The sequence below is a fragment of the Jaculus jaculus genome, chromosome 10 (genome assembly GCF_020740685.1).
Source record: "Jaculus jaculus isolate mJacJac1 chromosome 10, mJacJac1.mat.Y.cur, whole genome shotgun sequence".
Classification (NCBI taxonomy): domain Eukaryota; kingdom Metazoa; phylum Chordata; class Mammalia; order Rodentia; family Dipodidae; genus Jaculus; species Jaculus jaculus.
In genome coordinates, this window is record NC_059111.1 from 115,229,498 (window position 1) to 115,359,759 (window position 130,262).

Here is a 130,262-nt window from a genome sequence, read left to right on the forward strand (position 1 = left end):
AACGATCCTTCCTGAGGACAAACTGAAGCCAGGAAACATTCACTGAGCATCTACCCGGTTCCAAGTATTGCAAAGACCTGGGGGGCAAAGAACTGCAACCCACAGGCCCTATTTACAAGGACGTCAGTCTGGTGAAGGTCACAGTGCATCACTGCCACGTAGACAAAAGAGAGGGAGACTCCCAGGGGAAAATCAAAGAAGGCCTCACGGACGGGCCATGCTGGAGATGAGGGTGAGCTTCATCCACCTAAGTGTCATGTGCTTGGAACAACGTGGTGGTACAAATGTGAACTGTCCCCCATGGACAGGCCCACATGTTTGAACACTTGGTCCCCAGCTGGAGACTCTGTCTTGGAAGGCTGGACAATATTTAGGAGGTGGAGGAAGTGAGTCACTGGAGCTGAGCCTTGAGGTCTTGAGCCCAGGCCCGGTTCCTGTACACCCTCGGCTTTCCAACTAAGGAAGAAAGCGTGACCCACTCACTGTCTTACTCTCTGCCCTTGACTGTAAGTCAAAGTACAACGTTCATCGCGTAAGCGGCTCCTTGTCAGACAGCTGGCCACAGTAACAAGAAAATTTGCAGGGCCAAAAATAAGGAGACCTTCACATGACCATGGAACAGGGACCCCAGCATGGAACTGGGAGGGACAGTGGCTGAACGGGCAATGTGGACGCTCGGGGAGGTGGGTTTTTATTGTACAGATAATAAGAATGATCCAGTTATGTCAAGAGTGGTAAGGAAAGGCCTAATGGTTTTAGATTCCATACATTAATCTTTTTCTTACACTTTCTCAGATTCATCAAGGCAATATACTGGATGAATCTAAACTTCTCTGAGACCATCTTACCACAGTCAGAGTGGCTACCATCAAGAAAACGGACAGCAAATTCTGACAAGGAACCCTCCTCTACTTTCAATAAAAGTACAAACTAGTACATCCATTATGGAAATCAGTATGGAAGCATCTCAAAAAGTTAGAAATGGGCTGGAGGGATGGCTTGGCTGGAGGGATGGCTTAACAGTTAAGGCGTTTGCCTGCAAAGCCAAAGGACTCAGGTTCAATTCCCCAGGATCCACGTTAGCCAGATGCACAAGGGTACACATGTGCACATGTGTCTAGAGTTCGTCTGCAGTGGCTGGAGGCCCTGGCACACCCATTCCCTCACTCCTTCCCCCTCTTTCCCTGGCAAATAAATAAGTAAATAAAAAGTTAGAAACAAGCTGGGCGTGGTGGTACACGCCTTTAATCCCAGCACTCAGGAGGCAGAGGTGGGAGGATCGCCGATGTGAGTTCGGGTACCAGATTTCTCTGTGCCGTAGTTTCCTGTCTGGAAAGGGGAACGCAATAGCAACCTCACAGGTTATCAAGATTAAAACCATCACACTAAGTTGCGCTGAGCAAAGCTCCCAGCACACAGTCAACACCCAACTTCCCCATGTGGATTAACAATTGGCCTAGCCTTGCTCTTGCCCCTACTCCTCGACCATATACCCACCCAGATGCCAGCACCGAGCTAAATACCTTCTCTTAAGTTCTGCAAATTATTTGGTTTCCAATGACTTCATCCTGGCATGAAACCCACTCCAATATCCCTCTAAAACTGTCAACATGAACTTCCCCCTCTGAATACAACCTCCCAGTCTTGACACTCAGGACCTGTGATGGTTACTTTCACCACCCTGATGGGATCTAGAATCGCCATGGAAACAAACATCTGGACATGTCTGTAGGAGAGGGTTCAAGATATAGGTTGAGGTAGGAAGCCACCCCCTCCAAATGCATATGGCACCGTTGATAGGATGGGAGTCTTAGAATATATATGAAAAGGAGGTGAACCAACTATGAGCACTCACTGCTCTCCTGCTGCCACGCCTTCCCCACCATAACGGACTGTAAAAATAAACCCTTCCTCCATTAAAGTTGCTCTTACCAGATGAGAAAAGTAACTGATACAGAAAAATGGCACCAAGAAGTGGGGCCACTGCTGAGGCAAACCTGTATGTGGCTTGTGGCCTTCGGAACTGGTTTGCTGGAGGAACGTAGAAAAGTTTGGAATCTGGGGCTAGAACACTGTAACAGTGAGTTGTGGAGTGTTGGAGCGGGGTTTGGAAGACTACAATGCTAAGAGCAACGCAGACGCAGACGCAGACGTGCGCTCACGAGCTTCAGGGGAGCGAGGACCTGCACGGGGACCTGGGCCACAGGCCCTTCTTCCCACATTCTGGCCAAGAATCTGACTGCATCTGGCCGGGCTCTGGGAACTTGAGTGAGGCTCAATTCAAAAGTAACAGCCTCGTGTGTTTGGTGGAGGGCATTCCAAGACAGGGCAGCATTCAGACTGAACCATAGCTGCAGCTCGCTGCTCTTCACCCTGAGTGGGAGGGCAGCAAATAGAGCAGAAAGATGTGAAAATGTGAACTTTATCAACGAAAGGAATGGGAGCAGGGTTGAAGTTTCCCCCAAGGGGGACACTGACAAAGCAGCTGCAAATAATTGTTAAAGAGGAACCTCGTGTTCTGCGTGTGTTCTGCGCTGTGACAACAGAAAAGACGCCCTGAGGAGAAATGCCCCACCCACTGAAGACACGAATGTTTATTTTGAAAGTAGAGAGCCTGAATGGAAAATGCAATTGAAGGGGTTCCTGGTATAAACCCAACTTCCTAGGAAAGTGTTCTCACAGATTCAGCAGCAAGCGCACAGACATCATTTCAGCTTTGGCCCAAGGGCTCCAGGCTCCACCCTCAGATAGTAGCACAAATTGGCAGTACCATCCACAAGGTGCCTAGGCTTCATATGCATGAAAGATGCAAGACAGAGGAGGTCATGGCATCTTGCTCCCAGTTTCAGAGAGTCACTGAGACTGGACAATGTGAGCCAAGTAGAGTCTCTGCAAAGAGGCCCTGAAAGGCTATTGCCTGAAGCACTTTGCATTATGAGATGACCATGAGCCTCAGGGAATCAAGGGGTGAAAGGTTATGACTTAAGTGACATGTTTGGGAGTGAGGCTGGGGTTGCCATGACAAAGGGTGGGGCTGTAATATTGTCAACTTGACAGGACTTAGAATCACACTGGGAAAAACGTATCTGGTCATGTCTGTGAGGGGGTTTCTATATTAGGAAACTAAAATGGAAAAACCCATCTGAACTGTGTGTGGCACCAATGTCGTGTGGCTAACAACCTCCCCCTCCCGCCACCATGCTTCCCTCCCATGATGGGCTGTGTCACCTCAAACTGTGAGCCGAAATAAAGCCTTCCTCCCTTAAGCTGCTGGTTGAACAACCAAATGGTCCCAAACCCCTGAGCAGTGAGACTGGCACCATTGGCAACACAGGAGGCAGCAGCAGGCAGTGCCACCCAATGCCTAGTGAACTCATTCTTACCATACTGTAGTCTCCTTTATCCCCAGAACGCAGAGTCCAAAGCCCCGGATGATGTCTGAAGTCACAGAGTAGCACCCCTACACACTCTATTCCTATCCAAATATATCTACCACTGTGGCTTGGCTGTGCTTTGCACCCCAACATTTCTTGCACTGGAGGCTTGGTTCGCAGGGAACCAGTATTGAGAGGTGGCACAGGATCATTAAGAGGTGGGACCCTCAGCTCACTGGGAGCCCTGTCCTTAGAAGAGATTAAGGTAGTTCTCAAAAGGGTCTTCACAAGTTCTCGAGAGAGTTCCACCCCCCACACACAGCTCTGGCTTCCTGTACTCAATAGGCTTTTGCTTCCATATATTTCCCACCACAGCTGTCCACCATGATGGGGCAGCTGATGGGTCCTCGCCAGAGAACTGACCTTGAACCTCCAAGATTGTGAGCCAGATGAACCACTTCCTTGCATTAAAAGCCTGTCTTGGCTGTTTCATTGAGTAACAAAAAGCAAATATACCCAAGATGAGCTTTTTTTATATACAGACAGCTCCTTAAATCATTCTTAAAATTTTACACACCACCAACTTTGTTCTTTCCTCAGACTAGCAGTCTGGCCTATGATACTGCTGTTTTTCACATGGTTTCTTGAAGGTAGGATCTCACTCTAGCAGAGGCTGACCTGGAACTCATTCTGCAGCGCCGGGTGATCTTGACCTCATGGCAATCCTCCTACCTCAGCCTCCCAAGGGCTGGGATTACAAGTGTGCATCACATCCGTTTGTACTACTGTTGTGATGTGGGCAGCAGTAAGTGGTGGTCCAGTCACGAGGGTGAGCTCGGCCACGCTGCACAGGCTGTGCAGGCGGGGCTGTGGGAATGCTGCTGGGCTGGGAATCTGCTGCGTCTGCACAGTGTCAACAGCTTACTTTAAAACTGGCTTTGTGTTAGATTTTCCCTCACGTGGGTTCACATCACCATTATGAACATTCTTAGCTGTGATATGCAGCATATGTAGTCATGTCCTTTTGATGTAGTTTTTAATTTTCAACGAATATGTTGGGGCATAACCATAGCACAAGTCACAGGGCATCTGTGCGCGCATGTGTGTGTGTGTGTGTGTGTGTGTGTGTGTGCGCACGTTCACGTGCATCTGTGTGCATGTAGACACACAAATATTTTGACAAGCAAAGAAGATAAAATGTATATCCATTTAATAAATCCTAATTATTTAAAAATAATAAAGTTTAATTTGTAAATCATACGTAGTAAGAGATCAGCAGCAGCTGATAGTAAAATATAACAATTATAACAATATACAAAAACAAGTTATGGGAACATGCTTATCTCTGGAATGGTCCAGACTTTGGTTTACCATGGATACCTGAAATATAAAAAGCAGAAGTAAAGGGAAGGCTACATTTATTACTCCTGAACTGTTTCTAAATTTAAATACTAAAGCCAAGCACTTATCAAGACACATTTTTATTTTGATGTGTGTGTGCATGTTGGTATAGGCATGCACGTGCCATGACCTGTGCAGAGGTCAGAGAGCCCTTACCTTGCCTTGGAGTGTGGGTCCTTGCCTTCCACCCACACCAAGACAGGCCTCCCTTGTTTGTAGGTGGCACATGTGCTTTGGGATTCTCCTGATGCCACCTCACGCTGCTGTGGGCATGTTGGAATGACAGACGCATGTGCTACCACACCTGGATTTATGGAGTGCTGGGATCTGAACCCCAATCATCAGGACTGTACAGTAAACTAAAGGTCAATTTTTTGAGAATATAAGTAACAGAAGTAACATAAGGATTACATTAAATATACTGAAAAAAAAACATGAAATATACTGAATGTATGAATTTGACAAAGTTCCCTTAGCCAATAATCTACTTGGCCAATGTCAGCGTTGCCAATGACAGCTTGAAGTCATGAGTCCTACATGCCTAGGAAGGGACACTAAAACTCCTTAGGACATCCCCAACCACTCCCACCAAAGCACACTGAGCTTGGTCATCTGCTCCCCATGATGGCGTGTCGCTGAGGAACAGGCATTCTGCGTCATTTGAAGACACTTCCTTCCATAGACGTGGTACCAGTCATCAAACCAGATGGGCGTGAAACAACGCTCTCTGAAAGGATGGACGACAAAAAGACCGCCACACGAGTGTGTATAAAGATTCCAACAGCTTTTATTATAATGGTGCAAGGTGGTACTTTCATCCAACACCTCAGCAACATCAAACCATTACCTTGCACAAAACAGTTCCAGGAAGCTCCAGCAAACACACTGCCAGGAGTACCTCTAACAGAAAATGTGGCAAGGAAGTCTGCTGTTTTGTGGGGGGAGGGGGGCTGTAAACATACCAGAACATGCCTCACAATTAAAAACTTTATTACAGACTTCCATAATATCAACATCTATCGTGCTTAGTGTCAGCCAGTTGTACCAAATACCATAAAATACAAAATGATAGGAAATATAAACATTGATTTGTATTTCAAGTTCACAACATTTACAAAAATAGGCTGGGAGGGTCAAGGCTTTCACCCCATGTTCTTTCCTGGGGGACTATTTTGAGACTTTTTTCCTCTAAGAGTTTTTAAGGTTGCGCTGACTCCCTTTGGCTGATTTGTCCACTAGAAGCACATATGGAGAGAGGAGGGAAAGTGGGTCACCAGGAGGAGAAACAGTCGGCACACAGGTAAATGGCTTTACTGGAAAGACTGCACGGGGCCACGCAGGCTGCTCGGACACCAACGCCACACGCCACTGTTTACAGCAACTGTGGTGCTCGGGCTCTGAAGGGCACTTGCTCCCTAACACAGCACTGTCCCGTGATAGTTCTCATGCCAGTGCTAAGACATGACTCCGAAGACAGGGCTGTGGCGGCAGATGCTGGGCCCATACTCCTCATAGTCCTTCTTGGTGTGACAGACCTGAAAGAACTCCGGCTGTGAGAAGCCACAGTCGGAGTGAGGTGTGAGCAAAGGCAGGACTCCCCATCTCAGACCCCTCCCCCTGCCACCATCTCACCAGGTCTCACCCTGGGGGTTACTGGGCCCATCCTCAGTCCCCTCCCCTGTCACCATCTCACCAGGTCTCACCCTGGGGGTTACTGGGCCCATCCTCAGTCCCCTCCCCTGTCACCATCTCAGGAGGTCTCACCCTGGGGGTTTATTGGGCCCATCCTCAGTCCCCTCCCCTGCCACCATCTCAGGAGGTCTCACCCTGGGGGATTACGGGACTGCTAAGCAGGAGTCTTTCACCCGTCAGCCCCAACCCACTTGCTCTGCTTCCACTCGATGACCACTAAGATATTTTTATATCTAACAGAAGTTATTCTGTATGCTGAAAGCACACAGAACACATGAACACGGTGTACCCAAACTGTGCAGAGAAAGCTCTAGAAAGACTCACAGTCGAGGCCAGCATTGAGCCTCCAAACCATACGGCATAGCGCTGCATATGGTGCGTGATCACTTGAACCTCCACCGGCTTAGGCTGGAAAAGAAGGTAATGTTCTTTTAGTCCACGCAAACGCATCCTTACTCCAAGAGTCTGCCAGCCAACAAGACAAAGGGTTTCTCCTGGGTCCTCGTCCTCCTTCAGGCAGGTCCCCTGGGCACCACAAATCACTCTAGGGTTTCAGCCCCTGGTGGCTCATAAAAGAAAGCCTACATGTGCCGGGCGTGGTGGCGCATGCCTTTAATCCCAGCACTCGGGAGGCAGAGGTAGGAGGATCACCATGAGTTCAAGGCCACCCTGAGATGACAGAGTGAATTCCAGGTCAGCCTGGACCAGAGTGAGACCCTACCTCGAAAAACCAAAAAAAAAAAAAAGAAAGCCTACATGACCAGCACAGCCCCTGACATCCCTGAAAGCACTCAGAAATGGAAAAAGAAGACCCAGACAACTAAGCTGACGGCTTGAGAAACAAATTAGAGGCTCAGCCCTGGAGTAAACCGCCGACACTGATGCTACACTTTTCCATCTGCAGTGGACTTTCTTTCTTCTTTGTGCATCTGAGTTAGAAGCCCAAGAAAGCCACCAGCCAGCGAGCATCGCCACACTGGAGGGCCCGTTGTAAGTCGCCACACACCAGTTTTATGAGCTGGGGTCAGATCCTGGTCCCCGCCCCACACCTCATCGCACGAAACACGAAAGTGGGGGGCACTGGTCTTAGCAACATGCCTTGAGTGAGGGAGTTCAGCAACAAGCCTCAGCTGTCTGCTCACAGTAGGACCAAAAAAGTGACCCACGGCTCTCTGCCCTTCCCACAGCCACACTGGGGCTGGAGCCGGCCAGGGCCGAGGTGCGGTCTCCTACCTTTATCCTGCCACCGCTGAGCTCCTCGCTCAGCCTCAACCGGGCATCCACCACTCTCTTCAAATCTCTCTGCAGACGACGTCCAAAATCCCTGAACATTGTCGAGCCTCCCGAAAGAACGACATTCTGAAAAACAGAAGCCAAAGGGCGCGTTGGGTGAGCCCCCAGCCGCGAGGTCCCGCGACCGCTCCAGCATGGCATGGCTTGTGTGACAAGCTGCCCACTGAAGCAGGGAGCATCTAAAAACACAGATGGTTGTTCCTATGACGGTGTGAGTCACCCCTCAGAACTGTTCTTCAGCCAGAACCAAAAACACATCCTGCTCCAGCCACTGCCTCTGGCCGGGCAGAGCCCTCGCTGGACCACGAGGACCGACAAACCCTGCAACCGGTTCCAGCGGAGCGAGAAGACCACTCACATGGGTCCTGCCTGTCAGCGGGCTCTTCCCATCTGAACGGGAGCCTCATCGGGGGCGACACTGGATTCAAGCATAGCCAAGCGTTTGCAAAGCCAGGCCCCTGCCCATACCTCCTCCAACACCCTAGCCTCTGCCACAGGGCCACACAGACACTTGATGAAGGGACAGCCATGAAACCGCCTGTCCGATTATAATGAAGAACAGCTGTGCTCTCAGACTACAGATATTATTCAGGACAATGAAAGTGAAATTATCCTCATTTAACTTCCTGACAGAAAATAGCATTTGAGAAAACTATGAAGAAAATACAATCATCCTTTAAAGAGCCAAGAGCCCTACTTCAAGACCTTGGAGCTTGGCCCCACCTCACCTTCTGAGACTCTTAAAGAGCTGCAGGACTTCTCTGGCCAGGCGTTCGTTTCCCCCATCTAGCCATCACCCCACAAATTTACAGGAAAGAGATATCATAAGTTGGACTCAGGAGCCAGAAAGTGAGTGTTACTGTCCCGTAGCATGCACTTTGGTCCTACTCCCTGCTGCCGGCAGCATTCCTCAGCATCCACTCAAGAGACACTAGTGAGTGGTGGCTCTGTGACGGGCACCCTCCTCCACCAAGAGACATGAGAATGAGCCATGGCTGTGACGGGCACCCTCCTCCACCAAGAGACATGAGAATCAGCCATGGCTGTGACGGGCACCCTCCTCCATCAAGAGACATGAGAATCAGCCATGGCTGTGACGGGCACCCTCCTCCATCAAGAGACATGAGAATCAGCCATGGCTGTGACGGGCACCCTCCTCCACCAAGAGACATGAGAATGAGCCATGGCTGTGACGGGCACCCTCCTCCACCAAGAGACATGAGAATCAGCCATGGCTGTGACGGGCACCCTCCTCCATCAAGAGACATGAGAATCAGCCATGGCTGTGACGGGCACCCTCCTCCATCAAGAGACATGAGAATCAGCCATGGCTGTGACGGGCACCCTCCTCCATCAAGAGACATGAGAATTAGCCATGGCTGTGACGGGCACCCTCCTCCATCAAGAGACATGAGAATGAGCCATGGCTGTGACGGGCACCCTCCTCCATCAAGAGACATGAGAATGAGCCATGGCTGTGACGGGCACCCTCCTCCATCAAGAGACATGAGAATCAGCCATGGCTGTGTCGGGCACCCTCCTCCATCAAGAGACATGAGAATCAGCCATGGCTGTGACGGGCACCCTCCTCCATCAAGAGACATGAGAATTAGCCATGGCTGTGACGGGCACCCTCCTCCATCAAGAGACATGAGAATGAGCCATGGCTGTGACGGGCACCCTCCTCCATCAAGAGACATGAGAATGAGCCATGGCTGTGACGGGCACCCTCCTCCATCAAGAGACATGAGAATCAGCCATGGCTGTGACGGGCACCCTCCTCTATCAAGAGACATGAGAATCAGCCATGGCTGTGACGGGCACCCTCCTCCATCAAGAGACATGAGAATGAGCCATGGCTGTGACGGGCACCCTCCTCCATCAAGAGACATGAGAATCAGCCATGGCTGTGACGGGCACCCTCCTCCATCAAGAGACATGAGAATCAGCCATGGCTGTGACGGGCACCCTCCTCCATCAAGAGACATGAGAATGAGCCATGGCTGTGACGGGCACCCTCCTCCATCAAGAGACATGAGAATCAGCCATGGCTGTGACGGGCACCCTCCTCTATCAAGAGACATGAGAATCAGCCATGGCTGTGACGGGCACCCTCCTCCATCAAGAGACATGAGAATGAGCCATGGCTGTGACGGGCACCCTCCTCCATCAAGAGACATGAGAATCAGCCATGGCTGTGACGGGCACCCTCCTCTATCAAGAGACATGAGAATGAGCCATGGCTGTGACGGGCACCCTCCTCCATCAAGAGACATGAGAATGAGCCATGGCTGTGACGGGCACCCTCCTCCATCAAGAGACATGAGAATGAGCCATGGCTGTGACGGGCACCCTCCTCCATCAAGAGACATGAGAATGAGCCATGGCTGTGACGGGCACCCTCCTCCATCAAGAGACATGAGAATGAGCCATGGCTGTGACGGGCACCCTCCTCCATCAAGAGACATGAGAATGAGCCATGGCTGTGACGGGCACCCTCCTCCATCAAGAGACATGAGAATCAGCCATGGCTGTGACGGGCACCCTCCTCCATCAAGAGACATGAGAATCAGCCATGGCTGTGACGGGCACCCTCCTCCATCAAGAGACATGAGAATGAGCCATGGCTGTGACGGGCACCCTCCTCCATCAAGAGACATGAGAATCAGCCATGGCTGTGACGGGCACCCTCCTCCATCAAGAGACATGAGAATGAGCCATGGCTGTGACGGGCACCCTCCTCCACCAAGAGACATGAGAATGAGCCATGGCTGTGACGGGCACCCTCCTCCATCAAGAGACATGAGAATCAGCCATGGCTGTGATGGGCACCCTCCTCCATCAAGAGACATGAGAATCAGCCATGGCTGTGACGGGCACCCTCCTCCATCAAGAGACATGAGAATCAGCCATGGCTGTGATGGGCACCCTCCTCCATCAAGAGACATGAGAATGAGCCATGGCTGTGACGGGCACCCTCCTCCATCAAGAGACATGAGAATGAGCCATGGCTGTGACGGGCACCCTCCTCCATCAAGAGACATGAGAATCAGCCATGGCTGTGACGGGCACCCTCCTCCATCAAGAGACATGAGAATCAGCCATGGCTGTGACGGGCACCCTCCTCCACCAAGAGACATGAGAATGAGCCATGGCTGTGACGGGCACCCTCCTCCATCAAGAGACATGAGAATGAGCCATGGCTGTGACGGGCACCCTCCTCCATCAAGAGACATGAGAATGAGCCATGGCTGTGACGGGCACCCTCCTCCATCAAGAGACATGAGAATCAGCCATGGCTGTGACGGGCACCCTCCTCCATCAAGAGACATGAGAATCAGCCATGGCTGTGATGGGCACCCTCCTCCATCAAGAGACATGAGAATGAGCCATGGCTGTGACGGGCACCCTCCTCCATCAAGAGACATGAGAATCAGCCATGGCTGTGACGGGCACCCTCCTCCATCAAGAGACATGAGAATGAGCCATGGCTGTGACGGGCACCCTCCTCCATCAAGAGACATGAGAATCAGCCATGGCTGTGACGGGCACCCTCCTCTATCAAGAGACATGAGAATCAGCCATGGCTGTGACGGGCACCCTCCTCCATCAAGAGACATGAGAATGAGCCATGGCTGTGACGGGCACCCTCCTCCATCAAGAGACATGAGAATGAGCCATGGCTGTGACGGGCACCCTCCTCCATCAAGAGACATGAGAATGAGCCATGGCTGTGACGGGCACCCTCCTCCATCAAGAGACATGAGAATGAGCCATGGCTGTGACGGGCACCCTCCTCTATCAAGAGACATGAGAATGAGCCATGGCTGTGACGGGCACCCTCCTCCATCAAGAGACATGAGAATGAGCCATGGCTGTGACGGGCACCCTCCTCCACCAAGAGACATGAGAATGAGCCATGGCTGTGAGGGGCACCCTCCTCCATCAAGGAAAACCACAGGGTGCTGACAACCCGATAGGCAGGCACCTTTCTCACAGAGCCCATGTAGTAACAGGTGTGCTGAACATACTAGCTGACAGCTGACAGCCACCAGCAACAGCATCTTGCCTGGGCTTGGAAGGCACAATGCCTGTCCTCTGAACTCTGGGAAAGGTGAGTGAGTGAAACCAGGCAACAGCCAACCCTGTCCTGAAGAGGGGTTCTCCTCCATACTCCACCACAGCCCCTATACAATTAAGAATCAACTGAGCCAGGCATGGTGGTGCACACTTTTAATCCCAGCACTCAGGAGGCAGAGGTAGGAGGATCACTGTGAATTCAAGGCCACTGTAAGACTACATAGTGAATTTCAGGTCAGCCTGGGCTAGAGTGAGATCCTACCTCAAGAAAAAACAAAAAAGCAAAACTCAACTGAGGAAGCTGGAGAAATAGCTTAGTGGTTAAGGCACTTGCCAGCAAAGCTTTAGGACCTCGGTTCAATTCCCCAATACCCCATAAAGCCAGATGAACAAGGAGGCACATGTATCTAGAGTTTGTTTGCAGTGGCTAGCAGCCCTGATGTACCCATTCTCTCTTTCTTTCTCTCTCTCCCTCTTTCTCTCTCCAATAAAAAAATTGAATTGAATTGAAAAAAAAATTAAAGGCTAGCATAAATACTGGCAAAATTCAGAAGCCCTCTTTATCAATAACAGGCTATACTAGTTAGGAAATTCAGATAATAGTACTCAGAAAATATGAAGAATGTGAATAAGAGAGGAGTAAAAGACCGGAAAAGGACCCATGGGGTTATATGTGTACATAACCCTCATGGCAGCAGCTGGAGGTGAAGAGAAAGAGGGAAGGGGAAGGGAGTGGCAAAGATAGGAGAGGAGAGGAGAGGAGAGGAGAGGAGAGGAGAGGAGAGGAGAGGAGAGGAGAGGAGAGGAGAGGAGAGGAGAGGAGAGGAGAGGAGAGGAGAGGAGAGGAGATACGGGAAGAGGAGAGGAGCAGAGAGGATGGGATGGGGAAGAGAGGAAGGGACAGAAGAAGAGAGGAGGGGAGGGGAAGAGAGGAGAGAAGAGAGGAAGGGATCAGAGGGGAGGGGAAAAGAAGAGAGAGGGTCCTGAGACACTGAGAGCATTAAGCAGTGATGACACAGCAATGGATTCTGCTTGACCATGAAGTGGACAAAATCATCTTGCTGACTATGGCAAGGGGACAAGATGTCTCCCATGGACCACTGAGAGCAAATTAAGATGGCCTCACTGACTGGGCCAGCTAAAACCCAATTTCACTCAAGTCCTCTCAGATTTCTACCCTATGGGCAGACCATCAATATCTGGCAGCATTACTGGCTTTTTGTTGACTTAGCTGTGGCAGAAAACAGATCAAACATAAAATGGGACTTAAAACACAGTTCGCTTTACCTAACACCTTGGAGCAACAACTGAACTTTACAGTGATTCCAATGTATTCATGAAGGGTATTTAGGGGTTCTGGTGTGCACAGCTCATAATAATCTAAACAGTTCATCTCAAAGTTTTTATCCAAAAAAGACAGTGAAGGAGATGAAAATTTGTCATCAGAAAATTGCTAATAAGACAATCTGCTCAACAGAACAGATAGCTGGATATCAGAGACAAAGTAATCTGTAATATGACACTTCATCAATATAAGAACTCACATTCAGAATGGCCAAGTTTCTGTTCACGGACAGGGGTGCCGCTCAGTGGTGAGCCTGACTAGCACCTGCGTAAGATCAGTGCCCATCGCCAGTACCCAAATCAGCTCATGGCTACTTTAACACAACAGAGTCCTGCTTTTATAGAAAAGGCAACTATTAAACAACAACTTGCTACAACTGTTTTTTTTCACCTCAAGACAATCACCTTGCTTGTCTGGACTTTAGACTCACAATCTTCCTGCCTCGGCCTCCTGAGTGGTAGGATTATAGGTGAGTTACCACACTGAACTGAGAGAATGAACCCGTTAGGCCATTTTGTTTGGAAGCACTTTCTTATTTGGAAGTAACCTACTAGACACAGTAAGCACTTTGGCAGCATGGTATTTTCTCTGTCACTTGTGTTCCCTCCCCGTGATCACCAGCTTTGTTTCCAATCTGGAAGAAATGGCCCCTTCCTCCTGAACTCAGCGTGTGTGTCTAAGGAGAACAGCATTCCGTGATGTGCCTCAGCACACCTGTCATTTCACAGCGGCATGAATGTAAGCCGTAATCTGCTGTTCCTATTCTCATCTCGTCACCTGGTCTATTAATATTCGTTATAGCATTTTCCCTCCAGTCCAAGATGCAGTCGGGCTTCATGATTACCTGCCATGCCCCTACAATGGATTTCTTAATTAAAAAATAATTCAGTAGGGCATGAAAATAAATGTTTACTGAAAAACTCCAAAAGTACCAGAGCTGTTTACAAAGGCATCAAGCACGTAAATTCACTTCCAGCTGATTCATATCACCACAAAAGCAACAATGTGGTCGGATGATTTCAGACAAAGTTACAATGTACTTCGACAGGGAAAGAACAGTCTTTCTCAGCAAATGATGGTGGAGTGACTGACAGTCACAGGGGAAATGAGCACTGACTTCCCACCTTCAAAAACACACCCCCCCCCCCGCCATCCACATATACATTTAAACCTCACACTGTCCCTACACTTCCCCAGGAGGCCTCTAGCTGCTTGCAAGAAAATAAGGGTGATTCGCGAGCCAGCCTTCTCTGGGCGCTCCCCCTGCCGGGACAGAGCACATTCCCTGAAAGGGCTTTTCAGCTCCCCAGCTCTGGCACACAGGCACCGGCTGCTTTGGATTATTACCACTGCTGACACTTGTTTTGCCACCCCAGCAGGGGCAAAAGGAAAAGAAGAAAAAAAGATGGGCTGGAGACACGGCTTAGCAGTGAAGGTACTTGCTTGCAAAGCATGACGACTCATGTTTGACTCTCCAGGTCCCACATAAGCCGGAAGCACAAAGTGATGCAAGCACGCCAGATCACACATGTGCACAAGAAGGTCCATGCGTCTGGAGTTCCACTGCGGTAGCTGGAGGCCCTGGCGCGCTCACTCATTTAAAAAAAAAAAGGCCAGTCTGCTGGGCTTGCCTCAAAAAAAAAAAAAAAAAAAGACAAGGGAAATCACCCAACAAATACACTCTTCCATCCTACCACAAGGCAATAGTGTTTACTTAAGTGAGTGTGCCTCAGAAACATGAACTTATCCTAATAGTATTGTTAGTCATCTTCCACATGCAAGAATATTTTTAAGCAATCTATTAAAAACATATCACAAATAATAAAATTTTAATGTTCCAAGAATTAAACCTTTTTGCTCACAGAAAAACAGTGAACTCATGAAAGAGAAGATCCCACATAGGATCTGCGAAGAAAGCTTCCAGCAGAACCCAGCCCGACAAAGCACTCTGATAAACGCCCCTGACCTAGCCCATTCCTGCAGGGATGGGAAATGACACTGTGACTCTGTTCAGTGTGTGCTAAGCAGAGAGGGCTGCGCAATGCCTGCGGGAGATTTGAACTCTGTGTGGACTTACTTTAATGGTTTAACAAGCATTTTCAAAGCTGACTTGAGCAACTCTCATGGGACCGCTCTGACTCGGTCTCCCACCTACCCCGGCACGCAAAGCCCTCCCGCTCCGCGCGGCCTTCCTCTCCGCGCTTCCTGGGACACGCTTCCTGGGACACGGAGACCCTGGCCCGGCACAGCGCCCCTCCCCCTCCCTGCCCCATTCCCCTTGTTGGCACTCGCTAATTTACCTGCTGCCTCACACAGCATCATCTCCATGGGCTCAGACCTGTTCCAGTTAGTCACAGCTTACCCTAGTGTCCGAGCCATGGCCAGCAGATGGCGAGTTACTGGGCATGAGCAAAGGAATCCTGTGAGCTGCTCAGACAGCCTGCTCCCTGTGGACAGGGCCTCCTCCTGGCCATGGCCTTGACTTCCACTTCCTCAAGAAACCATCCTCTCCTTCGTTCTTATAATGCCTCATCTTCAATGGAATACTGTGATCAGAAGTGAGTGGTCCAGTCAAACCCGACTTACCATGAGGCCAGAGAACAGAACGTCTCCTCCCCACAGTCACCGAGACTCACCCACTATTTATTCTTGCTGGAATAAACACAACCACATTCCTCTGAACTGACTTGAAACTAATGTCATTTCATTTCAAGTACTTGTCTGCCCCGTTATGTCACACTTTGCCCTTTGGCCTTGCATTACTCACTAAGTATTTTATCTCCAGATGCCATTTTTTAAGTTAATAAGGGTTCATTCACTACTCACCAGTATAAATTTTTTTTTTTAATTTTTGGATTTTTCAAAGTAGGGTCTCACTGTAGCCCAGGCTGACCTGGAACTCAGTCTGTAGTGCCAGGCTGGCCTTGAACTCACAGCGATCCCCTACCTCTGCCTCCTGAGTGCTGGGATTATCAGTGTTTGTGGCTCACTTGCCAGTGTTAAGAGCACTAACGACCTGCTGTGTGGTGGTTGGGTGTGAGCTCTCCCCACAGGCTCACAGGCTCATGTTTGAACACTTGGTCCCTAGCTGGGGGCACTGTTTGGGGAGGCTATGGGACTTTTGGAAGCTGTCGCCTGGCTACAGGAAGTGGGTCTCTGCGGTCGACAGCGGCCCTCTTCTCGTCCCGTCTCGCTCCCACCTGGGCTCCCCTGCCATTCCTTCCCCACCATGATGGACCGCCCTCCCCAAGCAAGGAGAGAAACAGACCTTCTCCACCAAGCTGGGACAAGCACGAAGTCACACTCAGCAGCCGCCCCACCTACAATGAGCAGCCCCTGAAGTGAAAGAGCAGGCCCGAATCCGGGCTGGGAGGCCGCAGCAGACCTGCGCAGCCGCAGGCAAGGACTCAGGATGGCGTGAGTAATGGTGCTACCTAGTAACTTCATTACTTACGTCCGTGCACAGGCCTGCACTTCATGCCTTCACAAGGGTCTCCCAGCTACACCCACCAACAACCGTACCAGACAACAGCGTTCCCTGTGCAGGGAAAGAGGCTCAGAGAGGCTTGGGCACCGCGTGCCCTGATGCTAATAAGCAGCGTGGCCACAGTCTGGCTGTGGACCACCCACTCCTCCCCATGAGGGCTGGAAATGGCATTGCTCAAGGAGATTTCAACAACGGCCACACCCTGACGAAGCACGTCCTCAGGGCAGCTTAACTGAGAAAGCAGTGGTCCTCCTCAGTCAGTCAGCAAATGCCATGGGTCACCACTGTGGCTGCCAGCAGTTTTCTGGAAAGACGTTTTCCCAATACCCAGCTATGCTCTGCCTCAAGCCCACTTAACATTTTGATTGAAAATCCAAATGTATTCAGAGACCTGGTGAGCCAGAAAAGCATTTTAGCCAGACAGTATTGGCTCTGCTGAAGTCAGCAAATTCTCAACGCAGAACCATTCAACTCAGAAAGTATCTGAAATACAGATTTCCATACATGCCAGAGAATGTCCCAAAACATGTCCCAATAAAGAAAACACTGTGCCCACTGAATGTCAAAAAACACCGAAACCTAAATGTAAGAAAAGGGCGGGCACTGAAACAGAATGGCCCAGAGCATTCAAAGTCATTAAAAGATAATGCTTTTGCTGGGTGTGGTGGCACATGCCTTTAATCCCAGCACTTGGGAGGCAGAGGTAGGAGGATTGCCATGAGTTCAAGGCCACCCTGAGACCACCCACAGTGAATAACAGATCAGTCTGGGCTAAAGCAAAACCTTACCTCAAAAACAAAAAGGAATTAGCCTAAACTAGAGTGAGACAACTGCCTCAAAGAAAAAAAAAAAAAGCCAGGAATGAAAAGAGTGAAACTGGGCTGGAGAGATGGCTTAGCAGTTAAGGCACTTGCATATAAAGCCAAGAACCAGGTTCAATTCCCCAGGACCCACGTAAGCCCAATACACAAAGGGGCACATGGGTCTGCAGTTTATTTGCAGCAGATGAAGGCCCTGGCATGCCTGTTCTCTCTTTCCCTCCTCTTCTCTCAAATAAATAAATAAAAATAATATTTTTTTAAAAAGAATAAAACTAATGCTTTTGAGAGTTTTACTTTCCTTTGTTAAAAAAAAATTAGAGCTAGAGATGGCTTAGTGGTTAAGGCACTTACCTGAAAAGCCAAAGGACCCAGGTTTGATTCCCCAGGTCCCATGGAAAGCCAGATGCACAGGGTGGCACATGCATCTGGAGTTCATTTGCAGTGGCTGGAGGCCCTGGCACATCCATTCTCTCATGTGCACGCACAATATCTCCTCCTCACTCTCTCAAATAAATAAATTAATTAAATATTTAAGGAAAAAAATAGTTTACTTACTTATTTTGTGTGTACATACATGGGTACTCCAGGATCTTGTGCCCCTGCAAACAAATACCAGACACTTGTGTCATTTGTGCTTACGTGGGCACTGGGGAATTGAACCCAGACCAACAGGCGTGGCAAGCAAGTGCCTTTAACTACTGAGCCACCTCTCCCGGCCGTGCTCCCAACACAGTGCTCAGTGAACACACGGGATACAAAACACATGACACGACACACCCATCTACCTCTACACCTCAGGACGGTGACTGAGAAAAAGCCGGAGGAACAGCTGATGGTCAGTGACCCTGCTTTCCTCAGTCAGATACGCAAATCGCCCAGGGCCTGTGCTCGCCTGTCACAGAGGCCCTCAGCCCTCAGCCCTCAGCCCTGGGGCTCCCTCTGCAGGGCCCCTTTGCTGTGAGGGGTCGCGTGGTTGCTGTTTGAATATAATCGTTTTTTACTTTTCATTTTTTTTTCTTTTTGGTTTTTGAGGTAGGGTCTCACTCTGGGCCAGGCTGACCTGGAATTCGCTATGTCATCTCAGGGTGGCCTCGAACTTACCACAATCCTCCTACCTCTGCCTCCCGAATGCTGGGATTAAAGGCGTGCGCCACCACAACCAGCTGGTTTTTCACTTGTCATGTATCACGTATTCTGCCATTTGATTTGGTTGACACTCCTCCCTTCTTCCCCCCTTACATACACATACTTACAGATACTACATGCTAGGATCTGCATATCTGAGAGAACAAGTGGCTTTGGTCTGGGACCTGGAAAGAATTCTATTGAGTACATGCTTACACAGCCCACTGTCTTGACTGGGTTTTTCAAGAGCCTCCACAGCAAGAGCAGCGCCTTACCCTGCCGGACAAACGTGCACTGTGATGGCAAACTCAAGTCTCCGTGTTAACTCACCCCTACCTATGGTATTGCCTCATTGCTGTGCTGGTGAAGAATGCCACACACATGCAATATAAACAAGAAATTTAAGTCAGAAAGATTTCAAATAAAACCAGCACTAGTAGCAAGATTATTCATGAGTATCTAAGAGCTGAGATGAAGTTCAGTGGTGGAGTGCTTTCCCATCATGTGCAATGTCCTAAACCCAACTTCTAGCACCCCTCAAAAAAAAAAAAAAAAAACTTTAAATGTAACATAGCATTAAAAAATAACTAAACTAGGGCTGGAGCGATGGCTTTGCAGTTAAGGCACATGCCTGAGAAGCCTGAGGACCCAGGTTCAATTCTCCAGGTCCCACGTAAGCCAGATACACGTAGTGGCAACATGTGTCTGGAGTTCATTTGCAGTGGCTGGAAACCCCAGCATGCCCATTCTCACTCACTCTCTCTCTCTGACTATAATAAATAAATAAAAAATAAAATCTTTAAAAACAAAAAAGAATTAGCTTTAAAAAAATAATTCAAACCGGGTGTGGTGGCACACGCTTTTAATCCCAGCACTCGGGAGGCAGAGGTAGGAGGATTGCCATGAGTTCGAGTTCACCCTGAGACTACATAGTGAATTCCAGGTCAGCCTGAGCTAGAGTGAGACCCTACGTCGAAAAACCAAAAGATAATAATAGCAATAATAATAATAATTCAGAAATCCATTTGTCATATTTATTTTTTAAGGCCTTCTAATTCCATGGGTAAATGGTACTTAAGAAAAAAACCTAAAATACTTGCTGGTTTTGTCAAAAATTCCATGTGTTGATAGCTGTGAGCCATCCATGTTAAGGGTTCATAAGAAAGTAGTTAAAATTGTATGCATGTTATTTTACTATGGTGTTTGTGTTTACATTTCTAAATATTCAGTATTGAAGTGTCACTACAGAAAACTTAAAAAAAAAAAAAAAAGCTAGGAGGGCAGGGTGGTGCATGCCTTGAATCCAGCTGAGGGAGAAGGTCAATGGAGTTCAAGGCCAGGCTAAGCTACAGTGAGACCCTGGCCCCCAAAAAACAAAAGAAACAAAGACTTACCACTTTTGTAACGCTAAGTATATTTTCAGCTAGAGGCACTCTTAACTCAATTTGACAGACACACAGCGCCACCTGTTAGCCATGATGTGTAACTGTAAGCACAATGCTAATACTCATAAGGCCAGGTCTAGTTAGGGCTGCAAGCCTGTACCCCAGGCCCATGGAAAGCTGAGTCAGGGAGGATCAAAAGTTCAAGGCCAGCCTTGACAACGTAGTAAGTCCCGGTCTCAAAAACTGTTTAAATCTGGGCTAAGGAGGTGGCTCAGTGCATAAAGTGGTTGCTACACAAGTGTAGCAACCTAAGTTTGGATCCCCCGAAACTATCCAAGGCCAAACACTGTAGAAGTTGTCTTCAATACAAGCATACCTCCAGCAAGATGGGAGGCGGGGACAGAAGAATCACCTAGATCTTAGGCCAGGTAGCCTGGTGACTGCAGCAGTGAAAACTAGAGAACCTGCCTCAAATAAAGTGGAAGGCAAGGCCCAGTGCCAGAGGTGGTCCTGTGACGCCACATCGCCATGCACACACTTGCACGGTAGAAAGAGGAAGGGGAGGGAGGCAGCTCAGTGGTAGAGTGCTTGCCAGCATGTGAGGCCCTGAGTTCAGTCCTCATCACTGAGGGAAAAAAAGACTCTCAAGCAGGGCTGTGCTGGGGTACAGTGGAGCAGGCGGGGACCGTGACTCTGGAGGGCTCTGCCCCTGCACTGCAGAGCAGACAGGAGACCCCAGAGCCTCAGGAAAAGAGCACACAGTAGGCTTCCTCACCTCTCCACTCTTGCAGCATGGTGAGCTGACGACAGCCCGTCACTCCCAAGAACACAGTTCTTAAAAGGTCCTTTCTACGAACTAAGGCTCATTCTCAACAGTCTGAGCTCAGCAAGGTTTGAACAAGTAACACTCATGATGTATGTTACCTAACCATGCCGAGACAGGAGCCAAGCACCTCTCCAGGGCTGGCTTACAGTACAACAGCGGAGGAAAGCTCCACGAGAGCCACCTACCCCTCTCTCTCTCCTCCTCCCTCTCTCCTTCTCTTTCTCCTTCTCTCTCTCTCTCTCTTCCTGTGACTCTCTATTCAGCTGCCAAACAACTCCCCACTCAAGGCCAGCCCTGGCGGGGACCCCGTGGCCACTCCTCAACACCCTCATCTTGTGGGGCCTCTCTCTGAGTGACAGGGCAGGAAGACCACGGACAGATGTCTTCCAGTTCTTGCCTGAGACTCCGCTCAGCTCTGGGATGACTAATGCCTCCAGACCATCAAACCTGAGCCTGGAGATTTCACCAAACATGCACCTAAGTGTTGCAGTGAGGGTACTGTTATATGTGGTCAACCTCAACACATGTGTCATGGAATGATCCAATCACCTGAAGGCCTTTTGAATGGAAGCTAGAGGCTTCCCAGAGGAGGAATTCTCTCTCAAGATGCAGGTCAGCTCCTGAATTTCCAGCTCTACAAATTCGAGAGTCAGCAGCTCCCACATTCACCTGAGCCAATTCTTCTAAATAAACCTAACAGTTATATAAATATGTAGAGAGAGGAAAGATGGAGGGAGGAGGGAGAGAGGACTACAGTACAGTGTGCTGGTGGAAAAGACAATCTGCAAGTGGCTATCACCAAGGGACAGCACCTAGGCGAGACGGCCTTGGCCAAGAAATGAGAACAGAGAAGTGATATTGGCCATTGCTCTCCAGAGCAATGAGCTCCTCCTCGTTTCTCCCCCTCCCCCCCCATCTCTTTCCCAGGCAGCACGGGTGGCTCGCGCGCTCTCCTCTAGGACCCGCACACACCACGGGCTCCTTGCTCGTCCTGCATGTCCAGTCTTGGCCCCTGCTCCCCCAGCCTGCAAACCATCCCCTTCCCCATGCTGTGCGCTGTGCCCTGTCCTAGCGGCTGCAGGAGACTCCTCGACTCAGGTCTGAGCTGCCCCACAGGGTAGCCCTTGGCCAGAGTTGGCTATTTATATTTCTATCAATTAAATTAAATGAAATCTAAAGTACAGCACCTAGGTTACAGCACTCACATTTCCAGAATACAACAGCTGCAGGTGGCTGGCGACTCCACACCGAATATGATGGCTGCAGGGCTCTTCCACAGAAGCAGAGCACCACGCGGGGCGCACCAGCTCCACAAGGGGCCCCCGTGCCACAGCTACCTGGGCTCCCACAGCTCACCACACTCAGCCCACCATGTGTCCTCAGTGCCCACAGTGATCCTCTGGCCACAAGACACCTCCTCCACGATGTAGAGGCAACAGGCCGCTATCATGGACACCTGCATCTCACGGCAGTGAAAACTTTCAACTCACCATGGACCAGTTGCTACTATCAGGCATCCCTCCCAACAAGAAAAGTAAATAATCTTGTCACTTTGAGATGCATTTGTAGCAAGCATCAGTTAAGTCATGGAGGAAGATATGTAAGTATGAGGGCAGAACACTGGAGAGGGGGAATGTCCTAAAGGGAGGGCATGAAGGAGAGGAGGGCTAATAAAAATTTATGATTTATGATTTATGAATAAGCCATATGGAAACCTACTTCTTCACTAGCTAACAATATGTATGTTAACTTGGGCAGAAATATCTTGTGAGAGTAGATAATACTGTGCCCAGAAGCCACAGATTGTTATTAGAAAAATTTCAGTGCCAGGGATGGGATACTTCCGGTGAGCTGTTGGCCAGGGAGGTCCCTGATGACCCCAAACCATTACAGGCCACTGCCAAAAACTCTTAGTTTCCCACCAGAACTAGATGGTAAGACCCTATTGCTGAAGACTCCACATGCTTGGGCTACAGGTCACTGAGAAGTCAAGCTGGAGCTGAGCTGGAAGCCTCCTCCCTGATGACTAGATGTCAGGATGTTGGAAAGAGCTCTGCAACCTTTGGAGAAGAAAATTCACCAATGGTGTGAATCAGCTGTGGGTCCTGCAAGTTTCATAGCTGGCCAGCCAGTTCAAATGCACCACCTAGTGCAATGGTGACAGCTCTGTTATGGGGGACACCAAGTGCTCTCTGATTAGACGTGAGGCCGTTTCCACAGGACGGAATTCCTGCCTGGTACTGAAAACCTAATCAAAGCCTATAGCTGGGCTGGAGAGATGGCTTAATGGTTAAAGCATTTACCTGAAAAACCTAGGGTCCCACGTTCAATTCTCCATTACCCATGTAAGGGGGAAACTGCGTCTGGAGTCTGTTTGCAGTGGCTAAAGGCCCTGGAGTGCTCATTCTCCCCTCTCTCCCTCTCTCTCTCTCTTAAAAAATAAATAAGTAAAATAAAAAACTATGGCTTGGGAGGTCATAGGACCTAGGGGGGAAAATAATACTTTGTCTGGCTAAATGCATATATTATGCCTACCAAACTGCCCTCTAAATACTTATGTTTATAGCTATATAGTACTACTTTCACTTTTGGTTAAAGAAGCTTCTCTTTTCAAGTGGTGGTGACCACTGGGATGACTCAAAACTCACCAAAATGCTGAGAAGAAGGACAATGGCATGGTCAGCACTGAGACATCTCTATCATATCCTCCAAGGCTCAGGGACCAGTGCAGGAGAGGTGGCAGAAAAAATGTAAAAGCCAAAGAAAGGGGAAGAGTGTTTAAAATCCTGTCTTCCAGATACAAAATGGCCTTGATGATATTTATGACCTCACAGTGGCTGATGCTGCCTCAACAAGATCTCCATAATAGGAGGGAAAAAATGGTGACATTAAAATAGAAGAGAGGAGGCTAGGGAGATGGTTTAGTGTTAAGGTGCTTGCCTGCAAAGTTTAAGGACCCAGGCTTGATTCCCCAGTACCTATGTTAAATCAGATGCACATACATGCATTTGGAGTTCAGCTGCAATAGCTGGAGACCCTTGCATGCCCATTCTTTCTCTCCTTTCTCTTTCCTTCTCTCTAACAAATTAAAATAAAATAAAAGAGAGACTACTTGGAAAGAAAAGAGATTCAGTAGAGGAGGATTTGGGAAGGGGGAAGAGATGACAGCAGGAAGGGATTATGATCATGGAATATTTATGGAAGTTGTCAATAAAAACATTTTTAAAAGTCATGAGGGAGGCAGGTGTGGTAGTACACACCTTTAATCCCAGTACTCAGGAGGCAGAGGTAGGAGGATTGCTGTGAATGTGAGGCCAGCCTAGTGCTACAGAGTAAGTTCCAGGTCAGCTTGAGCTAGACTAAGACACTACCTTGGGGGGGGGGGAGGGAAGAGCCATGAGGGAATATGAATGGAGAAACACGGCTGAAAGAGAAGGGTCCTAAAACCTTCTCTGCCCACTACCCAAATACTATCTGCTGACACATTACATTTCAACCATAATTTCAACTGGAAAGAAATGTTTATTTAAAAAGGAGAAAGAGGCCAGGTACGGTGGCACACACCTTTAATCTCAACACTTGTGAGGCTGAGGTAGGAAGATCACCATGAGTTTGAGGCCACCCTGAGATGACAGAGTGCATTGCAGGTCAGCCTGGGCTAGATTACGAGCCTATCTCAAAAAAAGAAAAGAAGGAAAAGAAAAAGGATGAAGGTCAGTTATGGTGGCACACACCTTTAATCCCAGCCGTGAGTTCCAGGCCAGTCTGAGACTACAAAGGGAATTCCAAATCAGCCTGGGCTACAGCGAGACCCTCCCTCGGGGCGGGGGGAGGATGAAGGACTGGGATACAGCTTGTGACACAGCACGTGTCTAGGGTGCACAAAGCCCTTGGGTTTAAGCTTCAGTACTTGGATAGGGGATGGGGACAAGGGACAGGATGAAAATGCCAGTGATATATTTTTTCTAACTTTCTATTCCAAATATTAAAGACATTTGAACTATTAAGCATTAATAAATAATATATGACTCATTTACTTTCAACATGCTTTTCTTATTTAAAAGGCACAGAGGGCTGGAGAGATGGCTCAGCGGTTGAATCGTTTGCCTGCAAAGCCTAAGGACCCAGGTTCAATTCCCCAGTACCCATGTAAGCCAGATGCACAAGGTGGCACATGCATCTGGAGGCCCTGGTACACCCATATTCATATATATTCTCTCTCTCTCCCTCTCTCTCCCCCCTCCCTCTTTCTCTCTCAAATAAATAAATATTTTTTTAAAGGCACAGAGGTAATTTTATATAACTGATACATCTATCAAATCTAAGCCATTTGTTACAGAAACATCAATAGTGAACTGTATCACAGCCACACAGGCTACAGAAATGGCTTAGTGGTTAAGGTGCTTGCCTGTGAAGCCCAAGGACCCACATTCTAGATGCCAGGTCCCACATAAGCCAAACGCACAAGGCAACACAAGGCTGCCCACGAACACAAGATGAAGCACACATCTGGAATTCAACTGCAGTGGCTGGAGGCGCTGGTGCACATGCACTCACGTGCTCTCTCTCCCTCTCTCATAAAAAAGACAAAAAATAAGCTGGGCATGGTGGCGCACACCTTTAATCCCAGCACTGGGGACGCAGAAGAAAGAGGATCTCCATAAGTTCGAGGCCACCCTGAGACTACATAGTGAGTTACAGGTCAGCCTGGGCTAGAGTGAGACCCTACTGTAAATCAAAATAAGATTAATCACTTACATAGACCTATAACAAACATGGAGATCCGAACAGTTATCAATAATCTCCCAACTAAAAAAAGCCCAGGCCCAGATGGATTCACTGCTGAATTTTACCAGACCTTTAAGGAAGAGCTAATACCATTGCTTCTTAAGCTTTTCCAGGAAATAGAAAAAGAAGCAATTCTACCAAACTCCTTCTATGAGGCCAGCATCACCCTGATACCAAAACCAGGCAAAGATAGAACAAAAAAAGAAAATTACAGACCAATCTCCCTCATGAACATAGATGCAAAAATTCTCAACAAAATATTGGCAAACAGAATACAAGAGTATATCAAAAAGATCACTCACCCTGACCAAGTAGACTTTATCCCAGAGATGCAGGGATGGTTCAATATATGCAACTCTATAAATGTAATACATTATATAAATGGCTTAAAGGACAAAAATCACATGATCATCTCATTAGACGCAGAGAAAGCATTCGACAAAATCCAACATCCCTTCATGATAAAAGTCCTACAGAGACTGGGAATAGAAGGAACATATCTCAATATAATAAAAGCCACTTATTACAAGCCTACAGCCAACATATTACTAAATGGGGAAAAACTGGAAACTTTTCCACTAAAATCAGGAACAAGACAAGGGTGTCCACTGTCCCCCCTTTTATTTAACATAGTTTTGGAAGTCTTAGCCATAACAATAAGGCAAGAGACACACATAAAAGGGATACAAATGGGAAAGGAAGAAATCAAGTTATCATTATTTGCAGATGACATGATTCTATACATAAAGGACCCTAAAGACTCTACTAGCAAACTGTTAGAGCTGATCAAAACCTACAGCCATGTAGCAGGATACAAAATAAATACACAGAAATTAGTAGCCTTCATATATGCTAACAACAAACACACAGAGGATGAAATCAGAGAATCACTCCCATTCACAATTGCATCAAAAAATAAAGTACCTTGGAATAAACCTAACAAAGGAAGTAAAGAATCTCTACAATAAGAACTTTAAAAACACTCAAGCGAGAAACTGCAGAAGACACTAGAAAGTGGAGAAATATCCCTTGTTCCTGGATTGGAAGAATCAATATTGTGAAAATGGCAATCTTACCAAAAGCAATGTACACATTTAATGCAATCCCTATCAAAATTCCAAAGGCATTCTTCATGGAAATAGAAAAAACAATCCAAAAATTCATTTGGAATCACAAAAAAACCTCGAATATCTAAAATAATACTGAGCAACAAAAATAAGGCTGGTGGTATCACCACACCTGATTTTAACCTATACTACAGAGCCATAGTAACAAAAACAGTGTGGTACTGGCACAAAAGCAGACATGTAGATCAGTGGAACAGAATAGAGGACCCAGATGTAAGTCCAGGTAGCTATAGCCACCTGATATTCAATAAAAATGCCAAAAATACTCATTGGAGAAAAGATACCCTCTTCAGCAAATGGTGTTGGGAAAACTGGATATATATCTGGAGAAGGATGCAAATAGATTATTCTCTCTTGCCATGCACAAGAATTAAGTCCAAATGGATTAAAGACCTTAACATCAGACCTGAAACTCTGAAACTGCTAGAGGAAAAAGTAGGGGAAACCCTTCAACATATTGGTCTTGGCAAAGACTTTCTGAATACAACCCCAATTGCTCAGGCAATAAAACCACAGATTAATCACTGGAACCTCATGAAATTATAAAGATTTTGCACTGCAAAGGACACAGTGAAAAAAGCAAAGAGGCAACCTACAGAATGGGAAAAAAATCTTTGCCAGGCATATATCTGATAGAGGATTGATATCTAGGATATATAAAGAACTCAAAAAGTTAAATAATAAGGAATCAAGCAAGCCAATCAAAATATGGGCTATGGAGCTAAATAGAGCATTCTCAAAGGAAGAAATACGAATGGCATATAAGCATCTAAAAAAAAAGTTCTACGTCACTAGTCATCAGGGAAATGCAGATTAAAACTACATTGAGATTCCAACTTACTCCTGTCAGATTGGCCACCATCATGAAAACAAAAGATCATAAATGTTGGTGGGAATGTGGAAAAAGAGGAATCCTTCCACACTGCTGGTGGGAATGCAATCTGGTCCAGCCATTGTGGAAAACAGTGTGGAGGTTCCTAAAACAGCTAAAGATTGATCTACCATATGACCCAGCTATAGCACTCCTAGGCATATATCCAAAGGACTCATCTCATTTCCTTAGAAGTACATGCTCAACCATGTTTATTGCTGCTCAATATAATAGCTGGGAAATGGAACCAGCCTAGATGTCCCTCAACAGATGAGTGGATAATGAAGATGTGGTACATTTATACAATGGAGTTCTACTCAGTGGTAAAGAAAAATGAAGTTATGAAATTTGCAGAAAAATGGATAGACCTGGAACGGATTATATTAAGTAAGGTAACCCAGGCCCAGAAAGCCAAGCGCCACATGTTCTCTCTCATATGTGGATCCTAGCTACAGATGATTGGGCTTCTGCATGAGAATGAAAATACTTAGTAGCAGAGGCCAGTAAGGTAAAAAGGAGACATAAAGGGTAGAGAAAGGAAGGGAGGAGGATACTTAATAGGTTGATATCATATATATGTAATTACAATGATTGTAATAGGGAGGTAATATGATGGAGAATGGAATTTCAAGTGGGAAAGTGTGGGGGTGGGGAGGGAGGGAATTACCATGGGATATATTTTATAATCATGGAAAATGTTAATAAAAATAAATAAAAAAAGAAAGAGAAAAAAAATAAACATTGAGAAGAAAAATGAAGTTATGAAATTTGCAGACAAATGGATGGACCTGGAAAGGATTATACTAAGTGAGGTAACCCAGGCTCAGAAATCCAAGCGCCACATGTTCTCTCATACGTGGATCCTAGCTACAGATGATTGGGCTTCTGCGTGAGAAGGAAATTACTTAGTAGCAGAGGCCAGTAAGTTAAAAAGGAGATATAAAGGGAAGAGAAAGGAAGGGAGGAGGGTACTTAATAGGTTGATATTGTATATATGTAAGTACAATGATTGAGATGGGGAGGTAATATGATGGAGAATGGAATTTCAAAGGGGAAAGTGTCGGGGTGGGGGAGGGAATTACCATGGGATATTTTTTTGTAGTCATGGAAAATGTTAATAAAAATTTTTAAAAATAAATAAATAAATAAATAAAACCAAAAAATCAAAATAATGAATAATAAAATAATAAATAAATAAAATATTTTCTTTAAAAAAAGATACATCCATACTTTCTTGACAAACATAACAAGCAGGATTTTACCAACCTGTGCCCCACTGCTAAGCAGTCTTAGAGGCATTTCTTGTTGACCCATATTCCCTTCTAGACTCATTTCTCCCCTCCTCCCATCCCATGCTAGCAACAGGGGTGCAGGTGGGAAACAAACTCCTTGCATACCCCCAGGTCCCAGTTCCTGTGCACATGATCCTCCTGTATCGGGCTGCCTCCCCCACCCCAGGCCTGCTGGTCAGGCGTGGCTCCTCTGAGGCCACCTTCTCAAAGCCTGTCTTGATCCCCTCAATTAAAAGCAAACTGCCCCTTCTCTCAATTACCATAATTTGGATGATTCACTTAATGACACTGAGCTTGTAGTAGCTCCCATTAGAATTATTTCAGTATTTTCAGCATTGTTAAAGCTCTTGAACAGAAGAACCATATCTCATACATACTTAAATTTAACAATGCTGTCTGGTACCAACAGACACTCGCAACAACTCATGAACATGAGAAGCAGACATCCAGTTAAGCTTCTGCTTCGCCCGTGAGCACAGCAAGTTACTAAACACTGTGTCTGTATGAGGAAGGATGTAAGCTAAGCAAGGTATTAACCAAGACCCAGAATCACCAGGAAAATTCTGAACTCCAGCCCAGGCCCAACTACATCAGGATCTGTCGAATAGTGAGGTACTGTGTAATGGAAATTTGCTAAGAGAATAAAGCTCTTAAGTATTTTACACAGAGAGAGAGAGAGAGAAAGAGAGAGGAAACTATGGTGCAGGGTGTTGTGAAGTGGCTTGGCTATGGGAAGACTCCACACTGCACAGCTCAAGTCACCACACTGTGCATATACACAAATATTCTCCTGTTCAGAGCCGCTCGCACCCTTACCTCCTGCTGTCGTCATCTTCCCTTATCCAGTACACTGAGTTAGGTGCTGACCCACGCTAAGAAAATTTCAGATCACCAGTGGAGTCTAACGTGACCACCTCTTCCTCACTGAATCACAATGAACCCTCTGCAGGTCACTGTGACTGTAAATTGAGAACATATCAAAGTCCTGGCTCTCAGGTTTAGGATCATGCCTTGAGGAGGCAGCAGCCTCTGCAGAGAGATGTCATGCCCTGGTGTGAATACAGCACCAAGGAGCTTGCTTGGGATCTCTGTTTTCCATTCTTGTTAACATGGCCACCACAGCTACCCAAAGAAGGCAGTGAGACTGAAGGGAAGGCCTTACACAGGTGGCTGAGTTCCAAGAGCCAGCCACCTCATTCCAGGAGAGTACATCTTGTCTAACCAGGTAACCCAGCAAGAACCAACAGACATGTTACCCCTTCTTTAGTCTGTATCTGGACCATGTTTTATACACCATTCCTCACCATTAAATACCATCTCAAAAAGACAGTTCCTAAGCCACTGGCAAGAGTGGCCTAACAAGTAGAAAACAGTACCAGCAACTGAAAAGGCAAGGGCCAGGGAATAGTAACGCTGGAGAAGACAAACCCATCACGCACACACCAGACACGTGGCTCCATGGAGAAGGACTATGATGAAGGACGTCCACGTGTGCGGCAGACATGTTTGATGAAGGACGTCCACGTATGCTGCACACATGTGATTCTGTGGGGAAGGACGTCCACGTGTGCTGCACACATGTGGTTCTGTGATGAAGGACGTCCACGAGTGCCGCACACATGTGATTCTGTGGGGAAAGACGTCCATGTGTGCTGCACACATGTGGCTCTGTGGGGAAGGACATCCACGTGTGCTGCACACATGTGGCTCTGTGGGGAAGGACGTCCACGTGTGCTGCACACATGTGGCTCTGTGGGGAAGGACATCCATGTGTCCTGCACACATGTGGCTCTGTGGGGAAGGACGTCCATGTGTGCTGCACACATGTGGCTCTGTGGGGAAGGACGTCCACGTGTGCTGCACACATGTGGCTCTGTGGGGAAGGACATCCACGTGTGCTGCACACATGTGGCTCTGTGGGGAAGGACGTCCACGTGTGCTGCACACATGTGGCTCTGTGGGGAAGGACATCCACGTGTGCTGCACACATGTGGCTCTGTGGGGAAGGACGTCCACGTGTGCTGCACACATGTGGCTCTGTGGGGAAGGACATCCACGTGTCCTGCACACATGTGGCTCTGTGGGGAAGGACGTCCACGTGTGCTGCACACATGTGGCTCTGTGGGGAAGGACGTCCATGTATGCTGCACACATGTGGCTCTGTGGGGAAGGACGTCCACGTGTGCTGCACACATGTGACTCTGTGGGGAAGGACGTCCACGTGTGCTGCACACATGTGACTCTGTGGGGAAGGACGTCCACGTGTGCTGCACACATGTGGTACTGTGATGAAGGACAAACACGTGTGCTGCACACATGTGACTCTGTGTGGAAGGACGTCCACGTGTGCTGCACACATGTGGCTCTGTGGGGAAGGACGTCCACGTGTGCTGCACACATGTGGCACTGTGATGAAGGATGTCCACGTATGCTGCACACATGTGGCTCTGTGGGGAAGGACGTCCACGTGTGCTGCACACATGTGGCTCTGTGGGGAAGGACGTCCACGTGTGCTGCACACATGTGACTCTGTGGGGAAGGACGTCCACGTGTGCTGCACACATGTGGCACTGTGATGAAGGACGTCCATGTGTGCTGCACACATGTGGCTCTGTGGGGAAGGACGTCCACGTGTGCTGCACACATGTGGCTCTGTGGGGAAGGACGTCCACGTGTGCTGCACACATGTGGCTCTGTGGGGAAGGACGTCCACGTGTGCTGCACACATGTGACTCTGTGGGGAAGGACGTCCACGTGTGCTGCACACATGTGACTCTGTGGGGAAGGACGTCCACGTGTGCTGCACACATGTGGCTCTGTGGGGAAGGACGTCCACGTGTGCTGCACACATGTGGCTCTGTGGGGAAGGACGTCCACGTATGCTGCACACATGTGACTCTGTGGGGAAGGACATCCACGTGTGCTGCACACATGTGGCTCTGTGGGGAAGGACGTCCACGTGTGCTGCACACATGTGGCTCTGTGGGGAAGGACGTCCACGTGTGCTGCACACATGTGGCTCTGTGGGGAAGGACGTCCACGTGTGCTGCACACATGTGGCTCTGTGGGGAAGGACGTCCACGTGTGCTGCACACGTGGCTCTGTGGGGAAGGACGTCCATGTGTGCTGCACACATGTGGCTCTGTGATGAAGGACAAACACGTGTGCTGCACACATGTGACTCTGTGGGGAAGGATGTCCACGTGTGCTGCACACATGTGGCTCTGTGATGAAGGACAAACACGTGTGCTGCACACATGTGACTCTGTGGGGAAGGACGTCCACGTGTGCTGCACACATGTGGCTCTGTGGGGAAGGACGTCCACGTGTGCTGCACACATGTGGCTCTGTGGGGAAGGACGTCCACGTGTGCTGCACACATGTGGCTCTGTGGGGGAAGGACGTCCACGTGTGCTGCACACATGTGACTCTGTGACGAAGGATAAACACGTGTGCTGCACACATGTGACTGTGGGGAAGGACGTACACGTGTGCTGCACACACGTGACTCTGTGATGAAGGACGTCCACGTGTGCTGCACACATGTGGTTCTGTGATTAAGGACGTCCACATGTGCTGCACACACGTGACTCTGTGATGAAGGATGTCCACGTGTGCTGCACACATGTGGCTCTGTGATTAAGGACGTCCACGTGTGCTGCACACATGTGATTGTGTGGGGAAGGACGTCCACGTGTGCTGCACACATGTGGCTCTGTTAGGAAAGATGTCCACGTATGCTGCACACATGTGGCTCTGTGAGGAAAGATATCCACGTGTGCTGCACACATGTGGCTCTGTGAGGAAGTACAAACACGTGTGCTGCACACATGTGACTCTGTGGGGAAGGACGTCGTCCACGTGTGCTGCACACATGTGGCTCTGTGAGGAAGGATGTCCACATGTGCTGCAGACAGTGTCCTTCACATTAGAGTGTTTAACTTATTTTTACAGAATTATTTGTGATTAATGTTGTTATTATTTGTTTATTTATTTGCAGGCAGAGACAAAGAAAAGAGAGAGAAAAAGAATGGGCATGCCAGTGTCTCTAGGTCCTGGCAAATGAACTCCAGATGCATGCACCACTTTGTGCATCTGGCTTCACATGGATGCTGGAGAATCAAACCCAGGTCATTAGGCTGTGTACGTATGCATCTTAACCACTGGGTCATTTCTCCAGCCTTCTATTTACTTTTTTAAAAATATTTTTATGGGCTGGAGGGATTGCTTGGTGGTTAAGGTGTTTGCCTGCAAAGCCAAAGGACCCAGGTTCAATTCCCCAGGACCCACTTTAGCCAGATGCCCAAGGGGACACATGCATCTGGAATTGGTTAGCAGTGGCTGGAGGCCCTGGCACGACCATATTCATTCCCCCTCTCTCTCTCTCTTTTTCTCTATCAAATAAATAAATAAATAAAAATAAATATTTTAAAAATTATTTTTATTATTTACTTTCAAGCAGAAAGAGAGAAAATAAGCATGCCAGGGCCTTTTGCCACTGCTACCAAACTACCCATGCATCTGCTACATATTGCATCTGGCTTTACATGGGTACCTGGGAATTGAATCTGGGCTGGTAGGCTTTACTAGCAAGTGCCTTTAACCACTAAGCCTTCTCTCCAGCCCTCAACTCAATTTTTTCAAAACAGTTCATTATTTGGGAGCAATGGAGAGAAAGAGAGAGACAGAGGGAGGGAGAGAGGGAGGGAGTGGTGTGGGTGCACATGTATGTGTGTATATACGCACCAGGACATTTAGCTGCAAACGAACTCCAAGTGCATGCACCAATTTATGCATCTAGTTTTACTTGGGTATTGGGGAATTGAACCCACACCAGCAGGCTTTGCAAGCAAGCACCTTTAGCTGCTGAGTCATCTCTCCAGCGCAACTTACGTCCACACACCTAGGTATCTTACACTCACCAACATTGAAGCTGAGGTAGAAGAATGTTTTTCAGCGCAAGTTCATGTGTACACTTAGGGTAGAGGACTTTAAATGGGGCCTTAGCAGAGCAGGGTGCAGGGAGAGCCCTGCACAGGAGAGGATCACAACACTCAAGTGTTACTGCCCAAGATGCTCTAATGGGGTCCTTCTTCTATCCCATACAGCAGGAGTCCATCTAAGAAACAAGCCGGAAGCAGCCCGGGCCAGGCAATCGCGGTTCTGTCCTGGGTTGTGCTGGCCAAAGCCATGAGCCCCTGGTGTGACACAGGTCCAGTAACCACTCCCAGAAAGTCTTATCTCAATGCAGAACTGCGAAGGACACACCCACACACACAGCAGGCCTGGTGAGAGCAGCAAATGCTCACAGACCTGGAAAGAACACAAGACTCATAACTGAAATATCCAGAGCAAGCTGCCTGCCTGTTTTTGTAAATCAAGTTTTACAGGAATCCAACGTTTTCCAGTGGTTCACATGTCTACAGCAGCTTTGGCAGAATGGAGTAAACGCAACAGATGGCCTCTCCAAAGCCACAAAGATTTGCCATATGGCTCTTCACAGAAAAAGTTGGCTTGAGATGGCATGAGAAAAAAAAAATCTTCTAACAGCTCTACCTGGTGGGTTCACACATATAAAGTGGGCAACTGTAAACCCCAATGTAAAACTTTAATGTGCCCATCAAGCCCCTAGGTTTGGAAAACAAGTCTTTCTTAGTGGCTGTGCTACAGACTCGCTGCCCACCAAGCACACCACCAGGGCAAAGAACTGAAGGGATCAACCACACATTACCTCCCTGCAGCCGCAACTGAGAGCTGACAAGACAGCGCAGGGCCCACTGCCAATCCACATGGGGCACCACCATGAGAAAAAACAGAAAGCTCCATGACTAAACCCTGAATTCATTTCCCACAGAGTCCAGCCTACACTAACTCACCTCCTGGGAGGCAAAGGGGAAGTCCACTTTCCCTCCAGAGTACCCAACCAAGCATGAGACAGAACCAAGACGTGGTCAGCTCGCCATCCTCCACCCTCCCGCCTCTTAGCTTACCTGAACTCTAAGCCATTCTCAAGGCTTCAGGAACACTAGGAGGCTCGACACCTACCTGCATACAGACACACACATAAACCTACCTAAAATAGGTATCACAAGGGGGGAAGGGCTCTAAAGGGGTATTTACCTAACTCACACCATCTCCTGACACCACGCGTCACCACGAGCATCAGTGTGATCTACTATTTACAGCCATCTCTGATGTGCCCCAGCACTCTTAGAGGGACTGTTAAAGTGCTCGAATTAAGGACAGAATTCTAATTGTAAGCAAGCAGCTTTTGAGGTGGCTAAGGATGTTACCCAGTAGTGTCTACACAGCCGATGGAAGCTGGGTGTGGAATGCACACTCATAATCCAAGCACTAGGAATGCTAAGGCAGGAGGTTCACCACAAGTTTGAGCACAGCCTGGGCTTCATGGCGAGTACCAGGCCAGCTTGGCTACAGTGTGAGACCCTGTTTCCAAACCCCTCCCTAATCAATCCATCAACCAATCAATGAAAGTAAATACAAATTTTCAGTGGAATCTGCGGAGAGTGGCGAGGGAGGAGGTAGACTTAGGCTAAGGGAGTCTTACAGAGAGCACTCCCGTCTCTCTCCTGAAGCCCCCCACACCCCACACACACACACTAAAGCCTTCCTTGTCACCAGGGAGCTTTCCCCGTTTAGCCACCAGGCCCACTACACTCTCACCCGGGAACATGAGCCTGCCTCCGACACAAAGAACTGGGTGGGATGGCGGGCTCCCCCCGAAGGCATGCAGTCTTCTCACATGCTCAACCTTGTCTTGCTAGTTTGCAAAGCCTTCTTGAGTTCAAGGTCAGTACACTCCACCATGTGCTTAGTAATTTACTCATCCCGAGACTGAAAACGGCATCACACTGAGCTTGTTAGACAAAAAGGAGTTTCTCTGCAGAGACTAGAAAAGGTCACACTTCCTTCCTCCCGAGCAACACAGTCTCTCAAACTCACCTTTTTAAATTGATGAGGATGAAGTCTTTTCCTCTACAAAAGACCACACAGGATCCAGACAAAAGCCTAAGCCCAAGACCCTGAGTTCCCCTGGAGCCTCCAGTTCCTTTGGCCTTTCTCATGCACTCAGCATTAAACAAGGGCTCAGCCAGTACCCAAGAACCCCAAGGCCACCTATCCTTCAAGTTCTACAACATCTACTGTAGAAGTGAAAATTTTTCACTCACCACAAGAGCTACACTCCCTTTATGCTCTGTGCAGGGTGCCCAGCCTTCATGGACAAGACAATGCCCTGTGCAGTGTGTCCAGCCTTCATTGACAAGACAAGGCCCTGTTTAAAGTATTCAGCCTGGGCTAGAGGGATGGCTTAGCAGTTAAAGTGTTCATCTGCAAAGCCAAAGGACCCAGGTTCAATTCCCCAGGGCCCATGTAAGCTAGGTGCACAAGGGGCGCACACATCTGGAGTTCATTTGCAGTGGCTGGAGCCCTAGTGTACCCATTCTCTCTCTCTCTCCTCCCCTCTCTTTTTCCCTCCTTCTCTCTGTCAAATAAATAAATAAAAATATTTATAGTGTTCAGCCTTTTCACTGGCAAGATTGTGTGACCAATGCCAATTAAGACTAAAAGAGGTAAAACACAAAAACCATCCTACCTCACTTAAACAGCTAGTCTCTCTTTCCGGGTACTTTTTATTAGAGAAGAGAGTTTAATTAAGGAAATGAAATGAATAAAATATAATCATAATTTGTTTTTATCCTTAAAAGTTCTATAAAGGAAAATTTTTCCCAATTATAAAAATAATGCTAATGATAAAATTTTTAGACCAAACTATTTTAAGACACACAGAGACAAAAACAGAACTTACCCACATCCTACCCACAAAGGTATTTTAAGTTCCTAGTATAAATCATTCAAACTGCAAACAATACTTTATATACATAACATATATAACATTTTATATAAACTATATGTAAAGTCTGCAAGTTGCATTTTCACTGAGCAATGTACATTCCAGACCTCTCTTCACTGAACGTACACTGACTGGCTTCACTCATGAAAGTCTGCAGAGATCCCACCACAGGGACAAGCACCGCCTCGCACCACTGCTAGGCCTTCTCCCCTCCTTAAAACTCGGCCAGCCAAAGCTTGCCCAGCGTAAGCTGAGACCAGAAGGCCCAGCCACAGGCCATCAGCTGAAGACGGAGGAAGGGCACCTGGACACCAGTATTTCCTTTTATGCAGTAATTTCGTCAACTAGATTTCCTCGTTTCAAGTTTCAAATGTCAGATAATCAAAAAATCTTGAAGAAGACATCGTAAAAGTGATTCTTTGAGTGCCCTACTTCAAGCCCCACCGTCCCACATGGGCCACATCGGCACTGACCCTAAGTCAGTGAACAGACAACCTGAAGGCTGTCAGGTGTCACCTCCACCTTTCAATCAATACGTAATGGCTATGATGGTCTGATTTCAGACACCGCCTGCTAGACGAGATAGTTCCAGCCAGGCAAGACAGCAGAGGCCTGCAACCCTAGATACCAGCCCGACCAGTAATCCTAGTACCCAATAGGTAGAGGCAGAAGGGTCGCAAGTTCCAAGCCAGTCAGGCCAGCCTGGGCTATGAGATGAGGCCCTGCTCAAGCACAGGAGAAGGGAGGAGACAGTACCATTCCCAACTCCATCCCTCCAGCTAACTAAACTACATTTCCAAACTTTTAAGTCCTCCTCTCTGAGTAAAATATGCCTGGAGAAAACCCCATGGTACAGGAAAAACAGGACGTTCTCACCCTTCAGCAATGACCTCAGGACTACAGGCCTTCAGTTGGGGATAACACCAGGCATCTTACCCAAGCATCTTATACCTTATATAGGACCACAGGCCTTCAGTTGGGGGCAAAACCAGGCACCTTACCCAAGTTTTTATACCTTATACAGGACCACAGGCCTTCAGCTGGGGTAAAACCAGACACCTTACCCAAGTTCTTATACCTTATACAGCGGGCGACGAACATCTATGGGACAGTTCTGTATGGCTTCATCAGCAACATCCGAGATAGATGCCATGAAGTCTGGGCTGGCAAACTAAATTGCATATAAATATAAAAGAAACATTATACATTATTCTCAAATAGCACAAGCTATCATTTTGTTTGTGCGTGCACGCACACACACATGCACATGCTTGTGCCAGGGTCCCTTGCTATGGCAAACAAACACCACACATGCATCTAGTTTTACATGGGTGCTGGGGAACTGAATCTGTGCTGGCCAGCTTTGTGAGAAAGCACACTTAACCACTGAGCCATCTCCCAACCCCCAAAATTAATTTTTGTTTGTTTTGTGTTTTTTTTTTTTTCTTTGAGGTAAGGCTTCACTCTAGCTCAGGGTGACCTGGAATTGTAATCTCAGGCTGGCTTTGAACCCACAGTGATCCTCCTCCCTCTGCCTCCCCAAGTGCTGGAATTCAAGGCATTGCCAACCATGCCTGCACAAAATCTAATTTTTAAAAGCAACAAATACCCTATTTACCACAGCTGGAAACATATCACACAGTGTTTTGCAAGAGTTCCATGTAACCACCAATGTATGTGGAGGTGAAGTGTGTGGGTTTAGGGAAGGGAATACCCAGCAGGGGCAAGGCCAGGCCAGCCTCACACTAGGAGAGCACAGTAGCTGGTTCAGTAAGAGAAAGAGAAAAGCATGCACGAGGCTATGAGGCATGCAGCAAGAAATGCACAAGTATGTGACCTATGAATATCAGTGCACCACATACGAGAGAAAGAAAGTTTCAATAAGAAACATGGCCGTGCTTATGCGCGCATACGAGAGAAAGAAGGTTTCAGTGAGAAACACGGCCGTACTTATGTGTACATATGAGAGAAAGAAGGTTTCAGCGAGAAACACGGCCGTACTTAAGGACATACGAGAGAAAGAAGGTTTCAATAAGAAACACGGCCGTACTTATGTGCACATATGAGAGAAAGAAGGTTTCAGCAAGAAACACGGCCATACTTAAGGACATACGAGAGAAAGGTTTCAGTGAGAAACAGGGCCGTACTTACGGACACACGAGAGAAAGAAGGTTTTAGTGAGAAATACGGCCATACTTATGCGCACATAACAGAGAAAGGTTTCAGTGAGAAACACGGCTGTAGTTACGGACATATGAGAGAAAAAAGTTTTCACTGAGAAACACGGCCATACTTACGTGCACATACAAGAGAAAGAAAGTTTCAGTGAGAAATACGGCTGTACTTATGTGCACATACAAGCTCATCCTGGGCTAGAGAGAGACCCTACCTCAAAAATAAATAAATAAACAGAAATCAAAAGCTGGCTGGAGAGATGGCTCAGTGGGTAAGGCACACTTGCCTACAAAGCCTGACAACCCAGGTTCAATTCCACAATACCCACGTAAAGCCAGATGCACAAACTGATATATGTATCTGAACTTCATCTGCAGCAGCTAGAGGCCTTGGCCTTCTCATTCTCTGTCTCTGTTTCTCTCTCCCCACCCCCACCCCATGTCTGTGTGTATGTCTCCCTGCTTGCAAATAAATAAGTAAAAACATTTTTTAAAAATCTGTACCAAAAGCATGCTTGTTCACTACATTAATGATCAAGATATTCAGCAGATGATGAATCAGGTGCATGTGTTGTGCCCCACATGCACCTAAAAACAGGCAGCAGTCTGTAGTCTACAAAGTCAATGCCAATTACTCAGGAAAATATACAACCAACATAAAACAAAATGCACTGGATGAAACTGCCGCTTAACCAGTGCCTTCAGTACACACACTGACAACTCCCTGATGATGTGTCACGTGAACATGCGACAACGGAAAGGAAGCCTTCGGGCGGGAACTCAGCAAGACCAGCCACCTGCCCTGATGATGTGTCACGTGAACATGCGACAACGGAAAGGAAGCCTTCAGACGGGAACTCAGCAAGACCAGCCGCCTGCCCTGATGATGTGTCACGTGAACATGCGACAATGGAAAGGAAGCCTTCAGACGGGAACTCAGCAAGACCAGCCGCCTGCCCTGATGATGTGTCACGTGAACATGCAACAACGGAAAGGAAGCCTTCAGACGGGAACTCAGCAAGACCAGCCGCCTGCCCTGATGATGTGTCACGTGAACATGCGACAATGGAAAGGAAGCCTTCAGACGGGAACTCAGCAAGATCAGCCACCTGCCCTGATGATGTGTCACGTGAACATGCGACAATGGAAAGGAAGCCTTCAACCGGGAACTCAGCAAGACCAGCCGCCGGCCCTGATGATGTGTCACGTGAACATGCGACAACGGAAAGGAAGCCTTCAGACGGGAACTCAGCAAGACCAGCGGCCTGCCCTGATGATGTGTCACGTGAACATGCGACAACGGAAAGGAAACCTTCAACCGGGAACTCAGCAAGACCAGCGGCCTGCCCTGATGATGTGTCACGTGAACATGCGACAACGGAAAGGAAGCCTTCAGACGGGAACTCAGCAAGACCAGCGGCCTGCCCTGATGATGTGTCACGTGAACATGCACAACGGAAAGGAAGCCTTCAGACGGGAACTCAGCAAGACCAGCGGCCTGCCTTGATGATGTGTCACGTGAACATGCGACAACGGAAAGGAAGCCTTCAACCGGGAACTCAGCAAGACCAGCCGCCTGCCCTGATGATGTGTCACGTGAACATGCGACAACGGAAAGGAAGCCTTCAGACGGGAACTCAGCAAGACCAGCCGCCTGCCTTGATGATGTGTCACGTGAACATGCGACAACGGAAAGGAAACCTTCAGACGGGAACTCAGCAAGACCAGCCGCCTGCCCTGATGATGTGTCACGTGAACATGCGACAACGGAAAGGAAGCCTTCAGACAGGAACTCAGCAAGACCAGCGGCCTGCCCTGATGATGTGTCACGTGAACATGCGACAACGGAAAGGAAGCCTTCAGACGGGAACTCAGCAAGACCAGCGGCCTGCCCTGATGATGTGTCACGTGAACATGCAACAACGGAAAGGAAACCTTCAGACAGGAACTCAGCAAGACCAGCGGCCTCCCTGATGATGTGTCACGTGAACATGCGACAATGGAAAGGAAGCCTTCAGACGGGAACTCAGCAAGACCAGCCACCTGCCCTGATGATGTGTCACGTGAACATGCACAACGGAAAGGAAGCCTTTGGGCGGGAACTCAGCAAGACCAGCCGCCTGCCCTGAGCCTGGTGTGATGAAGAGCCGCGCTCTGCCCCGCGTTTAGGCGTCGGCACCCTGCACGCAGTCCTTGCGATTTCTCCTCTGTAGCACACCACCTGTGACATCAATCTCAGCTCCCTTATCTTGTAATCTTGGCTCTGTGGCACATGCCACCCTTGACATCAGTTTCAACTCCCATTATTTTCTATGGTTTTTGCTTCTCCCTCACCTCAGGGATAATCGATCCTAAACTTAATCACAAGTCTCTGTCCAACAAACCAGCTGAGCAGCCACACAGCAGGGCCCCGTCATGCGCACATCCGGCTGGCTCTCAGCCCTGCACTGAGAACTGCGTGCCATGTTCACTGGAGGGCAGCACCGCTCCATGCAGGCTGCACTCCCACACACCCAAAGAGATGCTTACCTCAGGGTGAAAGAATATCTCAGGTCCCAGGAACCGTTCGTAACCAACATCAATAATGAACTTCTTCTGGTTGATTGCATTGATTCCAGTGTATTGTTTAATCCACTTCCGGGGGTCCATGTCATACTTGGCAAATTCCCTGACTATATCAGGGCAAATGTAACAGTATTTCTCCTATGTACACACAGAAAGACATCAGCCGGCATTAAGAGCTGCTGGGTATGTCTGTGCTCTGACAGAAACACAGGAGCCCACATGTGGGGGAAACCCCTGGACTAAATCCGGCCAAGTCACCACTCCCAAGGCCGCGCTGGAAGTCTCATGATCCTACAGTCCTCCAACACAGGCATGACTGACTGTTGAACACACCTGACTCTGAATGTGCACGTCTGCTTTCTCTGCAACTCGCTATTAAGCACAGCTTTGTCTCTCAAATTCTGTGGCCATCTTATCTGAAATAATTATGAAGGAGTCTAGGAAGCAGCAGCCTCTCATCTCCAAATAAGTCTTTCTCACTCCCCCATCCTCCCTCCAAGGTGCCTCACTCCTACCCACCTCTGGCCAGCAAACCAAACTTAGCCTCATCTACTGAGAGCACTGAGCACCCACATGTAGGGCCAGCAGCGTGTTGCGGTGAGGAAATTATCGCCATCACCTGATAGGTACCCCCTGCTCAAGCTCACTGTGTGCCTAGAGACTATCTACCTTGCTGCTAGGATATTCTAAGTCGCTAGATACACACACGTGAATAAAAAACATAGATCCCTTCCAGACACACAGCTGAGAACCAGGCACCGGCAGTGGCAGTGAGCAAGTGGCAGACTGTGTTCTAAGGTGACAGGCACCATGCACCAAAAGCAGAGCTGGGGTTGTCAGCATGTGGGTGCTTCAGGAGACCCTGTGAGTGGTTTCCCACCCGCAGCAACCCCAAGCCTAAGCCATGCAAAGTCAGCTGACAGCAGGTGATTCTCGTGCTCCTGAGGTCTCTCTGCTGACCATTTGGGCAGTCAACCTCAGCAAAGAGCAGGCGACACCAAGGTCCTAGTCTCCTGTGGTGGACAGGCTGGTGGGCCTCTGTGCGTGCCAAGCACTGGACACATGGCTGTGCACTTCTGTGGGTGTTTTCATAGTCAAGTTTCTTAGGACTTGAAACCTATCTGAGTGCTGTCTTCTGAGTACCTTTGATACACTCTATCAGAGCTGCAGGTCTGTGGGGCAGAAACTGTTCACAAACTTGACTTCTCTACAGTGCCACAAGAGTGAACAGTGAGAACCACTCTCAGCTAGTTGGGACCAGAAACAAGGATAGTTAGCTGTCCCTGAGAAACCTGGCCAACCTCCTTCAGCATCTCAACTCTCTAGGCTATTGGCACAAAATGCTCCCAATCCAGGGGTTTGGGCAGCAGCATCAATGTGGCTCTGTGGGGCAGAGCCAAGGCCAGCGTGTTCTGCTGACACACTCCCTCAGGCCTGTTCACGACAGAGGCACCTGCCAGTATCTCTTCCTTCAACGGCAGAAGTGAGGGCAGAGTGGCCAACAAGGCATCTGCACAGGGTCTTTCCTCCCGAGCTTCACTGTTGTGATAGTCAGCTCAGGCAGGGTCAGCACTGAGCCCGCAACAACAGACCATGTCAGCATGAGGCTCCCGAAAGCACCCTGGCAGTGCCATGAGGGAATTCTGACTCAGAAGGGAGTGCACACTCCTGGGGTGAGCCAAAGCAACAGGAGGTTCGATTTTGACCCTCACTTACAACAGATTTGGTTGGGGCAACAAGGAAGCTTGGACCAAATCTTCAAATTGTTTTGCCATTGAAGAAAGGCCAACAAAGGCAGAGAGGAAAGCCTGAGCACACTTCGGCCGAATAGCAGTTGTCGGTCACCATCCCCTGCCAACTATGGGGCCATGCCTTCCCTTCTGGCGTGGTACTGAGCGCCCCAGTCTGCACGCCTCATAAAAGCTTGCCCTGGCCCTGCCCCACCCTAAGAGCTCACTGCCACCTAGCGTCAGCCAAAGCTGCTGCTTCCTTCTGTTCAGGCAGCTTCACTTTTGAAGCTCTCAGCTGGCAGATCAGCATGAAGAGGCATCTCTAGGTCAGGAACACAGTGATAGGAGGGCTAATGAATGAGTCGAGCTTACACCCTATATAACAACCTTCTGCTCTCATGGAAAACGTCCTGCAAATTTTCTCGTGTCGTGTCTCAGTCTAGAACAGTGGAATCTGCTCCAGGGCCCTGGACCCTGCGGCGGGGCGGAGGGAGTGCTCAGCAGGCAGGCCCCACTGACTCCTCACAGTTGCTGCTGCTGTGACCTACCACGGGACTCCAAGAGGAAGCAAGGAGCAGACGTGAAGGAGAGGCGGATGCCACAGCAGCTGACTGAAGGTTCTGTTTAATTAGGCTCCAATTAAACAACATTCCAATACACATAATGGTGGCTTAATACTAGCTACCAAGCTGCTCTCGTTTACAGCAGAACCTCAACCGAGGGTCTCTGTGTAAAAGAGATTAAGCCAAGAGTCTCCAGCCCTCCTCCCAAACTCAAGGTAAACAAATCAAGGCCCACACTCTCGGGAGGGGAGGGAAGGGAAGGGAGGGAGACATCAAGGGGAACATCCAGGCACCATTTCTCTCTCACCCCCAAACCAGCCAGGTTCCCATCTGTTTTTACCTTAATGGCTTTTGCGGTCTCCAGGGACTGCTCAGGAGGGATTCCCACCTCCCTCTCCCTTAGCAGCTGTTGAATGAAATACGTAATATCTCTACCTGCAATCGGGATGTGTTTGATGCAGCTTCCAATTACATAACCTTCTGCCTGGATGGAGGAGGAGGAAGAACAGACCGTGTCAGGAACCCCACATCAGTAGTCCCACGTCGGGAGAAGCCAGGAGGGTCCCCGCTTGCCCCTCCCACTCCAAGAAGCTCAACCCTGGAGGTCATGCTGAATGACTGCATATGCAGTTCCATTAGTATTTAACTCCCAGTTACTCCGATCACCTGACCCCATAAGCAGTCATCAGGAACATGGAGAACTGTGCAGGAGGTTCCTGTCTACAGGGCGATGCTTGGGGAGTGCACTAAGTTCAACACTCACATCTTTCTCTAAAAAAGCATAAAGGCTTCACCTATCAATCACAGTTAAAAGTCAGCAGGGTGGAGCTGAGCTGGAAGCCTCCTCCTGGCTGACTAGCTGTCAGAAAGTCTAAAAAAGTTATGCTGCATGCACCCTTTTAGGTGAGAGAAGCATTAACAGAGTTATGCAGCAATGGACCCTGCAAGCCTTAAGACTGACCAGCCAGGCCCAATGTACCACCTCAGCAGTAGTGACCTGTCTGTTATGGGGAAAACCAATGACTGCTCCCTAATGGGACTGGAGGCCTATTCCATGGGAGAGAGTACATTCCTGGTACTGAAAACCTAGTCAAAAGCTTATGGCTGGGAGGTCATGATCCCTAGGGTAGTAATAACTTCTGCTGTTTGGCTAAATATATAAATTATGAAAGGGGGAGGGAGGGTATTACCATGTGATACTTTTTATAATCATGGAAAATGTTAATAAAAATTGAGAAAAAAAAATTAACCCCCCAAAAATAAATTATGCCCATCAAACTGCCCTCTAAGCACTTTTTTGTGTTTACACCTATATATTAATGCTACTCTTACTTTTGGTTAGAGAAACTTCTCTTTTTAGATGTCAGTGACCATTGGAGTGACTCAAAAGTCACCACAGTGCCGAGAAGTGACAGTGGAATGTTCAGCACTGAAACATCTGTATCATACTTCCAAAGCTCAGGGTCCATAATAGTCAAAAGGTAGGACTGCTTATAATGCCATCTTCCAGACAAAACATGGCCTGGATACCCATGACCTCTCAATGCCTGACACTACCAATACAACACCCTCATAATAGGAGAAAAAGATGATGACATCACAGTAAGAGGCTGATTGGAAAGAAGGGATTCAATGGCAGGTGGAAATGTAAGGTGGACATGGGGGTGGAATGGGAATTATCATGGTGTATTGTCTATACTTATGAAAGCTGTCAATAAAACATTTTTTTAAAAATCAGCAATATGGTAGCATACAGAGGCCTGAGAGCCTCGCTACCCGGATCCAGATCCAGATCCAGATCCTGGGTCCACGTGTGGTAGCTGTGTGACCCTGGGAAAGGCAAACAGACTCCAGCCTCAGACCTTCATCCAGCGTGGGGCCGGTAATCCCTGAGGATGCGGCAAAGGAGTAACTTGAATCTACGTGTTGGGCGGGTCGTACTTTTGTGACACATTCCAAGTGTGCAATGGTCCCACTGGCCACACTGAGAAACGGCTCAAGGAAGTGAACCCAGCCCTAAGGCATCCGAAGAACTGCATGGCTCCAGAGTCTGGATACCTGGGGCTGCCTCCTGGAGAGGCTGTCAGCACGTCTGTGAGCCGCCAGGGAAGATGACAATGACACTGCTGTCTGCAGCCCAGAGTCCCCAAGGCCACTCCCCAGCCACACCACTGTGGGCCCAGGCTCAGCTGCGCACCCGGCTTATTGTAGGGTGAAGATGGGGATGCTGGTGGTTGGCTTTCACACTGCAGCACCCAAGGGAGACAGAGGACAGGGCAGCGGTCTGCGGGCTCCAGGCTGCAGGCGTGCAGAATCACCACATGCACTGGGGGAGCTGCAGGGAAGCTGCAAGGACCACTTCCTGAAGTCCTCTGGGCTCTTTCTGATGTACCTAACTTCTACACGCAAGAGATCAGTCCTCTCTGCAGATGGAGATAAAAGCTATGTACAAGTTATGAAAAATAGTAAAGCCCACCTTAAGCCCATAAGATATTAGCTTCCTGAAACACTAACTTGTCGCAATTACCTTCCAAGCACCATATGTACCATTTTCTAAAATTAACGGCAGCCAAACAGCAGCTCCTAAAACTAAACTTAAAAAAAAAAAAAAAAGCCTACACATCCTACAGAAGGAAAATTGGCTGTAGCATTTCAGGCCCAGGTAACAGATTCCCAGGTAATTATCTTTGTCATAGGATATTTGATCATAAGAGAAATAGTACTGTTAATATAACTTTAGGATTATATTAGTCAGGCCACAAAACTGGATATAGGATCCCCTAACTTTGCTTTAAATGTGGATGTGTATTGTATGTACCTGTGTTTGTGCCTTAAGGGAAAGTTGAAAAAACTACACAATTTATAACGTGGCTCTCTGGGTGGCTTATGGTCAATTTTATTTCCTTATAGTTTTCTGTGTTATACACATTTTCAACAACAAATTTATTTTCACAATTGAGGAAGGAAACATATACAGTAAAAAATTACAAGACATCTTTTAGGGCCTGGACCCCATGTAGGATGTGTTTTCTTTTCCTAAATCCACATTGGTGGCTGAGTGACCTTGCACAAGGTGACCAAGCCTTGGCCTCAGACATCCTCTGAGAAATGGAGATGACTGAGATCCAGCACGAAGCAGCCCAGGGCCACAGCACCTGGGCAGAGCTCAACCTGTGCCACTCTTCATGATACCACATGAGAGCGCTAGCCAGACGTCTAGATGTTCAGAAGGGTCACAAATCAAGTGGGACCCAGAGGAAACAGTGTCCTGACACTGAAGGGAGAGATGTCCATGTGGGCAGGGACATGGCAGTGTGAGAGATGTGGACTCTTCCTTTTCCAACAGAGGGTACATCAGCCATTCAGCCTTTCTACTATGGTGACTTTGACCTTCAGGTCACCAGAGCAATGGTAGGTTAGTGTATCATTACTTCAGAAAGTTACTGGAGGGCTAGAGAATTGGCTTAGCAGTTAAGGCACTTGTCTGAGATGCCTAAGGACCCAGGTTCAATTCTCCAGGTCCCACATAAGCCAGATGTACATACTGGCGCATATGTCTGGAGTTCATTTGCAGAGGCTAGAGGCCCTGGTGTGCCAATTCATTCTCTTTCTCTCTCTCTCTCCCTCTCTCTGTCTCTAATAAATAAAAAATATTTTTTTAAAAAAGTTACTGGAATGATGGCTGGAGAGATGGCTTAGTGATTAAGGTGCATGTCTGCAAAGCCTAACTAACAACCTGGGTTCAATTCCCCAGTACCCACATGAAGCCAGATGCACAAAATGTTGCATGCATCTAGACTTGGCAGCAATTAGAAGCCCTAGCGCACCCATTCTTCCCCCCACCCTTGCAAATAAGTAAATAAATAAATATTTTTTAAAAGTTACTGGAATGAAATAGTGACTATTTTAAAATTTTATTTAGTGTGTATGTTCATGTGTGTGAGTACACATCTGTATGTTGGGCACACACATGGACGTGCCATGGCACACATCAGAAAACAGCTTGCAGGTCAGTTCTTGCCTTCCATTTCATCTCAAGGCAGGGCTTCTTCTTGTTCACTACTCCTTCACAAGCTTGGGAAATTCTCCTTTGCACTGATGTGCACTGGGGTCACAAGAGCCTGTCACACTTTTACTGGGCTCCTGAGTATCTGAACTCAAGTACTCAGAGTTGCAGAGCAAGCACTTTTTATCCACTGAGCCATCTCTCAAGCTGGGACTTTTTATTTTTTCAATGAAAGTAAATGGGAGTTGGAGAGATGGCTTAGCAGTTAAGGCACTTGCCTGCAAAGCCAAAAAAATCCAGGCTCAATTCTCCAGGACCCATATAAGCCAGATGCACAAGATGGCACATGCATCTGGAGTTTGTTTGTAGTGGCTAGAGACCATGGCATGTCCATTCTCTTTCTATCTGCATGCTCGCTCGCTCTGTTGCGTGCACACGCACGCGCGCGGCCGCCCACCCTCTCTCTCTCCCTCCCTCCCTCTCTCTTTCTCTCAAAAATAAATAAATAAAAAAATTTTTAAATTTAAAAAGTAAATGGCCAGGCTTGGTGGCGTACACCTTTAATCCCAGCACTTGGGAGGCAGAGGTAGTAGGATCACTGTAAGTTTGAGGCCAGCCTGAGACTACACAGTGAATTCCAGGTCAGCCTGGACTCGAGTGAAACCCTACCTCAAAAAAAATCAAAAAACCAAAAAAGAAAAAAAAGTAAATGGATTTTTGTTTTGCTTTGTTTGGGTTTCACTTTTTTTTTTTTTTTTTTGAGTCAGGGTCTCATGTAGCCTAAGTGGGCCTTGAATTTAATATGTAAGTGAGCAATGACCTTAAACTACTAATCTTCTTGCCTCTACCTCCCAAATAGGAATGGCCTACCACACCCAGCTCTGAGTTTTTTAACATCCTTATTTGCATTTAAAAATTAATTTAGGGGCTGGAGAGATGGCTTAATGGTTAAGGGACTTGCCTGCAAAATCAAAGGACCCAGGTTTAAGTCCCCAGGACCCAAGTAAAGCCAGATATACAAGGTGGCACATGTGTCTGGAGTTCATTTTCAGTAGCTAGAGGCCCTGGTACATCCATTCTCTATCTGCCTCTTTTTCTCTCTCCCTCTCTTTTGCAAACAAAATATTTTTTTTAAAAAATTAATTTAGGGCTGGAGAGATAACTCAGTGTTTAAGGCACTTGTTTGCAAAGCCTGATGGCTAGGTTTGATTTCCCAGTACCCACGTGCATCTGGAGCTCATTTATGTATATGTATGTGTCTCCCTCTCTGTCTCTCTGTGCTTACAAATAAATAAATAATTTAATTTTAAAAGAGGTATATACACATGCAGGCAGAAAACATATCTGTAAAATACATAAAAAACTGTTGTTATCACAGTAGCTATGACTATTGAGGAGACCTGTAAAGGATGACTGAGAAGAACTTTGACTTTCCTTGGGGTGATTAGTTGATTTTCAGAACCACTGAATCACTTCCTAACTAATCCCTGGGACCCAAGTAATGGTGCAAAGGCCTCCGGAGATTCGCATTAGTCTCTCCTCTGCATCTTAAACATTAAAACCAAAAATGATATATATTACAGGGATTTCTGCCAGCTGGAATGTGTAATTTCTCCTTCTTGGCTCTTCAGTGAATTTTAAAACAAGAGCAAGTTCTCGGAAGCATCAGCTGACTAAAGCTGTTCACAGCTTTGCAGAGGACGATGAGCTTCAGGCTCGGCTGTGCGGCGCCTGCGCCCGACAGCCAGCACGGTGTCTGCGCCAGCAGCTCAGACAGCTCCAGGCTGCAAGGAAGCCGCACCCCACGGATGTCGCAGTCAGAGTCACGTGGGGCCCTGAGAAAGCACCTGACTGCAGCTTTGCCACCACAGCTCAAGCCACAGTCGTGCCCCTGCTCACTCTTCCTCACAGTCCTGGGTTTCTTGACTGCTGCTGCATTTCTAAGGTATGGCCCAAGGAGTGGTGTTTTAATTACAGAGTGCCAGGCTTGGCTTGCTTTCTTAAGTCTTCCCTTACCTCAGATCACGTGTTAAACCTCAGAGAGTGAGGTAGGAACCTCTGAGCTTACCACTGGGATGACGTGGGTGACTCCATCTCCACTGTCAATGACTATCCCTGTGAGGGTGCGCTCACCAACTTGCCGGGAGGTCCAAGAGGCAGCCAGAGCCAGCACTGCCTAGAGAGAAGATACGGAGGCCACTAGCCTTCAAGGATGGTCCTCTGAAGACATGAGGCCACCAGCCCTCAGGGACAGGCCATCCTCCGAGTAGCAGCCTACTCTGTTACAGCCTAGAGAAGACATGAGGCCACCAGCTCTCAAGGACAGGACGTCCTATGAGCGGCAGCCTGCTGTCTCAGGTTCCATCAGGAAGCTCTCTCCTACTTAGTAAGTCTGAGAAACTCTTTCCTTTCCCTACCCTCCACTTCTCTTCTCCAAAATTGCAATTCCAATGTGAACAACTAATGTCATGTCTTTCAAAGAAGTCAAGTTTTCAACAGACTTCTAAAGTCTCACAAATAAACCCAGTGAAATGCTATTTTACTCTAGACTCAGATTTTATTTCTAACCCATGACTCCCCACACGGGGCCACAAAACTGGCTGTAGCACACTCATCTCTGGGTTTCTGTTATTCAGGTGAACCCCCCCCCACCTCTAATCTGACAGGTATGGGACAGTGGTTCTCAGCCAAGGCAATTCCACTGCTCAGGAAATGTTTACCCTCTACTCCCATTTTTCCCTGTCACACTTATGTGATGACAGGAGGTGGGCAATGGTCTTCAGTGGGTAGAAGTCAGGTTGCTGCCCACACCCTGCCACGCACAACAAGGAACTGTCCGGCTCAAAGCAGCCATCCGACAGGGCTCAGGAATCTGAGCTGTGAAAACGTGTTCCAGAGGAGGTGGTGTGAAGAATCCAGAGGAGGTGGTGTGAAGAACAACTTAAGAACTGTCGTTCTTCCGAAGGCATGGCGGCTCACGCTCATAATCCCAGTACTCGCGAAGATACAGCAGGATGGCCATAAATTCAGAGTCTAGCCTGGGTTCCCGATGGGATACCATCTCCCAAAAAAAAAGAGGGGCTGGGGAGAGGCTCACTGGTTAAAGGCACTTTATTGCAAGGCCCCAGTACCCATGTAAAGCCAGACACACAAAATGGCGCATGCATCAGGAATTTGCAGGAGCTTGAGGCCTTGGAGTGCCTATTCTTATTCTTCCTCTCTCTCTCAAATAAAAAAATGTTTAAAGATTCAGTTCAGTGTTTCCTAAAGTGTCAGTTACACACACTATAAATACCTCAGAGAAGATGTGTGTTTGCATACACTTGGAAAAGCTAGAATTGATCGATTTAGTCAACACAGGAATGCCCAAGGTATTTCCTACTACAGGCACAGGTGGCGGGAGCGCAGCACCTCCGACATTTACCTCTACAGAACGCTTCTTTCTTAGAAGGAGCACAGTGCTGAGAGACAGTTGGGGGAATACCTGCCTCACTTACTCAACAAGACTCCAATCTGCTCCCTTGTCAACGGGCAGCAGCAAAATCCTCAATGAGCACACAGCCCGGGAAGCAGCAGGTTCAAACGAAGCTCAGGAGCGAGTTCCCAGGGCTGGGTGAGCCCCATTACAGGGGCCTCCAAAAGCATCTACTTTGTTTTGCCATTTTTGCTCATTTGTTTGTTTGATCTAGGGAAGTTTAATAACTTTGAAACTTTAATAACTTTAGAAACTTTGGTTTCTTGGCTACGGAGACTGGTCTGGAATGTACTATGTGCCCCAGGCTTGCCCTGAATCACAGAGACCCTCTTGCCTTGGCCTTTGGAGTGACAGACTTGCAGGTGAAAGCCACCCTCCCTGGTTTACTATGCTTTCCAATGGATCCTATGCTATGGTTGTTTTGTTTTCTGACCAGAAGCCAAAGGAGCTAGAAAAAGCAGCATATGCGCAACTGCACTCGTCCCCCAGAGAAAACACACCAGACTCTGCAAGGCACAGCCAAGCCAGAGCAGTTCTATCTAGAGCATGCAGGTAACACACCCCAGGCCCGGTTCTCTGGGATGCTCCAGCTCAGACCTAGATGGTGGAGGGGATGAGGGATGTTCCGAGGGAGAGAACAAAAGAATTGCCGTGCCCACTGGCACAGAGAGCCACCTCACCCCGTAGACAGCCAGTGCTTCCTGAGCACCGCAAAGGTGACGTGGTTTTACCTGCACTGCAATGTAGAGCCCTGGGACATTAAAAGATTCAAACATGATTTCTGCAAGGTATTCTCTGTTTTCTGGAGTATTCAGTGGAGGTTCTGTCTGTAAGAAAACATTTGGTTTAGTATCCACTCTGATTTCATATCATCACACTAGAATTATCAAAGGGCTGACTTCAAGGCATGCCAATCAGGGCATATTATACAACGCCCTAGTTGCACAGACAGAGTTCAGTGAAGGTGATAAATTACAAAAACCTGACTAAGCACCTTAAAAATCATGAGTCGGCAGCATGAAGACCACTTCAAAGCTACTACTCTGGGGACCACCCACACAAGATAAGCCACAGGAAAGGGGACTCTTGCACTGTGTTCCTAACACCTGGTGCCCTGAAGCCGAGTGTATATCTCTGTAAGAGGCACCAAGGAGAATGAAGACTTCCGAAACAACACCCGTACCCGTGCCCGTGCCTGTGCCCGTGCCCGTGCCTGACGCAGGCAGCGAGAGCTCTCTGAGAAATCCAAGAGGCCCCTCTCCACCATACCACACCACACCACAGGACGGCCAGAGCCCAGGCAGAGGCAGTGAGTGTCCCAGGCGCTAGGCTCCTGCACCTCCCCAGTCCATATGCACACGTGTAGAGGTAGCAGACAATGACCCACAAGCTGCTGAAGGGGAAAGCAGAGAAGTGGTAGTCAAAGGGGAGCGTCGCTAGCCACAAAACCCACATACTCCCAACCTGGAACTCTGAGCTCTGACACACCATAGTGGGAAACTCCACGCCTACCACGTGTGACAGGGGGCAGTCAGAATACAAGTTAAAAAAAAAAAAAAACAACACTTTGTAAGATGACCGTGACGCTGTGCGTACAAGACACATATGAAACTGAGATGACCCTAAGCTGTGTGAACAAGACAAACATGGAAGTATAGAATATGATCCTGAGGCTGTGTGAACAAAACATACAGTAACAGAAGCAAATTAGTGTTTAGACTCCAGTCCTGGCCTCACGATACAGCATTATGTATGTTCAAGCACTACAAAATCTAAACACTTCTGGCTCTAGGCACTTCCAATAAGGGACATTTAACATGTACCAAGCAGAAGAACAGGAGAGTCCCAAGAAGGCAAATGCCTACTTTATAACAATGAGCATTATCAAATGGGAGACAATCAGCACAGCAGAAAGACTCAAGAACAAGTAACCCTGCTCTGTCACAGGCAACGTGCTGTGAGCATTCCCATCTCAACAGCGATCTACATCTCACACTGAGATAAGCCACCAACATACATGAAAATTTCCTAGGCATTTTGGCAAAAAGCCCACATTACCTTTCATGTTGGACTGAATTATACTCCATAAAAATTCATGTACTAAGACCCTAACCCAACAAGTCCCTTTCCCCCCTCCCTCCCCCTTCCTCCTTTCTGTGGTTGGCGTCTATGTAGTTGGCATGTGTAAGCTAACATGCCTGCATCAACAGCATTTATGAATGAACATGCCTATGTTACATGTGCAGATGAGGCATCCTCAAACTTTGCACATTTAAACTGAACTGTCCTCATCAGACCTTTCTCTACAGTCTCCTCTCATACTTCCCATTTCACTCACCCATCACTATGACTGCCCCATGTGAATATCAGAGTCCTCCTCACGAAGACCAGCCAGCCCACCAGCTGCATCTCTGCTACACAGATGACTCACCCTAACTGGCCACATTAGCTTCAAGAAGTGACAGTATGCAAGCTCAAGAGGGTACAAGCAAGAGCAAGAGCAATCAGTGACGCCGCCTCAGACTCTACCGACTGAGGCCTGGCTCTATGAGTCTGAGTTCTCCTGCTGGTCTCGGTCCCGAGAACTCTTCAAGTATGTAAGCATATCACTGGAGTGTGGGTGATTCCAATAAAGATGAGCTTGTCATCGGGTACCACACTGTCGCCCAGCTAAGAGTCATGTGCCTCCGGTATATAGCAGAAAAGTTCTTCCAGGAAACGATCTTCTCCCACTCATCGCCACACGGGAAATGATCTTCTCCCACTCGTCACTACACGGGAAATGATCTTCTCCCACTCGTCACTACACGGGAAATGATCTTCTCCCACTCGTCACTACACGGGAAATGATCTTCTCCCACTCGTCGCCACACGGGAAATGATCTTCTCCCACTCGTCACTACACGGGAAATGATCTTCTCCCACTCGTCACTACACGGGAACTGATCTTCTCCCACTCGTCACCACACGGGCAATGATCTTCTCCCACTCATCACCACACGGGCAATGATCTTCTCCCACTCGTCGCCACACGGGAAATGATCTTCTCCCACTCGTCGCCACACGGGCAATGATCTTCTCCCACTCGTCGCCACACGGGCAATGATCTTCTCCCACTCGTCGCCACACGGGCAATGATCTTCTCCCACTCGTCGCCACACGGGAAATGATCTTCTCCCACTCGTCGCCACACGGGCAATGATCTTCTCCCACTCGTCGCCACACGGGCAATGATCTTCTCCCACTCATCTCTGCACAGGAAATGATCTTCTCCCACTCATCGCCACACGGGCAATGATCTTCTCCCACTCATCTCTGCACAGGAAATGATCTTCTCCCACTCGTCGCCACACGGGCAATGATCTTCTCCCACTCGTCGCCACACGGGCAATGATCTTCTCCCACTCATCGCCACACGGGCAATGATCTTCTCCCACTCATCGCCACACGGGAAATGATCTTCTCCCACTCATCGCCACACGGGCAATGATCTTCTCCCACTCATCGCCACACGGGCAATGATCTTCTCCCACTCATCGCCACACGGGAAATGATCTTCTCCCACTCATCGCCACACGGGCAATGATCTTCTCCCACTCATCGCCACACGGGCAATGATCTTCTCCCACTCATCGCCACACGGGCAATGATCTTCTCCCACTCATCGCCACACGGGAAATGATCTTCTCCCACTCATCGCCACACGGGAAATGATCTTCTCCCACTCATCACTGCACGGGAAATGATCTTCTCCCACTCATCGCCACACGGGAAATGATCTTCTCCCACTCATCGCCACACGGGAAATGATCTTCTTCCACTAGTCACCACATGGGAAATGATCTTCTCCCACTCATCGCCACACGGAAAATGATCTTCTCCCACTCATCACTGCACGGGAAATGATCTTCTCCCACTCATCACTGCACGGGAAATGATCTTCTCTCACTCATCACCACACGGGAAATGATCTTCTCCCAGTCATCACCACATGGGAAATGATCTTCTCCCACTCATCACCGCACAGGAAATGATCTCCCAAGCATCACCGCATGGGAAATGATCTTCTCCCACTCATCACCGCATGGGAAATGATCTTCTTCCACTCTTTACTACATAGGAAATGATGGGGCTGTGGAATTGATTCAGTGTTTAAAGGCACTTGAGGCCAGGGCTCAATTCTCTCCCCTATTCTCATATAAAGTTAGACATACAAAAGTGAAGCATGCATTTGGAAGTATACTTGCAGAACCAAGAGGCCCTGGCAAGCTCATATTCCCACTCCCTTCTCATAAATAAATAAGAATATTTCTACAAAATTATCTTTGATGCATTAGTACATAGGTTTTTCCTGGGAGATGCTCACCTTCAAATACAATTTTCACACAACCTTAAGAACTCTATAAGAGATATAACTTGAGGACAGGGAGATGGTTTAGTGGTTAACAGCATTTGCTTGCAAAGCCTGTGGGCCTAAGTTTAATCCCCCAGCACCCATGTAAAGCCAGAAAAGCATTCATTTGCAAAGGCAAGAGACCCTGGTACACCCATACAAGTACAAAAAAATGAATTGGGAGAGAGGAAAACAATTAGCTCCCTAATGCCTGACACTTCTCATTCACACTGACATCACCTTACCATGCCATCCTGTTGTCCTCTCCACTCTAAAACACCAACCACTCACCATCCCCACATCTTCCTTTCTTCCCACTCCCTATCCCTCACTGGCCCTCCAGTCACACTAACCTAATCAGCTCAATAAAGTTATCACATCTCAATGCTAGTGGTTTGCACAAGCAACTTGTTTGTTCCTGTGTGAGCTATGTGAAGAAAGTCTGAAAGATCTCTTCTGAAGTTGTACCTCAAATTCCATGGGAGTCTACTGTAGCCAGGCATGGTTTAAAAAAAAAAAAAAAGGGACTGTAATCCCATCTACTTGCAAGGCTAAAACAAGAAGATCAAATGTTCAAGGCTTGCCAGGTGTGGTGGTGCATGCCTCTATTCCCAGCACTTGAGAGACTGAGGTAGGAAAATCACTGTGAGTTCAAGGCCAGTCTGAGACTACATAGTGAATTCTAAGTCAGCCTAGGCTAGAGCAAGACCCTACTTCGAACAACCAAACCAAAAAAAAAAAAAATCAAGGCCTACCTAGGCTACAGAAATAGCTCAAGGCCAACCTGGGAAACTTTGGCCCCAGTGTCAAAATCAAAATTTTTAAAAATGGGGGGGGGGGCCTGGAGAGATGGCTTAGCAGTTAAGCGTTTGCCTGTGAAGCCTAAGAACCCCAGTGCAAGGCCCAATTCCCCAGGACCCACCTAAGCTAGATGCACAAGGTGGCACATATATCCTGAGTTCGTTTGCAGTGACTGGAGGCCCTGATGTGCCCATTCTTTCCCGCTCTCTCTCTTCCTCTTTCTCTCTCTCTGTCACTCTCAAATAAATAAACTAAAATAAACCAAAAAATTTTTAAAGGTGTGGGGGCTGAAGGGACTGCTTAGCAGTTAAGACACTTGCCTGCAAAGCCAAAGGACCCCAGGTTCGATTCCACAGGGCACATATAAACCAGATACACAAGGTAGTGCAAACATCTGGAATTTGTTTGTAGCAGCTGAAGGCCCCAGAGCAGCCCATTCATTCATTCTCTCTCTTCATCTCTCTCTTTCTCAAATAAATAAATAAAATATTTTTAAAAAGAAAGGAAAGGAAAGGTTGAGGATAGAATGCAGCTCTGTAAGGAGTGTTTGTCTAGCAAGTGTGAGGTTGCAGCTCCGTGTGAAGTGCTTGCCTAGCCAAGTGCAAGGCTCTGAAGTTCAATCCCCTGACCCAAATAATAACACAAGTGCTGCATATCTTTGAAACTCTGGTCGTGTGGTGACTCGTGCCTATAGTCCCAACACTTCAGGAGGCTGAAGCAAGAGAACTACCACAAGTTGAGGTCTGCCTGGGCTACACAGTGACTTCCAGGCCAATTGGGCTATATAATGAGCTCCTATCTCAAAAAACCAAAGGAAAAAAACATGGTCCTGTTAACTCTGGGCAATTCCACGCTGGAGAAAAAATACGACTCCCCACTGCCATGGGCTCAGTACACAGGACTAGCGTGAATCTCTGAACCTTTGTGAAGACACTCAGAGTCAAGAGTGCATACCCATTCTGTGCCCCAGACAAGTGGGTACAACAATCATAAAAAACAACCCCATGAGCTCCTAAAGGACCCACAGTGTGTCACATAGGTACCTGGAGCAAGAAGCCCTCATGACGCAGCAACTCAGTGCAGGTCTCTGCTGACCCCTTCGTAGCTGGGCCCCTGCCCTGCTCCACTCCTGCATTGCTCCAATAACGGACGGTCAGGACACATGGGAATCCCTCACCCATGTCATGTAAACCAACTTATATTTTTATATTAATAATAAACAACTGTTTCTAAACATTCCATTTGCAAATGGACTTTTCCAGTTACACACACACACACACACTTAGCCCTCTCCTGTGGGGTATGTCTGCATTTGCTCCACAGTCCTAAGATTAGATGGCCCTTAAGTGGAGGCACATAGCTAAAACAGGCCAGCTCCTAAGATGCTATCCAGCAGGTAGTCAGCAATGTGTGAGAGCAGAAGATATAGCTCTGTGAGGACTCTCCATGGGCTTCTGCCACACAGGCAAAGCCACTCTCACAGCTTCCATTTCTAGGCTCCATTTATTTAATGTAACCACTGGGCATGGACAAGACAGAAAAGACCCACAGCCAGCAAAACATGGTCACTACACTTGGCATTCAGGTGTGAAGACAGAGTTAAAACTTGCCTTAATGGACATAGATTCCATTAACTGCTAGCCTTGTAGTTCACATTTTTAGCCAAATAATTCTGAAGAACATTTGTGATATAGTTCTTAGGAAGAACTAGAATTGGATCTGGGACCATCTGACAATGTAGCTAAACCGAGAAAATCCAAAGCAAAACAATGTAGGTTTTAGTATGCAGTTAATATAATGCTCTCTATAAAGCAAGCAGTTGATATCTACAATTACTTTAAATTTGAAAATGCTCCGTGGAAGGAAATATGTCACGCTGAGTAGAACAGTTAGAGCAAACCCCATCACTAAGAGAGCTCTCCTCACTTCTATTTGAACGAGACGACTGAGCGGCATTATCAGCAGGGACTCAGCTCGGTAAAGGCCTCAACTCGGCTGCCTCTGCTACAGTGAGGAGCAGCCAGCACAGCGCGGGGATGGACACGGCTGCTGCTTCCACAGCCTTCCTCCTCTGCCACTGCTGCTGGAGGCCTGTTTGGGTGACCACCCTCCTCCCAGACTCACAGCCCTCAGTGGATGGTCTTGGCACATGCAGCAGATCCACTAGGGAGGTTTCGTGCAAAGGACGTCTACATTTTTAAAAGGCAGTCTTCAAGAAAAGCTTTTCTTTTACCACTGAATGGAAATAAATGGAGAATCCAAAGATGACCTAGAAACTTGGGCAGCCACCCCGGCATCCTGGGAAACCCAGAGAAGAGGTCACGCTAAAGGGGAGTCCATCTGGAGCTGGTCATGGGCCTCCTGCTCTGCGGGACAACGGGCCCATTTGGGTTCAGGACACTCTTACTGGGCTTTCTCTGATTTTCCCCAAAGTCACCGTGACTCATACAGATGTGGAAGGAATTACAAACTCTCTAGGTACAAGCTCCTGCTTAACATGCAAGCAGTCTGGGGTTCACAGGAGCATTCCCTTGATCTCAGTTACTCACCAGTAGAAAGTAGTGGTCCTCGGGTTCCGCTCGAAGGTACTTAAACACCACCTGTTCCATGAACCTTTCCATGAGGTCCCAGTCTTCAATGATGCCATGTCGGATTGGCCACTGGAGCAAGAGGAACCGAGACACATGCAGCTCAGGAGAAGGCAGGAGAGCAGCTGCGCAGCACTGTGGAGGTCAGGCCTCCCTGGCCCAGCGAGACACCGGCCCCTGCCTGCAGACCAAGCTGGCTGCTGCTTATGCACCACTCCGTGCTCCTAAACTCAGGGCAGGGCAGACACAGCTCACCTCCCACGAAACTTCACCTTGTCCCTTCTTTAAAAACAGTTTTAGCTGGGTATGGTGGCAAACGCCTTTAATCCCAGCACTGGGGAGGCAGAGATAGGACTGCCATGAGTTCGAGGCCACCCTGAGACTACACAGTTAATTCCAGGTCAGCCTGGGCTACAGTGAGAGCCTACCTCAAAAAAAAAATTGTTTAGAGATATATCTGCTTTGCTGACAAGGACATGGGGGTAAAAGGAGCTTTTATTCTCTGTTGGCGGGATGCAAACTGGTATAGCCATCGTGGAAGTCAGAGTGGCAGTCTCTAAGCACACAGGAGCCAACTGTACCACTCCTGGGTGCATACCTGAAGGACTCTTTTAAGTCGGCATACCACAGAGACACATGCACATTCATGTTTACTGCTGCACTATTCACAATAGCCTACAAGTCCATCAACAGAGGAATGGACTATTTTCAAATGTAACATATATACACAATGAAATTTTATTCATCCATACAGAAAAAAAAAGAAATTTTAAATGTGCAAGAAAATGGATGCAACTCAAGATCACTTTGTTAAGCAAAATTAAGTCAGACTCAGAAAGACAAGCACCGTGTGTTTTCACTCATGTGTGAGGTGTACACTGAAGCAGACAGTCAAGATTGACAGCAGAAAGGGGCTGTAAGGGGGGAAGACGAGGGAGGAAGGGGATCAATGTGACAGGAAGGCAAAGGGAGCATTATTTAGAGAGAGGAGGATGAATCAAAATAAAATGACACATATATATGAAAATGTTATATGAAACAATTAATTTTAAAAATTTTAGGGTTTGTTCCCCACCTCCCATTTCTATGGTCCCGGTACCCCCGCTGCTGGCTTGAGGCTACCTGGACCTTTCATGTGTGCTATGAAAATAGACCCTTTGATTGCCTTCCTGATTAAATGGCCCCTGGGTCCCCAACTCACAGATCCCCTGCACCTAAGGGTACATGCACCTCCAGGTAACGAAACCCAAGGAGATAACCACCCCTCACATCCCAGTCAAGGCCCAGACAAACCACAGAGGAAGTGGGGAGATGAGCAAGAGTGCTGCTTCCATGATGGGCCTGACAAGCAGCACCTGGGTGAAGGGACAGACGGACACTCAACACCCACCAATGCATAAAGCCAGAGGCTCCTGAGAGCTCATCACTGAACTAGACTTAAACACACCCACCGAGGCTCAAGAAGTTTTGTGGAAGAGGGGGCAGAAAGATGTCACACCCAGAGGAACTGCCTCCCCCCAGTAACTGCTGCTCCCACAATACATAGCCCACCACTCCATGGGGATCACCAGTAGCCTCACTGGGGAGGATCCCCTGTGGAATGGGAGCAGGGAGGAGGGAAAAGATGGTGCCAACACATGAGGTATTCGTACAAAGTATGTTCTTTAAAAATAGAATAAAAAATTAAAATCAAAAAAAATTAGCTAGGCACGGTGGCACATGCCTTTACTCCCAGCACTCAGGAGGCAGAGATAGGAGGATACCCGTGAGTTCAAGGCCACCCTGAGACTACAGAATGAATTCCAGGTCAGCTTGGGCTGGAGCAAGACCCTACCTCAAAAAACAACACTTTTCTTTAGCTAAACAAAAGCGTCACTGGGGATGTACTTCAGTTGGGGAAGTACGTGCCTGGTGTGGCCAAAGCCTCCCCTCCCAGCTCGCGCAGTCCGTGCAGGCGTGGTGGACGCCCGCGTCCCAGCACTCGGAGGAAAGGGAGAAGGGTCAGTGATTTCAGGCCTGTGTTGGCTACATGGCAAGTCGGAGCCCAGCCAAGACCCAGACAAGAAGAAGAAAAAGGGGTAAGATGAGGAGGAGGAGGAAATGCCTGCTTCAATAATGTGTTTTCTAGATCTGTCACCCAGAAGGGCAGATCTTGCTTTCACAGGTGACAGGTCTTGTTCTCACTTGGTTCTCCACTCAAAAATACACTTAACACTGGGTGTGATGAAGCAAACCTTTAATCCCAGCACCCAGGACACAGAGGTAGAAGAACTTCTGGTCTTGAACAGAGAGAGTTACAGGTCAGACTGAGCTGGAGTGAGATCCCTGTGAGTTCAAGGCCACCCTGATACTACAGAGTAAATTCCATGTCAGTCTGAGAGTGAGACCCTACCTTGAAAAAAATACACATGCACACGCGCACGCGCACATGCATGCGTGCGTGCACACCCTCCTAAGAATGGAAATGTAACTCAGTGATTAAAAGCACTTAGTTTGCAAAGTCTGTCAGACCCGGTTCAATTCCCAAGCCATCTGTTTAAGCCAGATGCAGAAAGTGACACAAGCATCTGACATTTGCTTGCAGTGGCAATAGGCTCCGACGCACCCACACACACCTCAAGAGAAAAGCCACCTCCACCCAAGCACAAAACTAAACAATACTCGGGCTGGAGAGATGGCTTAGCGGTTAAGCGCTTGCCTGTGAAGCCTAAGGACCCCGGTTCGAGGCTTGGTTCCCCAGGTCCCACGTTAGCCAGATGCACAAGGGGGCGGGCGCGCGCATCTGGAGTTCGTTTGCAGTGGCTGGAAGCCCTGGCGCGCCCATTCTCTCTCTCTTCCTCTATCTGTCTTTCTCTCTGTGTCTGTCGCTCTCAAATAAATAAATAAATAAAAATTAAATAAAAAAAACAAAAAAAACTAAACAATACTGAAGCCACACTCAGAACAGCACTTCCAGAAAACCTGTCACTTCCCCCAGTCACACCACTCCTCTGCTCTGGGCTCCGCACACCAACAAGCAAGCCGCCGTCAGAAGCTTACCTTGGTAGCATAGGTAGGTTTATCGATGGCTTCATCTCCTATGAAAAAGTCAAGGTCATCAACTCCCCTTAGCACCCTCCTTTGGGCCTGATCCACTACCTTTGCTGACTCTCTGATGGCAATACCTGAGGAAAAAGGAAAGAGTCGCACTGTCCACACACATCTCAATGATCAGCCACGAGTCGCTCCCTGTGCGTGGACGAGTCACTGCAACACTCGGGCTGCCTCCGGGGTGGGGGTGCTCACAGAAGACCGTGTCATGGAGCACACAAACTACAAGCAACAAGTCAGCACTTCCCGGTAAGTCCGGCGTGTCTAGCGTGGCATGGACACATCCGTGAACTTCTCAGCTTCACCTTGAGAAGCATGACCTCAAGGCTGTAGGTGATCGCTAGCAGAGCTGTGCCAGTCACTTTAGATCTTAAAACGCAGTACAGAAGGGGACAAAAGTCTATACCACACAGAGGAGAGTAAGCAAGCAAAATAATAACCTATGTGTTCTTAAGACATTTTTTTAAACTCTGTATCAGGGGCTGGCGGGGGGTAGATGGCTAGGGGTTAAAGGTGCTTGCTTTCAAAGCCTGCCGACCTGGGTTTGATTACCCAGTACCCATGTAAAGCCAGACACACAAAGCAACACGTGTCTGGAGTTCATTTCCAATGGCAAGTTTTTTGGTCCATTCTCTCTGTCTGTCTGTCTGTCTGTCTCCCTCTCCCTCTCTTTCTCTCTCTCTCTCTCATAAACAAATAACAATATTTTAAAAAAAAAAACTCTACGTCAGATCCTTTCAAAATGTACATTTGTGATGGGAAAGGGATGGCACTGTGGCTTCCAATTAAAATTTAGGCTAATAACTTGCAAAAGGAAAATTACCATATCCCACTGAGAAGGGCCCTCAGTGGCACATGGGCAGGGAGGAGGGAAATGATGATACCAACACATGACACATCCACACAAAGTTTCTACTTAAATTAAAAACAAACCCAATGAGAATTTAAAAATCATAGTACAACAGTCACCTCAGCCAAATAACAATAAAAAAAAAAAACATGGACTCAGCACCTCCCAGGTGTGGCCCTGCAGGAACTTCTCAGTGAGCCTCAGAACTCTCAGCACTACAGAAAGGAACCCACCCTCCCCCCGCCCCGCCGTGCACATGGCTGCTGGACCCAGCAGCATAATGCACTCACAGCACTGCGCAGTGACCCTACTACAGGGCAGAATCCCAAACTAGTATGATGCATATTAAACTTCACACCAAAACTGTTCTTGTGTAAACACATAAACAGAACTGAGGGGCCACGAAGAGCGCTCAGAGGGTGCGGTGCTGACTGTGACGGCAGGAGGACCAAGGTCCCACCCCCAACAGAAGCCAAAGGCAGCAGCACTACCTCTAAGCCCAGCACTGACGAGGCAGAGGTGAGAGGATCCCCAGGGCTAGCTGGCTCATCTGTGGTGAGCTCCAGGACCAGTGAGAGACCTCTGTCTCAAAATTTAGAGGCTCGCCTGGAGTGGTGGCACACACCTTTAATCCAGCACTAAGGGGGCAGAGGTAGGAGGATCACCGTTGAGTTCAAGGCCACCCTGAGACTATGCAGTAAATTCCAGGTCAGCCTGGGCTAGAGTAAAACCCTGCCTCGAAAAAAAAAAAATTTAGGGGCCAAATAGATGGCTCAGTGGATAAGGTATTTGCTTGCAAAGCCTAATGACCCAGCTTAAAGCCAGATACACAAAGTGGCATTCATTTGCAGTGGCTGGAGGCCCTGGTGAAAGAGAGCAGAAAGCTAGTTTCTTTTAGGCAGTTTCAGTTAGAATTGAGGCCCAGAGAGAACCAGGAGATGCCACCCCACCCTGGCACAAGAAACAAAACTCTTGGCAGAAATGGACCTTGTATCTGATCAAGACTGATCTACAGTGCCCTGCTGTCTACAGGCTAACATGCTACCCTAGATGGGCTGGCCTAGATGCACCGGTTCTGGGATCCGCCCTCCAGATCTACAAACCAACCAGGTCTTCCCCTTGCCTGTGAAGGCTGCGGCCTTCCTCCTGTGGCCGACTCCAAGCGCACCGCACAGCTTTTCCAGCTCTACTTGGCTCTGCCTGCCTTTCTTTGCTCAAGCCACAGGGACTCGTGTGAGACTGGCTTTCCCCTGGGTGTGGTGGGGGGAGAGGGAACCACATAAAACAACATAAAACTCCTCCTTGGTCTGGGGGACTCTTTGCTTGCCTCTGCTTTACAGTTTGGGGTAACTTCTCACTCTGATCACATGCATGGTTTTCCTCTAGTCTCTAACCTACCATATGTGTAATTTCTTTAGACTCGGAGTACCATGAGTGTTAATTTCTTCATTACTCATTTCTCCTCTGAATTTCTTGTCTCTGTTTTGATATTTTCCCTCTTATTTTTCCTTGAGTCTCACCGTTTGCCCTCTGAACTCTACAAGAAGGCACAGGCAGATGCCATGTATGTTCCTTCTAAGTCTCCCCACATACACATAAATTCTGTCTTCCACATGCTTGCAGCCCTACCTCAGTCTTCCCTTGAAAGCCTCAGCTTAGCTCCCTTCTACATGCTTGAGGCTCTATTCTAGCTTTTCCCCAAAAACATCAATTTCTCTTAAATGAACCTTATATGCTATGCAGTGTTTTCCACATTAGAGAATGTTTCCTACTTCCCACAGGTTTATGATTCTGCTCTAACCTCTCTTCCTAGACCCCAAGCTCCCTTAATTAGACCCAACCTGTGGTTTCCCCCTAAATAAACAAAATAATTCATAATTTATCCTTCTTGAGTCTGTCTTTATTAATTCTTTATTAAAGGTTAAGACAGAAACCAAAAATTAGGGTTCATAAATTCTGGGAGAAAGCCTTTTGAATCCCAAAATCCTACATCACTGGCACACTCATTCTATCTACTTGAAAATAAATAAATAAATAAATAATCTTTAAAAAATTAAGGTGCAAGCCGGGCGTGGTGGTGCACGCCTTTAATCCCAGCACTCAGGAGGCAGAGGTAAGAGGATCACCGTGAGTTGGAGGCCACCCTCAGACTGCATAGTGAATTCCAGGTCAGCCTGAGCTAGAGTGAGACCCTACCTCAAAAACGCAAAGAAGAAAAAGCTAAGGTGCAGAGTGACTGAGGAAGACACCCAACATCACCCTCTGGCCTTCAAACATGTATACACACACGGGGAAATGGCTCAGCAGTTAAAAGGCGTGTGCTTGAAAAGCCTGACAGCCCAGGTTCAATTGTTCAATACCCATGTAGATGCACAAAGTGATGCATGCATCTGGATTTCATTTGCAGTGGCAATGAGGCAGTTAGGATGACTGGGGCCCCCAAAAGCAAAGACAGGATTGCCCTTGCAATCTCCACTTTGCTACAGATCAAAGAATGATGTGACTTCTTAGCTCTTGTCTAAAGGACTAGAGTGAGATACTACCTTAAAAAGGGGGGGGGGGTTGAAGAGATGACTTAGTAGTTAATCACTTGCTGTGAGGCCTAAGAACCCCAGTTTGAGGCTCGATTCCCTAGGACCCACATAAGCCAGATGTACAAGGTGGTGCATACATCTGAAGTTTGCAATGGAGGCCCTGGCGCACCCATTCTCTATCTGCCTCTTTCTATCTGTCTGTCACTCTCAAATAAATAAATAAAAATAAAAGCTAACTCCACATACTGTGAGCCCAAGTCATAATAGATCTCAGTTGGTGAGAGGGAGGAAAGCAAGGTTAAAACTATTATGTAGCAAGCAACTGAATCCAAGAAAGGGAGATGACGAACGGATGGATGGGATACTTAGACTCAAAATCTCTGTTTCTATCTATATACATGAAACCAAGATGTGCCCCAAACAGCCATGAGGACTGGAATGGAGAAATGTGACCAAAGACTACATATAATGTTTCCCATAGCCTGAGGTTTTTGTTTTTTTTTTTTTTTATTAAGATTAGGCTTTTTACTTAAGTATCCAGCAGGCAGAGCCCTGTTGGAGGTGGTGTGTCACCAGGACAGATCTTGACTCCAGCCCCACTAGGTGTGCAGAGAGCCAGCTTGAGCTCGGCTGATGCTCTCCTCCTTTTCCTCCTCCTCCTTCTTCGCTCTCTCTCTCTCTAGCTGATGCTCTCCTCCTTCTCCTCTTCCCCTTCCTCATCCTCCTCCTTCCCTCTCTCTCTCTAGCTGATGCTCTCCTCCTTCCCCTCTTCCACTTCCTCCTCCTCCTCCTTCCCTCTCTCTCTCTAGCTGATGTTCTCCTCCTTCTCCTCTTCCTCCCCCTCCTCCTCCTTCTCCCTCTCTCTCCCCCCACCCCAAGGGTGTATAAAGTGAGGCCAATTCTTCCACCATGATGAAGCTTTCCTGAAACCTGTAAGGCTGAAACAAGCCCTCTCGTCCCACAGCTGCTTCTGGCCAGGCGTTTGTCCAGAGGCACAAAGGCAGCTGCAGCACTCGTCTAGCTCCAGGTTCAGTAGGAGGCCCTGTCTCAGGAACATGGGGTGCAGGAGGCTGCAGAGGTGCTCAGTGGTTAAAGGCACTTGCTTGCAAAGCCTGCCAGCCTGGACTCAATTCCCAAGCTACGCACATAAAATACAAAAAAGGGACACAAGGACCTGGCATTCATTTGCTGTGGCAAGAGGCACTGGCAAGCCTATATGCAAACATGCACATGCACATGCAAATAAATAATTAAAGAGAAATAAGGTATAGAACCGTGGAGGAAAACACACAGCTTCAACCTCTGCCTTTCACACACATGTTCACACATCCATGCACCACCACGCACACATGTGTCCACACATACAAACTGCACACACATACACATGGCCAAAAAGAAAAAAAAACACATTTTCTAGTCAGATCGTAGCAAAAGCATGTACGTGTACACTGATACTTACCCAGGGACAGGCCTGACCCGAGAGGCGTCTCTCACGTCACAGCCAACAGTGAGGCACAACAGTGTGCACCGGCACGGTCGGCACGGCGCCCTTTCACAACAACAGGGCTTAGCCTCGGCGTGAGAGAAGTGCCCACTCACTAGTCTTGTATTCAGTTGATCTGACTGGGCTTGGTTTGATCTGGTTTCATGACTCACTTTTCACAACAAGCAGGGCTTAGCCTCAGCGTGAAATAAATGCCCACTCACTAGTCTTGTATTCGGTTGATCTGACTGGGCTTGGTTTGATCTGGTTTCACAACTCACTTTTCACAACAAGCGGGGCTTAGCCTCGGCGTGAGAGAAGTGCCCGCTCACTAGTCTTTTATTCGGTTGATCTGACTGGGCTTGGTTTGATCTGGTTTCACGACTCACTTTTCACAACAAGCGGGGCTTACCCTCAGCGTGAAATAAATGCCCGCTCACTAGTCTTCGATTCGGTTGATCTGACTGGGCTTGGTTTGATCTGGTTTCACAACTCACTTTTCACAACAAGCGGGGCTTAGCCTCGGCATGAGAGAAGTGCCCGCTCACTAGTCTTTTATTCGGTTGATCTGACTGGGCTTGGTTTGATCTGGTTTCACGACTCACTTTTCACAACAAGCAGGGCTTAGCCTCAGTGTGAAATAAATGCCCGCTCACTAGTCTTGTATTCGGTTGATCTGACTGGGCTTGGTTTGATCTGGTTTCACGACCCACTTTTGACAACAAGCAGGGCTTAGCCTCGGCATGAGAGAAATGCCCGCTCACTAGTCTTGTATTCGGTTGATCTGACTTGGCTTGGTTTGATCTGGTTTGGGTTTAAGACAGGGTCTTGCTGTATGGAGCACAGGCTAGCCTCCAGTTCTCCACCCTGTTCCTCCCCCTCCTGCCAGGCCCAGCTCCACGAGCCCTGACTGGCCTTGCAGCAGCATGCCATGAAGATGGACAGCAACACTGGTGGAGCCTGAAGTCTTACTCTGGGGTCAGAAAGACAAAGGCACGTGCCGCCCCAGGTCTAGTCACGGTTTTAGTAAAGCTCAAGTCAGCACAGCAACATCCAGACAGAAAACACAGAAAACTGGGACTGAAAGAGAAAACAAGGCCATTACTTGCATGCAATGTGGTACTCTGCATAGGAAAAAGAAAAAGCAGTCATGGTGGTGCACAACTTTAATCCCAGCAGTTGGGAGACAGAGGGAGGAAGACGTCCATGAGTTCATTGCCAGCTTTGGACTACACAGTGAATTCCAGGCCAGCCTGGGATACAGTGAGACCCTACCTCAAAAAAAAAAAAATCTGCAGACCGTTAGAACAAATAAGAGAGCAGCAAGGATGCTGGAATCAAACTCAACTGCAGGGCTGGGCTGTGGCCCAGTGGGCAGAGTGCTTGCCTAGCATACACAAAGGGTCCATTCCCAGCACATGGCAAAGTGAGCATGGTGGAACAAGAGTCGGGAGAGTCAAAAGTTCAAAGTGACCCACAGCTACGTGGCAAGTTTAAGGCAGCCTGAGCTAGAGGAGGCCCTTGCGTGAAAATAAATGAAATGAAACTCAACCATATAAATCTCAAGAGCATTCCTGCATGCTAGCAATAATCAACCCTTCTCTGTTCCCTCTCCCTCTCCCCTCCCTCCTTCTCTTCCTCCCTCTCGAATGGAAGATCTGGTGGGTTCTGCCACTGCACCCCACCTGCAGCCCAGTTTTTCTTTTCTGATGCTGAGGCAGGCCAGCAAAGTGAGCCTCGCAACCTGAGCCTCCATCTGACTTAGCTACACGTACACCTTTGCCTAACGAAGAGCTTAGCGATCAGAGACCCTGCCTGCGACCAGCCAGCACATGACAGGCCCCTCTCCAAGCAGAACAACGCTAACCACCCTGGGGAATAGCACACGACAGGCGCCCTCTCCCAGCAGAACAATGCTAACTACCCTAAGGAATAGCACACAACACGCGCCCTCTCCAAGCCGAACAACGCTAACCACCCTAGGGAATAGTCAGCTTCCACTCAGATGCATCTGGGAGCACATGGCACCCTAGGGCTAGAGGCAGGGACTTGTCCGGCTGAGCTGGTTCTAGATGCACACACAGGAAGGCAAACTGTTCTCCAAGTCAACGGTTAGGGAAACTCCCCTACTTACTACCCAATGCCTGTGCATAACGGTATGTGCCTAACACTAAAATCAGATGCAGCATGGGAAAAGAGTGACAAGTAACAAAGGATTATACAACCAAAGCCTGTCAATGGAAATAAGAACCACTCATCCTCCACCCTAGCAACCAACTCCTTCCCCTCCCCCTCCCTGAAGAAGAAGCTGGAACAGGTTGCCTTAGGCAGCTGTGGTCAGGCAGCTGCTGCTCCCTGGCAGAGGCCCGTCCTATCCCCGGGTGTGCGCTCCATACCGTCTCTGTAAGTGAAACTTGCTGCTGCTTGGTGACCTGTGGGTGCTTTTCTCGATTTTCTGAGTGCACGCCAAGAACCCAGAAGTGCCTGTCCAGAGGAGATGCTGGGAAACAACACCACTTTGCAGTGCCTGCACCCTAAGAATCGTCTTATAAATGGGACCTCTTTAGACAGAAAGATGATTCCACTGCCAGCACCAAGCAGAGAGCACATTCATCCAAGGGAACCAAGGCCCTCCGGCTAGCCCACACCCTCACTCTGTCTCCTGCAGCTTCCCTGTCCTGAAGGCATACCGGCCAACACTGCCACCATCCCTTACCCCTCTTCTCTCACACTGTCTTGTAGCTTCGGCCACAGCAAAGGCTCTGACAGGCCCAGTCTCCAGCTCACCTGTCTGCTGACAGTGAATGGGATCCTGATATAACTTCCACCAGTTCCCCCTCTCTGACTGATGACAGGTTAAGTGGCACAGCCAGCTGAGCGCTGCTGACAGCTTTCAATGGTGACAAGTTAAAGCCAAGGGGCAAGATGGGTGCTTTCATGTTGATGCATTAACAAGGTTAAAATCACACCTTCTGCTTTGCAAAGTCAGAAAGGCCAGTTTGTCAACTGAGCATGGAATGATCACTCACCTTCATAAAACTCACAAAAGACAGAATGTCAGACTCACCTGTGTCCAGAGTTCAAGTGCTGAAGCCCTAACCCCCAGCATGCTATCAGGAGACAAGACTTCTAAAAAGGTCAGTGAAGCTAAATGAGGGTATAAAGGTGGGGTCCTGATCTGATCAAGGTGGTAGCCTTACATAAGACATGCCAGTCCTCACACAGTCACACAGAGAAAAGGCCACATGAGGACACACTGAGACGCCTAGTAGGCCCCACCAGAACCCAGCAATGGCAGCACCTTGACGCTGGCCTCCAGAGCTGTGACAGAGTGATGTGCTGCTGGAAAGTCTCCAAGTCTAGGGAGCTGGTTATAGCAGCCCTGGCAGACAAACACTCCAACTTACCAATTTAAACTGAGGACCCAGCGTGCCAATAACGGCTTTCACTACCCATGTGTGTCACCCCAGTGATGCCATGAGAGAGCCAGCAGCAAGGAGCTGGGGCAGGAGACCTAGCCTTGCCAGGGCTCCTGGAGCAAGTGTGCTTCCCAGGGATCAGGGTGCTCCAATTAACCACAAATTCAAACCAAGCACCCCTTTTCCCTAGATGTCCACGTTTGGTCCTGGTCACAAGACCCAGTCAGTGCAGCGTCACTGAGCGTCTAACCACAGCTAGTGTCTAGGACCCCAGCTCACCTACAGCAGCTGCCTGTGCAGACCCAGCTCCCCCTTCGCGCTTGGCTGACACGCCTTTCCCTTGGGCAAAGCGTCTCAAAATTACAGCGTGGGATTTGGATAGCTCCACAGAATTACACTATGCGACCCAATCTGTCCCTGGAGAATAAAAAGCAGGCCCGAGGAGCTGGTGTTGATGAAGAGCAGGAGCGAGATCCTAGTTCTTACAGTCAGCCAGGGGAGCTGCCACCTTGGCTGCCCCAGCAGGACTAGAACCTGCGCCTGACCCAGACCCCTCCACATGGCTGCGTGCCTCTCCTGAGCCAGCCTCTTGAGTCTGCCAACCAAGCAGTCTCTCCCTTATACACCTGAGTCTGACAGCAAGCCTCACCCTCACTGGATGTCCGATCCACATGAAGGGCCCTGACCACGGGCGTGAGTCTCCTGACTGCTTCCTCTGCGTCCGGATACACACGAGTGTGTAAGCCTCAGGCTCCTCTCCTCTGAGAAGGATTTTGGGTTTTTTTTTGGTGGTTTTTTTGGTTTTTCAAGGTAAGGTCTCACTCTAGCTCAGGCTGACCTGGATTTCACCATGTAGTCTCAGGGTGGCCTTGAACTCACAGGGCTGACCTAGAATTCACTCTGTAGTCTCAGGCTGGCCTCGAACTCAGTGATCCTCCTACCTCTTGGCCCCCACCCCAAGTGCTAGGGTTAAAGGCATGCACCACCACACCCGATGGGGATCTTCCTGCTTGCTTTCTACATGTGCTTTGGTTTTGGAAACTTTCCTGTTTTGCTATCACACGTGTGATCGCTCTTCTACCTCCAAGTCCTTCACTGTCTCTCGATCCTCTGATGCCCTTTGCACTGTCTTTGGAGCTCGACTGAGGGCAGCTGCCGGAACCTGTCATCAGCCATAGCATCTTGGCCGCACAGAAGAGGCTCGGGGGCCTGGGATGGGGGGGTGCTCCTTCTCTGAAGGCTTCTTCCCTGGAGGTGTGAGGGAGATTTTTCTCCATTTCCCCTCCTCCTTCCCAGCTTGGGGTTCCCTGCTAGCCCTCCTTCTGGATCCTAACTCTCTAAAACAAATCTCATAGTTCATAATTTACCCTTTTCAGAATCCATATTTTCAATGTTTTTTGCTACCTTGAATATGAACCCAAAAGTCAGAGGTCACAGGCCTGGGATCCCCTGCAGCTTTATGGAATTTAATCCCTCCCTGTACCCAAAGTCCTGCATCAATGCCAAAACATGAAGCACTTATTTTATGTGTCTGGCTGGCTGTCTCTCCCTCTCTCTCTCTCTCTCTCTCTCTCTCTCTCTCTCTCTCTCTCTCTCTCGTGCACACACGCGTGCGCGCACACACACACACACACACACACACACACACTCCTGACTAAAAAATAAGCAGAGCACTTCTGAACACAACAAAAGCAATCAACAGGCCTCTCGTTTCACCAAAAAATAAAAACAACTCTCTCAATAGTGACTGTTATGGTACACCAGGCTCCCAGCCCAAGACACTGCTAAGCCAGCAGAACTGTGCCTCCTAAACCCACACGAGCCTTACTTTTTCTAGGCAGTTCAGACACTTATGATTATTGACAGACCCCGGCAGCCACCCTCAATCGAACCCCAATGACAGTGCAAAGGATATCAAGGACATCAGAATGGAACCAAAGGGCTACAGCACCACTGAGGGGCTCAGGTCAGAGCTACTACCTACAGCAACACGCAGAAACGAGGTATGAACACAAATAACCCTTCCCGGGAAAGGAAACATCTTCTAAGACAGTCAGGACGCTGAGAGATGCTTGCGATGCAAATGCTGACAAACAAGCCTTAAACCCGAGGAAGAGCTTTACTTACATGATGGAATAATGAACTGTGGCTCTGTGTTGCCTGCGTAGCCAAGCTTGGTGTACCTAAAAGCACAAAGTCATCAACACATGTTTAGATGGCAATGCTCTCGTCCACATTCCATTAACGTCTTTCATCATAAGCCCTCCAAGCCCTAGAACATCAGGTCTCAGGAGATTCCTTTGAAATAACTGTGATTGCTGAGAATCAAACATCATTTCAAAGAAAGTAGATTTAAAGCTTAAAAGGCCATGCTTGTTTCTTTCAGAAGGGAAACGTGTGTGTGCACTGACACATAAAGTATGTCTGTACATCCTGTGACTCTAAGTGCTTTCAGACTCTTCATACAAGAACCTGAAGATTTTGCAGATGAAAAAACTGAGGCACAGAGAAGTCAACTAAGCCACCCAGGGCCAAACAGCTAGTGAGACTCGGAAAAAGAGCCCAAATCAAACTACACGGACTAACCCAGCACTAGCTCTGTGGAAAATACACTTATTTCCAAACTTCCTACACCATGGGGGTTGAGAATGATTATATAATTTCCAAAGATGCCATGACATATGCGCAGCAGCAGCCACTGTCGTTCCTGGGACTCCTCTGACAGGAGCAGCTCCTCGCCATCTCATTTCACAAGAAGCCCATTTCTGTCAAGATCTTTGGATGACAGATTCCAAAAGTCTTTACTGAAACAAATGCCAAATACTACTCTCTGTTCCAAAAGCATTTGCTAATCTCCTAAATATAAAAAGGAGTGAAAAAAAACCACCACCCGACCATCTGCTGGGAAAGAAGGTTGGGAAGCAGTGCGAAAGCACTTCCTGTTGCCAGGCCTGTCACAGGAAGTCCACAGCCAGCCCTCAGCACAGCACTTACTGAAGCTAGAACCTTCCCAGCACTGCGAAAGGAATGAGGGGAGGTTCTTTTTTATGAATTACTCCAAGAAGTTTGACATTAGGGTTTTGGAGTGATAATATTCCTAACTCTAATTCCCTTAGGCTAGTTTGCAGTTTTTAACGTACTTTACCATATGCTGGTAGGTATTTTTGAACTCACAGCAAGCGGGGAAGGTTTGGAGACACTACGCCAGCAAGCTGACTGTCCTTCCATCACACCTAGTGCTCAGCCTCGCTGGGGCAAGGGCTCCTGTGGCGCAGCAAAGAGCCAGGCCACAGCCGAGACGCCGCAGCCCTGCAGGACGAGCCCATCAGAAGCCAAGTCTGCAGAATTCAGAGCTGAGAGCAGGTTAAATAACCAAGCTGGCCACGAGCTTCCCACTGCAGAGCTTGCACACACACAGGAGGAAGTCCCGAGGCCAACCCAGAGGCTGCAGGCTTCCCAGAACGAAGGCAACACAAGAACCTTAAAACCCCAAGGAGCACGACACGGTGGCGCAGGCCCGTAATCCCCGCACTGGGGAGGCTTGAGGCAGGAAAACAGCTGACGTGGGGAGAGGGGCTTGAGGCTGCTCGGGTCTCTCTGCTCCCTGCGATGGGACCTGGCGTGAGGCAGACACTTCTCAATGCTGCTGAAGGATCCCTTCCCAGACACCATGACAAGACCAATGTTTGAAAGAAGGATGCTGATGGTGGGAAGTGAGGGAACCAAAAAAAGGAGACTATAACATATAATCTCGCTACGTAAAGATGAGACAGCACCCAACTACATGTAACAGGTTCAAACACGGGAGAACCTTGAAACAAATATGGTAAGATGCAATCATTTATTAAAGCTAGGTTTAAAAAAATGGGGGGAGGGTGTAACAGGGTCGCTTGTGGCTGCACCTATCCAGCTTTGGGTGTGCTACTGGGAAGTTGAACCCAGACTAGCTTTGTAAGTTAAGTAAGTGCTTTTAACTGGAGCCATCTTCCCAGCTTAAAGCTATTGTTTAAATTTTATTTTTTTCAAGGTAGAGTCTCATTCTAGCCCACATTGACCTGAAACTCACTCTGTAGTCCCAGTCTGGCCTTGAACTCACAATGATCCTCCTATATCTGCACCACCACCCCATGATTTTTTTAGTAATTTTTATTATTTATTTGAGAGAAATAAGAGGGAGGGGCAGATAGAGGGAGAGGGGATGGGTGCACCAGGGCCTCCAGCCACTGCAAACAAACTAAAGACACATGTACCATCTTGCACATCTGGCTTATATGGATCCTGGGGAATCAAGCCTGGGTTCTGAGGCTTCACAGGCAAGTGCCTTAATTGCTAAGCCATCTCTCTAGCCCCCAGTGATTTGCAATTTTGTTTACTGAACGTGTGCGTGTGTGTGTGTGTGTGCACATGCACATACATGCACAGAACACAAGTATACATGTGTGCCAGGGCCTCTTGCTGCTGTAAAGGAACACCAACTGTTGCACCACTCTTTGCATGTGGTTTACATGGGAAACTTGGGAATTAAACCCAAGTAAGTGAGTCTGGATCCACAGGCTTTGCAAGCAGCCACCTTTAACCACTGACCCACCTTCCCAGTCCCTTGAAATTAGATTCAAAATCATTTGTCTCCTGTATTATTTTCTAATCAAGTATGTATTATTTAAGACCACGCACCTTAGCACCAGACAGCCTGGATTCAATTCCTACTTCTGCTATTTGCAAACGTGGAGAAGTTCTTTCCCTCTACACATCAGTCTCCCCATCCTCATCTGTGCAAATGAGACAATCCTACTTTCTAGGATCAGTGTAGCAGCAGAGTGAACTAGCATACATAAAAATGACACAACAATGTTGCCTTTGTTTCAGTTATTACTTTACTATTATTTTCCTGTATGTTTGAAAGATTTCCTTATTTAAATTTTTGAAGAGTAGCCAGAGTCACAGAACATACTGCAAATCTCAGCACTTAGGAGACAGAAGAGGAAGATCAGGAGTTCAAGGCCAACCTCAGCTATGCAGTGAGTTTAAGACTAGTCCAGGCTACATGACAATCTATCTCAAAGTAATAAAACAATGGGCTGGAGACATAACTTAGCAGTTAGGGCACTTGCCTTCAAAGCCAAAGGATGCTGGTGCGACTCCCCAGGACCCACGCAAGCCAGATGCACAAGGCGGCACATGCGTCTGGAGTTTGTTTGCAGTGGCTGGAGGCCCTGGTGTACCCATTCTCATTTTCTCTCATTCTCTTTCTCTCTGCCTCTATCTCTCTCAAATAAATAAAAATAAAGTATATTTTTAAAATAAAAATGAATTTTTAAGTGGGAGGGGCTAGGGAGATAGCCCCTCAAGCATAAGGACCTTAGTTTGGGTCCCTTGCACCTGCATAAAAAGCTAGGTGTGGTAGCATGCCCCTGCAATCCCAGAGCTAGGAAGGCAGAGACAGCAGGACCCCCAGAACTTGCTGGCTAGCTAGTCTAGCTGAATCTGTGAGTGCCAGGTTCAGCAAGGGACCCTTTCTCAAAAAAAAAAAAAAAAATTGCCAGGCATGGTGGTGCATGCCTTTAATCCCAGTACTTGGGAGGCAGAGGTAGAAGAATCACCATGAGTTTGAGGCCACCCTGAGACTACATAGTGAATTCCACATCAGCCTTGGCTAGAGTGAGACCCTACCTTGAAAAACCAAAAGAAAAAGAAAGAAAATAAAGAGTAAAGGGAAGAGAAGAGGGAAGGGAAGGGAACAGGAAAGGAAAGAAAAGAAAGGAAAAGAATGAAAATGATAGTAGAACGATTGAGGAACACACTCCACATCGACCTCTGGTCTCCAAAGATCACACATGCACACACACACAAGGCCATGCATACACACATGCACACATGCACAAGGCCGTGCATACACACATGCACACACACAAGGCCGTGCATACACACATGCACACACACACAAGGCCGTGCATACACACATGCATACACGCACAAGGCCATGCATACATACACACAAGGCCATGCATACACACATGCACACACGCGCAAGGCCATGCATACACACACGCACACATGCACAAAGCTGTGCATGCACACATGCACAAGGCCAGGCATACACACATGCACACACACACAAGGCCATGCATACATGCACAAGGCCATGCATACACACATGCATACACGCACAAGGCCATGCATACACACATGCACACACACACAAGGCCATGCATACACACATGCACACACACACAAGGCCATGCATACACACATGCACACACACACAAGGCCATGCATACATACACACAAGGCCATACATACACACATGCACACACACATAAGGCCATACATACACACATGCACACACACCACACACATATACAAAACAAATTTTTGGAAAGTTCAATGTGCCGTTTCCCAATCCAGTGTTGTCCTTTCTGCCAAGCACCGTGGTCAGACTGAAGAGGATGAAACACTCCCACAAATGGGGAGCTGATGCCCTTCAGCAGGTATGTGTCACCTCCCTGCCCTTGTCCACTAAGCCATGACTGTGCTTTCAGCAACAAGGTATCAGACTCCAGGAACAGACTGGGGCACTTCTGGACCACAGCTCCAAAATTCAATCAAACACTGAAAATTCTACTCAGCAACAGCTGGCAAAGGTTCCATTCTGAACCACAGGTTCTGCCAGTACCCACCTTAAAGGAAGGGTCTCTCCCCATGCTGCAGGGACACCCCAGCATCCGTAACACTACAAACAGTGACGTCCATGTTGTCACTGTACAACTGCAGAGCATTATTTGCCCAAACTTTATTTCTTTTTTTTTGGAGGGGGGGGTTCAAGGTAGGGTCATGCTCTAGCCCAGGCTGGGCTGGAATTCACTATGTAGTCTCAGGCTGGCCTTGAACTCACAGTGGTCCTCCTTACTTCAGCCTCCCCAGTGCTGAGATTAAAGGCGTGCACCACCATGCCCGGCCTGCCCAAGCTTTAAGCAGTCCCAGTAGAGCCTCCTTCACTCTCTTGACTAAATGCTAGTACACCTAGACTTAATTCTGCAAAGTCAGGAGAATTAACCTACTGTCAACTGAACACATTTATATATAATTGAAATTCCTCCTACAACCATGTGTCTGAACAGAAGGTGACAATGTAAGCTCAATTATTTCACATTCTAAAGAGGAGCTGTTACATTTAATACAGTGTTGAATATTTATACAGTATTCTCACACTGCACCCGGCAAGGACGTACTTTTGACTGAGACCCTTGGAAGTCCTGTCTCAACCCTAACTTTCCATTTGAATAGCACTACTCACTCCCAAGACTTCACATAAAATTGTTATCAGGTCTTAATGATAGAGTTTTTAAATACCACACAGTTCTCACATTGTGCACTCTAAATATACATCCAAGTTTTGGGTGCTGGAGGGATAGCTCAGCAGTTACGGCACTTGTCTGCAATGCCTAGCCACCCAGGTTCAATTCCCCAGGACCCACGGAAAGCCAGAGACACAAAGTGGCACATGTATCTGGAGTCCATCTGCAGCAGCTGCAGGCCCTGGCGCACCCATCCTCCCTCCCTCCCTCCCTCCCTCCCTCCCTCCCTCCCTCCCTCATTCTCTTCCTCCCCCCCCCCTTGAGGCATAGCTATTGCACCTATAATCCCAACAGTAGCATTTCTTAGTGTTTTTATTTTTATTTATTTATTTACAAGAAGAGAAAGAGAGTTTAGGCACACTAGGGCCCCTAGCCACTGCAAACAAACTCCAGATTCATGCACCATTTTGTTCATTTACGTAGGTACTAGGGAACTAAATTCGGATCACTGGGCTTAACACTGAGCCATCTCTCCAGCCCTTAATAGTTTTTTGTGGGTTTTTTTTTTTTTTTTTTTTGAGACAAAGACTTGTCATGTAGTGCTGGCTGTTGTGGTACTAGCTATATAGCCTACACTAGCCTCAAATTCACAATTTTTCTGCCTCAGCCTCCCAAGATGCTGGGATTACAATGGCACTTGGGAGGCTGAAGTAAGATCTTGAGGTAGAGGCCAAGCTTGGCTACCTAGCTACATGACAGAGAGTGGGAAGGAAGGAGGAAGAGGAGAGGGAGAGGGGAGGAGGAAAAGGAAGAAAGGAAGAGAGGAATGGGAGGACAGAGAGGGACCAAGGTGAAGAAAATCTACAATATTCCTAAAAGACACAAAACAGAATTGAATAGAAACACAGTATGTTCTTTCATAGGACAGACGATAATCCTCATCACATTAACTTAAAACAACATAATCTCAACAACAACAAAAAAATGCCATTAAGTGTTTTCTCTACAACTTGGGAAAGTTGATCGTAAAGTCTGGAAGAACCAGTAAGAGCAGAAGGCTAACCCTGAGAAGACTGTGTGCGGACATCAGTCCTGCAGGGCAGCCTCAGTGGTCAGGGCTGAGGCACCACTGCATGAGCCAATCACACAGCACAAGACAAAATCCAGAAGTAACAATGCACATGACACGGGGAGCATCGCCAGGCACCGGGCTTTCTTACACAGGATAGACTGTTGGAATCTGGATGCACACGAGTCCATTTCTCATAGCACATTCCAGAATAAATACTTAACAGACTCACAATCAAGAAAAAGATGAGGAAATGCAGTTGCTTTAAAACAATGGGGCTGGAGAGATGGCTTAGTGGTTAAGGTGCTTATCTGCAAAGTCAAAGGACCTAGGTTTGATTCCCCAGGACCCATGGAAACCAGATGCACAAGGGGGTACATGTATCTGGAGTTCATTTGCAGTGGGTAGAGGCCCTAGCATGCCCCATTCTCTCTCTCTCTCTCTCTCTCTCTCTCTCTCTTACTCTCTCTCTCTCTCTTACTCTCTCTCACTCTCTCTCTCTCTCTCTCACTCTCTCACTCTCAAATAAAAAAAATCAATTTAAATATTTTGGCACGCCTTTAATCCCAGCACTCAGGAGGCAGAGGTAGGAGGATCGCTGTGAGTTCGAGGCCACCCTGAGACTATACAGAATGAATTCCAGGTCAGTCTGGGTTAGAGTGAGACCCTACCTTGAAAAACCAAGAAACAAAAAAGGAAGATGGCCCGAGTATAAAGCACTTGCCGCACAAGCCCAAGTCCCTGAGCTCAGACCCCAGCACCACATAAAGCCAAGGTGCTGTGATGGGCGTCCACAATCCCAGCACGCCTGGTGCAGAGAAGAGTCCCCAGAAGCTCACAGGGCAGGTCACCCAGAAAACCTGGTAATGGAGCAGTAGTGAGTGCAGACACCCAAAAGCCGTCCTCTGCCCTCCACACACACCTGCACTCACAGGAACATGCACACACCGTACAGACACACAGCAAAAAAAAAAAAAAAAGGCAATACACAAGAAAATTTTATTTCTGTTCATAAAAGGTTATCATCACTATATGCATAAAAGGGTTAGCAGGCCTGACGCCACCGACCTTAGGCAGACCTGCTTGTACTGTGGCCTCCGGGAGGCACCTGAGCTTAAACTCCTAGCAGGATCGGTCAGGCTCGCCTGAAACAGCCCCACGCCTGTGCCGTCACACCCCGGCAGGAGGAGCTCAGTGGACGGCAGTCACACGAGGCAGAGACCTGAGGCAGCCGGCACCTCTTGTCTCCAGACTGCACCGCCTCACGTCCTCCTATTCTCCATGCAAGTCCCTGAGCCTCAGGTTGTCTGTGGACCCCCACCCCACATACATGCAAACACATGCAGAGCTTCTAAAAATAAACCAGAAATCCAAGATCTCAGAGAAAAACAGAAACAGAGACAGAAATGACTTTTAACCATATGAAAAGAAGCCTCCCACGTAACAAGAAATTCAAGTTGAAACCACAGGGACACCACTGTTTACCTTCCAGATCCATAAAAGTCAAAAACTGAAATTAAGGCCAGGCATGGTACCGCATGCCTTTAGTCCCAGCACTCGGGAGGCAGAGGTAGGAGGATCACCATGAGTTCAAGGCCACCCTGAGACTACATAGTGAATTCCAGGTCAGCCTGGGCCAAAGTAAAACCCTACCCCAACCCCCCCCCCCACACACACACACACACAAAAGAATTAATCAGCTGGGGCTGAAGAAAGGGCTCAGCAGGTAAGAGCACTTGCCACAGCATGAGGGTCTGAGAGGGCCTGAGAACAACTCAGCTTGATTCCCTGGCACCCACAAAAATAGCTGGGCATAGCCGTCCTGTGGGGAGCAAAGGCAGAATTGCTAAGGCTGGCAAAAGAAAGCATGCTCTGGAGACTCTCCTCAAGGGAACACACGATGGGCCATGGAGGAGGAAAACTTATTGTTCTCATCTGGCCTCACCCAGTGCATTTGTGTACACACACTACACACACACACACACACACACACACACACAAACACACTGCACACACACCAAACCACACATACACACATGCAGACACCACCACACACAAACCATACATACACCACACATGCACACGTTGTACACACACCAAACCACATATTACACACATGCATATGCTGTACACACATACCATACTACAAATGAACATACAGTGCACACATACCACCCCACACACCAAGCCAAACACATACACCAAACCACACACACTATACAAAGACCAAAACACACACTACACACACAAAACAAAATCACCATTGGATACAGTGAATTGGTGAAGTTGAAGGAAGAAAAGAGCAAGTATATATTAAAATTTTTTTAACTTTTAAAAGGGGCTGGAGAGATGGCTCAGTGATTAAGGAGCTTGCCTGCAGAGCCTAAGGACCCAGGTTCACTCCCCAGAACCCACATAAGTCAGCTGCCCATGTACATGTATCTAGAGTTTATTTTCAGTGGCTAGAGGCCCTAGCGTGCCCATTCTCTCTTTCTCTGTCTGTGTCTCTCTCTCTAATAAATAAACAAGTATTTTAAAAAATTTTTTAAAGATTAAGTACATATAACACCTCTCAGAAACATCACTTGATCCAAATGAGCTTAAGAAATGTCACCAAGAATGTGGTGATGTCTGTCCTAAAACAAATCAACACCACCCCTATGGTAATTCCAACAAAACTGCATAACCCGTACCTATCAGAGAGAACCCCTAGGCAACTAAGGACCACCACATATAACTGGCTGTCAGAAATGGCAACATCTTAAATGACAAGCAAAAAAAAAAAAGAAAGAAAGAAAGAGGTGGGGGAGGGAGGGAGAGAGGGAAGGTGTTTACCTGCACAGCCTAACTAGCCAGGTTCAATTCTCCAGTACTCATGTAAAGCCAAATGCACAAGTTGGTACATGCATCTGGAATTTGTTTGCAGCAGCTGGAGGCCCTGACATGCCCCATTCTCCCTATCTCTCTTTTCTCTATCGCACTCTGCTTACAAATAAATAAATAATTTTTTTAAAAATCTCCTGCTAGGGCTGGAGAGATGGCTTAGCAGTTAAGCGCTTGCCTGTGAAGCCTAAGGACACCAGTTCGAGGCTCGGTTCCCCAGGTCCCACGTTAACCAGATGCACAAGGGGGCGCACGCGTCTGGAGTTCGTTTGCAGAGGCTGGAAGCCCTGGCACGCCCATTCTCTCTCTCTCCCTCTGTCTGTCTTTCTCTCTGTGTCTGTCACTCTCAAATAAATAAATAAATAAATAAATAAATAAATAAATAAATTTAAAAAATATATATTAAAAAAAAAATCTCCTGCTGGTCATGGTGGCACACGCCTTTAATCCCAGAACTCGGGAAGCAGAGGTAGGAGGACTGCCATGAGTTCAAGGCCACCCAGAGACTACATAGTGAAGTCCAGGTCAGCCTGGACTAGAGAGAGACCCTACCTCATAAATTTAAAAATAAAATAAAATAAATTAAAACCTCCATATCCTTTCTATCTCACTCTGATTACAAATAAATAAATAAAAATATTTTAAAAAAGAAAGGGAAGGAGGGAGGAAGGGAGGGAGGGAGAAAGGGAAGGAGGGAGACAGGGAGAGAGGGAGGAGGTGAAAGGGGAGAGAAGGAAGGAAGGAAGGAAGGAAAAATCTGGTGTGAGATGGGCGTGGTGGTGCATGTCTTTAATCCCAGCACTGGGGAGGCAGAGGTAGGAAGATGGCCATTGAATTCAAGGCCTCTCTGAAAAAAAGAAAAGCCAATGTGGTGACTCGAGCTATAATTCCAAAACATGGGAGGCTGAAGTCAGAGATTACCATAAATTTGAAACCAGCCTATAAAGTGTGTTCCAGGTCAGCCTGGGCCAGAGAGAGACCCTGCCTTAAAACGAACAAACAAAAAAAGCCTAAGCAACTTCCAGATAATATATGTTAATATCTGTGACTTCAATGACAAGAAGGCCAACCAGGTGTGAGGTGCATGCCTATAATCCCAGCACTAAGGAGGCTGAGGCAGGAGGATCACAAGTAAAAGTCAGCCTGGGCTAAGTAACTGAAGGACCCTCTGAAGAAGAGACAGAGAAAGAGAGAGGAGGAGGAGGAGGACGAACACCAAATGACATGTATGGTGCTGAGCACAGAGGGAGTAAGATTCCAGAAGAGACGTAATGGAACTGTCCACAAGAGTCCAGATTGCTATGGTATTCTTGCATAAATGTCAAACTTCCTGATTTTAGTAACTGGTCCATGATTAGCTATGCCCTTGCTCTCAGAAAGCCTCCTATTACAAGTGAATCAGCATTCAAAAGTCTGATGTCCACAACCTCCTTGTACACAGCTGAGATTGAGCACTAATCCACATGGGGACAGAGCGCAATGAAACCCGCGTGAGAGCCAGAGACACTGGAGACTAGAGTAGTTTCTTGTTCTCAGGTTTTCATAGACTTGAAATTACCTCAAAATTCATTTTAAAATGTAAAACTCACTTTAAAAGTTTGGTGGGGGCTGGAGAGATGGCTTAGCGGTTAAGCGCTCGCCTGTGAAGCCTAAGGACCCCGGTTCGAGGCTCGGTTCCCCAGGTCCCACGTTAGCCAGATGCACAAGGGGGCGCAGGCGTCTGGAGTTCGTTTGCAGAGGCTAGAAGCCCTGGCGCGCCCATTCTCTCTCTCTCCCTCTATCTGTCTTTCTCTCTGTGTCTGTCGCTCTCAAATAAATAAATAAAAAATATTTAAAAAAAAAAAAAAGTTTGGTGGAAGCTGGGCATGGTGGCACACACCTTTAATCCCAGCACTTGGGAGGCAGAGATAGGAGGAACGCTGACTTTGAGGCCACCCTGAGAATACAGAGTGAATTCCAGGTCAGTCTAGGCTAGAGCAAGACCCTACCTCAAAAAACCAAACAAACAAAAAAAAAAAAAGTTTGGTGGAGAAGTGAGACAGGATTTGTACAGTTTTGTTTGTTTCTGAAGGTCATGCTCTTTGTCATCCCCTTAAGTAGATGAAGCTTTATTTTTAGACCCAGAAGTTCGCTTTGTCCCTCTTTATCCTGACCCTAGCACACAAGTTCATTCAATTGTTCTCAGGGTTTATAGGAGGATTCAATATTCAAGGTTATCAGAAGAAGTTTATTTACTATAAAACACTGGACACAGACACTCACACTCTAAGAAAATTAGAGAAAGAAGAAAAGAACCACTGGGGCTTAGCCGGGCATGGTGGTTCACACCTGCAATCCTAACACTTAAGGGGCTGAGACACAAAAATTGCTCTCTGAGTTGGAGTCCAGCCTGGGCTATATTTTAAGACCCTGTCTCAAAAAAATAAAAAGAAAAACAAAACCAGGGCTTAGGGTGTGGTTCCATGGTGCAGGGTCGCCTGGCAGGCCCCAGAGGCCCTGGTTCAGTCCCTAGCGCCAACAGAAAACCTGTTTATCATATAACTTACTAAACACGGTGCCCATGGTGACTTCCTAGGTCCATTCTTTTCCTCAGTCTTACTTTTTTTTTTTTGGTTTTTCAAGGTAGGGTCTTATTCTGGTCCAGGCTGACCTGGAATTAACTATGTAGTCTCAGGCTGGCCTCGAACTCACGGCGATCCTCCTACCTCTGGCTCCCGAGTGCTGGGATTAAAGGCATGCGCCACCATGAGTCTTACTTTTTATCTGCATCTTACCACTATGTCTCCTATTTAAGGTAAAAACCCAAAAACTATTTTAGCTCTTTGAGAAATATAAGAATTACTAAATGCTAAAATGCTAAAATGGGTAAATTTAAGCCGGGTGTGGTGGCACACACAAATCCCAGCACTCGGGAGGCAGAGGTGAATTTGAGGCCACCCTGTGATTGCATAGTGAATTCCAGGTCAGCCTGAGCTACAGCGAGACCCTACCTCAAAATAAATAAATAAATAAAATGGGTAAATTTAGACTAACAAAAACTTCCTTCTGCTCAGGTACTGGACACTGAGGATTCGTGATAATCACAGGGGCTTCCATGGCAGAATATGTCCAAATGAAACCTTCGAGAAGTTTCCCTGCCTCTGTTTCTAAAGCCTAAAACACAGCTGTAGGCCACAGTGATCTGCTGAAGGGAAATTTCCCATTGAGCAAAGTTACATTAATCACTTACCTGAAAAGGTCAAAACTGGGCACATTTTAGATTTTGTGTGTGTGTGTGATTTTTTCAAGGTAGGGTTTCACTGTAGCCCAGGCTAATCTGGAATTCATTATGTAGTCTCATGGTGGCCTCGAACTCACTGCCATCTTCCTACCCCTGCCTCCCAAATGCTGGGATTAAAAGTGTGCACCACCATGCCCTGCTATATCTAAAATGTAGATAAATAAAATAAAATTTTAGATATTTTTAGTGAGAATGGTGAATAACATCTCCAACTTAGTAATATTAATAAAGGTCTGAGAATCTCTGGGTGGGTTATTTCACTGTCCACCACCAAACAATGCTTCATATTTCAATAGTTTTAGCAACACCAAAAATACAAAAGCATGTAAGTATGGCAATGAGAAATCCTCTTACATGGTTCCTTCATTCTTCATGCTTACTGAAGGGGTGTGGGGTGGACATGACTGTACCCACCGCAATCAACAAATGGAGAAGGGGGAACAGTCATATCAACTGATAGGAGCTTGTGTTTTTGGAAGTAAAGCAAATTCTTAAAGAGCCACAAAACTTCTCCATAATGTGTGTATTTCAAAAAGAAAAATCAGCACAAAAAGACAGAGAGACTGCAGCCTCTGTGAGTCCCTGGGCAGTCAAAAGAAAGAAGTATCAGTAGGAGATGCACTGTAGCAAATTAGAGGACGCCCCCTACAAGGTTGTCAAGGAAACCAAGCCAGTGCATGTTACCATAGAAAAGACAAACGGATAAAATGAACATGCCGCGGAATATTTTGTGACAAAATGATTACAGCCTCTTGTAGGGTGGGGGAAGAGGCTAAATTTACTTGCAGGCTATTGTATTAAGCACCTCACCCAAATGAGAGCAGGCGTTCCCAAACTCCCGGCTCAGCAATGACCTTTGCCACATGGGCTCAGCTCGAGCTTCTGCAAGTACAGGACATTTCTTAAGGTCTCTTCTGAATACATAGCATTATCAAGGAGAAAGGGACATGGGGGGGAGGGTGATCACGCCCAAAATGGGGGGGAGGGAATTCCCAAATTTAGATTGTGTATCAAAATGGAGCCTTTTTAAACTACATACACGCACACACACGCACACGCACACGCATTTTCTTTTAAAGAGAATAGGCAACTCTATGCCAACTGAAACAAGAGCCTGGTCTGGGTGTGGCATTTCAGTCATGAAAGGGGCACAGCGGGCAAGGGAAGGGCTGTCCAGTGGGCAGCCCGGTGTGCCCACCTCTACAAGTGGGTGGCAGATCAGAGGGAGAAGGCAGCACGGGTGCGGTCCGGGATGAGCACGGGGCAGTGACAAGGCCCGCGGTGCGCCGGGCACCCCCGGCAGGTGCGCGGTTAACGGGGTCCGCAGAGCGGCAAGGTGAGGGTCCCGCAGGGCGGCGGCCACCCGGCCCCGTTCATCCACTCGGGCGCCGCGTCCCTCCCCGACGCTCCTCCCGACACCGGCCCGGCTCCCACGTGGGAGGACGGAGCGGAGCCCCGGGCGCGAGCGGCTCTTACCCGGTGCCGCAGTCCACCACGCAGGGAGGCAGGGAGCACGCCATGCCCCGCACGCCGACGCGGACCCGGACGCCGACGTCCGCAGCCCCGCAGCCGGCTCTCCAGCCCCGAGCTCGCCGCCGAGCCGCCGCAGCGCCGCAGCCCGGGGCCCGGATGCTCCGCCGCCGCCGCGTGACGTCACTCCAGAGCCGGCCAATCGGGGAGCGCGCTCCGCCCCCTCCTTCGTCCGCCATCTTTAGTGCTGGCAGCGACGCTGTTTGGTGTGCATGTCCATCCTGGAGGCTGGAAAGACTGGGGTTTATTTTTAACTGACGTAAACTGGATGTGACCCCATTTCTCATTCTTTAGGTCTCGACTCAAAATGTTATCTCCTGTGGCACGTAGTCCCTAATCATTCTAACTAGGTTCCTCTCTCCATACTTCAACATTCTCCATACTTCAATTGTTGTGATTCAACAATCTGTTGGCTTCATTCCTAACACTTGAAGCAATTTTTAAAATATATTTTATTTGATTTATCTATTTGAGAAAGAGGTAGAGAGAAATGAGAAGAGGATGGGCACGCCAGGCCCTCTAGCCACTGCAAACGAATTCCAGACGCATGTGCCATCTTGTGCAGCGGCCTTATGTAGGTCGTGGGGAATTGAACACGGGTTCTTTGGCTTTACAGACAAACACCTTAACCGCTAAGCCATCTTCTCCAGGCCTGGAAGCAACTTTTTAACTTTTGATTGACAATTTCCATAAATATAGACAATATACCATGACCATAATCCTCTCCCAATACTGTCCTTTTCCCCCTTCCGAATTCCCCTTCCACTGAATCCCTTCTTTTGTCTTAACTACTGTCTCTCTCTTTTCTTTTTTTTTTTTTTTTTTGTTTTGGTTTTTCAAGGTATTCTCGCTCTAGCCCAGGCTGACCTGGAATTCACTCTGTAACGTCAGGGTGGCCTCCAACTCAGGGCTATCCTCCTACCTCTGCCTCCTGAGTGCTGGGATTAAAGACATGCACCACTACGCCCACTTCTCTTCTGTTTTATTTTGTTTTGTGTTTTGTTTTGTTTTGTTTTGTTTTGTTTTGTTTTGTTTTGTTTTGTTTGTTTTTGGAGGTAAGGTCTCACTCTGGTCCAGGCTGACCTGGAATTCACTATGTAGTCTCAGGGTGGCCTTGAACTCATGGTGATCTTCCTACCTCTGCCTCCCAAGTGCTGGGACTAAAGGCGTGCACCACCACGCCCGGCTTCTCTTCTATTTTTTTTTAATAATTTTTTTATTATTATTTATTTATTTGAGAGCGACAGACACAGAGAGAAAGACAGATAGAGGGAGAGAGAGAGAATGGGCGCGCCAGGGCTTCCAGCCTCTGCAAATGAACTCCAGACGCGTGCGCCCCCTTGTGCATCTGGCTAACGTGGGACCTGGGGAACCGAGCCTCAAACTGGGGTCCTTAGGCTTCACAGGCAAGCGCTTAACCGCTAAGCCATCTCTCCAGCCCTTCTCTTCTATTTTTGATGTCATCATTGTTTTTAACTCCTATTAGGCAGATCTTGTGTAAGTAGCATCAGCTACCTTGAGGTCCTGAGTATCTGGAACACAGCATTGTAAGCATGCCTTCCCTTCCTTTAGCTCTTACATTCTTTCCACCACCTCTTCTACAATGGTTCCTGAGCTTTGGAGGGTCTGACAGAAATGTCTTAGTCCTGAACACTACACTGTCAGGGAGCAATTTTTATATTTATCTGTTTGTTTTTAGTCTTTCTTGCCTTCTAGACTCTGCTAGTGCCACAATTAGAAACAAAATAGCTTTTTTTTTCTTTTTTCTTTCTTTTCTTTTTTTTTTTTTTTTTCTTTTTGGCTAGGTAGTTAGCTAGGGTCTGGTCCACAGAAACACGGATACCACCTTGCCTGCCCTGACAGAACTAGAACTCACATTTGATTCAATCTCATTAAAGATGGCTGACTGGGCTGGAGAGATGGCTTAGCGGTTAAGGGCTTGCCTGTGAAGTCTAAGGACCACTGTTCGAGGCTCAATTCCCCAGGACCCAGGTAAGACAGATGCACAAGGTGGCACATGTATCTGGAGTTCGTTTGCAGTGGCTGGAGGCCCCGGCACACCCATTCTCTCTCCCTCTCTCTCTCTCTCTCTCTCTCTCTCTCTCTCTCTCTCTCTTCCTCTCTCTTTCTCTCTCTCTCTTTCTCTGCCTTTCTCTCTGTGTCTATCACTTTCAGATAAACGAATAAAAATAACAAAACTTTTTTAAAAAATGGATGAAAGTCTGCTTTCCTGCCCCTTGCCACAGCAGGTGGAAGATAACAGGAAGAGTGAGCTGAGCTCTGGCAAGGGGAAGCTGCTTATAACACTGGAAAGCCTGCACCCAGAAACACACCTACTCACCCAGAAACTCTGCACCTCCCAAATTGCCACTAGCTGGGGACCAAGCATTCAGAACACATGAGTTTATGGAGGAATCTGATTCAAACACACACATAGGAAGCATCCAAATGTTAAATGAAGGAATAGCCTCCACTATAAGAAAAATTCCAAGAAATAGAATTATGAGGCTGGAGAGATGGCTTAGTGGGTTAGGTTCTTGCCTGCCAAGCCTAAGGACCCAGGTTCCATTCCCTAGTACCCACATAAGCCAAATGCACAAGGTGGCACATGCATCTAGAGGCCCTGGTACACCCAAACTCTCTCCTTTTCACTCTCTTTCTCTCTCTCCCTCTCTCTTTCAGCCTCTATCACACTTTCTAAAATAAATGAAATTTTTTTAAAGTTAAAAATAGAATTATGTGGCTGGAGAAATGACTTAGTGGTTAAGGAGCTTGCCTGCAAAGCCAAAGGACCCAGGTTCGATTCCCCAGGACCCATGTAAGCCAGATGCACATAGAGGGTGCATGCATCTGGAGAAAAATGAAATATTAAAATTATAGAATTATGTCTAATAGAGCATTGCATAACTTATACTAGAAGGAAAATCTGAGAAACGAATGCTTAGGTAGCCTTTCGGAATGAATGGCCTCAGGGTAGGTCAACATCTTATCAAAATCATTACCAGAAAATATGTTTAGGCATGAAATGTGGACAGTCACCCAAAGGTCTTTCAGAAACCAGGAACTAGCAAAAGCAAGCACCTGCCTGCTGCATTATAAAGGTACTGAAAGTCTCATGTGCTCCTACATCTGGCCTTCTCAAAAGCTCTTGTCCCTAATGTATAATGAACATTCTACACATGCACACACTAAATAAACAATTAATTTAAAAAAATATTCAGGGGAACATGGAAGGGAAGGACAAGACAAGACAGTATGGACTGTGAAAGATCCTAGCATAGAGTCCCAGAGACAAAGACTATTTATTTCCTTCTTTCTTTTCTTTTCCCTTCCTTCCTTTGTTTTTTTTTAATATTTTATTTATTTATTTGAGAGAGAGAATGGGTGTGCCAGGACCTCCAGCCACTGCAAATGAACTCTAGATGCATGCACCAGCTTGTGCACCTGGCTTTACGTGGGTACTGGGGAATCAAACCCAGAGCCTTAGGCTTTTCAGGCAAGCGTCTGAACTACTGAACCATCTCTCTAGCCCTTTCTTTCTTCCTTTTGATGCCCTAACCAAAACATCATAAAATGAGTTTCTGCTTACAAACTGTTGGCACAGCTATGTCTTAAAGTTTAGCATACTTACTGCATATTTATCAAGTGTGCACTGGATGTCAGGATTTGTGCAAGACTGGCCATGCAGCAGTAGTTAGGATGTTCACAGTACCTGCTCCTAGACTCTAGCACGAGGTAGCACCAATGAATGGGAGGATGCAATACAGAATGACAAATGCTAAATGGGACAAGGACAACGTGCCCACAAAGCCATTAGAGGAGCTCCAGCACTGACTTGACATTGTGGCTCGAATATAAAACGTCACCCACAGGCTCATGTGTTTGAGGCCCAGCTGGTGACATGGCTCGGACAGGTTGCAGAACCTTTAAGAGGTAGGGCCTTGCTGGAGAAAGTGGGTCACTGGAGCTGGTGTTAAGAATTGTAGCCTTGCCAGTGAAGGACTCAGGAACCAGAGGAATGCCATGACAGGCTTCAGAGTTACCAGTAGGCCTAAGTTTCTGTTTCCCAGCAAGGTTTAAATAAGAATTTAACAGTTACTGAAAAAAGATCACAAACTTCTTAGGCCATACATTTCTATAGTCATAAGACAAGTTGCTTAAGTTCCTCAAACACACATATCCAATCACAATAAAGGTTACCTAATCTGCTTGAAATTCCCCAAGCCCCCTGCCCACCAGCTCTGCCCCCCAGCATCCTAAGCCTATCAGAAAAATACAAGTGTAGTTACTACTTAAATCTACCAATCATGTAACCATTCCCCTACTTCTTTGTTCAAATCCCTAAAAAAAAAAAAAAAAAAAAAAAAAAAAAAAAAAACCTACCCCCCTGCTAATCAGGACTCTTGTACGGATCCACTGCGTTGGTGAAGTCAAGAGTCCGAGCTTAAGCCCGAAATAAAGCTCCTTGCCTTTGCATACGTGTTTGGTTCTCCTTGGTGGTCACTGGGGGCGCTGAGAACTGGGCATAACACCAGGCATGGCGGCGCACGCCTTTAATCCCAGCACTTGGGAGGCAGAGGTAGGAGAATCACTGTGAGTTCAAGGCCACCCTGAGAATACAGAGTGAATTCCAGGTCAGCCTGGACTACAGCAAGACCCTACCTCGAAAAACCAAAAAAAAGAAGAATTATAGCCTGGCTCCACTTCCTGTTTGCCCTCCTCTTCCCACCCCGCACCTTGCGCTTATACCTAACAATGCTTTTTTTTGCCCATAAGCAGAAATGTGGAGGGCAGAGTACTTCCCGTGTTATTCCTACCATCCTGAGCCCTGCCTCGTCCCTACGCTACTCTCAAATGAACTTCTGGTTAATACCTTTCAGTGCTGGTGAGGGTTTGCGTTTGTACATAAAAAGGATGGCCAGGTGTGGTGGCACACACCTTTAATCCCAGCACTTGGAAGGCAGAAGTAGGAGGATCCCCGTGAGTTCAAGGCCACCTTGAGACTACAGAGTGATTTCCAGGTCAGCCTGAGCTAGAGTGAGACCCTACCTTGAAAAACCAAAATAAATAAATCTTAAAAATAAAATTAAAAGACGGGATGGAAAAAGAAATAACCAAGGCTTTGAGATCATTTATGTCATGGAATTAAGCCCATGGGTGATTGAACAATGAGATCTTCTTTCCTGAATTTAACTAGTTGTGCTGGGCCAAGAAAGAAGAAAAGCACACAGGAACTAAAGGCCCTCTTCAAAAACTGCCTACCCGGCAGCTCTGTGACTCTTAAACCTCCGAGCTGTGGGCAGGACCGATCTGGGTGTTCCCTGTTGCCAAGAGAGTGCAAAGAGAGAGGGGAGGACCAAAAAATTAGAACCCTGTTCCTTTGAAAATATTTGGCATTCTCCTTTAAAAGGAAGGGCCTGTCACTTCACTCAATGGACCTCCCTGCTATCTTGGCAACAGCAGGAGAAAGTGGTCCAAGCAAGAGTTGGTTGGCCAAGTGTGCGAAGTGTGTGCGAGAGAGAGTTGAGAACAGACCAAAACCATAGACTGAAGGAAATTACTAGAGGTCTGAGCACATTCAGAGCAGCTCTACTTTGTTTCAGTGTCCAGTGAGGACAATTACTGGGACTGAAAATCTCGTCCTCCGCACCCTTTCCCTCCTCTCTCCCAAGGCTCCCAGCCCCCAGTCTTGCTCCTCAGTCCCACCACTTCCCTTGCATTTGATTCTGCTGGGTCTCTTGCTGTGTAGTTTCCCACTGGCCAGGCTTTTACCTAAGGCATATCTCAGGTAGACTAGCTTGCTATGACAGATATCATTACAATCCCCTCCCCCAAAAAAATTGTTTTTGGTGCCTGTGTGTTGTAGTGTGGTGTACGTGCTATATGTATGCAGGTGTGTGAACGTAATCACATCGAGTGTCCTCCTCTATGACTCTTCCATCTTATTTCCTCGAGACATAGTCTCTCACAAAACCAGAAGTTCCTCGTTTTTCAGACTGGCTGACCAGTGAGCCACAGAGATCCTTCTGTCTCTGCCCCACCTAGCGCCAGAGTTAGAGGAACACATGGCTATGCCCTTCTTTTCATGTGGGTGCCAAGGAATGAACTCAGGTCCTCATGCTTACACAGCAATGCTCTTACCCACGGAGCCATTTCCCCAGCCCCAAAACACAGGAAGCTTATGTAATGTTCAGCCTTCTTTCCCTGAAACCTTCAGTTTTTGTAAAATCTGGCCCAAACTCTTAGTATGTCATTCATAGTCCTCCGTTATCTTCTGCTGAATTTGCTTCTCAAGCTTTCCTAGCATCGTGGTCCTGGGTATGTCTTACATACCAAGTCCTGCTCTACAAACCCTCTCATTATCCAGCAGCCCAATCTTCCTCACCTACCTCATTCCCATCATCCGTCACAACGAGTGGACGCTCGCTCACGCTTCCAGCTGCCATTCACACACACTCTGGATGGCTTAGTGGTTGAGGTGCTTGTCTGTGAAGCCTAAAGACCCAGGTTTGATTCCCACCCCTCAAAAACTAGAATAAGAAAAATATTCACATGTACTCTGAAACCATTCCACAGAACAGGTTGTGTCCTTCCTCTTGTCAGTTCGAGCTCGAAGTCCGCACGTACTTCTCAGCCTCAGAGATGACATCTGGGCTCGGCACTATAACAAGGCACTTTGCGCTGCCAACTGCATTTCAGATTTGTTTGTGACAGTGTCCTACCCGGTTCATAAGGAGAGCTGAATTACGATAATGTCTCAGCGCAGAGGCATTTTCAGTCCATCATCCCGTTTAATTTTCAGAACACTCCCATGAGATGGGTACTACAAACAGCTCTCATAATCAAACAAGAATACCAAGGCTCATAATTTTACAATTAGCATGGATTAAAATGTAATTGCCTTCAGAGCACCTTCCTCAGGCTGTCTTGAGAAGACCAGAAATCCCGCGTCAGGGCCAGGGAGAGGCTCCAGCCTCGGTCAGTCCCAGGTGAGCCAATCTTTTTAGGGTCTCAAAGGCACTCTTCTACTTGAGACCTGTACCTCTCAATGTTTCCCCCTCCTAGTACAAACACCCATGAGCTCCCATGACGCAGCCACTATATGTACTAGAGCCTGAGGAGTGGCCAACAAAGACTGATTTTGCCAATATACACAGAAACAGGACTCAGGACAGCACATACTGCCAGGGACAGGAGTCCAGGGTTCCTTGCGCTTGCACATTCACACAAGCAGGCTTTTGGATGAGTTCGTTTCCCAAGGCGCTCTCATTTTGGGTGGGTAGAGGGGTTGGAGAACAGGTTTGAGACAAGGTCTTACAATATAGCCATGACTAGTATGGTACTCTGAATAGATGCCCCCCCCCAATAGATTCAGGAGTTTACTAAATCTTAGACTTCCAGCTACCTGGCTGGAGGAAGTGTTACTGGGTGGATCCTGGGGTTCAGCCCTAAGGTGTGGGGGTGGATTTGGAATTTCAGTCTAAAGATAGCCATGATGCCAAATATTTTGCAGTTCACAATCAGATAGGCCCTCTTTGTAAACTTTCTACTGGCCACTTCCGAGTGTATGGGTAACATACCATGATCATCATACTCTCCCACCACCTCCACTTTCCACCTCCCAAATCCATCCTCTCCTGACTCCCTTCTTTCTGACTAGTTCCTCTTTCCCATAGTCCCTCTTGATAAAAAGGTACATTCTTGTTCTGGAGGGATGGCTTAGCGGTTAAGGCATTTGCCTGCAAAGCCAGAGAACCCAGGTTCAATTCCGCAGATCCCACGTTAGCCAGATGCACAGATGTCTGGAGTTTGTCTGCAATGGCTGGAGCCCTGGCATCCCCATTCTCTCTCCCTCTCTATCTATCTCTCTATCTCTCCCCCTCCCTCTTTCTCTGTCAAATAAATAAATAAAAATAAAGAATTTTTTTGAAAAAGGTACATTCTCGGAAGTCAAAGAGCCTGATTTGAAATTCAACCCTGGCTTTATGCATTTGTACCTTGAGAAAACTAGTCAACCTCTGTGCCTCAGTTTCTATCATGATGAAATGCAGGGAATTATATAGAACAAACTCCACAGGCTGGTGTGAAGAACAAAGATAAGTTATGCAGATCCCTTGTAGTTGTGTCTGAACCTGAGTAAATATTAAGTAAGTTATACCAACAACCATTGTGGGTAGTGTTATGATGTTGTCATATGATGCAAGCAGCAAATGTTCAAGGTTGGTATCATCAGTAACTAGTTTTTTTTTTAATTTTTTGTTCATTATTTATTTATTTATTTGAGAGCAACAGACACAGAGAGAAAGGCAGATAGAGAGAGAGAGAGAATGGGCACACCAGGGCTCCCAGCCACTGCAAACGAACTCCAGATGCATGCGCCCCTTTGTGCATCTGGCCAATGTGGGTCCTGGGGAATCGAGCCTCAAACAGGGGTCGTTAGGCTTCACAGGCAAGCACTCAACCACTCAGCCATCTCTCTGGCCCCATCAGTAACTAGTTTTTAATTCACTAACCTATTGAAAAATAAACACAATTTTTTTTCAGTCATTTCAAGCTATCATATTTTTGCCTCAAAAAAGAAGATAACCTCAGTTTTTGAGCTAAGGAGATGGGTTAGTAATTAAAGGCACTTGCTTGCAAAATCTGTTGGCCAGGGTTGATTGTCCAGTACCCCTTGAACTCCTAATGTACCTGCCTCCACTTCCCAAGTGCTGGGATTACATATATGTGCCACTATGCCCAGTTTATGCAGTGCTGGGCATCACAGCCTGGGCTTCATGCATGAACCAACTCAATACCAACTGAGCAATATCCCAAGCCCCAGATTATTTTCTGTAGTGTAAGGAGTAAGGCTGAAGGAGCTTAATTATTGCACCAGTTCAATCTGACCTGTTTAGAACTTTTGGCTGCTCCCTTTCTCTTCTGTTTTTCATAAAGTTGGAACAACTGTTTCATTTCCACTCAGTGATATGAAACTTCAGCTCAATTGACTCAATTTTGATTTTTACATTGGTCTGTTGGGACCCAGTGCAGGAGCCTAGTTCAAAACAGTGGCCTCCTGTCATTTCAGGAACATTGTTTGAGGTCCCCAGGGTTGTTTTAGGAAAAGCTAGTTGTGCAGTGAGAACTAACCTGGGGCACACTGGCTGAGATGAGGCTACAAGGAAGGGTCCAAATCAAATAGAGAACAGCTTTGGTTCTGTTGCACAACCCTGGCCTTTTACTGGACAATAAACAATAAATATCCTAAGGTTTAGCAGGGCATGGTGGCACAAGCTTTAATCCCAGCACTTGGGAGGCAGAGGTAGGAAGATTGCCATGAGTTCAAGGCCACCCTGAGACTACAGAGTGAATTCCAGGTCAGCCTGGGCTACAATGAGACCCTATCTTGAAAACCCAATAATAATAGTAATACTATGATGAACTTATGAATTTAGACATATTTAGTGGATTTTAACTCATTGTAATACTTTTTCTTTCTTTTGTTTTCAAGGTAGGGTCCCACTCTAGCCCAGGCAGACCTGGAATTCACTCTGTATTCCCAGACTGGCCCCAAACTCATAGCAGTCCTCCTACCTCTGCCTTCCAAGTGCTGGGATTAAAGGTGTGCACTATCATGTCCAGCCCAAAGTTTTTTTTCAAATTTTTTCCTCAGAGACAAACTGGTGTGTGTGTGGGTGGGTACGTTGCTGCACCAAAGGAGTGGAGAGGGTAAGACTGGCTCCAGGGATGTTAACGAAAGACCTGTGGAGTCATGGTGGCAGTGGGACTGATAATGACATCTCAGAGGTAGAAATCAGAGGTCTCTGGGCCCTGCTGGATTGACAATGAGGGAAAGAAACATACAACTTGCTGCTGTCACATGTCTGGCCCTAAGCATGCTAAAGGTGTACACTGGTGAATGCAAGGGAAAGTGTTGATCTGGAGCTGGGAAGATAGCAGACCTGGGCCCATACTCATTCCTTTTTAGTGGCCCAAGTGACCCTCCCTTACATTTGGAAGGGGCAGGCTCACCACAGGTGATCCAGCTCCATTTCTGACAGGGAGGGAAAAATACCAACTGTTCTATAGCTGCACCATGAGCCTCCTCTTCCCAGTCCCCTGCACTATTGGTTCCCAAGGTATTGGCAGGCCTCTCAGCTTTAGTTATTCAATACCATTGTCCCCAAAGCTTTGCCTGTACTTGTCAGAATTTATGTCCCAGTTTGGATAATCTGGGTACCTTAGTCATCATCCAGAGCCACACGTCCTGCAGCCGGCTTGAGTGACAGCCTGTGGACACATGGAAATTCAGTCAACAAATAAACATGGGGCCCATCAAAATTCACATGAGATCCCAATAAACCAGAGTCCCTTTGGTCTACAACTCTCCAGAAAAAAGAAGACCAAAGCTCTCATAAAAACTAGCTTTAGGACTGGAGGGATGGCTTGACAGTTAAGGTGCTTGCCTGTAAAGCCAAAAGACCCAGGTTCTATTCCCCAGGACCCATGTAAGTCACTCTCAAGTAAATCCATAAACAGAAAATGTTAATAAAAGATACCTGAGCCAGGACACCTGGCACAGAGGCTTTTAAAAAGAAAAGAAAAGAAAAGAAAAACTAGCTTTAGAAATGGAATAAGAAGTAATGAAGAAAATGATCCAATCTGAGTTGAACTTCCAAGGGGAGCTGGTAGGCCTTAAAGGACGTTAAGCAGAAAGGCATGGCATATGCAAAGAGATGGGGGAAATGCTCATGTCCTGTCAGAGGAACCCTTCATTCCAAAAAAGATGTTGAAGGGAGGTAACAACTAAGGTTTCACTGAGGTAGATTCTAGAATCTACTCCCTGCCCCATATTCACTGCTGAATTTCTCTTTTAAAATGTAAACATCTGTGCTCGCTTCGGCAGCACATATACTAAAATTGGAACAATACAGAGAAGATTAGCATGGCCCCTGCGCAAGGATGACACGCAAATTCGTGAAGCGTTCCATATTTTTGCGTGCCCATTCTCTCTCCCTCTATCTGTCTTTCTCTCTGTGTCTGTCACTCTCAAATAAATAAATAAATAAAATTATTTTTAAAAAATCATATAAAATGTAAACATCTCCCCAGCACTTGGGAGGCAGAGGTAGGAGGATTGCCATGAGTTCGAGGCCACCCTGAGACTACATAGTGAATTCCAGGTCAGCCTGGGCTAGAGTGAGACCCTACCTCGAAAAAAAACAGAAAAAAATAAGTAAATAAATAAATACAAACATCTCTCATAAGGTCAAAGGACACATAACGTGCACAGAAATCATAAATGGTTATTTCTTCAGCCAAGAAATGAAGATGCAGGGTGCAGGGTATGGGAAAGAAAATAGGTTTCTTTTCTTTTCTTTTTTAACTTTGGAAAACTGACAGAGGTGCCAAAGGTATAATGACTACTGCAGGAGAGAAATTAAATTTCTGAAGCAGGAAACTGTAGAAGTTTAGGCAGCTGGAGGGCACGCAGAGGAAAAAGCCCTGCAGTGTGGTTAGGAGGCATGCTGAGGAGAAACCTTGAAGTGTGGTGATAAGGAATTCTGAGGAGAAAGCCTGCAGTGTGGTGATGAGGCACCCTGAGGAGAATGCCCTGCAGTGTGGTTAGGAGGAATGCTGAGGAGAAACCTTGCAGTATGGTGATGACCTGAGAAAGCCTCTGACTGAAACACCCTAAAGAGAAAGCCCTGCAGTGTGGTGACTGGAAACACCCTAAAGAGAAAGCCCTGCAGTGTGGTGACTGGAAACACCCTGAGGAGAAAGTCCTTCAATGTGGTGATGAGGCATTCTCAGGAGAAATCCTGAAGTGTGAGGGTGAGGCATCATGAGGAGAAACCCTGCCATGTGGTGACTGGAGGCATCCTGAGGAGAAAGCCCTGAACTGTGGTGGTGAGCCATCCTGAGGAGAAAACCCTGCCATGTGGTGACTGGAAAAGTCCTGAGGAGAAAGTCCTGGAGTGTGGTGATGACGCATCCTGAGAAGAAACCCTGTAGCGTGGTGACTGGTGGCATTCTGAGGAGAAAGCCCTGCTGTGTGGTGACTGGAGACATCCTGAGGAGAAAGCCCTGCATGTGGTGATGAGGCATTCTGAGGAGAAACCTTGCAGTATGGTGACTAAATTCTCTTCCTGCTCATTCTGCTTGAGGCTACCAGGCTGTGTTGCAGACTAGGCAGTACTCCTAGCAATTCTATCACAATAGTTGGAGAGACCTGGTGCATGGCATAGTGGTAGGTCATAGCCAAGTCTGCATCCAGGCCTGCTTCAATTCCTGGCACTCCTAAGTGCAGGTAATTCAAAATGTTCCTATGACTTTTCCTGGAGAGACTATTCATACCTGAAGGAGAAGGTACCAAAAGGTCAAAGAAGGATTCTATCCAAGTCTACTTTGTTGAAGCAATGAGTTTACTGAGGTGACAGTCACAGACAGCTATACCATCAGGAAGTCCTCTGGGCACCTTATGGGCAGATACACCACTGAAGAGTCCCACCCCAGTCAACTGTTACCTCGATATAACTGTAGGAGGGGTGTGGTCTCATGAGGATTTCATTGGGGCTCCTGACCTCTGTGAGCCCCATCAGCCTTGTGAGCCATCCCTACCCCATAAGGGAATATTTTTTTCTTTTTGATGTGTGTCTGAGATATGTGATATGTGTGTACCCACACGTGTACATGATATATGTGTGTGTCATACATGCACCCATACGCATGTGCATGGAGACCAGAAGAAGACATCAGGTGTTCTCCTGTTGCTCTTCCACCTTATCTTCTGAGACAGTCTCTCACTGAACCTGGAGCTCCCATTCTTCAGGTGGACTTGCTGACCAGCAAGCACCAGTGATCCTCCTGTTTCCACACCCCTCAGCACTGGGGGTTACAGACATGTGCAGATATACCCAGCTCTTTACTTGAATGCTGGGGAGCAAACCCAGGTCCTCATGCTTATATAGTCAGGGCCCTTACCTGCTGAGCCATCTCCTTCAACCTATGAGGGTCTCATGTAGCACATGCTGCCCTGATTAAAGACAGCCAGAGAAAACAGCTACAAGGCAAACTTCTCATATTTTTTCTGGAAGTTCTGGGAATCAAACCCATGGCCTTGTGAATGCTAAAGACCAGCACTTTGCCACTGTGCTACACCTTGAACCCCTTAACATTCTTTGTATGGGTAAATGTGTTCTTGCAATGGAGTATAGCATGAACTTTTGAAACTCAGTCCACAGTTTGGTAAGTGCATGCACATGTGCACACAGTACTGAGCAACTAGGCAAATCCTCTACCCCAAGTATCTTTTAAAAAAAATATATTTATTTATTTATACCAACCTAGATGTCCCTCAACTGATGAGTGGATAATGAAGATGCGGCACATTTATACAATGGAGTTCTACTCAGCGGTAAAGAAAAATGAAGTTATGAAATTTGCAGACAAATGGATGGACCTGGAAAGGATTATACTAAGTGAGGTAACCCAGGCCCAGAGAGCCAAGTGCCACATGTTCTCTCTCATATGTGAATCCTAGCTACAGATGATTGGGCTTCTGCATGAGAATGAAAATACTTAGTAGCAGAGGCCAGTAAGTTAAAAAGGAGACATAAAGGGAAGAGAAAGGAAGGGAGGAGGGTACTGAACAGGTTGATATTGTATATATGTAAGTACAATGATTGAGATGGGGAGGTAATATGATGGAGAATGGAATTTCAAAGGGGAAAGTGGGGGGGGAGGGAATTACCATGGGATATTTTTTTATAATCATGGAAAATGCTAATAAAAATTAAAAATATTTATTTATTTATTTATTTATTTATTTATTTATTTATTTATTTATAATGGGAATGGGTGTACCAGGACTTCCTGACACTACAAATGAACTTCAGACATATGCACCACTTTGAGCATCTGGCTTAATGTGAGTACTGGGAAAACAAACCCAGGCCATCAGGCACTGTAAGCAAACACCGTTAGCCACTGAGCCAGCTCTCAGCCAAGTCCTCTACCTTGAGTATCTTAAGCACTCACTAGTGGCTGTGTTCAATGCTGCTTCGTGTAGGTGACGTCACTTGACCCCCACAGTAGCTCTGTGAGATTGGCACTACTATTTCTCTCAGTTTATAGATAGAGGTGTAGACTTAGAAATGAATGTGTAAGATTCAAATGTAGCAACCAGATGTCTCTTCAACCTATCTCTAGACATAATGTGGATTGGCTGTGCTCAGTGGTGGCCACGTTTTACAATGTTTTCTATTTTTATTTTTTATTTGAGAGAGAGAATTGGCACAGCAGGGCCTCAGCCACTGCAATCAAACTCTAGATGTGTGTGCCACCTAGTGGGCATGTGCAATCTTGTGCTTGCCTCACCTTTGTGCACCTGGGCATTGTGGCATCTGGAGAGAGATTGAACATGGGTTCTTAGGCTTCATAGGCAAGTGCTTTAGCTGCTAAGCCAGCCATCTCTCCAGCCCAGAAACCCAGCAAGATGATTCTGGGCGTGTTTGTGGGAGGCAATGGGAGTTGTACTGAGAAGCAAGGGCTTTGAGCTACAGAGATGGGGATTCATGTGCAATGTCTGCTGAGTATCCCAGGACATGCCTCTCACTTGCTGAAATCTGCCACATTCATCTACCAGCCAGTGGGGAAAGTCAACTTTACAGAAAACAATAACAACTCAGTAATGCAGACTTACGTGTGTGTGGTTCCAAACAGTAATAACAACTCAGTAATGCAGACTTACGTGTGTGTGGTTCCAAACAGTAATAACAACTCAGTAATGCAGACTTACGTGTGTGTGGTTCCAAACAGTATCCAGTCAGTGCAGCAGCCTCTTTGTGTGCCCCTGCACTGAGCAGAAGTTCAGGCCCAAAGTGAACATTTGGGAATATGCAATAGATAACAAAAAAGTGTGGATAGGCAGGCGTGGTATTTTCTGCATGTAATCCCAGTACTCAGGAGGCTGAGGCAGGAGAATCACCAAGAGCTTAAGGCTATCCTAGGCTATAGTATAAGGTCCTATCTCAAAAAAGAGGGAGTAGGGTGGCGCACACCTTTTATCCCAGCACACAGGATGCAGAGGTAGGAGGATCACTGTAAGTTTGAGGCCACCCTGAGACTATATAGTGAATTCCAGGTCAGCCTGGGCTAGAGTGAGACCCTACCTCGAAAACCAAAAAGTAAAACAAATCCCTATGAGGTTGACCTTATCATCAGTTCTTCAATGAGGGATCCAACCTCAGAGAGATTAAGAAATTGCCCCAAGATCACAAACAGCAAGCAACAGAACTGGAATTTAAACAGGTCCCTCTCACCCCCAACTTTCTAAAACTAATGCATTTCATACACATAAGTCAGTTAAACTGTTAACTTTCTCTAGAGATTCTTTGCCATTTAAGATTTCATTTTGGCACTTGAAAAATGGTAGAAGTCCTTTGACCTGAGGTCCCAGCTACATGGGCGTCTGAGGGCAGGAAGATCACTTGAGTCCAGGAGTTCAAGGTTAGTCTGGGCAAGACCCTGCCCCTAGAAATAAAAATAAATAACCAAAAATGTTCCAATCAGCTGTAAGGACCCAGAGTCAACCCCAAGCAGGATGGGGTCAGGAAGAGGGTCATCAGTTTGAGCAGGAACCAGTCTTCAAATTGTCGTCATGTACTGCTAAAAAAGCTTTTGCATGTCCACTGTATATCCACATGTAAAGGCATATACCACACGTGCACATATATAATTACGTATACTAATGCAGCAATATTGTTCTAAAACACATGCAAGAGAGAAAACGTAAACAAATGCAATAAATACTATGTTGAAGTAATTCTCATTGGATGTCACATCTTAATGGAACCAAAACATCTTTTACTTTGTGGTCTTGTTTCATGTAAGATCATTATTTCAGTGAAGCCATTATTCAGAAGCTGGGGGAATTGGATTCTGTTTGCTTCTCTACATGTTTTCATTAGGGCAACTGTGGCATCACTGGAGGAGACACCTCAGCAAAGTGGGGAATCGATGGCTCGTTGCTGCATGCCAAGGCTCTTTGAAGCACATGTGTGCAGTGTCTGTGACGTGCCCTGCAGTTCAGTGAGGTGCCCGTGTGCAGTGCCTGTGAAGCCCCTTGGCCCAGTGCCCATAACTACTGCACTGCCAATGCGCTGGAAGCGGTGAATGTGAGGGGAATGATTTCAGCTCCTTAGAGCATGGGTTTGTCTTCACTTTCCATCATTGGCACATCAATCTGTTAAAATCATCAACAGAGGGGCTGGAGAGATGGCTCAGTGGTTAAATGCTCTTGCTTGAAAACTGATGGCCTGGGTTCAATTCCCCCATAACCACATAAAGCCAGAAACACAAAGTGGCGGGCTGAGCACACTGACCACTGTTATGCTTTCTTTGTTATTATTGTGAATGACCCCAGGAATTTTAGGGTTAGCTATCCAAATTGTTCAGTTGATATTTATTTACTTACTTAAAACAGGAAGGATAGAGAGGAAGAGGCAAATAATATGGGTGTGCCAGGGCCTCTAGCCATTGCAAATGACCTCCAGACACATGCATCATCTTGTGTATCTGGCTTATGTGGGTCCTGGGTACTTAAACCTGGGTCCTTAGGCTTCACAGGTAAGTGTCTTAACTGCTAAGGCATCTTCTCTCCAGCACTCTGTTGGTCTTTACATGGGGACTTAGGGGTCGATACACCACCTACTTGGGGAGATACTCACACTGACCTGCCAACTTGACTCCCCTTTCAAGGTCAACCTGTGCAACACATAGCAAGCAAGTGCCAAGCACGCCAGGGCTACACAAGATCCTACCTCTAACAGAATAAAAACTGGATGTAGTGGTGCATGCCTTTAATCCCAGCCCCTGGGAGGCAGAGGTAGGAGGATCACTGTGAGTTGGAGGCCAGCCTGAGACTACATAGTGAATTCCAAGTCAGCCTGGGTTAGAGACCTTATCTCAAAAGCCATTGCTCCAGCCCTCCACCTTTCTTAAAAAAAAAATTTTTGCCAGCCCCTATTTGGGTTTTTTTGAGGCAGGGTTTCATATAACCAGGGCTGGCCTCAAACTCATTGAGGATGACCTCGAACTCTTGACCCTCCTGCCTGTGTGTCCTGGGTGCTGGGAGCAGATGACAATCCTGAAAACCCATGAAAATGTATCAGGACATCCTGGAGAAATGGCTGCCTCCAGGTCTGGGGCAGAAAATGTACAAAATATGCCTCCAACAGATAGACCATGAGAAAGCAAAGGAGCCATCAACATGCAGGACTGAAGGATCACCCGAAAGAGGCCCCAGCACCCATGTGTCCTAGTCAGTTCCAGGTGAAGGGAGGAAAGGATTTACTTCGAGCTTAAAGAGCTAGGTGAATTCCCACCCATGGTGAAAAGGGCTGGCTCCCTTTCACAGCTCCAACCAGAGAAATGACCCAACAGCCAGCAAACACCAAACAGCAGCAAGCATGGTTCCCGCCAGAACACACGCCTGCTCTTGGCCACTCCTTTGGGCTAGACTCAGATCCCCTCAAACACACCTTTCGTCTGGACCCCAGGATCCACCCCCAGTGATACCTCCCAAGTTACAAGCTTAATAAAACACTTGCATCAGGACTGGAGCAGCGGGTTAGTGGTTAAGGCCCTTGCCAGCAAAGCCAAAGGACCCAGGTTTGATTCCCCAGTACCCACATAAAGCCAGATGCACAAGGTGGTACATGCATCTGGAGTTACTTTGCAGTTTCTAGAGGCCCTAACAAGCCCATTCTCTCTCTCCCTCTCTCTCTTTCTCTATCTATCTCTCTATATATATCCTCTCAAATAAATAAATATTGAAAAGTTAATTTTAAGAGCCAGGCATAGTAGTGCACGCCTTTAATCCCAGCACTAGGGAGGCAGAGGTAGGAAGATCACCATGAGTTCGAGGCCACCCTGAGAATGCAGAGTGAATTCCAGGTCAGCCTGAGCTAGAGTGAGACCCTACCTCAAAAAACAAAAAACAGGGCTGGAGAGATGGCTTAGCGGTTAAGTGCTTGCCTGTGAAGTCTAAGGACCCCGGTTCAAGGCTCGATTCCCCAGGACCCACGTTAGCCAGATGTACAAGGGGCCCACGTGTCTGGAGTCCGTTTGCAGTGGCTGGAGGCTCTTCCACGCCCATACTCTCTCTCTCTCTATCTGCCTCTTTCTCTCTCTGTCTGTCGCTCTCAAATAAATAAATAAAAATAAACAAAAAAAAAAACAAGCAAGCAAGCAAACAAACAATATATATATATATATATATATATATATATATATATATATTGCAATGGGCTAAAGAGATGGCTTGGCAGTTAAAGCATTTGTCTGCAAAGCCAAAAGACATAGGTTCGGACCTACATAAAGCCAGATGCACAAGGTGGCACATGCATCTGGAATTTGTTTGCAGTGGCTAGAAGCCCTTATGTGCCCATTCTCTCTCTCCCTTTCAAATAAATAAGTAAATAGATGAAATATTTTTTTTAAAAAAATATTACAATGAAGCCTGGCTTGGTGGGGCATGCCTTTAATCCCAGCATTTGAGAGGTAGAGATAGGAGCATTGCTGTGAGTTCAAGACCATGTTGGGACTACAGAGCAAGTTCCAGGAAAGCCTGCGTTAGAGTAAGACCTTACCTCAGAAAGAAAAGAAAAGAAAGTATTGCAATGAAATACAATCCAGTAAATATTCCTAAATTCATAAGTTTACCATAGCATTTTTTGTCTTTTGTGTTTTGTTTGTTTGTTTTCCCAAGCTAGGGTCTCACTCTAGCTCAGGCTGACCTGGAATTCACTATGCAGTCTCAGGGTGGCCTCAAACTCATGGCAATCCTCCTACCTCTGCCTCCCAAGCACCGGGATTAAAGGTGTACACCACCACGCCCAGCAACAGCATTTTTAAATTGATTCTGTTAGTAATTTTTCTTGTTGATGTGACCAAATGCCTGACAAGACACAATTTAAGAGAGGCAAGATTCATTTTGGCTTATAGTTTGGTTTGAGGGGACATAATCCATTATGGTGGGGAGTGGAGCATTATGTAATGGTTTGTATTGCCAACTTGACAGAACCTAGGATCACCTGTGAGAGATTGTGTACACGAGGGGCTAAAATCGCCTGAGTTCCTCTCCCAGACCCATGTAGAAAGGTGGGCACAGCCACACATGTTGACCCCAGTCCTGTGGGGAACAGAGACCAGAGAATCGCTGGGGCTCACAGAGGGAAAACAGCAGCTCGGGGCTGAGCAAGAGACTCCTCCTCAAGGAAAACCTGTGAAGGAGTGATGGGGAGGACGCCCACCATTCCTCCCTGGCCTCGGCATGCATGTGCAGAGGGCACATACTGTACACACATGCATGTCATCACATACATGTGCATATGCCACACACACAATACATCACATACCACACCACAATACTCTCCATACACATGGTCCAAAAAACAAGAAAGTAAATATGGTCTGGAGAGATGGCTCAGCAGTTATGATGCTTGCCTGCAATGTCTAATGACCCAGGTTCGATTCCTGAGTACCCATGTAAAGCCAGGTGCACAAAGTGGTGAATGCATCTGGAGTTTGTTAGTAGTGGCTAGAGGCCCTGACATGCCCATTTTCTCTCTATGTCTCTCTCACTTGGTTGGTCACTCTCCCTCTCTCTCACTCTCTCTCTCTGCTTGCAAATAATTTGTTTTTCTTGGTTTTCTGAGGAAGGGTCTTGCTCTAGCCCAGGCTGACCTGGAATTCACTATGTAGTCTCAGGGTGGCCTCAAACTCAGTGATCCTCCTACCTCTGCCTCTTGAGTGCTGGGATTAAAGGCGTGTGCCACAACCCCCAGCAATAAAAATATTTTTAAAAAGAGAAAGTAAATGTAAATTTCCCTAAATGCCATCCTAGTCAGCAGAATAATTAGATTATATGTCCTTGTTCATCTGTGATTTACCTTACCAATTCGTCTATGTACTACGTTAAAATTTGTCACAGTTTTTGTCCTTCTTGCTGACTAAGGCTTTGTCACCTTGTTCTGCATCCTTTTTTTTTTTTTTTTTTTTTTGGTTTTTTGAGATAGGGTCTCATTCTGGGTCCAGGCTGACCTGGAATTAACTCTGTCATCTCAGGGTGGCCTTGAACTCATGGCGATCCTCCTACCTCTGCCTCCTGAGTGCTGGGATTAAAGGTGTGCACCACCACACCCGGCTTGAACATTCTTTTTTTTTTTTTTTTGGTTTTTCTAAGGTAGGGTCTCACTCTATCTCAGGCTGACCTGGAATTCACTATGTATTCTCAGGGTGGCTTTGAACTCTTGGCGATCCTCCTACCTCTGCCTCCCGAGTGCTGGGATTAAAGGCGTGCGCCACCACGCCCGGCTATTGCATCCCTTTTAAGTATAAAAATTCTTGGGCTGGCTGCAGAGGTGGCTCAGAGATTAAGGTGCTTGTCTGTCCAGGTTTGATTCCTCAGTACCCAAGTAAAGCAAGATGCACAAAGTGGAACATGCATCTGGAGTTCGTTTGCAGTGGTGCTATGCCTTGGTGTACCCATTGTGTGTGCGTTTGTGTGTGTGTGTGTGTGTGTGTGTGTGTGTGTGTGTGTGTGTGTGTTTCTCTGCTTGCAAATAAGTAAGTATTTGATTTAAAAAAGATTCTAGCCAGACATGGTGGCACACGCCTTTAATCCCAGCACTCAGGAGGCAGAGGTAGGAGGATTGATGTGACTTTAAGGCCATCCTGAGAGTACATTGTAAATTCGAGGTCAGCCTGGGCTAGAGTGAGACTTGACCTCGAAACCCAGCCGCCCCCCCCAAAAAAAAGAAGCTCAGCAGTTAAAGGCACTTGCTTGCAAAGCCTAGTGATCTGGGTTCCATTCCCCAGTACCCATGTAAAGCCAGGTGCACTAAGTGACACACGCATGTGGACTTTATTTGCAGTGACAGGAAGCCCTGGCGTAGCCATACTCTCTCTCTCTCTCTCTCTCTCTCTCTCTATATATATATATATATATATATATATATGCTTTTCTCAAATAAATAAATAAAAATATTTTTTAAAAAGATTCTATAACTAGCAGAGTGTGGTGGCGCACGCCTTTAATCCCAGTACTCAGGAGGCAGAGGTAGGAGAATTGAAGTGGGTTCAAGGCCAGCCTGAGACTACGTAGTGAATTCCAGTTTAGCCTGGACTAGAGTGAATTCCAGGTTAGCCTGGGCTAGAGTGAGACTCTACCTCGAAAAATAAAATAAATAAATAAGATTCTATAACAACAAAAACTTCCCAAGCTCAGTAAGTACCCAGGCGGCGAGTAGACGACAATGGAGGCAATCGTATCTCGGCATGTCTAGATCACTGACAAGAACATGGAAGCGTCACCAAAGCGCCATTCTGCATGCCTCTCTCATCCAATGCCCACAGAGAACAATGCCCGCCCTGCCCGCTGGTCTCAGGGCTATGAGGTTAAATGGGACACACATGCACTGTCAAGTGTGACCTTTATTATTATTATTATTATTATTATTATTATTATTATTATTATTTAGTTTTTCCAGGTAGGGTCTCCCTCTAGCTCCCTCCACCTGGAATTCACTAAGTACTCTCAGGGTAGCCTTGAACTCACAGCAATCCTTTTACCTCTGTATGCCTTTCGAGTGCTGAGATTAAAGGCATGCACCACCATACCCCAGTTCAAGGCGTGAGCAGCAGCTGCTGCTGCTGCTGCTTCTTCTTCTTCTTTTTCTTTTTTGTTTGTTGTGTTTTTTGAGGGAGGGTTTCACTCTAGCCCAGGCTGACATGGAGTTTCCTATTTAGTCTCAGGGGTGCCTCGAACCCACTTCGATCCTCCTACCTCTGCCTCCCAAGTGCTGGGGTTAAAGGCATGCGCCACCATACCCAGCTTTCCCTTTCTATTTTGTTCAGGAATTTCCAATTTGCTCAAACTCTGTGTCAGCAAGGGCTGTTAACAGTGCCTTCCCTGTCCACCTAAAAGGAGCCCAGGATGTCAAAATCAACACAGTAAGGCAGAGAGCATCCTATGATGGAATGAGCCATGCCATGCAGGCATCAAGCACTACTACGAACAGCTCACAACAGAAACACCGACTGCTGCTGGATGAGGAGGCTCATGCTTGTAACCCCAGCATGCAGGAGGCTCATGTGGGACTGCTGCAAGTTCACGGCCAGCTTTGTCTACATGGAAAGTTCAAGACATCATGGGCTACAGAGTGAGACCTTGTCTCGAAAAAGCCCAAAGCCAGTGAAGGACAGGCCAGCACTGACTAATGTTCTCCAAGCAGCACAAATTGGCTCCTGGACTTGGGTTACTTTTTGTAATTTTTCTGTCTTGTTAGAAGACAGGTTTTACTGACCAATGGAAGTGGAGGAGTGGTTCAGTCCTAGCAAATTATTTGCATGCCCGACACTAAAAATTAGACAATATGTCAACAGAAACAATTAACTCAAAACTAAAGCCTGTTGTACAATGCCCAGGGAAGACATTAGAACAAAAGGCTCTTAGGAGCCACTTCTCTGATGTATGGCGAAGGTGCTGATTGCCAGGGGAAATCAAGTCACCCAGCAGGATGTGATGACATCAGTGTGAGCGCCGCTGGCGAGCCGGAGTGGCATGAGGTCATTTCAAACTAATCAGATGGGTGGCAGGAGAAAGGTGCCATTCAGCTCTTGTCACCTCCACCAACAACAAAAGGCCGGGGTTTGGTCCATGGAAACCAGGGGCTTAATGAATCCCACTAAATAGGGAGGGTGGTGGTAATTGTGTCATTAAGGCCTTAACACCGAGATTCCCTCCACTTAAATTGGCCCTAAGGCAGCTTCTGCAGCAGTGATTCTGCGGTCATTACAAAAGCTTTCTGCTGTCAACCACGAGGCTTTTCTCAGGGCAGCCACTGAACGGTGATTTCTGGGTTATGGAGGCTTTTTCTGGGTCAGTGGAAATGTGCATTTTTGTCTGGAGAAATCTTGGTAATGCCTCTCAGATCTCCCCATGGCAGGTGTTCAATCAGCCAGTTGATAGGTAGATAATTTTAAACTGAGGCTGTTGAATTGAAGGGTCTGTGGAGCCAGGCCCATTTTCTTACTGTGTCACCAGCCAAGAACATGCGTGATTAAAAGTGTGAGGAAGGCGAAACAAAAGAGGCATGAAGGGCTGTGGAGGAGGGGAGGCCAACGGACTGATTTTATCATTTATTTATTTATTTATTTATTTTTGTGATTTCTGGCGGTGGAGGGCTCAGCGACTAGCTTCAGAAAGGTGACCCTGGCAGCCATTTGTAAGATGGACTGAAAGAGAGACAGCAGAGTAAAGGTTAGGATGAGGCTCTTTGACAACTGGTGTGTTGGTAGGGTAGGGACTTGTGAGAAATGTTCTTAAGATGAGTAACAAGGAATTTGAAAACAACAGTTAAAGAGCAGTAGGGTTTTCAGCTTGGGCATAAGGGATGGAAGAGGAATTCTTTATTTTCATTTTTGGTTTATTTTTATTTATTTACTTGAGAGTGACAGACAGAAAGAGAAATAGGCAGAGAGAGAGAATGGACACGCCAAGGCCTCCAGCTACTGCAAACAAACTCCAGACACATGTGCCCCCTTGTGCATCTGGCTGATGTGGGTCCTGGGGATTCGAGCCTCGAACAAGGGTCCTTAGGCTTCACGGGCAATCACTTAACCGCGAAGCCATCTCTCCAGCCCGGGAAGAGGACTTCTTAAGTAAAATCAAGGAGATGCAGGGATGGGTATCCTGGAGGTGTGGCTGGGGACATGCTAACTGAGAAGGCATGTAGGATAGCCAGGCTGAGACCAAAGGTAAGACCCAGGCCCTCAGTCCCGTGTGCGCACCATAACAGATACATTCCCACGGACCAGGAATGCATGGGGTGTGATTCAACCGAGGGAGCCTCTAAGGCTCCAACACATTGGTGGCCAACTCCAGGATGTTATGAGATGGGAAGGCAGCCAGGAATGGGATGCAGATGGGCCCCGAAGAGCATCTTTCAAACTTAGAGCATGTTGGGATTGCCTCAGAGCTTGCTAACATGGACCACTAGACCTGTCCCTAATGGCTTTAGCTTCAGGAAGCCTGGGGAAAGATCTAGAATTTGCACATGCAACCAGTCCCCAGTGTCTAGTCTTGAGGCCCACTCAGAGCTGCTGGGATGGAAGAAGGAGTAAGGGTTTAAGAGTCTGAAAACCTCTCTGATCCTCCTGCCTCTGCCTCTTCAGCAACATCCTACCGGCGTGCGCCACCACAACCGGCTGAAAACCTCTCTGTAAGCTTCAACTCTCAGGTGGAAAATGCTTCTCAGGAAACACTCTGCTGGGCAAGGAGTTCGAGGTAAAGATTAAAGAGTACTATTGCCGGGCGTGGTGGCGCACACCTTTAATCCCCGCACTCAGGAGGCAGAGGCAGGGGGATCTCTGGGAGCTTGAGGCCAGCCTGAGACTACATAGTGAATTCCATGTCAGCCTGGGCTAGAGCAAATCCCTACCTCAAACAAACAAACAAACAAGAGTGTTGTGTACAGAGCCTATTCATAGGGTCTGGCATAGGTCAGTACTCAGTGTGAAGTCTTGTCGCAGGCAGGCAGAGTCCCGGGCCAGGAGAATGAAGATGGACCGAGGGAGTCACACATATGTGTCAGCCTCAATTATGGATTAACGATCTAATTAGGATGAGCCTTGCCATCAGGTTCCCTAGAGATCTGTTTGTCCATGAACAACCCGAGCCCCTCCTTGGGAAAGGAGTTCCCCTGTCCTAGAATTTAAACCTGATCCTGGCATTGTGGTTGGTTAAGCTCAGCCTCTAAGACTTGGCTTCGTGGCTGCCCTCTTCTTGAGCCAGCCCCTGACCCTGACCAGTCAGCCCTCATGCCCGCTCGCCTGAAGGTAAGGCCAGCCACAATAAGGTTAGGTGGGCAGGCCTCTCATTTCACTGGCTGTTCATCTCTCCTGAGCTTCCAGGGCCTAGAAAGCCCGCCCTGCTCCCCTCCAGCCTTGCGCTTTCTTCTCTTTCCTCTCTAAATCCCTTTTCATGTGTTCTCGGGCCATACAGAGTCTCCATTTTCCCTTCCTTGGTTCATGGGCCCTCCCTCTTCCTCACATAGTCCTGAATAAATGTAATCACTTAATAATGATCCTTCTCAGTCTGGTTTATCTCAATTCTTTGGGTAAAAACAGACATCAACTCAGAGTTTGGGATTCAAGGACTTCTTCTGAACCCTCAAAACCCCGTTGCAACTGGATCAGATACAGGTTCTAGTCCTGTCAGGACAGGCAAGATGGCATCTCCTTGGGCCTCTGTCCCTGGCTGATTACCTGTAAAAAAGTGATCTTTCTCCTGTTGCTCCTTCACTGGCATTCTCCCCCCCCCCCCCCGCCACTTTCCTCCCTCCCTTTCTCTCTTGCAAATAAATAAATATAATGATACACCTGGGGCCAGTCATAGTATTGTACAACTGTAATCCCAACACCTGGAAGACTGGGGCAGGAGGATTGTTAGGAGCTGGAAGCTGGTCTACCTAAAGAGTATACAGAGGAAGACCTCGTCTCCAAAACAGAAAGGGGGGCTGTGGATGTCGCTGTGGCGGGAAATGAAAGGAGAGAAAGACTTAACAGCTGAAAAGACTTCATGTGGGAGGGAGGGAGCAGAAATGGCTCTGGCCAGGCAGGTCAGAAACAGCTTCCTTTATATACGTGGGGTTCTGATGGAGTGATGTGGTCATTGGAACGCTTTGGTTGTGGGGCATTCTGCCTTGCCTAGGGGCTCAAGCCACTTCTGGGAAATAATTAGACAGGTGTTTTGGGCCATTTCTGGGAAACAGAACACGTTAAAAAAAAAAAAAAGTGGCACGCCTTTAATCACAGCCCTTGTGTGGCTGAGGCAGGGGGGTCACTGTGAGTTTGAGGTCAGCCTGAGAATTCCACGTCAGCCTGGACTACAGAGAGACCCTACATCAAGAAAAGAAGAAAAAAAAGAGAGAGAGATGCTGCTTCTAACACTTGCTTAGCATGCACAAGGCTTTGGGTTTGATTCCCTTGCACCACATAAAACTGGGCATGGTGGCACACCACTATAATTCCACATAAAACTGGGCATGGTGGCACACCACTATAATTCCGCATAAAACTGGGCATGGTGGCACACCACTATAATTCCACATAAAACTGGGCATGGTGGCACACCACTATAATTCCACATAAAACTGGGCATGGTGGCACACCACTATAATTCCACATAAAACTGGGCATGGTGGCACACCACTGTAATTCCACATAAAACTGGGCATGGTGGCACACCACTGTAATTCCAGGTGGAGGCAGGAGGACCAGAAATTCAAGCATGAGTTTGAAGCCAGTCTGAAATACATGAGACTCTGTTTCCAAAACAAAACAAAAAAAAAAGGAACATAAGTAAATAATAACTAAAAATAAAGATTCGTGGGCTGGAGAGATGGATTAGCAGTTAACATGCTTGCCTGCAAAGCCAAAGGACCCATGTTTGATTCCCCAGTACCCATGTAAAGCCAGATGCACAAGGCGGTACATGCATCTGGAGTTGTTTGCAGTGGCTAGAGGCCCTGGTATGCCCATTATTTCTCTCTCTTTCAAATAAATAAAGACAAAATATTAAAAAAAATAAGGATGCATTTGGCAGCAAGAATAAACTTTGTAACTGGGTAGGTCCACAGTTACAGTAACACAAAGCTTGTATCCCAGGCTGGCCTTGAACTCAACATAGTGAGGATTACCTTGAAATTCTGATCTTCTTTTTTTTTTTTTTTTTTTTATTTTCAAGGTAGGGTCTCACTGTAGCTCAGGCTGACCTGGAATTCACAATGTAGTCTCAGAGTGGTCTTGATCTCAGGTGATCCTCCTACCTCTGCCTGCCGTATGCTGGGATTTAAAGGAATGGGCTACCATGCCTGGCTTAAAATAATTTTTTATTTTGCTTTGTTTTTCGAGGTAGAGTCTCACTCTAGCCCAGGCTGACCTGGAATTCACTATGTAGTCTCAGGTCGGCCTTGAACTCATGGCGATCCTCCTACCTCTGCCTCCCGAGTGCTGGGATTAAAGGCATGCGCCACCACGCCTGGTTTGTAATTTTTTTTAATGAGAGGAAGAGAGAGGAGGGAATTGGCGAGCCAGGGACTCCAGCCACTTTGTGTGCATGCGTGACCTTGTGTGTTTACATCACCTTGTGCATCTGGCTTACATGGGATCTGGAGAGTGGAACATGGGCCCTTAGGCTTTTCATGCATTCACCTTAACCATCTCTCCACCTAAGCCATCTTTCCAGCCCTATGAAGAGACTTCCTTAAAAGTTTATTTTAAGATGAGTGTGGTGGTGCACGCCTTTAATCCCAGCACTCGGGAGGCAGAGGTAGGAGGATCGCCATGAGTTTGAGGCCGACCTGAGACTACATAGTGAATTCCAGGTCAGCCTGGGCTAGAGTGAAACCCTAACTCAAAAAACAAACAAAAAAATAATTTATAAAAAATTGGGGCTGGAGAGATGACTTAGTAGTTAAGGCACTTGCCTGCAATGCCAAAGGACCCAGACTCAATTACCAAGGACCCATGTAAGCCAGATGCACAAGGAAACACATGCATGTGGAGTTCATTTGCAGTGGCTGGAGGCCCTGGTACACCCATTCTCTCTCACTCTTCCTCTACCTGGCTATTTCTCTCTCTCTCTCTCTCTCAAATAAATAAAAATAAAATGTATTTCTAAAAAATACAAAAAAAATCTTTTTGTAAAATACAGTTGAAGCCACAGGAACAGGTTCACTGCTATAATTTCAGCATTTGGGAGACTGAGCTATATATGAGACCCTGGCCAAAAAAAAAAAAAAAAAACCACCCAAAACAAACAATATAAAATTCAGTTGAATTAAAATATATTCTTGTTTTATTTTGAGTGGTATTTGTTCACTTTAAATTTGAAGGAAGTGTTCTCACAGGGCGTGTGCCTTGACCGCACTCCCACCTGCCAGGCTGACGTATGAATTCCTAGATCTGATTTAAATCCTGGTCATGAAAACTCAAAAGTTCCTCACTTGGGATCTCTGCATCCATTTGATGATGAAGCTTTTAGATTCGAAGGTTTGTGCTGGCCAGTACGTATACACTCCCCCATCGCCCCCAAAACCAGGCCTTCGGGTGCATGCATTTGGGCTGAGCCTACATGAGACACTGGGAGGCAGTGTTGGCCAGCCGTCTGTTTGAACTGCTGCATCCAAAGAGGGCTTAATGTGCTTAAAGCCCCATTAGCGGAGGGACTCAGACCTCTTTGTGAAATAGTAAAGGGATATTTCTTAATTGCCCATCTTACAGAATTCTGAGTGCACTTGAACCTTATGGAAGCCTGTAAAGGACAAAATGCAAATGTACTACTGATTACTATTACCAACCAGATCACATAACCCATCAGCCTGAAGCTATAGGGTCTAAATTCTGGAAAGAGATGCCAATGGATGGCTTGTTTAGAACTGAATGGGAGCTTGGATTTTTTTTTTTTCTTCCTTCCACATAAATTTGCAGGGCAATGCAGCCTGGGGCATTGGCTTTGACTGGAAGGGACAGGCCGTTTTGTTTGTTGAGCCCCATGGGCTGGGGCTCCGCCGATTCCATTGCTGGCAATGACACAGGAGAAGTAGCAGCGAACGAGCTAGCCAGGGTCCAGCCCCATGTCATTTACAACAGCACCCCATCGCAGTCCTCTGAGGAAGGAAGCTTAAGTAGTTATTGTAACTCGTTGCTTTATGGTTAGTAGTTGATTATGGCTAAGGATGTAAACTTTCTCTGTGTGATCCATTTGTTTCCACCCAGTAAATCTGAGCACATATGTGTATGTGCATGCACACATGAATAAAAGGTTTTCCAGGCTGAGGATGTAGCTCAGTGGGAAGAGTGCTTGCTTAGCATTCATGAAGCCGTGGGTTTGAACCCCACCACTGTATATGGTAGTGCATGCCTTTCACTTCTGAGCCATCTCGCTAGCCCATTGTTCTTAATTTTGTTTTGTTTTTCAAGGTATGGTCTCACTCTAGCTCAGGCTAACCTGGATTTCACTCTGTAGTCTCAGGGTGACCTTGAACTAATGGTGATCCTGCTAACTCTGCCTCCCAAGTGCTGGGATTAAAGGTGTGTGCCACCAAACCCAGCTCTTTAATATTATTTTTAAGTATTCTTATTTATTTGAGAGAGGGAAAGAGAGAGAGTGAATGGGCACACCAGGCCCTCCAGCCACTACAAATGAACTCCAGATGTATGTGCCACTTTGTACATCTAGATTTACTTAGGTACTGGGAAACTGAACCCTAGACTATGAGGCTTTGCAAGCAAGCACCTTAAACCACTGAGTCATCTCTCCAGCCCTTGTTTGGTATTGTTTATTTAATTTATTTATCTCGACAAGCCAGGTGTGGAGGTGCACACTTTTAATCCTAGCACTCATGAGACTGAGGTAGGAGGATCCCCTGGTAAGGCCAGACTGGGGCTCAGAGTGAGTTCTAGCTCAGCCTATGTTAAAGTGACACTCTGCATTGGAAAATCAAAGAAAATACAAACAAGAAAAGGGCATGTATTTATCTTCACAGTACTGGGAGCAAACCCAAGCCTTCTACATGCTAGGCTCACACTCTACCACCAAGCTACATCCCCAGCCATGCTTTGGTTTTGTGAGACAATATCTGACTAGATACTTGCACCTGGAATTTTCAATCTTCTGCCCCCGCCTCTAGAGTGCCAGGATTACAGGCATGAGCCACTGTACCTGGCTTCTGCATTGTTTTGATATATTATAAAAGGGAATGTTTTAACATTTTTTCTGACATTAATACCACAGAAGCACAGTCTCATCTACCTGTAGATAAAAACATTTTGCAAAGGGATAGTGACTGGCTCAGTGAGTAAAGGTGCTGTTTTTAAAAAAAAAAAAATTTTAATTATTTTATTTATTTATTTGACAGAGAAGAAGAGCAGAGAGAGAGAGAGAAAATGAACTTGCTAGGGCCTCCAGCCACTGCAAACAAACTCCAGATCCATGTGTCATCTTGTACATCTGCCTTACATGGGTACTGGGGAACTGAACCTAGGTCCTTAGGCTTCACAAGCAAGTACTTTAACCACTAAACAATTTCTGCAGCCCAAAGGTGCTTTTTTAAGAGCCTGCCAGCTCAGTTCCCATGGAAGGTAGGATGCAAAGTGGCCGATGCATCTGTGATTTATGTGTGTGTGTGTGTGTGTGTGTGTGTGTGTGTGTGTGTGTAATAATAGCTTTAAACAGAAATATTTTACTAAGATTTCTTGCTTTGGATAAGGAAATGACCATTCATGGATCACCAGGAGCCTTACAAATTTAGACATGCCCTTCCTAGGTAGTCCAGGTGAGGTAAGAGAAGGAGGGAGATGGTCTTGCTCTGCTCACGTCCCTCCTAGGTGGTCCAGGTGAGGTAAGAGGCAGGAGGGAGATGGTCTTGCTCTGCTCACGTCCCTCCTAGGTGGTCCAGGTGAGGTAAGAGAAGGAGGGAGATGGTCTTGCTCTGCTCACGTCCCTCCTAGGTGGTCCAGTTGAGGTAAGAGAAGGAGGGAGATGGTCTTGCTCTGCTCATGTCCTTCCTAGGCTGTTCAGGTGAGGTAAGAGAAGGAGGGAAATGGTCTTGCTCTGCTCACCTCCTTCCTAGGCTGTTCAGGTGAGGTAAGAGACAGGAAGGAGATGGCCTTACTCTGGCTCACATCCTTCTGAAACAAAAGGTATATACCTCCCCCTTTCTGATGCACAACAGCCCATAATAAGCAGTGGTTATCAGGCAAAGAGAACCCTGCGAGTTGGTCTTGTTTTTTTTCTTTTTGCTTTTGTGCTTGTACATCTGATCCATCTTTCAGTTTCAATTCCACGCAGTGCGGTGATATTTTAGCAAGCATTATCCCTGCCCTGAAGTATTTGTCAACCCAGGAAGAGAAACAGGAGCAACTCTGGGGATATTCCCTTTGGTTTGGTTTTGCGAGTACTTATTCATATCTGCCCAGATAGCTATTCAATCCTGTCTCCCTCTCTGCCCACAGAGACCAAGGTGAAATTCCCTTCCCTAGCCTTCCTCTGGGCCCATTCTATCCAAAATGAGGCTTGCTGTGGACAAAAAGAAATCAATGCAGACTGGCCCGGTCACAGTGTCCCTTGGTGCTGTCACCCGCTGGCTGCCATGGCCTGGGAGCCTCCTTAGCATTGTCTACTCTAGCTGGCTCGCCCTAACCCAGCTTTGGCTGTTTAGTTTTTGTTTCTGACTCAACTCTGATCTCTCTTATAAGGCAGCCTACCTCGCACGTACCTTCAGGCTGGTGCAGCCCACACCCCTGGTGTGACATATGGTCTGTGCAACCCTGGGATATGCAGCAAGTGAAATACAGCTCTGCCTTGCTTGATGAAATTCCTGATTACTTTATTCTTTGCATAAAGAGATATTTGCTCCAGGGAACAGGTAACACACAACTGGTGAAAATGGGATTGCTCTGAGGAAGGAGAATGTCTCTTCAACCTAATTTGAGGACTGTTTCTTTGGTCTCCATTGTTTGGGCTCATTAACACAGTCTGAATTAACCAGATCATTCCCTTTACCTTGACTGGCCATCTGCCTCGCTTCTCAGTTCTTTAGAACTTTAAGAGCATCTTTATGAATAAGTGAAAAGAAACAAAAAGTGGCATTACTTTTTTTAAAGACAGGGTCTTGCTCCAGCCCAGGCTTCTGCTTTGTTTTCTGAGACAAGCTCTTGCCACTGAACCCAGAACGCACTAATTTGGCTAGAAAAGTTAGCCTGCAAGCCCTTTGTCTGTGTCTCTCCAGTTCTGGAATTATGGGCACACACCATCATACTCAGCTTTACACAGGTGCTGGAGGTTCGAACCCAGGTCCTTCTGCTTGCATGACAAGCACTTGGCCCACTGAGGCCTCTCCCCAGCTCTAATGCTTACGTTTTGTGCAGCTTTTCTAGTTGTCCACGGGAAGGATTATTACCTATATCTTCTGCCATTTGCAGGAGACAGCAAACTCAAGCCCTGTTAAAACTTTATTCTTAACAGATAAACTAACAGTCAACAACAAACAGGTTTTTGGATAAAAATTGGGCTGGAAGCTGGGCATGGTGACACACGCCTTTAATCCCAGCACTCAGGAAGCAGAGGTAGGAGGATCGTTGTGAGTTTGAGGCCACCCTAAGACCACATACTGAATTCCAGGTCTGCCTTGGTTTGAGTGAGACCCTACCATGAAAAAAAAAGAAAAAGGGGGGGGTGGTGGCTGGAGAGATGGCTTAGCAGTTAAGGTGCTTGCCTGCGAAGCCTAAGGACCCATGATCCCATGTAAGCCAGATGCACAAGGTGACACCTGCATAACATCGTGCATACACACAAGGAGGCGCATGCATCTGGAGTTTGATTGCAGTGGCTGGAGGCCCTGGGACACCAATGCCCTCTCTTTCTCTCTCATAAAAAATTTAAAATTAAGCCAGGAGTGGTAGCACACGCCTTTAATCCCAACACTCGGGAGGCAGAGGTAGGAGGATTGCTGTGAGTTCGAGGCCACCCTGAGACTCCATAGTGAATTCCAGGTCAGCCTGGGATAGAGTGAGACCCTACCTCGAAAAAAAAGGGGGGGGGGCCTAGAGAGATGGCTTAGTAGTTATTTATTTATTTATTTATTTATTTGAGAGAAAGTGAGAGAGAGAGAGAAAGAGAGAGGGAGAGAATGGGTGCACCAGGGCCTCCAGCCACTGCAAATGAACTCCAAATGCATGTGCCCCCTTGTTCATCTGCCTAACATGGGTCCTGGAGAGTCAAACTGGAATCCTTTGGCTTTGCAGGCAAATGCCTTAACCATTAACAACTAAGCCATTTCCCCAGCCCCACAGTTAGGCTTTTTTGAGACAATGTCTCATGTAGCCAAGACTGGTATCACACTAAGGAGCTGAGGACGGCCTTGAACTTCCTCCTTCCTCCAACTCCCAAGTGCTCGGATTATAGGTATCTGCCACCACATCCAGTTTAAAATAAAATTTTTGGAGGTAGGGGTCAAGGTAAGTTCTCACTCTAGCCCAGGCTTACCTGGAACTCACTCTGTAGCCCAGGTTGGCCTTGAACTCATGGCAATCCTTTTACCTCAGCATCCCAAGTGCTGGGATTAAAGGTGTGTGCTACCACACCTGGCTCAGAATAAAATTTGAAATGCTTAAATTATACATTTTCCAAAACAATTGCACATTTTCTTCAACTTATCTTGAAAGTATTACTCTTAGTCAGACTTTGCTGAAATCAGAAGGATTCTGCGGCCCTCAAAGAGGCTGCCGTTCTGTCAGTGACAATTGTGAGATTTTTTAAGCTAGGGCAAGGTGGGCTGTGTAAGTGCCAGGACACAGACCGCCACGTTTCGAGACTCTAATCCAGGATGTCATTTCACTTCCCGCTTCCCATGGCCAGTCTCTGGGTGTGCGTTCTGGGTGGATGCCTAAGGACAGTAAAAAAATAGTTTAGTGCTGAGCATAAGCTAAGTATATTCCCAGAATTCCTGTGCTGATCAATTATTTATCCCTTACAAATGCTCAGATCAAAAATGAAGTGAAGTTACACATTTCAGCTTGACAGGCGGTCTGGGGAGACCAACAGGAACCGCAGCTTTCATGCCTGAAGTGAGTAAAATGGGCAAAAATAAGCTTCCTGAGTCCATTACACGCTATCTCAACAAGGCAAAAGATCTTCCTTTGCCACCAGGGGTTAAGTACCACATGTATAATGTAGGAGAATTTTATAATTTATATGAAATGTTTTAGTCATTTAACATGGGAGTCGTTGGGACTTGAGCGCAACAGCAAACGTACTGTATGCATCTGTCATGCCCTTCGCTGGGGTTTTTCTCGAGTTTTCTCCTCATGATTAGGCTGAGGTGACAGGTTTGCGGGAGGAAAGCTCAGAGGTGAGGCGCTGTGGTCATCCCATCTTAAGGAGGACTCATCTCCACGTCGTTTACCCCTGGGACCACACAGTGGTAAGCGTTCCTCCACTGTGAAGTCACCTGTCCTCTGCCTGCGCTGTGCTCTTTGAAGGGAGTCGTGATGTCGGCCACGTGGAAGCAATGGGGAATTATTCTCCATGCTGGGAGGCAGCTTTGTTAGAAAATCTACGTGAGGGCTGGAGAGATGGCTTAGCGGTTAAGTGCTTGCCTGTGAAGCCTAAGGACCCCGGTTCGAGGCTCGGTTCCCTAGGTCCCACGTTAGCCAGATGCACAAGGGGGCGCACGCGTCTGGAGTTCGTTTGCAGAGGCTGGAAGCCCTGGCGCGCCCATTCTCTCTCTCCCTCTGTCTTTCTCTCTGTGTCTGTCGCTCTCAAATAAATAAATAAATAAATAAATAAATAAATAAATAAATTTAAAAAAAAAAAAAGAAAAAAAAATCTACGTGAGAGACTGGCCCCGTCTCCTCTCATTATTCACATACTCGGTCACCTGTGTGCGTCAGTATGAGGTCACAGATACTCACTGTGTCCTTTGGGTTACAACCCAATGTACGGGTGCTGCTGGTCACATTCTCCTGGCTTTGGCTACTGGGTCCTCTTTCCCTTGTCTCCTGTGCACCTCTGTGGCACCTTATCCATAAGAAGTTCGTCTTTCAGCATCTCGTTTCATTTCATCACTAGAAGGCACTCTGGCTTGTTTTGCATACTTCCTGGTGTAGTCGGAAAGTACAGAAGACTGGCCTTCACCTTTATTCTAAAGGTGTATCATGATGTCACAGTGGATTTCATAGAAATCCCCATCCTGAAGGCCTTCCAGTTGGGTGTGGAGGGGTCTCAAATCCCATGAGGACTCCACCCTTCCTTGACATGCAGGTCAGGGTGACTGACTACCCTGCTGCAGTCAGAGACAGACAAGACATCGTGGTTTCTCTCTCTCTCTCTCTCTTTCTCTCTCTCTCTTTCTCTCTCTCCATATGGATAATTTTCATATTGTATATATTTATTGACATATCCACTCTATCCCATCACATGTACAATCCTTATGTATAAATTAAAAATAAAAACCGAAGCAGGGTGTGATGGTGCACACCTTTAATCCCAGCACTCGGGAGGAAGAGGTAGGAGGATCATTGTGAGTTTGAGGCCACCCTGAGAGTACAGAGTGAATTCCAGGTCAGACTGGGCTACAGCGAGACCCTACCTCAAAAAAAAAATCTGATAAGAATATGACCAATATGTAATATGTTTAAAAAACAATTATTTGATTTATAAAATGGGCATCTATAGGACTAGAGAGCTGGCTTAGTGGTTAAGGCACTTGCCTGTGAAACCTAAGGACTCATGTTTGACTCTTCAGATCCCATGTAAGCCAGACACACAAGGTGATGCAAGTGCATAAGGTGGCACATGTACACAAGGTGGCACATCTAGAGTTTAATTACAGTGGCTGGAGGCTCTGGGATGCCAATTCTCTTTCTCTCTCTCTTGCTCTTTCACTTAAAAAAAAAACCCAGTTTGTTGTGTAATGGAAATTTGCATACTGGTAGAGGAGACAGGTGGTAAGCAGAGATGGGGGAGCAGGAATTTACAGTTAGGGTGAAGGGATCACAGATTGCTGGCCACATGGGGAAAAAGATTACTTTTTCCCAAAGGAAGAAGAAACCCAGCCCAGGAAACATGAAGAGGATTGCTCATCAGTACACTCTTATTCTGTAGTTGTTAAAAATTAAAGACTTCAAGCCGGGCGTGATGGCTCATGCCTTTAATCCCAGCACTCAGGAGGCAGAGGTAGGAGGATTGCCATGAGTTCAAGGCCACCCTGAGACTACATAGTGAGTTCCAGGTCAGCCTGAGCTAGAGTGAGACCCTACCTCAGGGGAAAAAAAAAAAATTAAATACGTCAGAAAAGATGTGAAGTGACAGGGGTGCCATATAACTTAATTTTAATGGAGTGGAATGGGGCAGTGAAAATGACCACATTATCTTAGAGGAAATGGGAGATCCATTCAGATACATCCTAGGCCTAGGAATAACAGTCTTTCACATGGAAAACAAAGTTAAAACTAAGGCCGCTCGTGGTGGCTCATGCCTTTAATCCCAGCACTCGGGAGGCAGATGTAGGAGGATCACTACAAGTTCGAGGCCACCCTGAGACTACATAGTGAATTCCAGGTCAGCCTGAACTAAAGTGAAACCATACCTCGAAAAAAATAAAATAAAAAGATACTGATCTTGGGGGGATGGCTCAGTGGATAAAGTGTTTGCTATGTAAACACGAGGACCTGAGTTCAAATCCCCAGAACCCACATAAATGTTTGATGAGGTGCATGCCTGTAGAAAAGGGGGATCCCTGGGACTTGCTGCCTTCCTAGTCTAGCTGAGTAGGTAAACTGTTAGTCTAGCAAGAAACCCTGTCTCAGAAAGAAATAAGGTGGAAGAGTGATTAGGACAAAAGCTGATTTCCAACATTGGCATGCAAATACATGTCCACATCCATGTACATGCACCAATAAATACACACACACACACACATACACACACACACACACACACACACACACAGTAAAAAAGTTAAAACCACATGGGTAGACAATTTAACAGATTAAGGCTAAAGGAAGATGAGTTTCCAAAAATGAGTAAGTCCTTTTTATTATGGAATTGTCACAGATATTTGAGTTAAACTAAGCATATGATGATTTGTGAATAAGATGGAGAAATAAAAGCTGACAGGCAAAATAGTTTCACCATTGGTAAATCATTATTTTTACATGGTTGACAAGAACATAGTCAATATTCTTCAGCCCCTCCATTTCCTTTTTTAAATATGTATTTATTTTTAAGGAGAGAAAGAGAGAGAGGGTCAGAGAATGGGCATACTAGGTTCTTCAGCCACTGCAAACAAACTCCAGATGCATATGCCACCTTGCGTATCTAGCTTCATGTGGGTATTGGAGAATAGAACCTGGGTCATGAGGCTTTGCAGGCAAGTGCTTTAACCAATGAGCCATCTCTCCAGCACATGGCCTTGCCATTTCTAAGGATCCATCCATCAAAAATACATACAAAGGGCTGGAGGGATATCTTGGTGGTTAAGGCACTTGATGGCAAAGCCTAAGGACCCAAATTCAATTCCCCAGAACCCATGTAAGCCAGATACACATGATAGCACATGCATCTGGAATTTGTTTGTAGTGGCTAGAAGCCCTGGTGCACCCATTCTGTCTACATATCAATAAATTTTTATTTCAGTGTTTTCTTGTGATGCCTTCGTTCGTTTTTTAAAAAATGTTTTGTTTATTTACTTGAGAGAAAGAGGCAGAAAAGGAGAGAGAAGGAATTGGCACACCAAGGCCTCCAACCACTGTAAACGAACTCTAGACGCATGCACCCCCTTGTGCATCTGGCTTACGTGGGTCTTGGAGAGTCGAACTAGGATCCTTTGGCAAACACCTTAACCTAAGCCTTCTCTCCAGTCTCCATTCTCTATCTATCTATCTATCTATCTATCTATCTATCTATCTATCTATCTTCAGCCTGGGCTAAGTGAAACCCTACCTCGAAAAACAAAAACAGCAACAAAAGGCCAGTTTGTTGGGCTTGCCTCAAGATAAAATAAAATATTTTATTAAAAAAAGAATTATATGAGCAACAATGAGTACAATATGAGTACAAAATGTTCAGCTTTTCTTGCAACAGAACAAAGTTAAAAACAATAAAGAAATTGGGCATGGTGGCGCACGCCTTTAATCCCAGTACTTGGGAGGCAGAGGTAGGAGGATCTCCATGAGTTCGAGGCCACCCTGAGACTCCATAATGAATTCCAGGTCAGTCTGGACTAGAGTGAAAACCTACCTCAAAAAAAAATATTTTTAATAAAATATTTTATTTTTTTATTTTTAATAATGATGTCGATAAAGTTGATTGGTTAACTGATGTGGGAAGACCCACCCTATATGTGGGTGGCACTATCCCATGGGCTCAGGTCTTCAAATGAATAAGCAGGAGAAAGCTAGCTAAGCATCAACATTCATCTCTCCCTCCGCTTCCTTGTGAGCCAGAATCACCCTTCCTCCCTTAGGCTGCTCTTGTCAGTGATCAATCACCACAGCAATGAGAAAGTAACTAACACAAAGCTGTTCCATTTTTAAAAAAAGTGGGGTGAGGGCTGGGGAGATGGCTTAGCAGTGAAGATGCTTGCCTTTCAAGCCTAAAGACCTAGGTTCGACTCCCCAGTGCCCATGTAAACCAGATGCACAGGTGGTGCATGTGTCTGGAGTTCGTTTGCAGTGACTACAGGCCCTGGCATGCCCATTCTCTTTCTCTCTCTCTGATAAATAAATAAATAAATAATTTTAAAAAGGGGGCAGGGTGGAACTGACTGAATTGGTGCCAGGAGTGGTGGCGCACACCTTTAATCCCAGCACTCAGGAGGCAGAAGTAGGAGGATCACTGTAGATGGAGGCCACCCTGAGACTACATAGGCCCAGGTCAGCCTGGACTAGATCAAGACCCTACTTTGGAAAACAAAATGAGGGCTGGAGAGATGGCTTAGTGGTTAAGCGCTTGCCTGTGAAGCCTAAGGACCTTGGTTCGAGGCTCGATTCCCCAGGACCCACGTTAGCCAGATGCACAAGGGGCACACGTGTCTGGAATTCGTCTACAGTGCTGGAGGCCCTGGCGCGCCCATTCCCTCTCTCTCTGTCTCTTTCTCTGTCTGTCACTCTCAAGTAAATAAATAAAAATAAAAACCAAAAAAAAAAAATTAAAAAAAAGAAGTTTGCTTCTTTAAAAAAAGAAAAGAAAAAAAAAATGAAAAGCAAAACAAACAACAGCAACAAAAACCACAGGGTGAGTGCAGCATGAGGAATTCCAGTTACCCTGTGAGGAAACACCTGACAAAGGAAACAGGAGGCAGATGTGACGCCTCTAGACATCTGGATGGCAGGAAGTCATCACCACTGCCCAGAGGCTGGAGAGATGGGGAGGAAGGGATGTGCCTGGACCCAGGACCAAGGGCTTGCAGCAGAGGCTGGGCCTATTGTGGGGTGTCTGCGGGCAATGGAATTATAGAGAGGAGATGCTGCTGGTCCTCCCACTAGCTAAACTCAGTTGACCAAGGAGCCTGGAAGAGCAGCTTGTAATGGTCCACCCACCCCCATTCCAGCCTGCTCGGCCCTGCCCTGCTTTGCACGAGCAGGAAAATAACTTGAAGTGAACTTCACATTCAATGGTACCAGTCTGCACACAGACAGATCACACTGTGTGTGTACTTCTTGTCAGTAAAGACACATTTCAAACAAGATGACTAAGAAGGCTGAGGTAGGAGGATTCAAGGATAGTTTGGGCTATTGAGTGAGCTAAAGGTTAGCGTGGACTAGATTGAGACCTTGCCTCAAAAAAAAAATAACTTATTGACAATTTTGTAAAGAACTGATAGATATCAGTAAACATATTAACTACCTCTGCAAGGAATGAGAAAAGGTAGTAAAAGGGTAAGGAGGGGAGGAGGGAAGAGAATGAGAGAGAGACCTTGATGAGACAGACAACCAAACAGCAGATCAGAACTCATTAAGTTCAATCAACCCTGACATGAAGAAGTTGTGGTAAACATGATGTAAGGGCCGGGCGGGGTGGCACACGCCTTTAATCCCAGCACTTGGGAGGCAGAGGAAGGAGGATCGCCATGAGTTTGAGGCCACCCTGAGACTGCATAGTGAATTCCAGGTCAGCCTGGGCTAAAGCAAGACCCTATTGAAAAACTGAATAACAGCAACAACAAAAAGATGATGTAGGATAAGGAATCCTCGTTTAGCTGACAGTGGTCAATTCCCATAGAATGGAGTGCACATTTAGGTTATGAGTTATCAGTGCCTTCTCCGATATGCCACTCCCCTCCGTCTTCTTGCTGCTGCTGCTGCATTTTTTTGGTTGTTTTTCGAGGTAGGGTCTCACCAGCACCTATTCCCCAGTGACAAAAGGCCCTGATATGGGTGTGCTCACCCCCGCCAAAGAATAAGGGATAGAAATTGGCTAGGCAGCTTGGGGTCATAAGGACCCCAAAGTGAATAGCTTCCTCTTGGCTAAAGGCAGCAATTGTCCTGGGCCTGCAGGGGAAAGATTAGGTCATTTCATTTTACTAGAAGTCAGAACCGTCAGAAGGGTCTGGCCTTTCCTTATCTCTGCCCCTTCAGGGAATTCTTCCACCCACTTCCAAGAAGGCCCTTCCTAGACAATTAAGATTTCTGGGAAGATTGCCTTTTTCCAGAAATCCTGACCCCAGACACCTAACATCAGGACTAGACTAATTAGACCAGATGCCCATGCAGGGGCTCACGTAAAAGACCCCAACCTGAGTCTCTCTCAAGGTGGACTTTTCAACCCCCTCTTGGCTCCCAGGGCAAGATCTCTGCTTTCCTTCCTGTTCTTTCTACAATCTACAAAATCTCTAGAGACTTTATCCTCTGGCCTGTGGATTTCATTCATGAATCCAGAGGAGTACAGAGGCCTCTGACTCATTGGAAGGTGTATGTGACCACTGAATTTTCTGACTCCCTAACTCCTGAGTTATTGCCCACCCAAGAGCTGAAATAAGCTCCCAAACTCTCAAGTTCCCATAACACAAGTAAATAAATAATAACTAGAAAGAGAATCACAGGGCTGGGGAGATGGCTCAGTGGTTTGCTTGCAAAGCACATGAGCCAAGGTTCTTTGTTCCAGGATCCACATAAAGCCAGATGAACAAAATGGCACAAGCATCTGGAAATTGTTTGCAGCAGCAGCAGCAGCAAGACACCCCAGAGTGCTCATTTTCTCTCTAGGAAATAAATAAATATTTTTTTAAAAAAAGAATGAGACTAGAAGGGCATGGCAGCATACATTTTAATCCCAGCACTCTGGGGGCTAAGGATAAGCATCAGCCCCATGTGTTCAAGGTCAGCCTGGCCTACAGAGTGAGTTCTGCCTGGACTAAAGTGAGATCCTGTCCGGAAAAAAAAAAAAAAAAATCACAGAATCAACCAGGATGATGGCTCACACTTGGATCCCAGCATTTGGAAGCTTCGACAGGAGTGCCAGAAGTCTGAGGTGAGCCTGGACCGCCTAGTGAGGATCAAGCCAGCCATGTAAGACCTTTTCTCAACAAAATAAAACAGACGCTAGCCACAGGACCTGGAACTGTAAATGGCATTTAGGTATTTTGAATCCCTCTCTTCTTTTATTTTCCTCCCTTCCTCACCCCTTTCTTCTTTAGCCAGAGTCTATGTTGCCCAGGGTGTCCTTGAACTAAGGATTCTTCTGCCTCTGCCTTTCAAGTGTTTGCATTATAGATGTGTGGTACTATGTCCAGCTATTCTTGTTTTTTTTTTTTTGTTTGTTTTGTTTTGTTTTGTTTTTCAAGGGGGTCTTGTTCTAGCCCAGGCTGACCTGGAATTCACTATATAGTCTCAAGGTGGCCTCGAATTCACAGTGATCCTTCTATCTCTGCTGGGATTTTTTTGTTGTTGCTTTTGAGGTAGGATCTCTTTCTAACACAGGCCAACCTAGAACTAGAACTATGTAGCCCAGGCTGGCCTCAAATCCAAACCAATCCTACTACCTCTGCTTCCCCAGTGCTGGGATTAAAGGCATGCACCACCACACACGGCTTTTTCTATGTCTGTTGTTTGTCAGTCAATACATGTATCTCCCCCAGATCCTATATATATATATATTTAAAATTCTCTTCTTCCTTCACAGCAAAGCTTCCTTAGGGATTGTTTGTACACATGGTCTCCACTGCCATATTCCCCATTATTCTGGTGGCTCCTTACTATCTGGCAATAAAGCAACACGGGCCAAAACTGGGCCATAGGCTCCTCATCTGGAGCAGAGAGTTAACTGTACCTGCCTCCCAGGACCATGAGGATTAGGTGGACTGGCGCGGATGAAACTTTCAGGATAGCCTGTGGCATAAAGGAAGCAGTTCCGAGAACTAACTCATAATGTTTTTATTTATTTGGCTGAAGAGATGGCTCAATGGTTAAAAACTCTTACTTGGAAGCCTGTTGGCCTGGGTTCGAGTCCCTAGCTCCCACATAGAGCCAGATGCACGAAGTAGCACATGCCTCTGGAGTTTATTTGCAGGAGCAAAAGCCCCGGCATACCCGTGTTCACTCTCTCTCTGTTTTGGGAGACAGAATGGACTACCAGACCTCCTGGCACTGCAAATGAACTCTAGACACATGTCCTCATTTTGGGCTCCTAGCTTTATGTGGGTGCTGGGGAATCACACCAGGGACGGCAGGCAGTGCCAACAAGCGTCTATAACCACTGAACCATCTCCAGCCCAGTGAGCTCTAAATTACACAGCTGTAGAAGTATAAATGTTGTGTCTGTCTTTTCTTGAAAAGATGAATTCGGTCAACAGTCGCAGTCTGAGCAGAAGTTTATGTAGCAGCAACAGAAGCGAAGCAAAGCAGAGCAAGCAGTCTGGGGAGACCAGAGGGCTGTCCAAAGAGGGGAGATCCTAGTGGTTCCACATTGGGGTTTGAAGGAATGCTTTACGAGTATTTATGAGGTGGGTGGCATATTCATGAAGTACGGTGACACTTTCTGTCTCAAATCATGGTGGACCCTATCTTCCTTTTAGGGTATTTCCTCCCATGATCTCCACAAAAGGCAAGGATGTCAGAACCACACCATGACATAATGTTAGGTCTCTTGAGGGTTCAGACCCTTCACTAGTACACAGGTGTAAACACCCACTTGTCATAGTTTCTAAGGTAATGGGAACAACTTAACTGCGCCACAAATACTGTTCCCAAGATGTAACTCTTAATTTTCCTTGGCTACCTCGTGTCTATGGGGCAGTCTGGAGTGATCTCCTTGATGGAGTAAATAGAAACTTTCTTAGAAACTGCTTTTACTTTTAATTTAGCCTGTTGCCATTAGACCTAAGAATAAAAGAAAGGGCAACAGCGTTTCGTACACGCTCCTGAAGGGAGAGTCGCCTCAGTCAGGCTCTGTTTTGTTTCATTTTTTTCCCCAGAGCCTTGTCCTTCCATGTATCATCAGCCTGGCCATCTCATACCCAGCCCTAAGCTCTCTTTTCTTTCCTGGTGTCCGTGACCTTGCCACTTAAACCCTAACATTCACCTTAACAATAACATAAGGACAAGAGAAAGAAAATTGAGAGTGCCACCTTCAGTTTTGCTCAAATAAACAACAGATATCTGTTGAGTGAATTCTAGGAATTCCAGTGACAGGGGCTGTAAACTCTGCTCAGGCACGTGGCTTGTGCTGTATTCCCAGAATGACAAGATCTGGTGCATAGTAAATATTCTCTCATTGTTTGTACTGTATTTACAATATATGTATTTCTCCATACAAAAAAAACAATATATATATATATATATATATATATATATATATATATATATATATATATATTCTATGTGTATTTATTTATTTTTTGGTTTTTCGAGGTATAGTCTCACTCTAGCCCACGCTGACCTGGAATTCACTATGTCGTCTCAGGGTGACCTTGAACCAGTGATCTCCTACCTCTGCCTCTCGCGTGCTGGAATTAAAGGCGTGAGCCACCACACCCGGCGACTCTCTGTGTATTTGTATATAAATGATTTGACACTTGACAGTCAATAGTAATAAAATTATTTTCCCCTCCTCACCTCCCTCCATAAGTTGATAAACTGGGGCTGGGGATGTAGGTCCGTTGGTCAGTGTTTGCTTAACACGTAAGGAAAGGGCTTCAATCGCC

At 47.0% G+C, this 130,262-nt stretch overlaps 1 protein-coding gene and 1 non-coding gene across 6 annotated transcripts; one reads left to right on the top strand and one right to left on the bottom strand.

Moving 5' to 3' along the window:
• Positions 1-5,544: 5,544 nt before the first annotated feature.
• Actr3b (actin related protein 3B) lies at positions 5,545-86,573 on the bottom strand. Of its 5 annotated transcripts, XM_004669563.2 has the most exons (12): positions 86,455-86,573; positions 72,579-72,634; positions 62,115-62,239; positions 59,037-59,147; positions 52,025-52,120; positions 49,887-49,994; positions 44,153-44,296; positions 41,484-41,657; positions 37,859-37,951; positions 7,701-7,826; positions 6,792-6,875; positions 5,545-6,325 (listed from the first exon to the last, which is right to left on the bottom strand). In XM_004669563.2, the coding sequence occupies exons 1-12, from the start codon at positions 86,496-86,498 to the stop codon at positions 6,230-6,232; spliced, it is 1,257 nt and encodes a 418-aa protein (XP_004669620.1). In that variant the 5' UTR covers positions 86,499-86,573; the 3' UTR covers positions 5,545-6,229. The 5 variants fall into 5 exon arrangements, with proteins under 5 accessions (XP_004669620.1, XP_045016913.1, XP_045016910.1 ...); XM_045160978.1 differs by lacking the exon at positions 62,115-62,239; XM_045160975.1 differs by lacking the exon at positions 37,859-37,951.
• Positions 86,574-97,380: 10,807 nt separating this feature from the next.
• LOC123464152 lies at positions 97,381-97,487 on the top strand. Its single transcript, XR_006639393.1, has one exon. It is a non-coding gene; the product is annotated as a U6 spliceosomal RNA (small nuclear RNA).
• The last annotated feature ends 32,775 nt before the right edge of the window (positions 97,488-130,262 follow it).

Excerpts from the sequence above, each read along its gene's own strand:
- Actr3b (XM_004669563.2), bottom strand. The coding sequence starts at position 86,498 with ATGGCGTGCTCCCTGCCTCCCTGCGTGGTGGACTGCGGCACCGG. Across the intron at positions 62,240-72,578 it reads ACAGTTCATTATTCCATCAT|GTATTGCCATCAGAGAGTCA; the intron begins GTAAGTAAAGCT and ends CTTTTTCCTCAG. Across the intron at positions 7,827-37,858 it reads TTCGTCGCCCGCTGTATAAG|AATGTCGTTCTTTCGGGAGG; the intron begins GTATAAGAACTT and ends TCTGTTTTTCAG.